The sequence below is a fragment of the Rhododendron vialii genome, chromosome 12a (assembly GCF_030253575.1).
Source record: "Rhododendron vialii isolate Sample 1 chromosome 12a, ASM3025357v1".
Classification (NCBI taxonomy): Eukaryota; Viridiplantae; Streptophyta; class Magnoliopsida; order Ericales; family Ericaceae; genus Rhododendron; species Rhododendron vialii.
Genome location: NC_080568.1, coordinates 31,121,795 through 31,242,602, shown reverse-complemented (window position 1 = coordinate 31,242,602; position 120,808 = coordinate 31,121,795). Strand labels below are relative to the sequence as shown.

General features: G+C 38.5%; 14 protein-coding genes and 1 long non-coding RNA gene across 18 annotated transcripts; 10 read left to right on the top strand and 5 right to left on the bottom strand.

The window, feature by feature from the left end:
- Positions 1–4,945: 4,945 nt before the first annotated feature.
- On the top strand, positions 4,946–9,957 carry LOC131312038 (protein FRIGIDA-like). Its single transcript, XM_058339739.1, has 4 exons — positions 4,946–5,396; positions 6,185–6,784; positions 8,687–8,862; positions 8,953–9,957. The coding sequence occupies exons 1-4, from the start codon at positions 5,027–5,029 to the stop codon at positions 9,718–9,720; spliced, it is 1,914 nt and encodes a 637-aa protein (XP_058195722.1). The 5' UTR covers positions 4,946–5,026; the 3' UTR covers positions 9,721–9,957.
- A 1,480-nt stretch (positions 9,958–11,437) lies between these two features.
- Positions 11,438–15,105, top strand: LOC131312037 (U2 small nuclear ribonucleoprotein A'). Of its 2 annotated transcripts, XM_058339738.1 has the most exons (8): positions 11,438–11,683; positions 12,767–12,807; positions 12,921–13,050; positions 13,136–13,341; positions 13,602–13,775; positions 14,055–14,105; positions 14,266–14,448; positions 14,844–15,105. In XM_058339738.1, the coding sequence occupies exons 1-8, from the start codon at positions 11,602–11,604 to the stop codon at positions 14,847–14,849; spliced, it is 873 nt and encodes a 290-aa protein (XP_058195721.1). In that variant the 5' UTR covers positions 11,438–11,601; the 3' UTR covers positions 14,850–15,105. The 2 variants fall into 2 exon arrangements, with proteins under 2 accessions (XP_058195721.1, XP_058195720.1); XM_058339737.1 differs by having other exon boundaries at positions 11,522–11,683; positions 14,266–15,105.
- A 541-nt stretch (positions 15,106–15,646) lies between these two features.
- Positions 15,647–22,949, bottom strand: LOC131312036 (chaperone protein ClpD, chloroplastic-like). The gene is made up of 12 exons (XM_058339736.1): positions 21,708–22,949; positions 20,217–20,377; positions 19,870–20,099; positions 19,623–19,731; positions 19,421–19,545; positions 19,191–19,292; positions 18,813–19,094; positions 18,355–18,446; positions 17,943–18,237; positions 17,210–17,443; positions 16,773–17,012; positions 15,647–16,147 (listed from the first exon to the last, which is right to left on the bottom strand). Exons 1-12 carry the CDS (start codon positions 22,370–22,372, stop codon positions 15,842–15,844), a joined length of 2,841 nt encoding a protein of 946 aa, XP_058195719.1. The 5' UTR covers positions 22,373–22,949; the 3' UTR covers positions 15,647–15,841.
- A 2,332-nt stretch (positions 22,950–25,281) lies between these two features.
- Positions 25,282–28,773, bottom strand: LOC131312035 (inositol polyphosphate multikinase beta-like). Its single transcript, XM_058339735.1, has 2 exons — positions 28,114–28,773; positions 25,282–26,461 (listed from the first exon to the last, which is right to left on the bottom strand). The coding sequence occupies exon 2, from the start codon at positions 26,435–26,437 to the stop codon at positions 25,520–25,522; it is 918 nt and encodes a 305-aa protein (XP_058195718.1). The 5' UTR covers positions 26,438–26,461; positions 28,114–28,773; the 3' UTR covers positions 25,282–25,519.
- A 1,932-nt stretch (positions 28,774–30,705) lies between these two features.
- LOC131312034 (ribonuclease TUDOR 1-like) lies at positions 30,706–40,027 on the top strand. The gene is made up of 17 exons (XM_058339734.1): positions 30,706–30,833; positions 32,793–32,959; positions 33,055–33,129; positions 33,226–33,336; positions 33,432–33,551; positions 34,455–34,661; positions 34,752–34,949; positions 35,028–35,135; positions 35,433–35,603; positions 35,702–35,899; positions 36,232–36,597; positions 36,684–36,911; positions 36,993–37,181; positions 37,300–37,377; positions 37,464–37,658; positions 38,471–38,842; positions 39,605–40,027. Exons 2-17 carry the CDS (start codon positions 32,810–32,812, stop codon positions 39,794–39,796), a joined length of 2,958 nt encoding a protein of 985 aa, XP_058195717.1. The 5' UTR covers positions 30,706–30,833; positions 32,793–32,809; the 3' UTR covers positions 39,797–40,027.
- A 1,867-nt stretch (positions 40,028–41,894) lies between these two features.
- LOC131312024 (calnexin homolog) lies at positions 41,895–46,502 on the top strand. Its single transcript, XM_058339724.1, has 6 exons — positions 41,895–42,166; positions 42,789–42,858; positions 44,295–45,424; positions 45,730–45,801; positions 45,885–45,998; positions 46,086–46,502. The coding sequence occupies exons 1-6, from the start codon at positions 42,071–42,073 to the stop codon at positions 46,212–46,214; spliced, it is 1,611 nt and encodes a 536-aa protein (XP_058195707.1). The 5' UTR covers positions 41,895–42,070; the 3' UTR covers positions 46,215–46,502.
- A 592-nt stretch (positions 46,503–47,094) lies between these two features.
- LOC131312031 (uncharacterized) lies at positions 47,095–48,585 on the bottom strand. The gene is made up of 4 exons (XM_058339731.1): positions 48,419–48,585; positions 48,124–48,254; positions 47,734–48,024; positions 47,095–47,236 (listed from the first exon to the last, which is right to left on the bottom strand). Exons 1-4 carry the CDS (start codon positions 48,434–48,436, stop codon positions 47,182–47,184), a joined length of 495 nt encoding a protein of 164 aa, XP_058195714.1. The 5' UTR covers positions 48,437–48,585; the 3' UTR covers positions 47,095–47,181.
- Positions 48,586–50,140: 1,555 nt separating this feature from the next.
- Positions 50,141–120,300, bottom strand: LOC131312026 (probable beta-1,4-xylosyltransferase IRX10L). 3 transcript variants are annotated; one of them, XR_009195687.1, is made up of 5 exons: positions 119,697–120,229; positions 115,838–116,226; positions 115,067–115,308; positions 114,080–114,687; positions 50,141–50,151 (listed from the first exon to the last, which is right to left on the bottom strand). XR_009195687.1 is itself a non-coding variant. In XM_058339727.1 (5 exons), exons 2-5 carry the CDS (start codon positions 119,800–119,802, stop codon positions 114,174–114,176), a joined length of 1,251 nt encoding a protein of 416 aa, XP_058195710.1. In that variant the 5' UTR covers positions 119,803–119,834; positions 119,944–120,229; the 3' UTR covers positions 114,038–114,173. The 3 variants fall into 3 exon arrangements, 2 of the variants coding, with proteins under 2 accessions (XP_058195710.1, XP_058195709.1); XM_058339727.1 differs by lacking the exon at positions 50,141–50,151 and having other exon boundaries at positions 114,038–114,687; positions 119,697–119,834; positions 119,944–120,229; XM_058339726.1 differs by lacking the exon at positions 50,141–50,151 and having other exon boundaries at positions 114,038–114,687; positions 119,697–120,300.
- LOC131312025 (sucrose nonfermenting 4-like protein) lies at positions 64,156–76,300 on the top strand. Its single transcript, XM_058339725.1, has 13 exons — positions 64,156–64,705; positions 64,811–64,898; positions 67,095–67,271; positions 67,423–67,557; positions 67,673–67,732; positions 69,294–69,383; positions 69,675–69,812; positions 70,337–70,466; positions 70,560–70,727; positions 71,880–71,943; positions 72,049–72,118; positions 72,991–73,081; positions 73,294–76,300. The coding sequence occupies exons 1-13, from the start codon at positions 64,638–64,640 to the stop codon at positions 73,389–73,391; spliced, it is 1,377 nt and encodes a 458-aa protein (XP_058195708.1). The 5' UTR covers positions 64,156–64,637; the 3' UTR covers positions 73,392–76,300.
- On the top strand, positions 78,012–81,703 carry LOC131312027 (uncharacterized). Its single transcript, XM_058339728.1, has 4 exons — positions 78,012–78,316; positions 80,251–80,509; positions 80,731–80,925; positions 81,012–81,703. The coding sequence occupies exons 1-4, from the start codon at positions 78,075–78,077 to the stop codon at positions 81,405–81,407; spliced, it is 1,092 nt and encodes a 363-aa protein (XP_058195711.1). The 5' UTR covers positions 78,012–78,074; the 3' UTR covers positions 81,408–81,703.
- On the top strand, positions 82,493–83,309 carry LOC131312033 (uncharacterized). The gene is made up of 2 exons (XR_009195688.1): positions 82,493–82,799; positions 82,886–83,309. It is a non-coding gene; the product is annotated as an uncharacterized LOC131312033 (long non-coding RNA).
- LOC131309673 (ATP synthase subunit alpha, mitochondrial-like) lies at positions 83,883–84,788 on the bottom strand. Its single transcript, XM_058336276.1, has 3 exons — positions 84,544–84,788; positions 84,388–84,485; positions 83,883–84,109 (listed from the first exon to the last, which is right to left on the bottom strand). The coding sequence occupies exons 1-3, from the start codon at positions 84,786–84,788 to the stop codon at positions 83,883–83,885; spliced, it is 570 nt and encodes a 189-aa protein (XP_058192259.1).
- On the top strand, positions 100,141–104,647 carry LOC131312032 (succinate dehydrogenase assembly factor 2, mitochondrial-like). The gene is made up of 5 exons (XM_058339732.1): positions 100,141–100,236; positions 100,464–100,564; positions 100,667–100,793; positions 104,044–104,112; positions 104,208–104,647. Exons 1-5 carry the CDS (start codon positions 100,156–100,158, stop codon positions 104,352–104,354), a joined length of 525 nt encoding a protein of 174 aa, XP_058195715.1. The 5' UTR covers positions 100,141–100,155; the 3' UTR covers positions 104,355–104,647.
- Positions 105,054–106,805, top strand: LOC131312030 (uncharacterized protein At4g14100-like). The gene is made up of 2 exons (XM_058339730.1): positions 105,054–105,667; positions 106,512–106,805. The coding sequence occupies exons 1-2, from the start codon at positions 105,196–105,198 to the stop codon at positions 106,700–106,702; spliced, it is 663 nt and encodes a 220-aa protein (XP_058195713.1). The 5' UTR covers positions 105,054–105,195; the 3' UTR covers positions 106,703–106,805.
- On the top strand, positions 108,206–113,612 carry LOC131312028 (chromophore lyase CRL, chloroplastic-like). The gene is made up of 9 exons (XM_058339729.1): positions 108,206–108,674; positions 109,542–109,591; positions 110,477–110,537; positions 110,643–110,678; positions 110,880–110,930; positions 111,563–111,655; positions 112,696–112,800; positions 112,910–113,002; positions 113,321–113,612. The coding sequence occupies exons 1-9, from the start codon at positions 108,507–108,509 to the stop codon at positions 113,462–113,464; spliced, it is 801 nt and encodes a 266-aa protein (XP_058195712.1). The 5' UTR covers positions 108,206–108,506; the 3' UTR covers positions 113,465–113,612.
- Positions 120,301–120,808: the final 508 nt, after the last annotated feature.

Genomic DNA, 120,808 nt, shown 5'->3' with positions numbered 1-120,808 from the left:
AGATTGTTTCAATTGACATGTATTTTTTAGCACGAATCTAAAATGACGCTAAACTCAAAATGACACGACCCGAACACCCCTAGGTCACAATGTCCATGCCATGGGCATGCGTAGGGGTGTAAACGAGCCGAGCCGAACCGAGTTTCGGCGAGCTCGAGCTTGGCCCGTTTACTAAATGAGCTAAAAACTCGAGCTTGGCTCGTTCCTTGACGAGCCGAGCTTAGTCATTTACTAAACGAGCCTTTTTAATTGAGCCAAGCCTCCCTTAATGAGCCGAGCTTTTATCGAACGAGTCGAAAACTCAAGCTCGGCTTGTTAACTAAATGAGCCGAGCCTTGACGAGCCAAACCGACCCGAACTCGCGAGCTGCTCGATTCGTTTACGGCCCTAGGCATGTGGACGAATGAAAACTCACAGCTACATGTTGGCCTATAATGAAAGTGAAAGTAGCCCACTAATTAATGGCACCAAACCTTCCCCCAAATGGGCCTTACCGGTCTCTTGAAAATGGGCCTGACCAGTCGGCCCAGCTCTAAAACCCTCACGGAAGGCCCATATTTTACGAGTAAAATTACGAAGCGGTGGGAGGGGAGAGAGGAAGAGGAGAGAGAGAGAGAGAGAGAGAATGTCGAAGTCCTGCAAGGGCCTAGCACAAGAACTGGTCAAGTGCCTCAGCGAATCAGACTGTGTTAAGGTACTCCCTCTCAATCCATACTTACGTATACTTAATCCCTCAGTTGCGTCATATATAGTATTTCACATAGTTGGGATCAAATATTTTTCCGTTTGATAAGCTGTTGCATTTCATACTCTGATTCTGTTGCAGGATATTTTTTTTTGTGATTTGATTCAGAGATGGCATAAAAACACTCAGTTGTGGTTCATTATTCAACTTATAGCACAGGACTGCATTGAAAATCTTCAAGTTTTGATTAAATTTTGTTACTCCTAGACTAAATCATGGCATTGCTATCCTATGCTGTCAGAAGCACCATAAAATTGCACAGAATTTTACAAACCCAGAAGACAAAATTGAGTATTTTCCAGGTTAAACGAGCTGAGACAACTAATGGGCTGTTTTTAGCTAGCAGCAAGGCTCGCAACTAGTTTATTGGGCTTGGATTTAGGGCAGCTGCAATTCTTTCAGCTTGTTTTGAAAACGTAACGAGTTTTCAAACTATGTTCGGACTATGGTTGCTTAGTAGTCCAGGTGACCTCAAACGAGTTTTGATCAAGCTCGTCGCTATAAAGGCTCATCATTAGCCCAGCTCAAATAGCTTGGTCTTTTTGTCGACATAAGCATATTGATTTAAGTGTATTGGTTTTAAGTGTCAGGTTCAAGCCTCGTTTGTTTATGGAACAAGTCAGTCTCAAACTACCTTTTTGAGTCAAGTTCATTTAATGGCTCCGTTTTTTGCGGCTCCATAGGAAGTATAGTAGCTGTTGATTTTGAATCAAGTCAAGGCACAATGAGAACTTGGGCTGGCTTCAGTTGGGATTCTATCTTTTGGATTTGTTTGAAGTCTCACAGTTTATGGATACGGACGTATCTAGGCATGCATATCTTTATTTATATGCCTTCAGTCCTCTTGACATTTTATCACTTTGGTTGTTTTTTGTCTAGGTTGAGAAGAGACCATACAGAGAATGTGCCAAGGAGAAGAGCCCATGCATCTCAAGTGAATGTGTGGGACTGCGGGAAACATATTTCAATTGCAAGAGAGGCCAGGCATGTTTTTCCCTCTTACTTTATCTCAGAGTCCACTTCTTTAATAGTGTTTCTGTAGGTTCAGTTCAAAAATTCAACTCATGGCATGTCATAAACCTTGAAAAATATATTATAATTGCTGACAATGAGAAAAGTGTTCAACTCTAATTTATTTTTAAGCTTCACGTCATGAATGTATGTATGTCTGAGAGACTGTTTTTTGGGCAGCTATATAAGCATGATTTGGTATCTGCATTGCGAGTCATTAGATGAAGCTTAAGTACATATACTCATTAATTATGTGGAACTTAAAGCTTGGGCTGGTGGGCCTATGTTCATGTGTTCTCATGAATGAAGACTGTTGGATCGCTATTATGCAATACTATTTTTGCTTTGTTTTTGCGGGTAAAACTGCCATGGTCTGGCACGTATTGGTCTTAAGTTGACAGATTTAGAATGAGGCCAAGTAAAGGTAGGTTTGTTGGAGAATGAAGACACAAGGTAGACACCATAGAGTTTGGGTATAGACAAAACTATTTGGCTGATGCTCCTGTATTTCATGTCTTACTTTGTGTCATATGATGTTTGATTTCGGCCCTTGTTTCACATGCTTTGTCATAAAAAAGCAGCAAAAATATGTTTGACATCGTATTAGAACATTCATATTCACCTGTATTTGCTCGACTCTGACCCTGTTCTCGCAAGTTATAGCAAGTACACATTAAATTTGGACTTGTAATTCCTTAGATATAGTTCTCTTGTTGTGGAATCTCATGGGTCCACACTGTTGTAGCATAATCCAATCTCTCCTCGAGCTAGCCGTGGATGTAGCCTAGGTGTATGCCGGTTCACCTGGCATTGTTCTTGTGTGTGTGTCCAAATTATAACTCATGCAAGTTATCAAGATGTTATTGTCTGATAGTAGTGGATGATCCGATGATCGACTCATATATACTTCTTGCGATGCCTGTTTTCGAACCCCCTTTCATATTACATATGAATATTAGCCCAAGTGGGGTGTATGCCTGAATACTGCTAGTTGTTTTAAACTGCTTTTTTGATATCCCCTACATTGTAATGAATGCTTTGGAGCTTCTGATCAGTAACAAGAGATAAGGGGAACAGTTTTCATGACAGGATTCAGAAAGGAGATGTCCCACTCTCAAGTAATTTTTCAATCCATACATCCATGGGGTCTATGTGAAAATAGAAGATTAACCCCATTAAAACATCGAGGAACCAGCGGAATGTTGGGAAGAGTCATAGATGTGGCTTTGTAATATCCTTAGCCCTTTCTGCCGAGAACATCAAGGGGAAAATGGAAGTCCGGCACATTAGTCTCGTTTTGGGTGGTATTGGTTTCACCTTCTAGCAGTTCTTCTCTTTTCTCCCATTAACGGATTTTGACAGCGCATTATAAGAAAATGTTACCTAAAATCATTCATGCCAATTTATGTGACTGAACAAGTGAACGTCGAGTGGACATTTCAAGGTGTTTTAGTATTTTAACCGTGTCAGTTACCTCTATCTGTTATGATTATTTGACACCATGTGTTTTGATAAAACGGTCATATCTGCTGAAGTGAAGAAAACCTATTCTTGCCACGGGTTTCAGGTGCCCCTCCATTTTCTTGCAGTATTTTCCACTGGCGACAACTGACAAATGGTCAGGTTAAGCACTGTAACATGGGAACAGTGAAATCCTTGCAGCTTGCAGTTGAAGTGCTGGTCTAAGTTATATGTCTTCACCCTGTATGCACTTTTGTGAATAACCTAGTGCTTTTTGTTCGATCATTGAGGTGCTCTCAGAAGTTGGAACACTCGACTTACCATATGTTTGGAACATAGTATAGTTGCTCATTCTACAACTATTATTGGGGTTACTTGTTACATTATACAAAGGTGCAAGACTAAATTTGTGTCATAATAAAGTAGCTTTAGACAAGCATGAAAACCGAGAGTGAAAATCTAGTACATTACGAATAGACCAATAGAGTCGGATGACATTATTTAATTGCACCTGTGCGGAAAAAGAAAACCCAGAATCTGGTTTTACATATGGCATGAAACTTGATGGAATAATGTTTATGGGATCTAGTTGAATACAGATATAATGTTAGATGGCTTGAAGTAGAAATTAAAAGTTTTGAAACCCATATGGATCTATGATTGTTCAAATAGGATATGAAGTAATTACCAGATGAGATTGACTCACCCATCTTCTACCTTCTTCTACTTATTTTTTTACGTTTTCAGGTTGACATGAGGGCACGAATTCACGGAAATAAGGGCTACTAGCTGGTGGGGATTGGAAAAACGAGAATCATGTGAAGCAAAATGAACCAAACTTGATGTTCCTGTGATGCCTTGCACCAAGGAAGCAGATGCACGGCCCCGTTGAGGGCTGTTTCCTTCACCTTGACCCCAACTGATAATTCTTGACCATCTTACTGACCAATCTCTTATTGTAGCGAGTAGACTGATGCTCTCTTATTGTAGCAAGTAGACTGATGCTCTAAAAGTTTTTGGATAAATGTTACTACATTCTAAATTTCTTTCGTCTTGTTATACGAATTCCGTGTAATAGAGTGAGGAATGACCACACATTCCAGTCACATTTGTAATAGTCGGATTCTGTGATCTTTAATAAAGCCTTGGAGCAAAATTATGGTTTTCTTTCTTATCTTGTACATTGTTTTTGTGCCTAGTCTATTGTTGAGCTTAGTTCTGTATACTTTGAGGAGTCGAATACTTCCACGTTCCACTCTTAATTCACACTGGTCCTCTTTACGCACAAAATGGTGAAGGGAAAAAAATAAAAATCAAATCGTCTCAAAACCCTTGGCGCAGTTCTCAGTAAATTTTCTCTCTCTATCTCTTAATTCATTATTCTTAAAAAAAAATAAAACCCTCGAAACTCAAACCGAATAGGACATGGCTTGTTCTCTCTCTCTCAAATCAAAGAGCTTGTTTGGATGGGGGCTAGTGAAGGGGTACTAGTAATACCCCTTCTACGACCGTGGACCCCTGGTTAAGCCATGATTTGGGAACATATTTTGCCGGGTATTAATTAAGCCTCGCAATCTCTTATAGGGAAGTTCTGGGTGTTATTATATAATATCCCTTTCTTCTTCATTTCAATTACAAAATAATTTTATTTCCCATTTTATCATCATTTCTTATATAATATTCCGTACTATCTTATTTTTTTCGTAACTAATTACCCTGATTCTTATCCCGCATCCGACCGCCTAAAGGGGACTCGACTATTCAGGTAACCCCTTCTCCTTCCGCTTCGAAATCACGATCAAACTCCACATGGCAACCCCGTCCCCTCCTCCACCCGTCAAGCCCGACCTCCGCCCCGCCCCGCCCCCTCCTCAACCGTCGCAACCATCTCCCACCGTCGAACAAGAACACCAACACCACCTCCCAATCGCGCCCAATCTACCAACCCAAACCCCATCACAACCACAACAGCAACAACAACAAAAGCTGCCCGATTTCATCAATTACATCGCCGACCTCCGGAACCTCTCCCCCGCCCTCTCCGCCTTCCACCGCCGCTACGACGAGCTACACGAGCACCTCGACTTCATCAGAACCTCCATCGACTCCCAATTGCTCCAACTCCTCGATACAGAGGTCCTTCCAAATGTTGAAATCCTTCCTCCTGCAGACCAATCAGGTACATCCAATGTCCAAACTTTTTTCCTTGATAGCTTAGGTGTCCGGCCAGCTTGCGCGCACGGCGCACCTCAACTAATCCGGAGACCAATCCACAACCCAATACGGGGGTCTCAGTTAAAGCTCGGTATAGACTATATCACCAAGAGGATTTTGAACCCGAGAAACTAGGAGGGATTAAACTCTAAGTCCCAATCCCCTATCCCGTTAGGGTAAATCCCATATCCAAACTATGAAAGTCCTGATAGAGAAAGTCTACAACACAACAATATGCACAACATCTTGCACAACATGCCTTCGTGGCAGTGTCGTCTCATGGATTGCTAGTTTTCAATTATCTATGAGACGACACTGCCACGTAGGCATGTTGTGCATGTTTTTGTGTTCCAAAAACCCAACATAGGCATGTTTTGGGATTTGTTGTGTTCCTAGAACAGGGTAACAACCACAATCATAATCAGTCGTCTCAATTAGACTTCCTCTGGCTTAAATTGGGGTAGTTTTTTAGCTAGACTTTTTTTTAAGTTGTTATCTTAATCCTTCCTAGATTCGGGTCAATTTTTTTTATTAATGTCCGTCTCGACAAATGGAATTTAAAAACGTATTATATGAACATTTTCAACTTATGTCTATATTTTTGTTCTTTTCTGATTGTTCTCATCAAGGCGAACGATGAATTTCAAAAATATTGACAAAGGTCTGGATAAAAAGTCACTAAATGTTACTTTTAGTGGAATATCTTCAAGAAAAATTAATTTATGGTGAACTCACTCTCAGTACTTTTTACAGTACTTGCTCCAATTGTTGAAGAATTAGGTAAATCTGAAGAACAACAATCGCAAGATGATGTTACCCCCGAGTCATCTCAATCGGAGATCGAAACAATCTGCAAGACCATGTGTTTTCGTAGCCTCCGGAAGTATATAATATCGAATCTTTCGAATTTGGCCAAACTTCGCGAAGAAGTGCCTTTGGCATTGAAGCTTGCTTCGAACCCAGCGAAGCTCGTGTTGGATTGTTTCGGGCGTTTTTTCCTTCAGGGAATCAAAGCCTATTATAAGGACTCACCTATGATTCCGTCTAGAAAAGCGTCGGTTTTGGTTTTGGAATATTTTCTGCTAATGGGATTTGATAGTGGGGAGATCGAGGATGCAGTTAAACAAGAGGCGGAGTCGTCCGCAGTGGACTGGAAGAAGCGGCTTATGACTGAAGGTGGTTTGGTTAAGGCTTGTGAGACTGATGCTCGTGGATTGTTGCTTTTGATTGGTTGTTTTGGGATACCTAAAGTGTTCAAGTATGAAGATATTTGGGATTTGATTCGGGCTGGGAATGTGATAGAGATATCTGATGTCCTCCGGAGGTCAAATGTCCTTCTCACAAAAATTCCAGGTACTTGCATTGTATGCATTGTAGTATGTCACAGCAGCATATACAAATTCCAACCCGTCTACCCCATTCTCCCTTTGGGAGATTCACTCAAAAGTACTATTTTGTTTCTTGTTCATAGAGTTAGATTGGGAAATCACGCTAACTTCAATCCCGATTCTTCATATTTCAATATAACTTCCCTCCAAAAGTTTTACATTATCTTCCCAATGGAACTAATTTGTAGAAATTGCATCTTTAGTGTTAAAATTATACTTTTACTGTTTTACGTGTGTTATGAAAATCTAACAAAAAGTGAATATGATGTTTCTTGTATTATAATATGTCAAAAGATAAAAGGGATGAAATGGTAGTTTTGTAGAACAACAGAGAAGGGTCTCCAAATAAGGAGAATGAAAATTGAGTCCACATTTTGGATACCATTCCAATGAATTAGGGTTGAAGGCCATTGGTTCTCCAAAACAGAGTTTTGGAGATGGGTTGGAGGTGCTCTATGATCATATGGTTATCTACGACGTGGGTTGTTGAGCTCTTATGTTGTTATTATGTGGTTTGAAACATTTGTGTTTAAGCTTACTGAAGTATCCCTGGTTTAGATTATGGTTATTATACGTTAAATAGACTTTAATAGGAACAGTAAATGTAATTTAATGACAGAAAATCACTACGAGAAAGTTAATGATCTCACAATGGCTTGAAATTTGAAGAAATATGAAAGAAGCATTCTTTCACCAACAGTGCATTTGCTTAATTGGCCAGATTAGACATGAGAATAATTCCAGCATTTGAGTGGAACACTTTCATCTATGTTGGATAACCACTTCGGCATGTCCACTATTTGAATGCAACTGTTAAAACATCCAAAACCAATTGGCAATGAGGGGAGAGGCCACTCAGGCTCATATACTAGTTTTCGAGGGGATAATTAACAAATGTGGGACAAATTCCAACAGCAACAATGAACAGAGGGATTACATATCCATTGTTAATTTTTTTGAAAGTCGTCAATTGAAACGTCACATCTGCATGTAAGTTTTCCATGTTGCTACAACCTAGGTTTCTGAACTCAAACATTATCATAATGTGGTTTTGGAGATTTGTGTTTAAGCTGCAACAATGGAGTTATTCAGATTTAGGTGGTTGTTAAGCACAAACAGACATAGTAGGAACCGTAAGTGTCAGATATTGAGACTATAGAAAGAGTGGTAAGACCTCTTGCCATGGATAAATTGTGATTTTTGATTTTGTGTATTTATGATGCTTTTTGTAATTAATTAAGAAAAAGGAGAAGAATTAAAAGTTGGAATCGTTTGTTAAATTTTCTTGTATCGTGAATATATGTACTTAGCTATGGACTTGACAAACTAATTACTATGTGACGGCTCAATTTTGGTTGACATGATGACCAGTGACCCATGACCTGGTCCCTTTCCTGGTTTGCTTTGCAGACCTGTTTGAAAACATTTTGGTGGGACATGTAGTAAATTTTTTTGGAAAGGCATCAAACTATGTACAAAAGAAAGCAAGGAACAAAAAGGTCATATCTGACTACACCAAAAAGAGACCAACCAATAAAAGGACATATACACCACTCTAAACGCCAAACGCCAAAAATATGTAGCATGTCAACGAATTGAAAGTATTGGGTTGCACTCCCTCGGCACCCAACTAAACTAGAAAATGGATTTTATACTCAATAAAGAATGGATATGAAATGACATTAGTACAATGAAATGATGAATATCACGTAATAATCATAGCATTAGGAAGATAACATCCGAATTCAAGTTGGTTGTATGCTTTATTGGGTGTCATCAATATGCCTCTTGTTTGTTTTATATTGTTATACATAGACACTTGATATGATTGGATGCTTGTAGTCAGCCTTATATATCTCTGTTACAGATATAATTGAGTGGATGGTGAAGAATAAAATGGAAGTAGAAGCTGTTGATGTTATGTATACTTTTGGGATGGAGAGCAGGTTCCTTCCTGTGAAAATTCTGAAATCTTTCTTACTTGAGGGTAAACAAACTTGGAAGAAAACAAAACAAGCGTCAGAGGGTTCAGTATCGATTGTGGTATGCTTTAGTTTGCATTTCTCTGTAATGATTTCCTTCCAATTTTAGTTTTCTAAATCCACAATTCATAATATGCTACACAATATGCAGAACAACGGAAATAAAAGGCAGCTGGCTGATATGAAACTTGTACTCAAGTGTTTGAAAGATCACAAGATGGATCCGTCAAAGGTTCTCAACGGATGGCACCTCGAAGAAAAGATATCTAAACTCGAGAAAAAAATATCCGAACTGGATAAGAAAATCAAAGAGCAGGTTAAATCAAAGAGAAAAGAAGCAGATGAAGCAGGGCCCTCACATAAGGCAAAAAGCCAAGACCTAAAACGAGCACGAGTAGCCGATAGCAGGCCACATGTGGATTATATTGAAAGGAACTTGTTGGATGGCGGTATTCCTCAGTTCAGTAATACTTATTCCGCTTACTCATCTTTAGCGGGACCCAAGGCCGGAATAAGGGTCGCTGAAGTTCTGACGCCGGGATCTTATGCCACAGCGTTTCATGGTGGCATTCCAGTTGATAGGGTGGGGCAAATCAGTAATTATAGCAGTGTTCAGCCTTACGGGTGGCGTGGGGAAGCGTCCTTAAATGAAAGGTTAGTTAGTCGTAGCTATGTGGAGCCCTCGGCCCATGGTGCCAATGGGTTGTATGGGGCGGCAGCAACGGTGGCGGAGAGCTATGCGGGGTTGTCAAATCCCTCGTCTATTGGTGCTTCTTATCGGACCTCAACATCGGATCTTTACCAGTTCGCCGATACAATTGTGGACAGAGAAACATATGGTGGTTCTCGAACAGGTGCTAGTGCTACCATCCCCCCTCTTCCTATTGCCTCTGCTCATCATCCGACTTACTATTACTGAGTGAATTTCATGATCCTTGTTTTTGGCAGTTTCAATGTTTGTGTATTAGGATATTCTCTAGTCTCTACCAGCTCGTGGCTGATGGGAATTTTTTTTCCGCTCGGCACAATGGCTGACGGGAATTGAGTCAAACATTGTGGAGAAAATGGAATTTTAGCCTTTTCGACTTGTAGACTTGATCTGTTTTAGACTTGCTGCTGAACAACACTTGATCTAGATTTTGTCTTTGCTTTGCAATGACCTTTTTCTTCTCCTCATTGATCTAAGAAAATAGTGTCCCCCTCCGCATGGGGAATGCAGATTCCAATGTGAATCGGAAAGTCTGTGTTGGCCCAAGTGCATCGGATGTTTCTGGGCATATCTATGTCCGGCTATTTGCAGATAAGTTTGTTTACATAGCATTGCCCTGTGTGTACAATGTGTGGCCTTTCGCCCTTTCCAATTGAACATGTTCTCTCCTATCAAGCTAGGGAACCCTTGCAACTGTGCATGGAGTAAGAGCAGTCATGCCTTGCTAAGTCAGAATATGGGCCTGTTGCGCCGCATTACGAGTCAGCTTTCTTATCTCGAGAATTTCTTAGAGCAAGTTTAAATGATGAACAACTCCCGAAAGATTTGTTGATAAGTTCAAGTACAAGATAGGCCGAGATAAAATGAAAAGGACACGGATCAAGCAAGAGTTGTTCTGTTTTCAGAGGTAGCCAACTCTTCTTGAGGAATACATAGGGCTAAGAACTATGTTCGCATGGCAAAGGTCAACTGGCTGAGTTCCAACATGGAAGAGGTTCTGCAGCAAAAAATTTGTTTGAGAAGCGACTTTCAGATCTCTTTCTTATTTGCTTAATAATGACATTGACGCAGTCTCATCAGAATATAAATGAGCAGGATTGGGCATGTTTGAAAGCCATATAAACAGCTAATCTAAGAGATACAAGAGCTTCTCCAATGGGGATGGAAAATGACCATGGATGAATAATCATTAGCATCAAAAAGTTGTTAAAAATTAGTTGGTTGTAAAATATGACTCACTCATCTCCAATGGTGAGTTCTAAAATAGAACCAAAGAGTTTTAAATATTAACTAACTTTCCCCCCACCTTATTTCCTCTTAATTCAACTACTATTTCTGTTAAAAAATAATTGTCGTGTCCCCCAAACAAGGACTTTAAAAGAATTTTTTTAAAAATTATCTTTTATTTTTGATTTTTTTTTAATGATCTCACCATCCTCCGGCAAGATTGAACGCTGCAAGTCCGGGACCTACTTTACAGATATCCGATAAGTTTCAAGCTTTCCAGCCATTTTTCGGCAACTATTAGGTAACTCCGACGAACTTTCTGGTAGATAGTAGTTGAATTTGAGTGAGGTGACAATGATAGCTATAGTCATTTGGGGATGGAAATATACAACCCCTTTTCCATCTTTGCTATTTTTTCATCCCCATTGGAGCATTTATGCTTTTGGAGATAAAAAATGACTATCCATTCCACCATTGGACTTGCTCTAAGAGCTTTGTCCAATAGAGATGTATGTAGGGTTGGGAATGGAAAATGGTAGTACAATATCATATCCATCCTCATTGACCCACTGAAGTTAAGAAAAAAAAAAAAACAAATAAAACACCTCATTAGTGTATCGAATTTAGACAATATCATATCGGTATATACCAGACGGTACAATACGAGATTCATAACTTTGGAACTAAAATACAAATGGGGGGCAAACATGTAATAACAGCGGAACCCAGTTTTAGGGTGTGCACTTGAGATTAAAAAAATAGAGTAGTAGATACCCGCTATATCTATCAAAACCCGCAATTGGGGTTTTTCCGCCTTCCAAAACACACACAGAGACAGTAGTGAAGCGAACAAGAAGAAAGAGAATGGTGAGATTAACGGCGGACTTGATTTGGAAAAGCCCTCACTTCTTCAACGCCATCAAAGAACGCGAACTTGATCTCCGAGGTAACCCCACCCCGCTCTCTCTCTCTCTCTCTCTCTCTCTCTCTCTACCTATACGTACAGAAGATTGTATACATTCGATGCAGCTGTATATGGCTGTATGCTTGATGTGCTTCGTTTTGAAACCCTAGTTTAGTTTTGTTGACTCTGTTCTCTTATTATGAAGCACGTACAGGACAAATCTAGGGTTTTGTCGACTGCACCTGTTCTATTTCACTGCGCGCGCGCGCGTGTGGATCTCCAAGTTCGATTAGCGAGAAAGTAATGGGAAGAGTAAAAAAAAATGATTTTAATTTCTAGTTTATCCCTGTTTCCCAGCAACTTACTCCCGGAAAGTTATTGAATTTTCTTCAAATCATACTTAAGCTTCTTTTTTTTTTTTACACTCCGTCCCAAATTGCCCGCCCCTTGCGAAAAGTCATGCAATTTTCGGTTCGAAAAATAAAGTATTTTCAAGCATCATTTTTCAAGTTTATTTCATGAACTCTTTAATGTGGTGCGAAGAATTTTAAAAAATGATAGCGCAAAAGTATTTTATTTTTTGATCTCTAAATTGCAAATCTTTTTGTGGTGGTCCAACAATTTGGGACAGAGGGAGTGTACAACATAGGAGGTGTCCCGACTCCGAAACGGACGAGACTAATCCACTTATGGCCGGCTGCAAAATATGTAAGGTTAACTCAGCCAAATAAGTATATTTCTGTACGGACTTTCATGGCATCCAAATTTATCACATGAATAGGTACTTATGATATGAACTCGAAGCTATCCGTGTTTCCCAACAACTTGCTCCAAGAAAGTTAGTGTTTATAATATGTAAGGTCAATTCAGGCATTTCTTTTGGGAGCCAAACTTTATAACGGGAAATTATTGAAACTCTCCTGCAAGCGTTTCATCCTATTCAAATATATGCACGGGAAAAAAATTATTTTCTTTTTTCTGTCTTTCACTCCACTTTGTACCATTTGCACTTTCCTTGATCACACAGGTTCTAATAGTACTTTTCCCTTTTTTATGTGCAGTATGAATTATTTTATTTAAATGTTTTTTATTTTCTCTCTCTCTGTGTGTATTTTCTTGCTCTAGGGAATAAGATTCCTGTCATTGAAAACTTGGGTGCGACCGAGGTGAGTTTAGCTTCTTGACGCTCAAAAATTAACTAGAAGTAGATCGTTTCTTAGAACTTGTTTTGCTTTCAAATTGATATGTTCTTAATGGACACTGTACTTTTCATATACAGGATCAATTTGACACCATTGATCTGTCTGACAATGAGATAGTTAAGCTTGAAAACTTTCCATATCTTACTCGTCTGGGTACTCTGATAGTTAACAACAATAGAATTACTCGTATCAATCCGAACATTGGAGGTCAGGCCGCTGATTTTTACTTGAATGTTTTCTGTTGTTTTTTTGATGGGTTTAGCTTGACAGGTTTTGTTTTGTGAATTGGCAGAGTTTTTACCGAAATTGCATACCTTGGTTCTTACCAACAATCGACTAACTAACTTGGTTGAGATTGATCCACTTGCATCTCTTACAAAGCTGCAGTACCTTAGCCTTCTTGATAATAATATTACAAAGAGGCCGAATTACCGCTTATATGTAATCCACAAACTCAAATCGCTGCGCTTGCTGGACTTCAAGAAAGTAAAACAAAAGGTCAGTTGTTGTTAGCTTACTTCTTAATTTTATGGCTAGTTTTAACTTATCAAAAAATTTGATGGCTAGTTTTCAGATCCTTCTGTCTTTCAACTTCATAGATTCCTATTGTTAAATTTTGTAATTGGGAAAATTTAATCATTTTGTCATTCAATGGTAGTTTCAAATTCCTTCCCCTACATCTTTGTATTGTCAGTGTTGCTAGTTGGTTTGCTCGCTAGGTATTTCTGTCTAGTAATGAATGGTTTTTGTTCAAGTAGGAGCGAATTGAGGCACAAAGGCTATTTTCATCACAAGAAGCTGAGGAACAAGCTAAAAAGGAATCTGCAAAGATAGTTATTCCTGTTGAAGTTGCTAGTACCCCAGAGGTATCAAGGGAAGAACAAACACCTAAAACAGTTGCTCCCACACCAGAGCAAATTATAGCTATCAAGGTATTGTTCTCATCATTTTCTCTCCATATTCGAAGTGGTGCAGAATCATAAACTGGAAGGACATTGTTCATTAGGATTAGATTGGTGGAAGATATTCATTTGAGTTTTTTTTGTCCTATCTACTATACAACTTGGCCTGACTTTGCTCATACTTAGAGTTGGTTCTGGAACCACGAGATGTTTGATTATGATCCTGTCATTTTAACATGGAGCTTCATTTCTAACTCCAGCATCAGTTTGGCACTGGTTTAATTTATATGTTTAACAATGTCAATGCAGGCTGCTATTGTCAACTCCCAGACACTTGAAGAGGTAGCAAGGCTTGAGAAGGTGATCTCTAATTGCCAAATGATTTCTATTTGTTAATTGCTCTCTCCGAGCTCATTGGTGGCTTTTGAAAAGTTTATTGATTTGGTAGCTAATGTTTGACTTTTTCAAAGCTTTGTTGGCATTCTAATGTCCTGATGTTGATTTAAATTGTGATGAGCAGGCATTACAGTCGGGCCAGCTTCCTGCAGATCTCATAATTGGTGATACTGATGCCATGACTACCAATGAAACAGCCAAAGAGGATAAAATGGTCACTGATGGTGAAAATGAATCTAGTGATGATTCAAGTGATTCTGAGCCTGAAGAGAAAAACAATGAGGCTGCTGACATGGAACAGGAACAGGTATTAATAATATTTACAAGATATATCTATCTTCCCAATTATGTTTTGTTGGTGTCTGGTATTAGTATTGTAGACAGAATAGGAAGCTCTATACTGAATTGATTCATTTAGATAATTACGTTTAGTGAAGTATTTGGTTGGGCCTAGTGAAGAATTACGTCTGTTCATGTAATTAGGATGGTCAAAAAGATTTCTAAACTGCTAGCAAAAGTTAAGTTGGGGTCCTGCTATTTTGCCCTACGGAAATGTTGAATGCAGCCTCACGTTGGGTTTTAACTCGATTTTGGTCATTGCCACCTTATGTGATTTATGGGTAGGAGTGTCAGTAGTGTTACTGTTCTTGAAAATATATTCTTATTTGCCATTAATAATAACATTCCCCTCCCAACTTTCAGGAATAGATGGATGCTTTATATTCCTCAGCAACTTCTTTGCTGTTGCTGTAGCAGAAGGCGGTACTGATGGGTGCCGGTGGATTACTTTTCTTGTACTGTTCCAATGAGCTTAGAGATACTCTTTTTCTCAATTGTATTTGATTAGGCATTTTATGTATCAAAACCATCGTGGCTGCTGTACGAGTACAATCTCAATGTTTGTCATACTTAAACAAATGGAGGGGATAGGGAGTTTGAATTTATTCACCGACTATTCCATTCATAGTAAACTACAATATGGAATTGTGCTGCGGAAGGAGGTGAAGTGGGTTTAAATTTTTTGGTGATTTCAAGATTCTTTTGGGATCAGCTTCGGTCCATGTATGTTTCAGGGTACTGTCTAGTTGTGACTCTCACCTTTTGAGTTATCCATGAGGAATCTCATCATTGGTTGTCGTCTATGAATCTCTTTGCCCCAAAATTTTGGATTCAGAAATTTGCAATACCCAAGAAAGTGATTTGCCACATCATAATTCTAGAAGGTAATGTGTGGAAGGTTAAACCATGTCGAGGGTTTCTCAATTCACGAAGACGGCGATGGGTTGATTTGCTGGTTGTATGAGCAGGCTAGTTACAGCAAACTGGTTGTGATTCACAAGTTTCCATCAATGGATTTTGCGTGAAAGAACCACACCAAACCATCCCTAACTAAATTGTTTCCTCTTTTATGTTTTAGCAAAGGAGAAACAAGACGAGACCCATGAGACTTTCTTAGCAATATAAAATGCTCAATTGCAACAAGAACAGAAATTATGCCACCAGCGTAAAGTAACTTACATTCTGATTTACCGGACCAAAATGGTCATCAATGATCCAAAGAAAGAATTACAGCTCTTGTTCTCTATACAGGAGTGAGTTAAGTGCGAATGCTATACAGGGCAAAATTTATTGGATGCACAGGATTAAATACAACTGAAGGTCAGAAGGTATCTGACAATTCAATGGTCATCGTAAGAAGCCTACAAGAAGGTATCCGACAATTCAATATTCTGACTTGATTGATTGTGGACAACTGGTTTTCCCGAATCATCCAAATCAATGATGGCAGTGTTACCAGCCTTGAGAAGGCCAGAATGAAATGCGTCACTCAAAGGATCTTCAACCAAGCGGGTAACTGCTCTCCTAAGAGGCCGGGCACCATAACTACGGTCATAACCTTGCTTGCATATGAAGTCCATTACTGCTTCAGACACCTCCAGGCCAATTCCCAAAGATACAAGCCTTCCCCTCACCTCGAGCAGCATCATATTTAATATTTCGAGCATCTGAAATGACAGCAAAAGCACAAACCAAGTAGCTATTTCAGAACGCCATATTAGCAAGGAATTGTAAAATAGTCTCGATTCAAGTCAAAGAAATTCCCACAATGATACTAAGGCCCCATTCAGTTGTTGGGAAAGCATAGAAAAGTAAGGGAACTTTTCTAACATTTTGTCACGTGTTCTACCAGAAAACTTGCGGGAACCATGCCTTACCTTCCCATTAGGATTAGTTAATCCTACAACATTTGCCCTCAAAAAATGCAAGATTTTGCAGGAAACTTGAGTTGTAACTACTACCCTAAACGATTAACTGCTGGATATTATCAATTGAACATAAAGTGGAATATATTTCCGTCTCCTCCACTTCATTTAGCTTTTTTCGGGAACAATTTTCCTGCACTGAAATCTTAACAACTAAACGGAGCTAAGTGACCCAAATTCATACAGAAAACTCGAGTTCAAGCGTTCACTAATAGCTTGTATCTTTCCCAGCATTATAAGATTCCCGGTGGGGATAAAATAAATTACTGTAAAATTTGATACGAGACTTAGCGAGCTAGGTTAAAGACTTCAAATTAGCAACAAGAAAAGGACTGGAACTGACAAAACAATCATTAAGAACACAAACCTGAGCTTTCTCTAAGGCATGGAATACAACTACTTCATCAATCCTGTTCAGCAACTCTGGTCGGAAGTACCCCTTAAGTTCTTCCATTACCAGTGATTTCAATCCAGCATTCGAAGTAGACTCGCCGCCATCATCTCCAACAGAGAAACCGATGCGCTTGCGTCTGCCCTTTGCAATCGCAGTGGAGCCCACATTCGAAGTCATCACGATCAATGCATTCTTAAATGATACTCTTCGACCCTGGCAAACAATCTCATATAATCAGGGCTTTCAATCATGATCAACTATCCAGTCAAAAAAAAACAGAAAGTACGCATAGAACTCGGTTATTGAACAGACGTTAAGTAGAAAAGTTTTATTTTTCTTTCTGATGTAAGACCTGGTGTATACATTTCAACTTTTTCCAGCGAATATGCACAAATGTAATGAGGGCAAACCTGAGAATCTGTCAGGTGGCCATCTTCAAGTATTTGGAGAAGAATATTGAATATATTTGGATGGGCTTTTTCTATTTCATCAAGCAGTAACACTGTGAAAGGTCGTTTTCTGATAGCTTCTGTAAGAGTTCCTCCTTCTCCATAGCCTTCATAACCAGGTGGTGAGCCTATCAACTTGCTAACGCTATGCCGCTCCATATACTCACTCATGTCCAATCTTAGCATGGCAGCCTCCTGTTGCAGAATCATAAAAACAGAACAATAAGATATTATACACAAATTAATGTGTATTCAGACGTTTGCACGACTAAAAACTTAATCTATTGAAGTTTGACTTTGAGGGCTTGTCCTTTTATCTACTGAAAATTTGTACTTTTATCTAATATTCCTTTGCAGGTTCATTAAACTCAATCCGCTCTCTCATCCAGTTTGAAACTTGTTCGGTTAGAAATTGCTGATCTGCTCCCCTACTGTGGTTACTGGTTTCCTTTGAATAAGCAATTAAGCAACTGGGATGTACTCAAAACCTTCTTATTTTCTTATTGCTTATTTTTAAAGCAAATAAGAAGGTAACCAAATGAGCCCTTAGCAAGTTCTGTTGATTCTTCAACCAAAAAAAGGACAGAACTTAATGGGAAAGGAGCGAATTGATGGTTCATTTTTCAATATCCAATAATGCTAGAAATTTTGACGCTAAACTTATTTGGTATATCACATAGGTGTGAAGTCTTACTGAACCAAAGTAGCAAGCTGCCAAAGCTTTTGTCAATTCGGTTTTGCCAACCCCAGTAGGGCCACAGAACAGCATTGTCGCAATTGGCCTCTTAGGGTCCTTGAGGCCAACCCTGGATCTCCTAACAGCTCGACAGATTGCAGAAACTGCTTCATCTTGGCCAACAACCCGTTTCTTAAGCAGCTCATCAAGACCCACCAGAAGCATTCTTTCATCGGCTGTAAGCTTCTGAACTGGAATACCCGACCAAAGTGCAGCAACCACTGCTATTTCATCAGGTCCAATAACCATAGGTCTGAAAAGTCAACAAAAGGAAAAATTCACTTCAAAGTCAACACTAGACAACTAAAGGCAACATGTCTATCCTTCAATCAAAAAATTCACAATTCAAAGGGCTGTTAGGCAAGCTTACTTATCATTGTTAGGTAAACATTTATCTGAAAGTTTGCGATCATCTTCAATGCTAGAAGCACCATCATCTTCATTCAGTATACTGGCAAGGGCCTGCTCACATGAAAGTATGGAGTAGTCGCTACTAGAAAATCTAAAAATAGGAGATGCGCGTACTCCCTCCGTCCCATATAGTTTGTCCTCTAATCCATTCTAGAATGTCCCAAAATGTATGTAAACTATGAAAAGTCACGCATTAAGTTTGTAAGTTTCCAAAACCATCCTTATTATAAGTAGTTGTAAAATAATACTAGTATGAAAGAGGAAAACTAAGGTTTGATGCTGGAAATATTGCCTTAAAATTCAAATCTGAGGCATTAATTCCATGTCCCCCTGAAAAAATCAGGAGACCCAAAAGGAACCAGCAATATAGGATGGAGAGGGTAATAAAATCTGGTAATGTAGAAGCAATGTCACTACCGCTTCATGCATGGCCTGAACAGTTCTGATCTCTTGCCAGTAATCGTCCGGTGACTTTGAAAGTATACAAGTTTGTTGTTCCTTTCTCCTCTTAGAGGATTCCATACGAGATTTACTCCCAGCCTCATCAATGAGATCAATAGCCTTGTCAGGAAGATGCCGATCAGGAATATACCTTGCCGAAAGGTGAACAGCAGCATTCAAAGCCTCCAATGTATATTTACATTTGTGGTGGGCCTCATATTTTTCACGCAAACCCAACAGTATCCTAACTGCATCGTCCTACCAATTTTTACAAAGGCACAATCTTATGATTGGTAACATTCTAACATTACACAGCTTACATGGATTTTGAGAAGAACATGTTAAGTTCACTACCTGACTTGGTTCATTAATCATCACAGGCTGGAATCTTCGAGCTAATGCTTTATCCTTATCAAAATACATCCTGTATTCATCTGTAGTTGTTGACGCAATACACTGCAAAAAGTGGAACGTAGGTCATTTTTAGCACTGGACAACCAACAATGCACATGAGAAAACTTGGGTATATACCGTATTCCTAAAATGAAAAATCATTTATCGTCATTTGTGTGAGTAACCATCACCTGTAATTCACCCCTCCCAAGAGACGGCTTCAGTAGATTTGCGATGTCAAGCCCCTTGTTTCCTCGTCCAACAGTGCCCGAACCAATAAGTGTGTGGACTTCATCAATAAAAAGAATGACATTGCCTGCAGTCCCATAAGATCTTGTTAAACATAGACTCAACTTTTCTTATCCTCAATATAACCCCAAAAGATGGGTTCACCTGACTTCTTTACGTCCTTAATTAACTTAGTAACACGCGCTTCTAGCTCTCCCCTCTCCTTTGCGCCTGCGATCAATAGACCAATATCTAAGGACATGATGCGCTTTGTCTGTTCATAAAACAACAGAGCGGATCAAAAGGTTATTTAGAATGGCCTTGACATAAGAACCAAATGCAACTGAATGAGCCAAAGAAGTTGTATAACCTAAACTAACGCCAATCATTTAGTGAGGAGCAGTAAACCCACCAACAGGAAAACCGGAATATTTCTCTGCGCAATATTAATTGCCAGGCCTTCAGCAATAGCTGTTTTCCCAACTCCTGCTTCCCCAAGAAGAATAGGGTTATTTTTTGTCCGTCGGCAAAGAATCTGAATGATTCTCTGAACTTCAGTGTCTCGGCCAATAATTGGATCAATGAGTCCATCAACAGCACGAGCAGTAAGATCCACGCAGAATCGAGCCAAAGCACTTTTATCTGAGACAAATAAAAATCTAGTAAGCATTTCTCCTCCATTATTCTACTTGAAAAAAAAAAAATTTGTTGGGTAGGGGTGAAAGACAGAGAGATGCAAACATTATTTGAACCTTTTACCTTTTGGCTTCCCACGGAATCTAACAATAGTGTCTTTTAAGGTGTTTAATTTTTCTCGTGCCCCTTTTGGTGCAGCAGGTGATTCTCTACCATCTTTGGCCAGCTCTCCTTGAAGTCTCGTGACTGCCACAGCTGCCAACTGATTCATATTTGCCCCTAATCTGAAACCATATTAGCCTAGACCCTTAAAATTATAGCAAATTAATATCACCGTGTCATTGCTTCAAGTCTCCAGATCATTGATGATAGTATATTATAAAACATAAAGGTTAAGATACTAAGCATCTAGGGTGTACATATTTGTTCTGGTACACAAACAATCACAATCAATAGGGAAAGAAAAGGGAACGTAAATAAGTCACAAAGAACCCACATCAGTGATGTAAGCATTCTGCACTGACCGTGAAGTTCTGCTTCATATACTGTATTTTTTATGTAACAGCCATCAAATATCTATCATTCAAGTGTTTGGTGTACTCTTCATGTCATCTTTCACAATAATTTTCGGATTAACGGATTACTTCTTTGCTGTCAAAACAAATCAACCTTTCTCCAAAAGTAGGATAATTACAATTTACAAGTCTCATTGCATACATTCTCGAATGTCATGAGCTAAGAGTATCGAGCACTGCATATATTAATAAAAGGAAAGTAAAGCCTATTCCCCAGTGCTAGTTCTGCCAAAGGGAGGGTACTGCAAGGGTATACTTCATGCGGACCTAAATTTTATCATGTTTTGGGAAAAACAAATTAAAAATATATATACATTGGCGAGTAAAACTCTGGTCCACTTATTCTAAGCTAGCTTCAGTTACTACACGTGAATGAAAATCACATATCACCTTGGAGAGTATATTAATTATTAGGCATTAGCTATCCAACTCTAGTCTATTTGTCTATCTTAATTCTCATGTCTTGTGGGTAACAGGGCAAAACTCCTCATTGTTCTGCCTTGAAAAACAAGCAACCTTCATCGTTGATCTTCTGTGAAAGGAAAACAACCTCACATGGTCACAAATCTACGTGCAAAGCATTGTTTACTGACCATTAATGCTATCAAAATTGTGTGAAACCATTTGCAATATTTTAGCTGCCCAATCTAGTTGACCAAACCAGTGAATGTGAACAAATGATATTCTGGCTATGTACTAGTTGATTAATCAGTTGATACATTAGTAAAACCATATGCTTATTCCCAAAAGACAGGTTTTTGCAACAATCCAAGCTTCGAATAATTACATTAATCCTTAGATAGTCAAGGCCTGGACTTTTGGTTTGTTCCCTTGTAGGTATCATATTCGAAACTGGGCCATCCATATGGAGCTTTTCCCCCTGGCTTTAATTGGGCCCGCTAGTGAATGGTGGAATTGATATGATTAGTTGAGGTGCGCTTAAGCTGACAAACCCATTCAATTATATATGTGTGTGTGCGCGCACAAATTAAGATACAATGTTAATTTGTAATCGGATAAGCAGTGCAACATGTACTACCTCCTGAGAACACGACCAGCACTGCCGTCGTCAACCGTGAACAAGCCAACAGAAATATGCTCGGGCGCAATGAAATTATACCCCATAGTCCTGGAATACTCCACCGCGGCCTCAAAAACCCGCTTCGTGCTAATCGAAAATGGCAAATCAGACGCTTTCTTCGAATCCCCCGAACCCTGATGATCGCTATCACCATCATCACTCTGCTCCTCAACCTTCCAAATACTCCGAACCGCCTCTCGAGCAATCTCGATGTCAATGCCGGAATCCAGGAACCCGTCGGGATCACCACCGCTTTCGGCAATCAGACCCAGCAACAAGTGCTGCGGGAACACCATGCCTTTACCTAGGGCCATGGCTTCCCTCTGAGAGAACACGACGGACTTGATAGCCCTCTCCGTGAATTTCTCGAAGGCGGCCGTGATGGGTAGAGGAGATCGTTTTCTACGGGATTGTAAAGAAGGAAACGGCGACGTTGAGATTCTGAAGAAGGCACTAGAAGTGTAAGGTTTTGAGCTGGAGAGGTTATGGCTAGGGTTTGGGAAAGTGAGGGATTTGTGGCGGCAGTCGATGGCGGGGGCGAATTGGGCGGAGAGACGGGTGTGACGGGGGAGTGAGAGAGAGTGAACGAAGAGGGGTGAGGAAGACGACGTTGAAGCTTCCATTGGAGGATGGTCAAGTCTCTCCTCTCTGGATGTGTCGACAAATTGAGATATTTTATGTGTCTGTACGTATCTATATCTATCTTTGTATATATTGGTGAAAGGAGGAATTAAAAAGCTTAGAAGATGGAGAGAGAGAGAGAGAGAGAGAGAGAGAGAGAGAGAGAGAAGGAAGGAATTGGAGGAGAAAGAAGACTGCACGTCAAAGCTAGGAAAGTACTATAAGTGTTTTTTTTCTTCTGGGTCTGATTACAAAAGGGAATTGTTTTTTATGGGAATTTGGGTGAACTCTTTCTGTGGTTTCCTCTCTCTCTTTCTCCGGAAGGGAGTGTAGAAGAGAGAGAGAGAGAGAGAGAGAGAGAGAGGGGATACGCCTACGCCCTACGGAAAGGATGGATTTGGCTTGGGGGAGTGGGTTACCCAGTACCAGTCGTCAATTGACTCTTTCCTGGTTTTGGATTGTAAAAAGGGACGATCGGATCGGATGGGATCGCAATAGAGGACACTTTCCAATGCTGGCCTTTTCAGGAGGCGGATAAACGAATCAGCTCAACGCATCTCCACAATGCTCAAAATCCCATTATCGATAGGGAGATTTTGTACTTTCAATCGGTGAATCTTGGAGATATCTATTGTACAGTAATTTTTAGATATTTGGTATCCGTTTTAGAGATCAAATTTTTAAGGGTGTCGCTATTCGCAGTTCTTTATTTTCTCCTGTAGCCTACTACATTTCGGTAAATGGTTGTTGAAAATCATAAATAACATTTCGGTAAATTGCTGTTAAAAACAAGATTATATTTCGGTAACTACATGTTGAAAATATGTTCAACTTTCGGTAAACAACTGCCGAACATTCATTTTCGGTAAACATCTGTTGAAAAAAATATTATATTTCAGTAATTGGATGCTGAAAATATATCTCAATTTCGGTAACTAACTGTCGAGTATAATTGAAAATTTTTAACGGGCTATGGGAGTAAATAGAGGGCTGCGAATAGCAGCGCCCATTTTTAAAAGGAGTTGATTTTCACAAAAAAAAAATTATATTCATATTCGTATTCCTTTTTTTTTTAACCAAAAAAAAAAACATACACTTTCAATACTGAAAAAAAAATAAAATACTGTGAATATAAAAAAAAAAGTGTGAAAATCAATTTCCTTTTTAAAAAGAAGAAGGATGAGTTCCTCTCCAAGATTTCTCATAAAGTGTGGAAAAATTGGAAAAATATTTCCCATAAATATGGAGATTTTGAGCATGGTTGATCTCCACCCCTTGCCGGCCTGCCCTTTCCTTCACTTGAGGTCAAAATTTAAGTTCAAAATAACCAATTTCACCCCTCAAATTTATGTAGGTTTACTTAAAATATTTACTCAAATCAAGGAAAAACTCAAATTCTTAATTAAATTCTAGAAGGTTATTTTGTGTCTCGCGAATTTAAATATATTATATTAATGAAAATTTTGATATGTCCATCAGAGTACCTTTTTCTTTTGTGGCGAAAGTATCGTTGGTGAGATTTGAACCCCAATAGAATGTATGTAGACTGAAGAGTACATGATGTCTACAACTGGGCTATTACTCCGCTTGCACATGTCTATCAGAATACTTCATACGAACCAAATTTTTATTCAATTTTGAGTAGAACTACAAGTAAAGCCAGAGATGCTCTTACTAGAGTTTGTGTTCACTTACTAAAAACTTGTTCAATATTAATTTATTATTTAGCCAAATATAGTTGCATTGTTGTGAGGCTTGTTAAACTTGCAAACAAAATTCAAACAAGAGATATTCCTCAGCTCGTTCAGTATATGATTTATAAAAAAAAAAATCCAGCTGCTCAAAATTCTAATGTTTGACTAGATTAAAACCCGTTCGAGATTGACTCGTATCGTAAGCAAACTAAGCTTGAAAAGATTTTTAAAATCCGTTAAAATTTTCAACCAAGCTAAAACAACCAACTGCTCATCTCGCTTTTGCTCTTTCTCTAAAAGATCAACTGATGTCAAGCCATCACGAATTTTCAAAATGGAAATCCCAAATTATACATTATTCTAAATGAGTGTTGCGAAAATAAAAAAACTCATGATGCCACCCGGTATCTGCTTTCATTATTTCCAAAGTCAAAACATCCTTTATTGGCCAGGAATTTTTCCAGTCTTTGAGAAATTCACATCCCTTTTATTCCAATGCCCTTTCAGTAGCACAATACCATCACAATCTTTATTTAAATATATACAAATCACAAGGCGCGGTTATGCGGCTGCAAATGCACGGGAACAAATGATGAGGATCTCTTAAGATACAGGAACAGAGAGCACGGTCATGCGATTGCAAATGCAGCGGAACAAGGGATTGGAGAAGCTCAGTTGCATTTTGCAATAAACGAGAGCTTCACACATTTATAGGGGGGAAACATATCCTACAAGTTTCAGAGTTAAGTCGCTTAATTCGCGTACGCATGCACGAGCGCGAGCATGAAAGCGCCTTTAAAACACATCTCAAACTACTGGAATCCGCAAGAGCGAGGATTCAGAGGCGAGTGCGGTGCGAGCCGCGGGGATTGGAAGAGGGAGACAAGACATTTTGAATGATTATGTGACTAAGTTTAAGAGTACAACCCCAAGAACCAAACATCATTATCAAAGTACAAAACAAAGAATAATCCAAGAGGGAAAAAGAAAGAAAGAAAGAATGGGATCAAATGCAACTTCATCATCGAACGGGTTCCATTTCATCCGATGTCATACGGGAATGGAACATTAGCTTTAGTATGGGTTCAATCATGTTCGGCATGGATAATGTTTTCGACGAGCTCTAAAAGGGCCAAACATGACCCTTGAGTAACTAGAGAGGATCCTGTTTCCTAGTATAAAGGAAAGTTCACTATTTCCTAAAATGCAGCTGCATCTTGTACAGAAATGCCCATAAATAAAAAAACATAATAGCATACAGAGTTATTTAGCACATCAATTGGACCCTAGAACATGTAAAGGACTGTTATTTAGCACATCATAATACTCTTTTTCAAGGAACTAAAATACATTACAATGATTTTATTCATCTCTCAACCTTAAAGAGTAGCCGGTAAAATAAGTATACTCTTAAAGAAGTAAGGTTAGAAAGGCTAACCAAATCCTGCTCATTGTTTACCCATCAGCACCGTTACCAGAAGAAAATGGATTATTTTCGGAATCCTGGATACGGACTTCGGTTTGGCATTTATCTGGAGTGGTAAGAATTTCTGAGATGAACTTTATCAAAGAACAAAGCCCACCTAAAAAGTTATGATCAATAACTCCTTTACCTTCAACAACATGTGCAAAATCAATCAACTTGACTTCAGCACCAGAACTACTACCATCCAAGGCCAACTCCTTTTCATATATCAAAAGGACTGAGCAAGAATAGAAGTGGAAAATAGTTTGATCCTCAAACCATGCTTTCAGGTCCAGCAGTTGTGCCAAAATCCCATTGGAACCGCCATAAACAACCGACGCAAAAGCACAATCTGGGTCCAAATCAAAATCTCCAGATGCATTAGAAGAAACAAACTTCCTTAGAACTAGCCTCACATCATCCGCAGAAAAGCCATGGACAAACTTTTTGTGAGGTTTCCAGAATCCTGACTCTCTGCTGCCATACATTTGGAACCCGGTTATCAGGAAACCCAATGAGACACTTGTTGTTTCCCTATCTCTCTCGAAGCATTTTGCAATGTAGTCCTCGGATGCTTGTGCGGGCCAAGTTCTGGCGCCAATCTTAATGTCCATGATTGACGGATTGAGGCGACCCGAGACAAGGTCTTGCAAAACAAGGTGAGGAAGCAAGCCAGACCCATCTGATGCTTCTAGAAGCTGGGTCCCATGGAAGACGGGGAAGAACCTGCAAATATGGCCTGGAATCCTTGTATTGGAAGATAACGACGAGTAGAAGGCTCCTTCGTTGGTCCCACGTTCATCACTCTGGAGAGGCTTGTAGAATCGCCCTAAACCGTCTACCAGTGGGCCAAGCTTTCCATCTCCGGCTTGATGGCCAGCAACTTGATTATCTGGGATCTTAAGCATGACAAGAAACTAAAAAGAACCCAACTGCAAACATGAAAAATCCATATTTGTTATCTTTTGTAAAACAAGGTTGACGAATTCCAAAACGGAAACAGTTAAAACTGGCTTGAAAAGATTAAACAAACACCACAATTGTATTATTTTGAATTTGATCAATATCATCATCCACGACGAAAATAGGCCCACCGTAAAGGGTTAGTCAAACCGTTTGGGTTCCTCACCAGAGTCTCACCTAGACAACCCAGGTTGCATTATGGCTCAAGTTCTCAACTAGATGAAACAAAACAGTGGATATGAAATAACCAGATAGTTTGCTACACTGCCTGGCAAAGTCTAAGAAACTTCTGATTCCTTCTCTTCAAGGTAAAACAATGTCCACATCATCCACCCCGCCCATCTCCTGGGGGAAGAAGACGAATGCAAAGGAAAGATAAAGCATATCAAAGAATCAGATTGTTGTATGTTAATCCTAGAAAAACAACGGAGGTAATATTAAAGAGCTAGTTCAACATTTAAGCGTTTGGTCATAGCATACTAGATTCTTTCAAATTACAAAAAATTCGTAGGCCCTTGATGTTTTGTATTAGTTCTTCATGCAAGAACTCCAACCTAATTCTTAGACGATACACAAAAGCTCTTGTTCCCTGAGCTACGCAAACCTCATCTGGAAAAATTGGCACATTAAACTACGATTGCCCATGAGAAATGCTACATTAGTGTCATTCAGATTTTAACCTAATGTTACATGGAATTCCTAATACTTGTTGCAAGACAAGTCCCACTAAAATATATAGCAACACTCTTTTCGGGCCAATTTTATTTCTTTTCCTTCTGTAATTCTCAGTTTCATTCCCAGCCCTCATCTAGAGATTTCAAGTATTGACGAAAACCAACGAGAAAAAACCAAAGAATTCAAGAAAGGGAAGAATTAAAACCAAAAAGAAAAAAGTTACATTAGTAAAACAATCACAAGGAAGAAGAAGAATAGCAAATATGCACCAAACTTCAAACAAAACTAAGATAAACTCTCACCAAAATAAAATGAAATTGAGCTCTCTAATTCAAGTCCCTCTCTCAAAGGTTTCAAATAATACAACCAAAACATATGCAAAATCAGAAGCCCCATACATTCTTTTAGTTTTTTTTCTTTTAAAAACCTCACTATTACAGATACACATATACATATCTCGTATTGGAATTCATCAAACAACATGAGTTAACAAAGAAATAATCAAACGACCGCGTGTTTGCGAGAAATTTTTTTTTGTTGTTGTAGATTTTGAGGTTCTAGCTTTTCAAAATCAGTTTGGAGCGTTGGCGAAATTTTTTAGATAACAGATTATCAGATTCTACATATTCTTAAAAACTAAAAAAAGTAATGAAATCCTCAAAATCCCAAAGCTGGGTTCGGGATAACTTTTGGAATTCTGCAACACAAATTCTCAAAAAACAGAATGAAATTCTCGTAATCTCACAGCTGCAATAAACAGGTTTTCAATTTTCTACTAAAATCCGAATTTAAAATCTCGCAATATGCTAATTGTCAATCAAACCCAGAAAATTACAATTTTTGGGAAAGAAGCATGGGTAACAAATTGGGGATAAAATCCGCATAACAGTGATGGACCTATCATGTATGGGCATCAACCCTGAATTGTAAGTTGGTTTTTGATTACCTGTTAAAGGCGTAGATCGGAGGAGGATCCCTTGCGTAAACACCGATTGACTCGCAGAGAACTGAGGTTGTGCAACTTTGCGTGCTTCTCCCTGTGATGACCTGATCCATTTATCTGGAGGAAGTAGCGCTTTTTACAGGAGAAGATATTTAAGCGAATCTTATCTTCGTAGGATCTGATTCAAAAAATCTAGGACTGATCGTGTTGTTTTTTTTACTAATTATATTATATTACAAACGGACTAAAACAGTGTAAAGTTCAAAAAATACAAATTGAGATGAGTAATTCCCTTCGCAAGTTTTGTTTTGAGAAAGTTTCTACTAACGGCCTTTCATTTTCCTCCATAAAATAGAGAAACTTTGGAGACCCGTTTGCTTGCGTCGTGAAATTATGTTCCCAAATCGAAATCAAAAGGCGCAAAAGAGAAGATACTCATCGAACAATTTTATGCTCATTATTCCTTTATCGAAATTCAGGACATCAGTAATCAGTATCAATAATGCATAAAAATGGACGTGCTCGTACCCACTAACTAGAATCCAAGTCTTTAGTCGGCACAACCCGTACTACTATTATTTACAAAAATCTTTGCACATCTTTTACATTTTGATTGTTCTTTTGCTGCTTACATGTTCAGACGAGTTTTGAGGAAGAAGAGGCATGCAGCCATGGGTTTCGGATAATCTTTATGCAGTACTGAGACACAAATGCACTATGGGGTTCTAATACGTCTTGGTAGAGTTTTTCAATTATATTCAATATATTATTCTCACAATTCTACGCTTAACTGTATCTGAATTTTAATTTCACAATGTTAAACATGTTTCGCAATACGTCTTGGTTCCAACATGTTTCAAATTCAAATATAACGAAAATGAAAAATAATTTTTCAAATTTTTTTGCACCGTTTAAAAGATCTGAGATCTATCAACAAGATCCATATTGATAAGAAAATTATTTGCATAAACACATAATTTTTTATCTTAAAATTTACCTTCTTTTTTAAAAAGATACTTTTTGAAAAAGTGGAATGACCTCTATCTGTTTGTATTAAAATCAAGAATCTGTAGTAAAATCTGAAACTAACGGCCAGTTCCGAAATAAGTACTTATTTTTAATAAGAACCCATGTTTCATTAATTTTTTTTACCTCTTATTTCTACCTTCAAAGATACTATATGCCATTTTATGATTGTTTATATCTTTAAATTTATAATGAATTTCATAATTTTGTGGACCTTGTATAATAGAATAGAACTAATCTAGATATTTCAAACGAGTTCCGTATTGCATAATTTTTGAGATTCATATTGAAAAGATTTAAGCAATAAAAAACAGAAATGACAATGCCCAAACTATTTTTGTTGATGTCAAAACTCTAGTGTACAAATGACTTGTACCATGTAAATATTTATTTTTCAAGAACCCTCATAAGAACAAGATTTCTTATTTCTCATTCCAAAGTTGCAAAGAAATTCAGCGGTAATTTTTTTAAGAAGCACAAGACTTGAAATCTAAAATTTGTATCCACCGTTATTGCAAACACAAGCTATGACTCAGGTGCGAAGGAGAAGAAAGTATAGCCTTGAAATCATTGTGACATCTTTCAAAAAAAAAAATCATTGTGACAAGGAGTAATTTATTTACGAACTGGAGCCTGGAGAAGTTGAAGTTCGCTGACAGCCCGATGACATAACATGGTGCTGACATGGCAAATTGGGAAGAGGTAATTGGCTGCTGAGCCAACTAAACCGCGACCTTTTCGTCACATAAGGGGCAAATTTGTCGGTCTTTATCAGTCCAAAGGAAAGTAAATCTTTCAATGAATATGATATGACACTTTCACGGTATTTTGAGTAATTTTCCGCAAAAGGAAGGGTATCATCTTTCTCGCCTTTGATATGCTAGGCATGATTTGGTTTAATACTAGTACTAATTAAAGTCGGTTAATTTTTTTATTTTTAATTAAAAAAATTTAGTTTCGTGTCCATTTTTCCGATCAGTGATTCGTCCCGACAAGAAAAATTTAAAATATAAAAAATTATTAACCAATTATTATTTTTTGAATAAAAGGAAAAAAATATTTGTGGATTATTTTGCGTCATTTTTTTTGAAAACTTTTTATCATAATTTTTTACTCTTCAGATTTATCTCATTGAGATAAACTAATAACCTGTAAAAAAAATTTACGTAAACTTAACAAATGCAATTTTTTTGAAAAAACACAAAACATAATCGCGCTGAATTATTAAACTAGGGAAAATGCATTATGTGACTCATCTTGACCACCTCATATTACACATTGCCTAGAACGAGAATTCAAAACTGATGTAACTGATGTATGTCCAGAATTTAAAATTAAATTATTCTCACAAGCTTTAATACTTAATACTAATGAATGAATTCTTTTTATTTATGAAAACCAATATTTTTAAGTACTTTTTTTTATTATTTGGAAACGGAGGGATTTACTATATATATAGCTCGTGTGAGTATTTCGAGTTTCACCGCTCTCGCCGTCCGAGTCCTTCTCGGACAAGAACTCCTCGGTACTCATCCTCTCTCTCTCTCTCTCTCTCTCTCTCTACATACCAATTTTTGTACTCCATTGGCATTGTACTTGTGCTACAGCTTGTATAATTCCACACTATTCCTGATCGATCGGTTTGATTTTCTCCTCTTTCCTCAGCAAGTTTCTTCGTTTCTGCGCGTATCAACCAGGTATCGCTCTACTATCTCACTTTATTATTCCTGTACATTCATGCTATATATATCTATATAGCTACACACACACATTCACGAATCACGTTACTCACGTATATACATGTACGCGAATATGTGCGTTTGCATGTGTTCTGTGTGTATGACTATCAACTGAGTTTAGGTCTCAGATCCTCAGATTTCTGCGTTAGGCCGAAATTTTCGTGATTTCGAAGCTTCTACTATTGTTTAACAGATTGCATGCAAAACTGTGTACTTGTTTGTGGTGTACGTAGAGATTGTTGGGAGATTTATATATTGACGGTATGACTCAAGGAGGATTCTTTCTACTGCTTACTGTGTGCAAGTGTTTCTTTCCTGTTATTGGTATGCCTGTTTGGTGATATGGCGGTTTTGAGGATATGCAGTCGGTGCTTGATAGTTGATACTAATATAGTCCATTACCAAAAGACAAAAGACATGCAATTTTTTGTTTAGAAATAATAATAATACTTTAAAAAATTTATCGACACCAACTGAAAGAACTAATTGAGATATTTAATTTGGTGGTCATGAAATTTAAAAGTTTTGCATGGAGTTACTTTCACCTTTTTAGGTTCTCCGCCCAAAATTCTCTCAAAATTTTTTGACTGTTGTCATATCCGTGTTTTTTTTGTCTTTAGTGATTTTTTTAATCAAATTGTTTGCTTGTTTTTTATTTTTCGGATGTATATAGTGTAATTCAAAAAGTAAAAAATTTTGTTGAAAGTTTTAGAAAATTGACTAAAGACAAAAAAGTACGCATACCTATAAAAAAAAATATCTGAAAACTTACTCCCTTAGAGTCCCTCCATTCTTATTTGATCTGTTAGTTCTGCTTCAGAAATCCAACTTTTTAAGAGGTTTCGTAATTATGGGGGAACAAAGTTTTAACTTCCTATTTTGCCCCTCAGTTTTTGAAATAATTTTTGTTGGAGTTTAAATTGTTTGGGGCTGTTTACCAAAAAAAAAACCACAAAAAAACACAATTTCTGAGATATTTAATTAGTAAAATGTTCACCTTGGCTCCCAATTGCAGGTACTGGTGGCGGGTTTTCCAAAATCTGATAAAAAGAATTCAAATTCCACGCCAATACAAAAGTTGTCAAGGAATATTAAATTGAATTTGAAGGAGGGCAAAAAGGGAAAGTTGGTTCTTTTTTTATGTTGAGATTTACAAAGTGGACATACAATTTAGAACATCCAAAAAAGGAAAGTTGGACCATCAAATAGGAATGGATTACTTAAAATATGTTTGAACTGTTGTATCTCACTTTTTGTTTGTCTTGTTGTACAAATCTGGGGGTCGTTCGTGCGCTTTTCCACCCTAAAAGATCTGTACATTTAATGAAGCTGTGCAATTTTCATTTGGAGTCTTGGACTGAGTGCTGAATTTGCGTCTTTCTCTTTTTCCAATGGCGCGTTCTAGCCGTTGTAGTGTCCTAATTCTATTTGTGCAACGGTGCAAAGATGAATGGTTTTGTATGCCTTGTTCGTTGAATGGTTTCCGGTTGAGTACAATGTAAAGAAGAGTCAGGGAAAACGTATGTTCTTTATATTGAATAGTTGAGGTCCACAACTTGTGGATTAAATCCAATGATTCTCTTGAGATGTACACTTATCATGAATGTGGCTAAGGAGTTTTGCTGAGGAGTAGAACAAACAATGCGCCAAATAAAAGCATAATAAGACTCCAACACCGGTGATGGAAGAAGTTGACTAAGTAGGGATATTACGTTGTGCATAGTTCGCATGAAGTGGCCTATGATAGACAAATTGAACAAAAGTGGCCTATGATGTTGATTGCATGGGCTTGTAATGAAGGTTTTTTCCCCTTAATATGAGAGAAAAAGATAATAGTATGCATTCAGAATTCAAAAGCACATAGTAAATCTTGATACGTGTCACGGATGATCTTGATGTTGGTTGTTCTTTGTGCAGATATTTAGCTTTTCAGCATGGCCTCAACTCCAGTAGCCACTGGATGGTTGAGAGGAAGAGTGAAAGCTGTTCCTTCCGGGGATAGTTTGTTGATAATGGGGAGCAGCAAGGCAGAAATTCCCCCTGAGAAGACAATCTCTTTGTCCTCCCTTTCTGCTCCAAGATTGGTTAGTTTATTTAACCTTCATTGTATTTTTGCATGTATATTGCATGCTCACCTTACTCGTTTCCTTTGTCTTCCTCCCCTAATTTACATTTCTAGGCCCGTAGAGGCAGTATTGATCCGCCATTTGCATGGGAAAGCAGAGAGTATTTAAGGAAGCTTTGTATAGGAAAGGTGATCATTTTAAGCCATAGCTACGATTACAATCACTTTGTATTCTCGTTAATCATCTGGGAATTTTAAATCTTATCAAGCTGCTCTTCTTAATAGGATGTTACTTTCAGAGTGGATTATACTGGGAAAACAGGGCGTGAATTTGGTTCTGTTTTCCTTGGCGATAAGAATGTCTCATCGATGGTTGTTTCTAAAGGCTGGGCAGAGGTTATCTCACCTTATCTTTGGTGCAAACAGCGTTTCTTTTCAATAATGAATTTGGTGGCCTATTTTTGTGCATTAGCTGGATCTGGTGGATGCAGGTTTGGGAGCCGCGTCAACAGAAGCCGGGTCAACAGAAAGGAGATGCCAGTCCTTTCTTAGAAGAACTGTTACGTCTTGAAGTGCAAGCTAAGCGTCAAGGGCTAGGACGTTGGAGCATGGTCAGTCCGAATCCTTTTCTGCTGTTTTCTGCCAATCCCCAATATTGTTTGCCTACTTTTTGTTCAACAGGAGGAGGTTTTGTCCAAGTTCTCTTGTACCTTTTTCCGGATTTTTTCTTGTTGGTAATTGACAAATTTTGTGGAACAATGTAAGGTGGTAAGGTAATGGCGCCAGTTAGTCTTGTGCATTAGAAATGCAACAGTAACTGCGTAGGACACTGTATTGAAGGAATCTGTCGTGGAGAATGTTAAAATTGCCTTCTTCTTTGCTGGCCTTTAAACAATTATTCAAGAAGTGGGGTTGTATGCTTGGTGCTTCTCTCTTCCACTGCCTGTTATCCAAATATTTAAGTCTGTGAAACAATTGCTTGAGTAATTGGAATTGGAATCAGGAGACTAAGAACTGGAAGTTGTTTTTGAGAGAAACGGCACCACGTATGCCAAAACCCTGGAGTTAACTCGTTCTCCTAAGACATTTCATTTGTGCTTTATAACTGGCTAATTCATCTATGTCGGGATGGGGCTGGGTTGCTGTTACTGTCTCTATATGTCTCTTATGATCCATCTAATCACTGGCTAGGTCTCGAATGAAGATAGTGTTCATGACTGATGGAGTTTTGGTTTTAGAATATTATTTGGCAAACAAGGAAGTTGACTAGTGCAAATGATAACTTCATTGGTTGAAAGTAAATACCTATATAGTCATTGACATTAAAGTCTTGAACCTTACATGATTATAGCTGTGAATGAATAATTATGTTTCTTCAAACTTAATTTTGAGTGACTTGACTTCTCATGTTATGCAAACCTATGCCCTGATGAATATATCTATGGGGGTATTATAACTGCCATGAGTTAAAGAATAATGTGGTAATGCCTTCTGTATTTTACCTGCTCTTGCAGACAGCAGGTGCTTCCGAATCATCTGTTAGGAACTTACCTCCCTCCGCCATCAGTTATTCTAATAGCTTTGATGCAAGGGGTCTTGTTGAATCAAACAAGGGTAGACCCATGGAAGCTATTGTGGAGCAGGTTCGCGATGGAAGCACTGTTCGTGTTTATTTGCTTCCAGAATTTCAGTTTGTCCAAGTGCTTGTCGCTGGAATTCATGTACAATCCAAAGCTATATCTCTATTGCCTTTTGGAAATGTTTATAAGCTCCGCTTTCATGTGTTGTTACTCTTATTTTATTGAAACCAGGCACCATCAATGGGAAGAAGGGCTGCAACTGCAATTACCACTGATGTACCAAATGGTGGAGCTTCTGCTGAGCCTCATGCCCCCTTAACATCAGCACAGAGACTTGCAGTTTCATCAGCATCTTCTACCGAAGTTCCCCCAGATCCATTTGGAAGAGAAGCCAAGCATTTTACTGAGATTCGTGTGTTGAATAGAGATGTGAGTGAATATTCACTAACTGCCCTCTTGGGCATTGCATGATCTTTAGATGATCTGAAGTTAAGTTTTTCCTGACAGGTCCGCATTGTACTGGAAGATGTTGACAAATTCAACAATTTGGTTGGTTCGGTATACTATCCAGATGGTGAATCCGCAAAAGACCTAGCACTGGAGCTCATTGAAAATGTAGGTCATAATTTTTGTGTTGATGTTACGTTGAATATATCACACATCAGAAGCATACGCTTTATTTTTCATGCTCTAACTATCTTGATCTAGATAGTGATCTCTTATTTGTTTCTGTGCTACACTCTTGCTATGTTTGTTGGCCTGTTGAATAACTCATTCCACACTCCTTTTCCTGCTATGTAAATGTGTGCCAATCACATACTCAGTAATGTTTAGCTAAATTTCCATGTTCAAATCCCCAGTAGAGTTTCCTTAATTAAAGTTCCTTTCTGCTTTTTCTGCTTTTTGCTGTAGGGTTTAGCTAAATATGTGGAGTGGAGCGCAAGATTGATGGAGGATGATGCTAGGCGGCATCTTAAGTCTGCAGAACTTCAAGCAAAGAAGACCCGGTTGAGGTTGTGGACAAACTATGTTCCTCCTGCTACAAATTCCAAGGCAATTCATGACCAGAATTTCACTGGAAAGGTTGGTTGCTTGTTCTGGTGATTTGTGTGTATGAAATTGTATCGTCATATTTCAGGAAATTCTCTGTATTCAGCTGTTGCTTAATTGGCTTTCTCCAGGTCGTTGAAGTCGTAAGTGGGGATTACATCATTGTAGCTGATGATTCCCTCCCCTATGGCAGTCCATTAGCAGAGCGACGTGTCTATCTCTCAAGTATCAGGCGTCCCAAAATGGAAAACCCTCGAAGAGATGAACAATCTGATCCCTATGCCCGTGAAGCAAAAGAACACCTTCGAACGCGTCTCATTGGCCGTCAGGTAGGGACTCCTTTTCACTTGCATCTTTCCTGTCAATGAGTATTTGGAGAGTCATTTTTCATAACAGAGACTCTCTAAGATTTCTAGTTTAGCCTTTTTACCTTTGGGTTTCGATCATTACTTACAACGTCGTATATATCATTATATGATCATTTGTACTTTTCGTTGTATTTCAATAAATACATACATCTAACACATAGAAAAGTTAACGAACTGAATTATGAAGGGAAGTGGCTAAATTAAGAAGGGAAAGTGACTTTTAAAAACACAAAGATGGAGATGTGTGGTTTTAGGATTTGTCGTGGACGTTAATTTGGTTTTATACTTTTCAGGTGAATGTTTCGATGGAATATTCCAGGAAGGTCAGCATGGCAGATGGACCCACCGCTCCCTCTGGTTCCACAAATTCAAGGGTGATGGATTTCGGATCAGTCTTCCTGGTTTCTCCAGTTAAGGTTGAAGGTGACAATGCCTCTGTACCTTCTCCACCTACTGCAGGCAGCCAGCAGGCGGGAGTGAATGTGGCTGAGCTGATGGTTGCTCATGGCTACGGCACAGTAATTAGGCACAGAGATTTCGAGGAAAGATCAAATTATTACGATGCCCTTCTCTCTGCTGAATCTCGAGCCATTGCAGGGAGGAAAGGGATCCATTCTTCCAAGGATTCTGCATCAATGCACATAGCAGACCTCACTATGGTCAGAAGCTAACTACATATTTTATATTTGTTGCTATAATGTCCAGTTCATAAAGGTAACTTACTGTATCGAAAATATGCCTTTAGGCTTCAGTCAAGAAAGCGAAAGATTACTTACCACACCTGAAAAGTAAAAGGATACCCGCCATCGTGGAATATGTTCTCAGTGGTCATAGGTTTAAAATTTTCATTCCCAAGGAGACGTGCAGCATTGCTTTCTCTCTCTCCGGTGTCAGGTGCCCTGGGCGTTATGAGCCTTTTTCCAACGAAGCAATTGCACTTATGAGACGAAAGATATTGCAGAGGGATGTCGAGGTATTTCTGTTTCTCTTTGAAGTTTCAACCCTGCACCTGATTAATTGGTTTCCTTATCTGATGGGATTCTTTTGTGCTCAGATTGAAGTGGAAACTGTTGATAGGACTGGGACTTTCTTGGGTTCTTTGTGGGAGTCAAAGACTAATATGTCAGTGACACTTCTGGAATCTGGCCTTGCAAAGCTTCAAACTTCCTTTGGCACTGATAGGATTCGAGATGCTCACCTTCTTCTACAGGCTGAGAAATCTGCTAAGAGGCAGAAATTAAAAGTAAGCAGCAAAGTATTTGATATGAATTTAATGATTTTTTTTACCGATTAGTAAGAATAGTTCATGTTACAACTGTTCAGTGGTTTATTAATGATTGCTTCTGAATACCAATTGGCAGATATGGGAGAACTTTGTTGAGGGAGAGGAAGTTTCCAATGGTTCTACTGCTGAAAGGAAACAAAAAGAAGATCTGAAGGTGCTTAAAATATATTTTTCGTTTTAGAATTCCCTATTTTGCAGTAAGTTATGTGCCAAGATAATCTCAAGGCTTACTATGTTCAGGTCACGGTTACCGAAGTCTTGGGTGGTGGCAAATTTTATGTCCAGTTAGTTGGAGACCAGAAAGTAGCCTCTATTCAGCAGCATTTAGGTTCTCTCAGCCTTCAAGAAGCTCCTCTTATTGGTGCCTTTAATCCTAAGAAAGGTGACATTGTCCTTGCTCAGTTTAGTGAAGATAATTCATGGAATCGGGCAATGGTAAGGGTGAAACCTGATTCTATTCACTTCACCTTTGGATGCGGTTTTTACTGTAACTCACATACTACATTTTCTTTTCACTTAATGCACCAGTTTTGCTTCTATAATATGATTTCGTAATTCTCTTTTACAAATCTCTAGTATCCTCTGAAAACCCTAAGTTGCTGATGCCTCAAATATCATGCATCACCCCAATTGCACCTCACCTGCCTTCTTCAGGGCCTCATCCCTGTACTGAAATCAGAAGGTGTCCACTTTTACTGGGTTGCTATGGTGACTGTGTCATGATATATATGAATGGTGAAATATGTGTATGGTAGCTGTTTTAGAAGCTTTTCGGAAAATGATGGAAACCCAACGTGTCATGTTATACAGTTATGGGCTGTGATCTGATTAACATGTTCTTGATATAAAACAATGTATGTATTGATTGATAATCATGGTAATCCTACGTGTCATGTTATACAGTTATAGGCTGTGATCCGATTAACACATTCTGAATATAAAACAACGTATGAATAATTTGATGAAGGGCATCATGAATACATAAAGAGGAGGTCAATTAGAGAATCAACTTTGTGAAGATAGATGGAACTTTTTTAGCCAAACAACACTTTTGTCTGAACTGAACTTTCAGTGTAAGCTGTAGCTAGATAGTGATTTTGCAATTCATAAACCAAGAATTGTCATTTTTTCTCATTCTGCTCTTTCTCCAATCTCCATTATACTGAACAGTTACTATCATCTTAGTTTGCATTGAAACATACTAGTTTTGTGTTGTACCTTGATTCACTCTCATTGAATGTGTGAAGATTGTAAATGCACCACGAGGAGCTGTTGAATCGCCAAAGGATGAGTTTGAAGTGTTCTACATTGATTATGGGAACCAAGAGGTCGTTCCTTACAGTGGTCTGCGACCAGTTGATCCTTCAGTTTCCGCTGCCCCTGGCCTGGCTCAGTTATGCACCCTTTCATACCTTAAGGTTCCAAGCTTGGAGGAGGACTATGGGCAAGAAGCAGCTATGTGCCTGAGTTCGCACACACTAACTCATCAGTTCAGGGCCATAATTGACGACAAAGATACTTCTGGATGGAAAGTGAAAGGACAAGGAACTGGGACCGTATTTGTGGTCACTTTGGTTGATGAAACAACTGGTTCTAGTATAAATGCCGCCATGCTGAAGGTTCGAACTATAGCCCTTGCTTATTTTGAAGTGAAGCATCTGTGTTTGGTTGTGTTTGTGTGAGCCACTAACGTTTCATCTAAGTTTTATTAATTGATGACTCTCTGTAGAAGTCTGAAGTAGTCTGCAAAAATTTTGCATTCATGAACAGTTTTTCGGACATTATGCTGTCTGCCTCGATCTCTGACTACTGTTCAGAATGCACTTCACCTCCTCTCCTGTATACTCTAAATTACTTTCTTTTGACTTTTTCTGCTTCTATTGGCCCGGTCTCCTGAATATAACTTGCTTGACGGAGGAAACTCAAATGTTTCCATTGTTGCTACGTTTCCAGCCGTTTGACAGTGACAATCCCAATCGGATTCCTCCTTAATTGTGAATAGACCCTTGTAGCTTGTTCAGCCCCTAGTTGCAATATCAGTTGATGAAGTGAGTATCTTCAAACGTACCTGTAGCCATATTTGACCTACCCAATCAAATTTTCCGACTCTTTTCCATTGAATATCCTTAACTTTTCTGCATACACAAGTTGATTACCCTCGTTTATTACCTGTTGAAACAGGAATCTCCAAGATTTCTATAGTTGGTCCTATTGACTCTATTTGTTTAGAAAATAGAGTTTGGGTTAGCTCTGTGAACTCTACAAACCGTGTGTTTACAACTTGCTATCACTCTAGTTGGGTTGAGTCGTTTATAAATGAGTTCCCTGAATGTGTTTTTTCCAGTTTGAAGTTGTCTGACCATGACTTGTGAATTATGCAGGACGGGCTTGCTAGGCTGGAGAAAAGGAGAAAGTGGGAGTCCAGGGAAAGACGAGCAGCTATGGACGAGTTGGAAAAATTCCAGGCGGAAGCACAACTTGAGAGGCTAGCAATTTGGGAATACGGAGACATCCAGTCGGATGACGAGTACTCAGCTCCACCCATTAGGAAAGTGGCTGGCGGGAAGCGATAAAACTGATACTGAAGCGAACTCAGCTAAGTTAGCCCCGGGAGAGTTTTAACGTTCAGGCCAGATATATATAAGCTGCTATCTGTAGATTCACAATGACAAAATGTTGCAGCGCTAATTCACGCTTTTGTGACATTAGTTTCGTTTAATTGAGAAATTTTGCGCATTAAGGCAACAATTTTGAAATTTATTTATACAACTCTCACAAGGCAAACTCCAGCAAGCCTGTCAAGTCTCCTCTCCTCTCGGGGACGGTTTCGATTTTTATCTTCCAGTTTAGCAAAAGCTATTAAGTTTTGTTTCTTTTTCTTTTTGTGGTTCATTTAGTCAAGGTTTATGTTGGATTGCTGCATGACATGTTCTTTGCATTGAATTCTGAGTGTGCCTGTAGGAGGAAACATCACCTAGGGTTGTAGTGCACCCCAATAAGGACTAACTCAAGTTTATCATCAAAATCGGAATCCTTCATTCTCTAGAATTCATTGTGTGAATTTTTCACGGAAAACATCAAGTTGATTGGTATCGGGAGAAACAAGATCGGATACCATTGTTTTTACAAAAAAATGAAAATGGATGGCCAGTACGTTTCTGAAAATGATCATCTTTTGATTAAATGAAAGTGTGTCGCTTACTAGCAAGATACAATGGTGATTCATTGTTTGCATGAAATGAAGCTGGAATGGATATACCTGGCATAGAGTTCAAAGACTATTGTTACGGCCGCGTTGCAATATCTTTGGCCAATATCTTGAAAATTGCTGAAAATTACAGGAGGATAACTCGAACTGATATAAAACACGAAAGTTACGAAAGTGGCACGCTGTGTTCAGGAGGGTAGTTGTCTATATGTAGAATCAGTCGGGGACCTGAATGGCAGTGGTTGACTCAGTTGTTCGAACCAGTATGATTTTCCGTTCTTGAACGTACCATAAGAAAGGACATTATTAAATACTCCAGATACCGAAAATTATTCTTTTTTTTTTGGTCAAGCGGAAAATCATACATTAACTTAGACAATCAAAGTTAACAAGCCAAATAAACGGCATTCATAAAGTAAACTAGATCCTAAGATAACCAACACCCATAGTATCGACCAGGGCGAATTCCCTAGCTGCAAAAGGAATGGAGCTAGATACTACTAAATTTTGATTCTGCTGCGATCCAAATCAGACAGTTGGCAGTTTGGTTGGCTTGACGATACCGAAAATTATTCAACATGCAGGGAGGAGCATAAGATTAAAAAACAAACATAATTAGAGCACTCCGGGCAGAGATTAACTTGTTTATGTTTGCACCCCTCCATGTTTAGGCCCCATCGACGGTTTGTTAGAAAAAACAGAATTAAGTTTTGGTTTATAAAATCGACAGCCTGGATTCAATGATCCTGGTTGTCGATTTTATAAATCAAAATTTAGTTTTTGATATATCTATCGAAGTTGGGTCAAGCTGATTGCTTGCATTTATACACTGCTTTGCAAGCGTTACAAAATGAACAATTCATATTATTGCGATAAACTATCGATCGAGCCCACATACAAAGGGGTACAAACCCCACGTTTGCACCTCCCCCGTAAACAAGTTAATCTAAGTTAATCTCCTCTGGGCAAGAGTGATGCAAAGAGGAATTGAGTGATCAATGGTGTGTGCAATACCGTGTTGCGGATATTCGAGCCGTCAGATCGTGCATTTGACGGCTCGAATCTCATCTCGACAATGAATGGTTCTCGATCGTTGATTGCTGAAATAAGATTTAAGTCATTGGCTGCACAATCCGACGACTCAGAGGTACGCAGCATACACATGCACAGCACTAACCCAAAGAGTGGGGCAAGACCGAAGACCGGGTCAATCTCCTATCCAGTCAAAAGTTCATCAGGAAACCCGGATCGATCTAGTCTAAAACAACGATGAATCGCAACCGTCCGTACTCAACAATTATTCCGCTGCAAGCCACCATCTGGAAGTTATTTACAACCCTGACGTGGCAAACACCCATTGCTCCATACTCGTGGCAAGCCATCCCATTGGTCGTAACACCTCGACACCACTGTTCCCAACCTCCAACAACAAATAAGTAGTGGTAATAAAATAAAATTCCAAAACTCTAGTCCACTACTACTAGTAGCCCCCTTTCTCTCTCATCTCTGCTCTTACGGTCTTACCTCAGATCAGATCAAATTTTAGGGCTAAACCATTCAAATTGGTTTGGATCTGAGATTTCCTCACCTTTCAATTAGGGCTAGCTGAATTCAGATTCTCTGAATTTAGAGCGTGTAAATGGAAGAAGGTAAACGGAGGATTTTTCTGCAATTTGGATTTCTGCTCTTGATCGGTTGCTTTGCTTCCCAGCTCCTCCTAGCTTCTTCTGATCCGGTTAGAAAATCTTTGAGATTCCTTCACGTACTTCGGTTTGTGTACTTATATGTATTTTGATTTTCCCAGTTTTTTCCACACCAAATTAAAGATCTCGATTAGTTTTTTAATTTGGTGCAAAGAAATTCAAAAAATTATGAACAGAAGTTTATTTTTATTCAATAGTTTATTTTTATTTTTATTCTGCTTACTTGTGTATGTATATACATGTATCAACATATGAACGTGGAGCATGAATGTGAGCTGCGTGTGTATGTATAGATCTCGTTTTTCTGTCCGTAAAAAGAGTAATGCACTTCTATCAAAAAAGTTAAGCTTTTTTCTGATGAACAAAAATGTTTTGTGATTCAAGAGAAATTCAAACGTGTTTTTGATAGATTGAAATAAACTATCATATTGAGTGACTATCGGCAAGAAGTTTGAATTTTTCTCAATAAAAATGCGTTATTTCTGTGTTTTGCGGACCGGACATTCTTTTAGAGGCGGAGCGTATTATATGTATATATGTGTATATGTATGTATATACTTATGTAGCGACGCATGAATGAGAGCTGCAGATGCATGTATCGATCTGGTGTGCTGAAAATTGTTGTGTTTGTTTGTTTGTTTGTTGTTGTTGTAGATCTTTTACGAGTCGTTCGATGAATCCTTTGAGGGGAGTTGGATCGTGTCCGAGAAAGAGGATTACAAAGGTACTTCCTAACAAGGACCCTCTTCTTCTCTTGAATTTTTCGCTCTACTTGTTTGGCAATTCTACGAGCTTTGTTTGCTTATTACTAGACTTTAACGTAGCTTAAATTGGCTTACTGTAGTGTCACTTGAACTCATTTTCACATGATTGAGGTTAATTTCTAATTCTATGTGCCACTGGATTCGCAATGGATCAAATCCATCCAAGTAAGCCGAGGTATAATATGGTGATAAAATCCGGTGGCATGTAGATTTTTTCTATTATGTTTCTGTTGAATTTGAAGCATGTTTGGTTCCGTTAACCATTTTTGGGTTAATTTGGCTCTGAGATGTGAGTTCATAGGCAGTCTGAAGGGTGATTGGCTTAGTTGTCTGTCTCTTTCCAGTCACTTTTCTTTCCGTGGGAGGGAGTAAACATATGTTACGAAATGCTCATGGGAAATGGTGTTTAAGCTTCCAGCTTGGATTTGATGGTGTGGTTTGGGTGGAAAATAATAATTAATCTACGATACAAATGTAGCCAGAATCTGGACACAGTATCCTATAGCGCTGTGCTTAGTCCTTAACTCGTGATGGTATGCTTCGACGAATTTACTTAGTAGTCTTCGTTCTAAGATTCTAGGTGGATATTGGATGTTGGAAACAAAGATGTTATTACTTTACCAAAGATGTGAAGGATCAAATTCTAGTAATGGAGATCTAATTATCCAATTTGAACGCTAGTTTTTTGTTTTTGCCTATTTCTTCTTGTTTGTACTTCTTCCTCTCTTTTTTTCCGTTCTTTAGATCAAATTCTAGTAACGGAGATCTAATTATCCAATTTGAACACTTGTTTTTTTTTTTTTTTTTGCCTATTTCTTCTTGTTCATGCTTTTTGGTTGAACTAGTTTTTTTTTTACTTTCTTTTTTTTCCAAAGGGATTTTGGTTAGTAGGTGGAATTCCAATTGGTAGTGAGCTGATTGTGTGTGTTTGGAACAATTTGCATCATGTGCATTTACAGTTATGGGCTCTTGTCTCTCATTTTGCTTCACTTTACAAGACGAATGGTTCATAGCCGCATCACTATGATACTGCTGCCCTACACAGAGTCAATCCCAGTGACCCAACCTGTCTTAATTTGTTCATACTGATATGTTAATCGCCTAAACCACTTTGCACAGAATGGTAGCCTGTTTTCAAATACTTGGATGGCTCCTGTATCTCTCTTTTATGTGGATGGCCTCCTGTATCTCTCCTGTATGGAATTCACTTTTCGTAATATCTTTTGGATCCCCTTGATCATCTTGTCTATAACCATTCTTGAACCTCCAACTTCTTCCATTACCTTTGTTTTAATGAGTTATCTTTCTCTAAGGATCTGCGCCTGAATTGATTTGACATTTCAACCATATAAGTGGTTACAGAGTTTCTCATTAACATTGTGTTATCTGCTCCTAGGTGTATGGAAACATGCCAAGAGTGAGGGACACGATGACCATGGGCTTCTCGTGAGCGAGAAGGTCAGGAAGTATGCTATTGTGAAAGAGCTAGATGAGCCTGTGAAGCTCAAGGATGGAACTATTGTCCTTCAGTTTGAAACTCGCTTCCAGAATGGGCTTGAGTGTGGTGGTGCATATTTGAAATATCTTCGTCCTCAGGATGCTGGATGGACTGCTAAGGGGTTTGACAATGAGTCCCCCTACTCTATCATGTTTGGACCTGATAAATGTGGGGCTACAAACAAGGTCCACTTTATTCTAAAGCATAAGAACCCCAAGACTGGAGAATACGTTGAACACCACCTCAAGTACACACCCTCTGTACCATCCGACAAGCTGACCCACGTTTATACTGCCATTCTGGAACCTAACAGTGATATACGGATCCTTATTGACGGTGAAGAGAAAAAGAAGGGTAATTTCCTCTCTAGTGAGGATTTTGCGCCAGCACTTATTCCTGCTAAAACCATTCCTGACCCAGATGATAAGAAGCCTGAGGATTGGGATGAGAGGGCCAATATTCCGGACCCAGATGCAGTAAAACCAGAAGACTGGGATGAGGATGCACCAATGGAAATTGAAGACGAGGAAGCGGAAAAACCAGAAGGGTGGTTAGATGACGAGCCAGAAGAGATTGATGATCCTGAGGCAACAAAGCCAGAAGATTGGGATGACGAGGAAGATGGTGAATGGGAGGCTCCAAAGATTGACAACCCTAATTGTGAGACGGCTCCTGGTTGTGGTGAGTGGAAGAGGCCAACAAAGGCGAACCCAGCTTACAAGGGAAAATGGCATGCCCCACTTATCGACAACCCTAATTACAAGGGTATCTGGAAGCCGCAGGAGATTCCAAACCCTAGCTACTTCGAACTTGAGAGGCCTGATTTTGAGCCCATTGCTGCAATTGGCATAGAGATTTGGACAATGCAAGATGGTGTCTTGTTTGACAACATTTTAATTGCTAGCGATGAAAAGGTGGCAGAATCGTACAGGGAGAAAGCTTGGAAACCTAAGTTCGAAGTGGAGAAGGAGAATGAAAAGGCCGAGGAAGCAGCTGCTGCATCTTCAGACGGTCTCAAAGGCTTCCAGGTAGTTGGCCTTGCTTATGTTTCTGGTTCATTTTACAATTTTCTAATCAGAACCCTCAAAGGGAGAACACAGTGGAATCAACAATGAAGGGGAGATCAGTCTAATATTCCGGTTCTCTTTGACCAGAAGCCGCACACACACACGGAGAGATCAATCCTTATAGCAGAGAGAAGGATTGTTGATTTCATGATAGTTCGAAAGAGCCAAGTTATTGTTCTTTGCTATGACAGAATGTTCGATGTAAGGGTTGTTGATTTCACGATAGGTAATACCGTGAGCTAAGTATTTGTGTTTTGCTATTGCAGAAGGCGGTGTTCGATGTACTCTACCAGATTGCGGACATCTCTTTCTTGAGTGAGCACAAGTCTAAAATCCTGGTAAGGCATCATCATACTTGGGATTTCCACTCTTTAATGATGTTTTGTGCTTTTTTGTGAATTTAGTAACTTTCGTTTTGCAGGAACTCATTGAGCAAGCCGAGAAACATGCAAACCTGACCATTGGTGTCATCATCTCCATCATAGTGGTTATTTTCACTCTTCTATTCAAGATCCTTTTCGGCGGGAAGAAACCTGTGAGTTCCTATGCCTTTCTTAACTTGCTGATCTTCCCTATTCTTGTATTGAAGAGTTCTTAAAATGTGGTTGCTTGATATTGCCAGGCAAAAGTGAGTTCAGAAACATCCAACGCAGAAGAAGCTGAGACTTCAAACAAAGAGAAGGAAGAGGAGATTGAGAAGGAAGATACAGCTGCTGCTCCTCGTCGGAGGACTACCAGGCGTGATACCTAGAGAGAGAGAGAGAGAGAGAGAGAGAGAGAGAGAGAGAGAGAGGTGATAGTGGTGACTTGTTAGCATTGCTTATCGTAGGTTTCGAGCTAGATGCTGAATTTTTTACCGAATTTCCATAAATTTTTCAGGTTTGCTTCTTTAAAACAGTTTATGTATGAGAATGTAAATGAGACGATCTGAATTTGGTCGGACATTGCTTTTCCTGCTCCAAATGAAAGATGGATCCAGGAATTGAAGATTTTTGAAGTTTATCCACGATGGATATGGCAGTTGGAAAGTTGAAACAAACGTGTTCCGTGGTTTGAATTTTATCCTTGATGAGAATCTAAGTTGCGGCTACAGGTTTTCATATTATTTGTGCTTGGTAAACGACACATCGTTTTGATGTTTGAGTATCAACAGATACAGTCTTCCTCCTCTATTCATAGTTTGGTGTTGGTATAGAGATCGCACGCATAGCGGAAACTTACGCATCTACTCGTCCTGAACAAAGATGAGTTCTTATTCAGGAGTTCTTGTTCAGTGTTCCAGGAATGTTCAAGACGAGTTCTTATTCAGGAGTTCTTGTTCAGTGTTCCAGGAATAATGACCCTCCGTCTCGCACAACAACGATGATTTCCTCCGGGAAATTTTACAGTGAAACAAATCATTCATCTCATGTTCATCGTTCGGGTGGATCTATATCTATATCCTCGAGACACATGTTTTCCTCCAGGGAGTGGACAACCCAGCCAAACCACGCAAATTTGTATCTAAATTGTGCGTGTGATCCCCGATCCCCAACCGTTATTAAGTTGGTGGCTGGGTTGTTCACAATTTTTGAGTGGTTGATTAACCCACAGTTGGAAGTAAGAACCGCGCCATCAACACAGAGCTACAAACTTAACACAAAATTTATTCCATTATTTACACTCAAAAAAGTTACAGCAAATCAATAATTACATTTTCGTGGGAAGTGTCGATTGAATCACTCTGTCTTCGGATCCACACCAACATCTTTCAGCGTCTCCGCTTTCGGTGGCCTGCATTGCCCAGAACATACAATTCTCTTCATAAATCGCAAAAACGTAAACATCGTTCGACAAAAGATAGAATGAGGATCTCAACAAAGAGAACACTTAAGCTCCGGTCCCGCTAACTAAAGTATTAAATGTGATATATGGTGGGACAATGATTGTGTTTCGTAAAGCGAAAAAATATACTTCATCCGTCCCAAATTGTTTGTCCAGTCCGTAAAACGATAACTTAAAAATAATGCAATTTTTTAAAGAAAAAATTCAAACATTTTTCACAAATTAATAGAAGTCATTGATATCTAGTAAGTTGTTAAAAAACTTTTGAATTTTTCTTATAAAAATCGTATTATTTTTAAGACTCCGTTTTACGAACCGGATAAACGTCTTGGGACGGAGGGAGTAATTACTTACAAAATAACCTTAGCGGGCCTTAGATCACAAAGCATGAATATATTCATGTATGTTTTGTATGGTGGGAAAGGTTATATGTATAGAAGCCATACTTGACGAGAATTTCGCAGTTGACATGAGTGGGGACGATGGGATCATCCTTCTCCTGGATGTGGGCCAATTTCCTGAACCACGATTTTTTGATGAACTTGTCCCCCTCCTCCACCGTCAGCTCCGGCACCACCACCTCCGGGATCGTCTCCCGCAGCGACTTTCTGACGCGCACATTGGGGGCGCGCGACAGCTGGTGCATCGCCGTGTACATCCCCAACGTCGCCGACAGTCCGATCAGTCCCAGCGCGACGTACACCGGCACGAAATCTCCCTTCAACGGCGGCGGCGCCCTGCGCGAGCCATCGAATTTAAGCAGGCGGAATTCGCAGTAGAAAGATCTCACTTCCATTTGTTGATCATAGATTACATCATCAAACGTAAGTACTTACCCTGGTTTAGTGTCTTTTCCATGGCCCAAATCGAGAGGCAGGGCAAAGGCCTTCATTTTGGGCGTGGTTGAAGTGGCAAAAGTGGGGCTTTTCCCAGCTCCTAGCCGACTGAGCATCGATTTCCAGTAAGTCTGTAATTTTTGTGGGCAATGATAACCAGTACTTAGAAATAGTGGAACTTTTCCAGATGAAATGATAACTTCACACATATATACAGGAATACATGAGAGAGAGAGAGAGAGAGAGAATTAATGATACTATGATAGAGAGAGTGATAAAAATGAGCAGTACTTACTGGAGTCCTGAAAGCCATGATGAGTGTGAAACAGAAGGGAGATGGAATTTGACAGCAATATATGAGAACAGAGTAAAGATTGATGAGTGAGATTCCAAGCTTGTTATGGCTGTTGCTTTTTTGATTCCAAGTATTCAGCTTAAATATTTATGCAGAGAGAGAGAGAGAGTAGGGAAGATGGTTCGGGAGACACCTAGCACACAGACATGCAAAGTAGAGGACACTTGTCATGAAGGTAATGAGTAACGAGAACACCATTGTTGTGTGGAAGTCTCTTGAACCAACATGTCATTCTTCCTTTCCCCCAGAGAGTAAGCATTTTATTTTATTTACCATCGGCTATTCGAGCCAGCTTATACGTACGTTGATTAATTTTGGGATTCTAAAACTAACGATAGGAAAAAAATCCGGTGATTCCAAGGCTTTGACGTTAATGTGGTTCGAACTTGCGATCTCTTTAAAAACAAATCCTTTAGCTGCTTTCTCATAGCTATTAGGCGAATGGGTACCCTTGTCTAAACATCTGTTCAAATTTTTACTCTGCCAAAGTTTTACTGTAAAATGTACTTTATGTGTTTCAAATGTGTTGCCAACATGACCAAGTAGAAAAACATAGTAAAAACATTAACACGTAGACGCATGCTCAGAGAATGCGTTCCAAGTTCTTGTCAGACACAATTACACAAATACGTGAGGTTGGTAGCCGTGTCATGCTTCGCAGTTGGGGAGTTCCCGCTTGAGCGTCATCCCTCCAGGTCCAAATACTAGAATATAAGAAACGGGTCGGACGGGTTATTCTGGCCCAAGCCTGTATGTATACATCAAAAAGCCCTAAATTATATAATGTAGGCTAGCCCTATAGCCCGATCAATTTTTATGGCTGGGCTTAACGGCCCATCAGAGATATCCTCCACTGACTGCTTCCCTGAGCAGGTGAAATGTTTACTTTTACGGTTACCAAAGGGGTGCAAATAAGCTGATCTTCGTTGTGTTCGAGCTTTAAACAAGCCGAACCCTAACGAGTTGAGTCTGACTAATTTACTTAATAAGCCTCTTTAAACTAGCTGAATTTTAGCGAGCCAAGCCGAACTTTTGAGTGTCGAGCTCGGCTCATTTAGTAAATGAACCTAAAACTCGAGCTCTTTAGTGAAATTGTAACTTTCTCATGAAACTTGTTATCTACAAATGAAATTTCAAATTTATCCTTTCTTTTCAACTACTTGCTATTGAGGAAGTTGTTATATTTCAATTATGTAAGGTTAATTTAGAAAAATGCAATATTTTCCTGCAAGTTTCATTGTAACCAAACTCTATAATGGAAGATATTTAGAATTTTCCTTCAAAAGTTTCATTGTAACCAAACACATCCAATAAAATAACTTTTTTTTCTTTCATTTTACTTTATATCATTTTCATTTTCCAGTATCTTTTTGTTCCTAATCAAACATAGTCTTAGAGAAAAAACCCCATGACAACATAATGATGGTATCTTCTTAGAGTATCTCGAACCCACACTATTTATTCTTTTGTTTTCTATACCTCTACTTTGGAGGAAATTCTTACTTCGATCCACCCTCTAGTTTAGAGGATCAAGATTGGTACCGCAAACATAGAGTATGAGCGAAGAAAAGATAGAGGATCCTCTAAATCCACATTTTTGAATATAAAAAAGCGAGTAAGTATAAAATCTAAAAAAAAACTAGATCATCATTGGAAAAAAAGTGAAAGAACAACTGAAATAGATATTTAAATATAGAGATAGAGATTGTGGTTGAAAATTGTATTATGAATAATAAAATCCTCTTAACATGCTTTTTGATTATAAAACACTTAATTTGATTCTCTAAAATAGGGTTCCAGAAGGCATTGACTTTGAGTTGGAAATGCTCTTACAAACACAAAATCTCCAAGATAGACTGACTATTAACGATTGGTGGAGTGGAGTAGTTTCAAAAATCATTACCCAGTCACCAACGAGCAATTATTCAGTAACCAAACCACAAGCTGAATCACTCCCCTTCTATCGGACTCAGGTCCAGTCGGTCATGTATCCCTCCCATCCAGTCCTGTCTGGTTTGGTTTTTTTTTATCCATTCCGGCCTTACAACAATGATCGAGGGATGATGCTATGGCGTCCCCGGTCATTTTGAAAACACCGTAATTTTTGGCATAATCGACTATTACAAGCATAACCAAAACTAGTGACATGTATAACCAAAGCCTTATAAAGACATAACCCCTAATATACCCAAAATATTTGGGGATTTTGAAGTTATATCTTTGTAAGGTTTTGGTTATGCTTGTAATGGTCGGTTATGTCAAAAATTATGATGTCCCCAAACGGCGGGTAAACACCGTAACATTTTTCCATGATGGAGACCCTTCATTTTGTATGGAGATATAAAATAAAGGGGAATGACTTCGGTGTTCCTGGTCATTTTAGGAACACCGTAACTTTTGGCATAACAAAATGTCCCCAGTCATTTTGGGGATACCGTAATTTTTGGCATAACTTCACCATTATGAGCATAACTAAAACTCATTACAAACATAACAGAACCCAAATAAGGCATAACCAAGGAATATCCAAAAAACCAATTAAAGCATAACAAAATCCAACCAAGACATAACAAACAAGTTATGCCTTGCTATGGTTCTGTTATGCTCATAATGATTTTGGTTCTGCTCATAATGAGTTTTGGTTATACTCATAATAGTTTTGTTATACCAAAAGTTATGGTGTCCCCAAAATGACCGGGGACACCAAAGTCATTATCTGAACAGTAAATTTCTCTGAATATACTTTTCAGGAGATGATGTTATGGTGTCCCCGGTCATTTTGGGGACACCGTAAATTTTGGCATAACTTCACTATTATGAGCATAAGTAAAACCACTACAAGCATAACAAAACCCTATCAAGACATAACCAAAGAATATCCAAAAAATCAACCAAGGCATAACTTATGCCTTGTTATGATTTTGTTACACTTGTAATGGATTTTGGTTATACTCATAATGGTTTTATTATGCCAAAAGTTACAGTGTCCCCAAAATGACCGGAGACACCAAAATCATTCCCTACTTTTTAGTTATAAAACACCTAACTTCATTTATCTTGAATGAGATTTGAGAGGGGATTGACTATTGAGTTGGAGATGCTCTTAAAAACACAAAAATCTCACTATTACCTACTGGTGGGAGGAGTTGGAAAATGATTATCCAATTACTAAGGATGATGTTATGGTGTTTTCGGTCATTTTGGGGACACCGTAATTTTTGGCATAACTTTACCATTAGAAGCATAACTAAAAGGAGGAACAGGGTATACCGTATGTCTAAATTATGACAATTTGTGATTTTCATTATGCCGATTTTTGATTTTTTAATGCATATTTATGATTCTAGTTACGACTTGTACATTAAAATTTACCTGTTGAATAGGTCATTAGCAGGTTACCCATAATTAAAAAATATTGTTATTATGTAACCATAATTATTCTTACCGAAATCCATAATACTTGTACCCTAACCAAATATATGCGTATAATATAAAAAATTAAATAATATTATTCACAAATGTTATAACAACACCATAAATTGACATGATCTTACCACAATGAATTGTACCAAAATTTTTTTGACTCGTATAATATTTAGTAACAAAATCAAAATATGTCGTACCAAAATCAACAATTATTATACTTAAGCCAAAAATATTTGTAAAATGCTACAAATTTTATAAAATAACCACAATTATTATGATAACATCTAAAATTGTCATTTTTTTAACACAAGCTGTCGTATAAAAAGAAAACATATTTAAATACAACAAATTATATAACAAACCATAATTATTATGACAATACCATAAATTGATATTTTCTTACCACAATGTGTCGCACCAAAGGAAATTAATTAAAATATTCTGTAATAACACATGTTTAAAATACCACAAATTCAGTAATATAACCAAATTTGTTATAACAACACCATAAATTGACGTTTTCATACCCATAACGTGTCGTATAAAAAAATTTAATTAGAATGTTCAATTAACGATAGTTATAATCAACAAAATATCATATCACAAATTCAGTAATATAACCAAAGTTGTTATGACAACACCATAAATTGGTACTTTCATACTCACAACGTGTCGTATAAAAAAAATGCAATTGAAATACTCAGTTAACGATAGTTATTATTAGCAAAATACCATACCGCAAATTCAATAATGTTACCCAAATTATGCAACCTAGAGGGGGGGTGAATAGGATTGCTAGTAATAATTACCAATAAAAATTTATCTCTAACAATATATGCAAACAATAAGTATGCAATCAAAATAGAGAGATAGAGAGATAGAACCCGTTTATAGTGGTTCGGTCCGGATTTGTCCACGGTCCGGCCCTACTCCACTTCTCCTCAAGCAATTACTTGAAGGTTAGACTAATCTTTAAAAGATTACAACTTGTAAGTCTTGCGGGTGCTTACAAGAACCGAATGCCTCTAGCTTTCCCGAGGAGCTAGCACAACCGCAAGAATTTTCTCCGAAAACTTCTCAAAAACAATAACACCCAAATTCCAACCCGAATTTGGTCTTCTAAGCTTTCAAGTGTTTGACTCAAACACTCACTTAGGAAATACAAGTATGTGAAGAAGGTATGAAAATTATCGCTCACGACTTGTACAAATTTTCTCTCAAGAATAATATGAAAGTGGAAGAACAATGAGAATTTTTGGCTTTGATCTTTTGAGAATTTGCTCTTGCAATAATATGGAATGTTGTAGCTTGTGTATGTTCTCATTAATGAGTTCTTGATGCCTTATATAGCCATCCATATGCTTCCTAGCCGTTGGAAACTAGCCGTTGGAACTAGCCGTTGGAAACTAGCCGTTTGAAACTAGCCGTTGGAAACTAGCCGTTTGATAGAGTGGTCATCCGGTTGTCACAGCTTTCTGTTCAGACAGCCGGCTTGTCAGCCGGTTCGTCAACCTGTGGCTCACAATTTCATCTAAATAAACCGTTAAAGCATGTATTGAGCTCAATAAAGTCTTTGTAAATATAAATCATGAATCCAAGAGACTTTATGCTATATTTCAAGGTCACGAAAATATTTAATTCGGGAATCGACTTTTCGATAATTTTGTATTTGCCGAATAAAAATATCATTGAATTAATCATCAAAATAATTAATAGAGATGCATATAAATTTTCACAAATTATAATGCATACATTTTTCAACAATCTCCCCCTTTTTGATGATGACACAAAATGATAGTTTTTATTCAAGTAGGAGTTATGCCAATCTCCCCCTTAATACATGCACCAAAGCAGTTATCTATGATCAACGAGTAATAGCAATAATCATCAGATCATAGCAAGCAATTTTTTAAATTTGCCCAAAATGGCAAGATAGATCAATTAAAACTTGGCTTTTTCTCCCCCTGTGACATCATAAAAAAAAACTAAAAAGAGAAAAACAATAGGGCCATGGTTCCAGCACCATGCCGCTCTTGCCCTGTAGCACTCTATCTTCGTTCATTGAGAGCTTGGCGTCCTTGATTTTCGTATTCTCGAATAATGGCTGCTACAACGGCAGCTATAATGCCAATCCAATACCACAGAGTATCCACATTTACATTCCATCCGAACCATGGTGGTATTCTCATGGTAAGTAACGCACACAGCAGAATGAAGATAAAGAGTTGCATCCAAATGGTTTGGATAAACAACCTGAACTCTGCTCGTTCGGCATCTCTTTCGTAAAACTCAAACGGTAACCCTTGCGGTATGTTTGCCATTGCTTGATGAGAGATTTAGGCCGAGAGAGAAGGAAAGATAGATAGATGAAGAGATAGAGAGAGTGTTGTTGAATTTATAGAGTATGAGAGAAGTGTTTGAGGATAAGGGATAGAGATGCGGCGCCGAATAGAGATAGGATAGGGGCGGTGCCGAATAGAGATAGGATAGGGGTGGCGCCGAATAGAGATAGGATAGGGGTGGCGCCGAAAAGAACAAGAATAGGGGAAGAAAATTGTGTTCGGGTGTTTATTGTTGTGTCCCCTTAATACATGCTCCCCCTAAAAGAGAGCTTTTTAAAGAATGCGAGGGGTATTACCGAGAATGATTATCCCTGCAAGCTTAGAGACAAGAAATTCATATCGGCGAAGTATATAAGAGACAATTTAAGCACTAAGCCATGAAGTTCATACAAACTAAGTGTAACAAACTTAATAAATCAGAGTTAGCAACGCAAAAGCTTGAATAAGTCTCAACCTCACGGTTGTCCGGTTGGACATCCGCTTGGACATCCGACTGACAAATGCAGGTTAAGTCCAGAAATCGTTTAAGAGGAGTAACATTAAAGACCATAAAACTGATTTTCTTCATACCAAACACAGGAAAATGAAACATATGATAAAATGTTTGGAGGGTGATTTCTTTATCAAGATCATTTGTACTCTCCATCAAGTATGATATTTACGAATTCAATCAACTCAACATTGAATCCAAAAAAAAACTTTTGACATCAAGAACACAACTTTTTCATAAATGATTAGACATGCCGAGTTCTCGTCGAATGAAACAAAATTGTTCTTCACCAAGGGGTTTTGTGAAAATGTCCGCCAATTGCTTGTCGGTACTAATAAAGTTAAGTTCAATATCCCCTTTTTGAACATGATCTCTTATAAAATGATGTCTAATCTCAATATGTTTTGTTCGAGAATGTTGAATTGGATTCTTGGTTAAGCTAATTGCACTAGTATTATCACATTTAATAGGAATATTATCATATTGCAAATTGAAATCCTCCATTTGTTGTTTGATCCACAATATTTGGGCACAACAACTTCCGGCCGCTACATATTCCGCCTCGGCGGTAGATAGAGCTACGGAATTTTGTTTCTTGCTATGCCAAGACACTAGAGAGTGCCCTAGAAATTGGCAAGTCCCACTTGTACTTTTACGATCAACTTTGAAACCTCCAAAATCCGCATCCGAATAACCAATTAAATCAAATGCAACTCCACGTGGATAAAACAATCCTAAGTCATGAGAACCGCCAACATATTTAAAGATACGTTTAATAGCTTTTAAATGCGATTCTTTAGGACATGATTGAAATCTATCACACATGCAAACACTAAACATTATATCCGGTCTACTTGCAGTGAGATAAAGTAATGAGCCGATCATACCTCGATACATCTTTTCATTGACGGCCTTACCATTCTCATCTTTGTCTAGCTTAGTTGATGTGCTCATTGGTGTGCTCGTTGGCTTTGATCCTTCCATGCCAAACTTCTTAATAAGTTCTTTCGCATACTTGGCTTGGTTGATTAGGATCCCCTCATTAGTTTGCTTGATTTGAAGTCCGAGGAAGAAGTTAAGCTCCCCCATCATACTCATTTCAAATTCACCTTGCATACACTTAGCAAACTCTTTGCACATATTATCATTAGTGGCACCAAAGACAATATCATCAACATATATTTGAATAATGAGCATATCTTTACCTTTGGCTTTAATGAAAAGAGTAGTATCAATTTTTCCACGAGTAAAGCCATTGTCAAGCAAGAATGAACTAAGTCTATCATACCATGCACGTGGTGCTTGCTTCAAACCATATAAAGCTTTTGAGAGTTTAAAAACATGATCGGGGTATACATGATCTTCAAAGCCGGGAGGTTGTTTGACATAAACTTCTTCATTTATGAACCCATTCAAAAATGCATTTTTCACATCCATTTGATAAAGCTTGAAATTTTTGAAAGATGCAAAGGCAAGTAATATGCGAATAGCCTCTAATCTAGCTACCGGTGCAAAAGTTTCTTCAAAATCAATACCTTCTTCTTGATTATAACCTTGAGCAACAAGTCTAGCTTTATTCCTAACAATATTTTCGGATTCATCTAGCTTGTTACGAAAAACCCATTTAGTACCTATAATAGTGTGATCAAGAGACTTAGGTACTAATGCCCAAACTTTATTCCTTTCAAATTGATTTAACTCATCTTGCATGGCCAAAATCCAATTTTCATCATCTTGAGCTTCCGGAAAGTTTTTAGGCTCAATTTGAGAAACAAAAGCTTGATTTTCACAAAAATTTCTATGAGACGAGCGAGTGGTTACCCCTTTCGAAACTTCTCCAAGAATCAAGTCATTTGGATGGTTTTGCACGAATCTCCAATCCTTGGAAAGATCTTGGTTGTCTCCCATGGCATCTTGAGGTTGATTAATAACTTCATCTTCTTTGATTTGAGAGCTTTCTACTTGAGTATCACCATCAACTTTTTCTTGAATTGTCAAGTCATGAATCTTATGTGTAATCTCTAAGTCATCATTATCAACAACATCCTTAGTAGCACAAGGATTAGATTCATCAAAGGAAACGTGAATAGATTCTTCAACAAGATTAGTGCGCTTATTATAAATTCTATATGCTTTGCTAGTAAGAGAGTAACCAATAAAGATGCCTTCATCCGATTTTGAATCAAATTTACCCAAGTTATCTTTTCCATTGTTTAATACATAACATTTACAACCGAAGGCATGAAAGTAATTAATGTTGGGTATTCTACCATTCCAAAGCTCATAAGGAGTTTTCTTGAGGATAGGCCTAATTAAAACTCGATTCAAAATATAGCATGAGGTATTAACGGCTTCCGCCCAAAAATATTTTGGCAAAGAGTTTTCACAAAGCATAGTGCGGGCCATTTCTTCCAGAGTACGATTTTTTCTCTCTACTACTCCATTTTGTTGAGGAGTACGAGGTACGGAAAAGTTATGACCAATACCATGTTCATCACAAAACTTTTCATATAAAGAATTGTCAAGTTCTTTTCCATGATCCGTACGAATGTTAGAAATAACAAAGCCTTTTTCATTTTGAACTTTTCTACAAAGTTTAGTGAAATTAGGATAAGCCTCATTCTTATGAGCTAGGAACATCACCCATGTATATCTAGAGAAATCATCAACAACAACAAGACAATAATAGTTTCCACAAAGACTTGGAGAGCGAGTTGGTCCAAACAAATCCATATGAAGTAATTGCAAAGGTCTAGTAGTTGAAACAACATTTTTGGACTTAAAAGAAACCTTGGTTTGTTTTCCTTGTTGGCAAGGACCACAAAGTCTATCTTTTTCAAATTTGATTTTAGGAAGACCTTTTACCAAATTTTTTCTAGAGAGTTTTGAAATAGCATCCATACTTGCATGTCCTAGGCGCCTATGCCAAAGCCAACTATTTTCACTCAAAGCGGAAAAACATTTTATATCACAATTACTTAAATCATTGAGATTAAAAACATATACATTTTCAAATCTTTGTCCAACGAAGAGTGTCTTGTTGCTTTTGTCATTTTCAATGATACATTTGGATTTTTCAAAGATAACACGATTTCCTCTATCACATAATTGACTTATGCTAAGAAGATTGTGTTTTAAACCATTAACAAGTAAAACATCTTCAATAATAGGAGAATTACCTATATTGCCGATTCCTATGATTTTACCTTTGTTGTTGTCTCCAAATGTGACATGTCCACCATCTTTAGACGAAAGAGAATTGAAAGCCCTATTGTCACCGGTCATGTGTCTTGAACATCCACTATCAAGGTACCAACTTCCTTCCTTGAGAGAACTTTTGAAGCATACCTACAATAGCACATCAATTCTTGACTTTTGGTACCCAAATCATCTTGGGTCCTTGAAGGTTAGCATTGATACGGTTCTTAGGAACCCAAACCTTTTTTGCATTAGAAGATGAGTATCCTTTCATAGGACATGTAGGAGAAATATGACCAATTTTACCACAATAATGACATGTCAATTTAGAATGGCTAGAAGGAGGAACATCTTTTTCAAAAAGATTTTTGTGTTGAGTGGGATTATAACCAATTCCGGCCTTGTGAAAAGAAACCATTTGTTTTCCAAGAAGAATGTCTAAACTTTCTTTTCCATTAGTGAGTTTTGAAAGAGAATTAGTTAAATCATCAATTTGTTTTTCTAAAGATTCGTTTTTGGAAGTATCCTTCAAATACTCTTTTTCTTTTTCCAAAGAGGTTCTTAAACTTTCATTTTCTTCCTCCAAAATATCTTTCTCTTCAATTAAATCATCTATTTCTAGTGAAAGATCTTTAGCAACCTTTTTAAGAAATTTGTTTTTGGAAACAACCTTTTCAAATTCTACTTTCAACTCTTTATAGGCAATAAATAATTCATCAAAGGAATAGGATGAGTCGAGATCTACCTCGTTTTCTTCGATGGCCATGAAACACAAGTTAGCGACCTCTTGTTGCTCATCGTCCTCATCGGAGCTACTATCGTCACTATTGTCCCATGCGGCCATCATAGCTCTTTTTTTGTCCTTCTTTGAATATTTTTTTGCATATGGACATTCACTTTTGATGTGGCCGGGCTTCTTGCACTCGTAGCAAATGATTGGATCCTTTTTACTATTTTCTTCTTTGCCTCCATCTTTTCTTGAAAATCCTCTGCCTTTGTGAGATGCTCTATTTTTGAGGAGTTTCTTGAACGTTTTTGTGATGAGCGCCATTTCATCATCCTCACTTTCGTTGCTTGAATCCTCCTTGCTTTTTGATTTGCTTGTTGTACTTTTGAAGATAAGATCCTTAACTTTCTTCTCTTTTTCACCCTTGAGGTTGTGATGCATTTCCTCCGTCATGAGAGATCCCATGAGCTTGTCCATCGTGTATGTTGAGAAATCTTTGGATTGTAAGATGATGGAGGTGGTAGTGTCCCAATTGGTTGGCATGGAACGGAGCACCTTCCTTGTCATTTCGGATTGACTGTAAATCTTTCCAAGAGCTTTTAAACCGTTAGTAATACTAGCAAATCTAGCAAACATTTGAGATATAGATTCATCCGGTTTCATTTTGAAGAGCTCATAGCTATGCACAAGAATATCAATTTTGGACTCCTTAACTTGACTATCTCCTTCATGTGACATTTCTAACTTATCCCATATTTCTTTAGCCGATTCACATGCGGAAACACAATCATATTCATTGGGAGTAATAGCACAAAAAAGAAGGTTCATAGCTCTATAGTTCTTTTCTATTGAAGCCTTTTCCAAATGACTCCACTCATAATCTGGTTTAGGCATAGTCTCTTCTCCAACTTTCTTAGTAGGAATAATGGGACCATTTTTGATAATTTTCCATAGATCATAATCCGTGGATTGAATAAAGATCATCATTCTATTTTTCCAATGAGAGTAATTTTCTCCGGTGAACAAGGGAGGTCTATTGGACGATTGACCTTCGATACAAGAAACATTACTAGTGGTTGCCATGGATCTTAACTCTTAGATGGTTAAATCTACAAACAAGAGCCGAGGCTCTGATACCAATTGTTACCCAAATTATGCAACCTAGAGGGGGGGTGAATAGGATTGCTAGTAATAATTACCAATAAAAATTTATCTCTAACAATATATGCAAACAATAAGTATGCAATCAAAATAGAGAGATAGAGAGATAGAACCCGTTTATAGTGGTTCGGTCCGGATTTGTCCACGGTCCGGCCCTACTCCACTTCTCCTCAAGCAATTACTTGAAGGTTAGACTAATCTTTAAAAGATTACAACTTGTAAGTCTTGCGGGTGCTTACAAGAACCGAATGCCTCTAGCTTTCCCGAGGAGCTAGCACAACCGCAAGAATTTTCTCCGAAAACTTCTCAAAAACAATAACACCCAAATTCCAACCCGAATTTGGTCTTCTAAGCTTTCAAGTGTTTGACTCAAACACTCACTTAGGAAATACAAGTATGTGAAGAAGGTATGAAAATTATCGCTCACGACTTGTACAAATTTTCTCTCAAGAATAATATGAAAGTGGAAGAACAATGAGAATTTTTGGCTTTGATCTTTTGAGAATTTGCTCTTGCAATAATATGGAATGTTGTAGCTTGTGTATGTTCTCATTAATGAGTTCTTGATGCCTTATATAGCCATCCATATGCTTCCTAGCCGTTGGAAACTAGCCGTTGGAAACTAGCCGTTTGATAGAGTGGTCATCCGGGTGGTCGTCCGGTTGTCACAGCTTTCTGTTCAGACAGCCGGCTTGTCAGCCGGTTCGTCAACCTGTGGCTCACAATTTCATCTAAATAAACCGTTAAAGCATGTATTGAGCTCAATAAAGTCTTTGTAAATATAAATCATGAATCCAAGAGACTTTATGCTATATTTCAAGGTCACGAAAATATTTAATTCGGGAATCGACTTTTCGATAATTTCGTATTTGCCGAATAAAAATATCATTGAATTAATCATCAAAATAATTAATAGAGATGCATATAAATTTTCACAAATTATAATGCATACATTTTTCAACAAATAATACAACCAAATTTGTTATGACAACACCATAAATTAACGTTTTGATACCCACAACATGTCGTATAAAAAAATTCAATCAGAATGTTCAATTAACGATAATTATAATCAACAAAATATCATACCACAAATTCAGTAATATAACCAAATTTGTTATGACAACACCATAAATTGGCGTTTTCATACCCACAACGTGTCGTATAAAAAAATTCAATCGGAATGTTCAGTAAACGATAGTTATAATTGGCAAAATACAATACCACTAATTATTTTCAATTCCCGCCACATTATTTTTTAAAATTTCCACCATATTATTTTAATTTTCGATTCCCTCCATGCTATTTTTTCAAATTCTTATTTGTCCCTACACAATACCTCTATAATTTAAACTAAAAATGAAGTTCTCGCACAAAATTTTCATCCAAAAAATTCACCAAAAAGTAAATATTATACCCAAATTTTTGAATACAACTATAATTTCCTCTCAAACTATTGTCTAAATCAAATTTTTTCTCTACAAAATTTAATTCAAAAAATCAAAATTCCTTCATGAAAAAATGAGAGGTCACTAAAAAAATAATATCATACTATCTCAAATGTATACACTTTCGACGCTAAAATGGAATACAAAAAAATAAGTGTGAATATCAAAAAATAGAGTGTAAAAATTACTCCCCTTTTTGTAATTGGTGAAATTAATTATATTAATACCCAATCTTATTAATATTCAAGGCGGTGCACTTAACATTTGGCACTATATATTTGACACATGGATCGGTGTCAAACCTTCACCCTATGCATACCAATCAAAATTTAATGGTGGTCCTTGAAACTAGGTCGTGAAAGTAAAATCTAAATAATTTTGTAAATTTACTGTCATTGTACTTTCTTTCAAAAAAAATTATTATAGTCGACATATTGATTTACACCAATGACATAGGCTATAATATGATCTACAAGTGTAGGCCCAGCACTAGGACGGAGGCATTTGAGATCTCTGTCTTCTCAAATTTTTAGTCTGAAAATAAAGCCCCTACATACAAGAAAATATTATATAATTAATAGCCTTTAGAATTACAAATTCTCAATTGTATACCATAGTGATAAAAGTGTTGAAATTTGGACATTTAAAGATCTGGGGTTCATGTCTTACACTCTTCGTTCCTATTTTTTTTAAAAAGAATGTTGTTATTTTTTAAGATAAATTACATAGTTAATCCTTAAAGTTTCATATTTCAACAAATCTCGTCGTTCAATTTCAATACAACATTAAAATATAATAATGCACCATCTGAGCCCCACATAAGGTGTTTTTTTTTTTTAATCAAAATCGTCTATCTTTTACATAATATTAATTAGGTCATTCGTATCAAGAATGAAGTTGATGGCTTATAGCTAGACACTTAATTGGATGGAAAATATCATTCTATTATTCAATTTGCGTGCCGATGATGGAGCTTTCTAAACCTGATTGAGATAAAAATTTACGTAGGTGACTTAATCATCAAACATAAAAAATTCAACGGATTTGATCGTCATTATTATGTCACAGTCGCATGGCTACATTACATTCAACTACAACAAAGGACTAGGTTTCATACCAAATACTATAAATTGACTGTATAGTCTAAATGTCGTTAGTGAATGTATTTTTAAAATGATCGATCAGGACTGTTAGGATGTTAAGTTATACAATATTTAATTTGTGATATTTTAGACATGTATGTTGCTTAGGTATAATAATTATTGATTGTGCTACGATATATTTTGGTCTTGTATTTAGTATCTTTTGATCGATTTCTTTTGGTATGACACATTGTGGTAAGAAAATGTCAATTTTTTGTGTTGTCATAACAATTGTGGTTATGTTATATAATTTGTAGTATTTTACACATGAGGTAGAGGGAGAGAAAGTTAAGGAGGAGAGAACAACCTGTTACTTGCTGAGCCCTTTTTTTATTTGATAAATTGATTTAATAAATAGGTGGTCCGGATTATTTACTTTGAAATCCAAGGGTTTAAAATCATGATGCGTACGGTACACCCTCTAATAAGGTGTGTGTGCTTATAATGGTTTTGGTTATATTCATAATAGATTTTGGTTATGCTCATAGTGGTTTTGTTTTGTCAAAAGTTACGGTGTCCCCAAAATGACCGGGGACACCGAAGTCATTCCTAATTACTAATTAACGGGCAACTTTTTTTTAACCAAACCACAAGCTCCTTAGCCTCTCTCTGGCCTAGGTCCAGTCCAGTGTGCCTCCCATCTAATCTCGTCTAGTTTTGCTTTCTTTTGATTCATTCCGGGCTTAAAATAATGATCAGAACTCTTTCATTTTGTTGAGCTCATTAAATTGTTTAGGACTTAGAAAAACCAGATGCAGTTGATACCAATCCATGGCTTCTCAAACACACATTTATCAGAAATGCTACACACACATACAATCTGTGCACAGATTGTGCACAGATTTTGTTGTGGGGCCCACCAAGGGTCCCACACAAATCATCCAAGCCGTTCATTAAATGTAAAATATTTTTTCAAGGGTTCCCATAAAAAATAATCTCAATCCAATACCTATAGATGCTCGATCCAATCGTATAACTTTTCATTATCCGAAAATCTGAATGAAAAGTTAGATGGTTGGATGAAGCACCTATAGGTATTGGATTGAGCTTATTTTTTACGGGGACCCTTGAAAAAATATTTTACATTTAATGAACGGCTCGGATGATTTGTGTGGGACCCGTGGTGGGCCTCACAACGAAATCTGTGCACAATCTGTGCACAAAAATCTGTACGGGTAGCAGGACTCCACATTTATCTCGAAAGAAATGTTTTATGCACATTGAAACGAACCCATTTTTGTTGTGAAATAAATGTGTTCTGATAATTTCTAATTTTTTTTGGGTACATGATTTTCCTCTTTAGTTACTGAAATTAAACAAGTTTTACAAAATAAACGGTTTCGATTATTATTGTTAGCATTATATGAGCCCACAAAAAACAAAATTGGACGGGACTCGATGGAGAGACACTAGACTGGACCTAGGTCCCCCCCGAATTGGGAGATGTTGCCAAATGGTGTTCATCTCGGGAATCGACAATTTAAATCTTGTTCGATTAATGGACGGTTCAGATTTATATGCGCTCAAATTTCAATTCCAACCATCTGTCCAAAATGAACGACTGGATACCGCTCGACACACTGCTGGCGGGGCTGCTTGTCAGCATCCTGGGTCTGGTCCCCCCCTCTTTCTCTCTCCGCTTTGGACTGACAGCTCTCAGCCAATAGTAGCACAACTCGATCCCGCACACATGCGATTGATTTCCCAATCCCATATGGTCAAAACTTCCTTATTGCACTACTTGTAATTGTACTACAATGAAAACGAACCAAAAACAGAATCCCTCTCTCTCTCTAAACTCTCTCTCTCTCTCTCTCTCTCTCTCTCCGGGCATATATTTGTGCACACTTGCCATTCCTACAAGTGACTTTTTTTTTATCTAAGTATTTCCTTCCTCTCTCTCTCGTCCTCCGCGGGTAATAAAATTCTATCCCTTCCCCCCTGCTTCGGAGATTTCGAGGGCCGAATCTCGTCCCAAGATATTTCTCCTCCAGTGAATCCGTCTACATATGCATATACACGTATACAGCCGGCTGATTTGTGGAGAAATTTTTATTCTTTTCGGCACACAGCTTTTCGCTTTTGGCCTTTCCCCCCATTCCTTCAACCCCATTGGGTAGCCATACGACACCCACGAAGAAAAATATATGTATATGCGTATATATGTGTGTGTGTGTAAATCAGTTTGGATTGGGTAATTTGGGGAGCGATTTAGCAGTAATTTCATGGTTTTCACAGAGATTACTTGGCCCCATGGGGGCCGTAAGGTCTTCCTTTCTTTCTCCTTCAGCGGGTATGTTCCTCTCTCTCTCTCTCTCTCTCTCTCTACATTTGTTTATGTGTGTGTTTGGAGGTGTATGGATGTACAGATGAGCAAGGGTTTTGGTTATTTTGATAGGTGGACTGAGCTAATACCAATGACTATGACGGAGGGTTCTTGTTTGGTTTTTCGAGCAATTTGCGATCTTCCTTTGGGTCGTCACCAGGTAATTTCAGTGTGGAATAATCAAAACCACTTTTTTGTTGCTTCGATTTTAGTTTTACTTTGTTTATGGCACCTTGATTTGAGAGTTAAATTCCTTAATATCGTGAAAATTTAGATTTTTTTTTCACGTTCTTTTCGGATTCCACTCAACTAAAGTTCCAATTTTTTGGCCGGACTATGGAAACTTCATCGATAGATGGCCACATAATCGAGGACGGGTGTGTGATTTTAAGTTTTTAACCGTGGCTAGGCGCATGTGACTGGCAATATATAGGTATACTTATAGTTAGCAACCAAGGTTGGGAGCGCAAAACTATTAAGCAATTTGAAACATTTTGATCTAATTCTTTTGCAACAGAGTCTTGAGGAACTTGGGGTGCGAGATTGCCCCTGCCCGCTTTTAATTACCTAAGAGGGTAGGAGAAAACCATGTAGCACGCCCTTCCTAAATGGGACTATGATTTGCTAACCGGTGGGCATGCCCCTTGTAAATATGACTTTATATCTTTCTTTCTTTCAAGCTTACTTAGCTGCCCCGACCCCAAAGAAAAAAGAAAGTGGGCCCACCCCATTGCATTGTCTCTGAACACGGCTGAATTTGATAGGCTTGGGTTGCAAACTGAACGTCATGATGTCTTGAACAACTGCTTTACTGACGCTTGGGGCGTCAGATTCCAGAACAATAGGGTTATATTGGAAAGTCCAGGTCCCAAGCGAACTTGACAGCCTCTCTAGTAGCTTAAAAGTCACTTAGCGTCGGTGAACTCTGTGGTTATCTGTATTCTGTGAATTCTTGCTACAAAAACTGTGCTCAATGACTCTTGAATCACTAGTTCCAAACGATCATTCCAGTTTCCTTGGTCATAAGCTCCACCGAAATTGACCTTAACTCTCCGAGTAGGTGAAGGTTTCCAATCATGCAACATTGTGGCTTGAGCCTGCTGCCATGGAGTGTTATCAATCGTTATTATTCTGTGCATCAAGAAGATAACCAGCTTCTATACACGGCCTTTTGCATAGCGATACGAGGCTCTTATCTGAAGTTCTGAAAACACGCTATATTGTTTCATTATTTGTCATAAGCTAATTAGTTCTAGGGGTCATGGGTTAGTGGGGACTCGATTGGAACTTACACGTCTTTATAAACCATGTTGGTAAAATTGAAAAAGCAAGGTGAATATTGTGAAGTGACTTGTAAGCCTGATGAGGAGTGAGGACTTACCCCCTCAAAGTGGGTCGTCGGGTCTTAAACCTTATTTTGTCCTTTCCTCTGCTTTTACTTATGTTTTACAAAAAGGACTAATTAATGGTCTTAGCCCAGAATAATGACTGCTCGGGGTTTTGAATTTAAGTGTTAAAAATTCTTTATATTTGCCTCTTGTATTTGGGCCCCAGTCTTTTTTTATTAAAAAGAAGGATAGTTATGTAACTTAGCTTCGAACTGGGGGTCATAATGAATGGAGGACATAGTTCAGGCGTGCTGTCCAGTAGTATATACTTTGTATTACTAATAGTCTGGGCACTGCAATGCAGATTCATAAACAAGAAATAGGAAGTGACAAATATCAGACCAAACAAAAAGGTTAGTGAACTTTGACTAGAAGAGTGAATCTTTTCTCCATTGAGAGTCTTGGAAACCCATGACTTTAGTTTTTCCATTATTAGTTAATTACTGACTCATTTTGAGTGTTTCATTTGTTGCACACTTGTTAGATTACCCCATAATAGGCAGAGGATATAGAACATTTACTTTCTTAGGAGAATATAATTCATTTTTGACATTTGATTGATTGTCATTTTAGATGAAGGAAAGGAGAGACCAATTCATGTAGAGTCCACTAGAAGTTCTCTACTGTGCTGTTTCATACATGTTGCTTCATATTCACAATAAGTAAGTTACATCTGAGACTCCCCATTCCCTATGGAGATTTATATTATCGCCACTATAGGAGAAGATGCAAATCAGTATTGTACTCTGTTCCACATCTTTTTCATCCTATCACTAGGCAAAGCCGCAAAGTCATCGGAATCTGCTTTGTTTTCTTTGACTACGTTTGTTTTTCCTTGTATTGCTCTTATGATTTAGTAATTTTATTTTAAGTATTTTGTTTTGTTGGCCTGTAATCTGTATATAGGAGTTCTTACGAGTATAGTATATTTCTCTGTGACATAACGTGTCTATGAATATTTGATGCAGTACAAATTCTTGGTAGATGATGCATGGCGATACAACGATCAACAACCTTTTGCTCAGGATGATTATGGAAGCATTAATAATTACATTCTAGTGGAAGAACGGCAGCTCTTCTCATCAAGCTTACACACTCCAGCATTTACACGAAGCATGGACATAGATAGGAATCCGCAGGATGAGGTCAGAATCAAAACTCATTCTCTCTCTCTCTCTCTCTCTCTCTTCCCCCCCCCCCCCCCCCCCCCCCCCCCCCCCTAATTACTATTGCCTCTTGTCAGTTCGACACAAAGCATTTGAATTGCTTTACTGTCTGTTTTGTCATATCAATCAGGCATCATCATCTGGTGGTGGACATCTTGATCGAGTGTTGCAATTGTTAGATAATGACGTAGACATCTCTCGTCATCGTCTATGCATGCATTTGGCAAGTCACAAAATAGATGAGTTGATTCCCAACTCAGGCAAGGTTCGACTGCCTTCGTCCTTTTTTGATTCCTGTTTTTGATAGGTGTTTTCGTCTTTTGTAATCCATACGTTAGTGTTTCTGATTTTAGGTTTGCTGGGGTGGATGTTTTATGCAGGTGTTCTTATTGGACGCTGAGATGGCTGTGAAAGAGGCATTCCATGTTATGCACGAACAGGTACGACTTGTGAAGAATCTCTCTTTTGATTGACTTGTAGAATCAGAAACAAAAGTCATCTGTTTTGGTAACGAATTAGGACCAAACATGTAAGATAGATTTCCTGCGGATTTTATCTTTCTACCTTGCTTCTGATCATGGAAGTAATGTAATTGCACAACATTTACAGCTTTACACCCGGCCGGAGTGGCCTCGAATAAAAACTGACGTAACTCTAAAATTAGTGAATTGAAGCTTCCAGTGATTTGGGGCACTACCACCAGAAACCTTGTAGGTTATTTTCATTCTCTTCAAAATGGGAAACTCAACGATACTTCCCTTGAGTTGAACGGAATTAAAAAAATGGTAGTTCAGCCCTTAGTAGCAGGATCCTTCTAAAATGGGTTCGCTTCCAAGACGGGAGCTCGAATCGGTGCTCCTAAGATGGAGCTTGACAGGAGCTCGCTCCCCTCAAGATAGGAGCTCGCTCCCAACTAAGATGGGAGCTTATTGGAAGGTTAAGGCAACTATTCTCATACTCTTAAGGGAGTTATGTCATTGTGGAAATAAAAATATGAAAATCTTATCACTCAATAAGTTTTGCAAATTTAAAATATCTAACTTCCTACGAGTACCCTTTAAGATCGTGAAAATTCTCATGAGTAATCACTTTTCCTTCAATGGTTAAGTATTTAAAGATACTTTATATACGTATTTATATGAAATCTATATACACTCCCTAGGCTCTCCCAACCTTAGGAGCTTCTAGGTGCCTCCCTCCCCCGCACCCTCTCCCGCTCTTGCCCCAGCTCCCACTTCGTGCTACTAAGGTTCAGCCTCTTCGTTTTACCATGTAGGCCCTGATAAGAATTTTGTCAAGCTTAGTATTATGGGTGTTTGCAGATCTTTAGTTTGCCAATTTTTATGGATCCTGATGCATAAATGGAAAATTTGGTATAATGATTGAGGAACGGGGTATCCTGATATCCTATAAAGGTGCCAACAACTGTTAATGTAACTTTGTGCATGAGATTATTTACAGTTGCAGAATGCTATTGCAAATCTCCGCAATTGTAATCTGTGAGTTGATTATAGTCTCATAAAGGTGTATTGCTAGAGTCTAAATTAAAGGTAATTAAGAGTTCAACATGCATTAATACCATCATATAAGCTAAACAACTGTAAGTAAGTTGATGAGACTCTGGATTGCATAATATTAACATGTTGTCAGGACAATCATTAATGTAGTAGGTTTAGCTTAGGCTTTTCTTTTTCCTTTTCTCTGATGAGATGAGAGTTTCTTGGACTTTGTTCCAGTCTCCCTGTCTCACCTTTACTAGGTAATTATCGGGCCTGAGACCTGAGACCTCAAGTGGGAGTCTTGGAATCGAATTAACCATTGGTCCACCCTCTGGGTTTGAACCCGAGACCTCTTGAATAGTGATGTCAGGTCTTCGACACTTGGATAAGCTTGTTACATAGGTTCCTTTTCTCCCTCAATGAAATGTTTAACATGTTGGCCTTTGCATCATTGCCTTGATTTTTCCTGGACGTTAACCTTGTCGATCATATTTTTACTCAGGGACTTGCAGTTGTGCCAATTTGGGATAGCAATCGCCGACAAATTTCGGCAATGATGACGGTTTCAGACTTCATTTTGATATTAATGGAGGTATTAACACACATTTTATCTGCTAGCCGTAGTTAGGTATTTATTCCCACGTGTGAGTTTTATGGCAGCTTTTTATAATGTACGTAGTAATTGATTCCATAGGTTCCCACCTTCCTTGACGTGGTATGCATTTGGTTTGCTGTTCAATGTTATTGGAAAATTGAGTTCTACAGCGACTCAGATTGCTAGCCTATTTTGGCAATATGAATTGATGATTGTGTTGTTGTTGGCTTCCCTTGAGATATTCTTTATGTTGACAGCAGGTTTATATTCTCTTGTTACTTTCTGCAGCTTCATCGAAATTATGCGATGCTGACTGATGAACAGCTAGAAGTGCATACTATTTCTGCCTGGAAAGAAGGAAAACGCCAACCAAATGGAGAAGCAGTTGGGGCTGCACAGCTGATGTTCGGAAGGCCTTTAATACGAGTAAGTGCTCTTCCCACCTAGAACATTTAGGAGCGCAGAATTAGAACAAGGAAGTTGGGTTCGCGTTGAATATAGATATATATCTGCAGTGTCATTTAAAAGGATATATATCTGCAGTTTCATTTAAAAGGATAACCTCCTTTTCTATCAAATTACATGTAGAAGGGCAAATAATAGTGCAAATGATAACGCTAAACAAGTATTCGAGACCTGAACATCAATGACAATTTTAATGGTCCCCAAACTTTTTAAAGTTGCATTCCGAGCTCCTAATGTGTCCCCAGCGTGTTGGCTCAAGAACTATGAATAACGTCAGGCACATATTTGGGCATGTTCGTGTCGCTCTCCGACATGCGTCTGATACAGATACGTGGGGCCGACAGATGCGTCTCTGCTTCTTAGCAGAATATGGTTTTTTGCTTTTTCCAGTGATGGGATTTAAGGTTATCTTATCTTATGCTAGGCTGCTAGCACTTTATAAAGTTTGTCATCCTAATTCTTTCTCCATTTATGGCTACCCTCAGGCTGGTCCTGATGAGTCTCTAAGAGATGTGGCTATGAAGATTCTGGATTATAAGATATCAACTATTCCAATTATCGAGGAATCTTACCCACTGTTGTTACATGTAGCGTGCCTCGGTGGAATACTAAAATGTGGGTGGTTTTATTGAAGTTATTTAAATCTTAAAATATTGTCTGTGTTTTCACTAGGTAATCGTTTTTCTCTCTTTTCCTCGTAAAACTTAGATATGTGCAGGCACTTCAAAAACAATCTTGATTCTCTACCTCTTCTACAACACCCGGTTGGTAGCCTCTCTTTAGGTACATGGACAAGTGGAGTTGGAGGAGCACGTCATCTTTTTGCATTACGTCCCAATGATACTCTTGGTTCTGCTCTTAACTTATTGCTACGAGGTGCACACCTTCTTTCTACTATTTCATTGTACATGTTCTCTTTCTTATGTGAACCTGCATTTGTACTTCTTATAAAAGATAAAACAAAAAACCTGCACTTGCACAAATAGCACCACCAACAATTCTCTCTCTCTCTCAATGTCATTTATGCTTAACTAGTTTTCTTTGTTTAAGAAAAAGCTTCTTTTTCCCTCCTATAATTTCATGAGCTTACATTTACTATCTATTTGGCGATTTTTTGTATGCATCGGCAACTTTCAATGACTCTTAACTTCTAATTTTGGAGAGCTAAAATGCTGTTAGTTTTTTTTTAATATAGTAGCATGTCTTTAGGGATTATGTAATCAGTAAAAGGCTACATTATGAGGTTATTTGGAATTACATCTTAGAACAGGTCCCACTTTGGAAGCTGAAGAGGGTTGCATATTATCTTTTCATTTCTTTTTTAGGATCATTTGGCAGCTAGTGAGCGACAAATAGTCACATTGTCCTTCTTTAAGTGGGGTTCAAATCTCTATGATTTTCGTTGAAGTGACAATGTTTGCATGCACTTATGATTTTTCTCTTTCCAACATGTCAGAACTTGCTAGAGTTTAAGTTTCACAGGGTGTTTCCTTTGTTAAATCTAACCTAGCAAGTTTAGTAATCTTGGGATCTACTTTCCACCAATAGGAGAAGTGTTAATTGTTCAAGTACCCTGAGCGGTTGTAGCCTAGCATGAGCTTGAAAAGGTGGAACGTTACAGTACAATTGATTTTGGATATTTGAGATCACATGTCACTCAACTTTATGTGCCATGAAATTATATAGGCTGCAAAAGGTTCCTTTTTGAGTCTTCGCCTCATTACTTTATGCTGTGCCATGGTTTAAAAAACATCACCATCGTCATTCTTCATTTTAACCGATGTAAGGCTCTACCATCTTTTGTTAAATGATTATGTATACAAACTCTGTGTCTGGTTGGTTTGTAAAAGCCTTACGGTTAGAAGTATTTTCCTTTTCTCGTTTCACTCCCAAAGTATGTAATTATGTATCTCAATTTCAGTGAATTGTGTTGAACGTGCATCTTTTTTTGGTTTTTTGATGAGTAACCATGCAGGTCCATCTACAGGCATATTATCTATTTGCACTCATCCCTTTTCTTTTTCCCAGAAAATATAAGTTCAATACCTATTGTTGATGGTGATGGTTCCCTCATAAACATATATTCCAGGAGGTAATTGACATGGATTTTGGCAGTCACAGAAATTTCAAGTTAGTCTTTACAGATTCAGTTTTGTACTGTTCTAAAATTGGTTTCAACTTGATTTTGTGGATTTAGTGATATCACCTCTTTGGCAAAAGATGATGCCTACACTCGTATCCGGCTTGATCAGCCAGTAATTTCCCAAGTAAGTCATATTGATGCTCTTCTTGCTACATCTATGATATCTCTTGGTAAAATTTGGTTTGTTAATGTACTTCGTGGGTTTCTCCACCTTGTTCGATCATATCAACAGATTCAGGGATGAGTACTATCCGGCTGCATAATATAACTCCTACATCGCACATATTTTCAGAAAGTTCAGAAGTTCAATTTTATTGTTATGGCTGGAATTAAGGTTATGTGATCCCAGTTTTAGCAGTTTACTTGGGATGGCAGTCTATTCTGTGTGGCTATGTGCTGTGTGCCTGTGCCATACACATACACTGACTTCTTTAGCGTGTAATTTTATGTTTACTAGCATTGCATGCAGTTGGTGATGCCTAGGACATATTAAGGATGACAAGTTTCCTTCCAAACACCTTACATGACGTTCTGTAATAGAAACATATATCTGGCACAAAAAGTCGCATATATGATGGAGAATCCAGGGATTTTCACACTTTCTTGTTATTCAGTTTAAATGAAAGTAACACCATGGTGTTTTGGTTGCTTCGTGGGATGCATGTTAATTATTTGTTCTATTCTTGTTCACTGCAAATGAAATTCTGTGACTTCAAGACACAGAACACCTTCAAATATGATCCTGGTGTATGTAAATTTACTTTCCTCATCTGGAAGGGATTTTGATTTTTCAGAAGTCAAAATAAATTACATTGGTGGATTGTGACTGTATTTTATGATTCTAAATTTGGTTTGAAACCACATCTTTGGCGAGTAGTGTGTTTTTTCACCATTAGTCATTCAACAACACGTACCCTGCTACATCTGGTCGGGGCAGTTGCCAATTAGAATAGTTTCTACCAAATTTTCTAAGGACTTGTCTTAAATCTTAATCAGGTGCTGGAACTGGCTGATGGTTCTAATAGGTATCACACATGTACGCGTTCTGATCCCTTGTACGTGGTTATGGAGCGCCTTTCAGATCCAGGTTCCTCTTTCATTTGAATATAATTTGGATATCTATGTGCAACAAAAATTGGACAGAGTTTCAAAGCTGATACTTTGAAAAATGCTACTGTCATGTTCCATCATTTGAAATAGGCTTTATGTGTGGAATTCAGTCTGTCAATCGCTTAAATTTTTTATTCTATATATATTATTAAGAAGTTTGGAATTGATACATTCATGGTTTTGTTTCAGTGGTACGGCGCCTTATTGTTATTGATGCTGGCAATCAGCGTGTTGAAGGCATAATCACATTAAGCGATGTATTTAGATTTATATTGAACCCAATTTAATTTGTAAATTCCTCCTCTGTCATTCATAATCATAGATCTATATTCCGAGTCAATAACTTTTTTCTCCCATATTACTTTGGTTTTTTTTTGAACGGTGTTTTCTCCCATATTACTAATCTTTTTGTCTGTAGTTTTCCACGGTTTACTTCTTTTGATTGTTTGAAGTTGGAACGAAGGTTTGACATTAAAATGTTCAGAATTGATTACAGTTAGAGAGTTAAGAAATTACTCCATAATAATCTGGTTGTGCATATTAAAATGTTCAGAATTGGTTACAGTTAGAGAGTTAAGAAATTACTCCATAATAATCTGGTTGTGCATATTGAACGCGGACATTTAGCATTTTAGCTGATCCAGTTACATGTGATTGAACTTTCTTCTTCTCCTCCTTCACATCCCTGTGAGACTTTTGTTTTGACATCTACTTGCAGCTTACCCTTTGTTCTGATAATTCAGTACATATAGAACATTTGCTCCCCTCCAAACTTGATATTAATGATTCACTCTCTCTGTCCTAACATCCTGGATGCTATACCCGAACCAGTTGATACCTTTTTTCTCATTCTCCAGCTTATCTATAACTATAGTCCTGTCATTATGGACCTACCTCGGATAAACTTCCAGGGCTGCTAGTGGGGGGTCCACCAAGGGTGGTGGCCTGCTTGCGGTGGCAGCTTATTCCCACCGAGTTTGGCGATCAAGTGGCTCTTATAGATGGACAATACACTGATGTATTCCTTTGCAACAGGCTTCTGCCCTCTATGATCCTGATGGAGTTTGGTAGGGTCCTCCTTTCAGGTCCCCTTCCATAGGGCTTCTTATAGCCACGTCCAAGGAGGACTGTTGGGACTGGTCGCCCCATCGTATCTTTTTTATTGAAATAAAAACCAGCATGAACTATGCGAAATAAGATTTTGGATGAACCAGCTAACAGTAGACATAGGAACCACAAACATGTCTATCGGCCTCACGTATCTTTACTTCGGACACAGACATGACGTGTTACTCTTCAGACACATGTCGAACACTCTTAAATATGTGTGTCCAGTTTTTCATTAGACTCCATTTTATTTTACTCCAATATATTCTGGATACTTTGGACACGTAGGGGAAACTGTTGGGATACACTACATAAGAAGGTTAAAACAGAATAACTAAAACTTGGCTGAGAGTCAATTTTCATGCATGTTAGGTCCATGAATACTTGTTATGTGACCGCTGATTTGTGTCTTCATAGTAGTAGTTCAAGTTGAGATTTTTAATTTAATCTGACAGTAGTATTTCTTACTCTGTTATGTATTCACAAGATACATCTAGAAAATAAATAGGTCGCGTGCCGCCAACGTGTGTTTATTCTAATATGTTTGAAGAAATAACGTGTTTGCATAGCCGTGTCTGTGTCCTGCATCTGTGCTTCTTACCCCCGACTTAAAACCTTGAAGGCTTGAACCTAACTTTACATGTCATTGTTTGAGTCTTATCCATAGTCGATTTCTATGACTGTTTTGGCTCTAGTGATTGTGGAGCCAAGTTTCCACATTTAGCTACTTTGGATGTGTCCCACTAATTTGATTAGTGCCCTTTGGACACATATTAATATTCTCAAAGAACAATTTAGGTACGCATAGGGTAACAAGTGGATGGTCCAAAGTGATTGCACTCCATCTGAAAGTGGAAATATGCATCATATACTCCTTTAGACTCGCACCTATTTTCTTTCTAAAACTGCTTTAATAAACGCTTCTTCCAATTTGCTTTGCTTTTGTAACTTTGTTACTCTCTTTTGACAAGTCATACTCCACTTAGCAACCAACTTTTCCCTACCCTTCTTGCCTTGGTCAATCTTTGATCCATTCCTTTTAGCTATTCTCCACATGGAAGGACTTGCCTCTTACCATCTGTCAGGGTGTACTGCTCTCAGCATCACATAGCCATCTGCGGGAGATCCACTGTAATTAGGCTCAAGCCAAGGTCCCTACCGTGTGCTACGAGCGCTAAATACTATGTTTAGCCCCACCAAGCGTCTATAGAGACTTAACCTCAAGCGTTGAACGAGTAACTCTAAGTACTTTATCCATTGAACCAACCGCTTGATGGCCCCTCTCCCTCTCTATTTCCTAGTAGATTAATTTAATCGGTGTAAACAGAATAGAACTATTCTTCACGAGATAAGTATGACCTAATATGAGAATAATGCGTTTGGGGGACCATTCAAAATGTCATATGCCCTCTGTTGATATACTTTTTCCATTCTTTTTATATTTCAAAACCGCGATATGTGCGTGTATATATAGCGAAGGAGAAGAAAGAAGGCAACAGGGTTATCATTCCTGAGGCCCTCTTGCTCCTGAGATGTGGAGGAAGAAGGAAAAGAAGATGAACATGAGGAAGAAAGTGATCACTCATTCATCTGTTGTTGCATATTATACCTTCTCCCACATGTGATCACATCACAGAGGGGAGCAGAAAAACAAAAGGCAAGTCATACAGGCAAAGGGAAGGCAATGCCTTTCTTCCAGTTTTAACCCAGTTTAGTTACTGTTTTCAGAATCAGTTTCAGTTTCGCAGAATGCTCTTTTCAGTGAAAACTATTGTTTTCACATCTTAGTTCTTTTTTGTATCTGTGAATGAGTTTCAACTATTTGGAAAAAAATATAAAAAATGTTGTGATTGTGCTGACATATATAGGTATGTTTCCAAAAGAATTATTCGAAAAAATAAGTTCCGAAAACTGTCGACCCGACAAGTATTTGGGAAGCATTCTGCAAAAAACTGATTCTGAAAATAGCAACTGGATGAGGTGTTTTTCATTTTCCTTTCTAGTCTTGGACTGTGTTTGTTCAGTTCATTGTGTTGTTGTGTGACTTGTGTCTGTAATATTGGGATCAAATAAAGACAGAGATTGCACATCTTCTTGTTCATGACAAATGACAGTCTGTGGTACCATTCGCAGACTTTTTTTTTTCCTTTTTTCTTCTTCTTTTGGCTCCTCTGGTATGTTTCCAACTAATCGAGATCGAAAAACCGTGTTTGACTGTTCACAGAACCGCGTGATCTCAGCCGTTCGTTTCGGCTTTGGACGGTCCGGATTTAAATGAAACTTTTCTAGGAAGAGTTTAAATCTTCCCATTTGGACCGTCCAAAACAGTCTTGAATGGTTGCGATTCATCTCCGTAAACAATTATTGGCTGAATCTTCCGTTGAAAAGATTTTCTCTTATGTAAATTGTGGTAAAGTGAAATCCAGTCAAGTATGCGTTTATTTTTGAATTCCTAACACATCAATAAGTCCGTGGTTGGATCTTGAATTTGTGACGAGGAAAAGAAAATCTAAGAGCTTCCCCCCCCCGAAGTTCATTTATGAATCATTAAATTGTCTCAAAAACTTTAAGTTGCTATGAAATAGGCCTCACTACTTGCACCTCTCCGGCTCTCCCTAACACACAATCCTATTTCCTCCGCGAATATTCTAGCATCCAGTGAAGAAAAACCAAGTGCGAAGGAAGGAGAATAGTATGCTAGACAATGAACCGATGCAAATAGAAAGACTCAAACCCATCAAGTTTTCTGAACTCAATATCAAAATCTCGACGTTAATTATCGAATCTCATTTTGAACTATTCTTATTAAAGTATCAAACACATTCAACTCAAAAAATTCGCTCTCCAAAAGGGTTCTCAATACCGGTGAAGAGAGAGTGACGGACCACACACGTTAAATAAGCACGTAAATTTTTCAATAAAATTTAACGTCTCTTAAATTTGAAGTTAAAGTTGAAAATGACGCGTGATCAACCTCATCTGGATTTAACCAAACAGAAATCCTATTGGTACCGACGGTACCCATAGGGAAAATGCACCGACGGCCACCGGACGGCCGTCTCCGGTCACCGGACGGCCGATCCGAGCCGTCCAAAAATTTTAAAAAATAAAACCGAGTGGCCTTACGCGAGAATCAATGGCATCCGAGGTGTGTAGGGTACTTGATCCGAGTACCCCTTTTTCGTGTATATACACGTATATACAAATATACACGAAAAATGGGTGCTCGGATCAAGTACCCTACACACCTCGGATGCCATTGATTCTCGCGTAAGGCCACTCGGTTTTATTTTTTAAAATTTTTGGACGGCTCGGATCGGCCGTCCGGTGACCGGAGACGGCCGTCCGGTGGCCGTCGGTGCATTTTCCCTATGGGTACCGTCGGTACCCATAGCAGTACTCTTAACCAAATGGGTCTAGTTCAGTTGGTTAGGACAGTTGCATCTGATTAAAAGGTCAGGGGTTCAAATCTTCCCACCTGCGTGTTGGACTCGAACTCAGACCTCTCCCTTTCTTTCTTTGTTTCTTACCTTAATTAGCTGATTTCTCTGTATTAGTTGAGTTGTATGACCTCTTCTATCGATCGACAAAGGAAAAAAAAAGAAAAACTCATCCAGATTTTAGCAAAATAAAAAATAAAACACTGCGTCGTCGTTTTATCTCGTTAGTTGGTTCCAAAAATAGCGCGGGAGGAGCGGGATTCAGTTATTACCGTTTACTCTCTCTCTCTATCTCTCTCTCTCTCTCTCTCTCTCTCTCTCTCTCTCTCTCTCTCTCTCTCTCTCTCTCCTCCTCCTCCTCCTCCTCCTCCTCCTCTCAAATCAAAGGGAAGCAAAAGCCCAAATCTTATACTAAAACCAAAAATGGAGAAAAACGAGAGTGCAAATGAGCACCTGGAAATGGAACCGAAGAGAGAGAAAGAGAGAGATCACAACGATGAAGGTTCGGATAGCGAGGAAGATAGAGAAGAAGAGATCAGGGACAGGGAGTGTCATGAGAGAGAAAAGAAGATGTCGGACAAGAAACAGAGAGCCAAGGAGAGGAGAGAGAAAAGGCGCCAAGAGATCTCTCTCCTCCGCACCATTCCTTATTCCGATCACCAGCGGTATCAATTGACTTTTTTCCCTTTCTTTTTTTCTCTTTCGTATCCATTGTGAGATTTCCTGGCTTTTTTCCTATATGTTTTTGTACTTTTCTGATACCCCTTGTCAATGTATTCGGGTGGAATACTGGAATTGAATTTCCGATGAGATTGTATATTCCTCATCATCTCACGTCCCTCTCAATCGGGAGCTCGAAGTAAGATTCAAAATACGGAGAAGGTACATGTTACATAGGAGAATGGACGCGGAACAACTTATCTTCACTATTTAGTATCGTCAAACAAACGGTCGCTACATACTCAAAATCCCAATTCGTTATTCTTAATATCTTATGAAGTTGTGACAAGATCTAGAATTGAAAATTTTCCTTGTTGATTTGGACAAGTACTTCATTTTCGGCTGAGAATATACTAGATCTTTGTCAAATTTGATAAATTTATGCTATTGTGAAATCCAAGTGCTTGAGGCGTCAGGCTGTACTTGCACCTGTCTCCTCTTCGAGATCGATAAGGGAGATAAGGAAACCCTCGGTGATATCGTCTAGAGTATGGTTCAGCATAACAATCGCGTGTATGCGATGACAATGTGTCCACTATGAATTCAGCCCAGATAAAGCGCATTCCAGTTAGGCCGTGTTTGTATATCACGTGGGATTGTATATCCCACATTTTGTGGGATAGCGTATCCAACAGATATTTCATTGAACCAGTAACCTCATAAGCTCCAATTAAACGTGAGATATGTGGTTCGTTGAATGCGATACTTTAGTCCAGACAAACAAATGGGCTCTTAACATAGTGGCATAGTGCATTTGGTAGGGAATTGGAGCCAAAATCCTACACAGTACACACCCTTTTACCACCTGAGTGGCTAAGTCCTATTCTGATTACATAAAGCTCTCATTAGAATATAGATTCAATGCTTCAGGTTTCTGGAGGGACACGTGATGCTGTGCAGCCTAAATATAATGCATTGCTCACATCATTAAGGCTTAGTATAGGGTTCGAAACTTTTCTGCAGGCAATTTACTGTCTAAGAACCTTTTCTGACCATAAGCTTCATTCACCACCACTCTACTTCTTGAGTATCCCTTGACTCCCATCTGTTTAGGTGTGGCATATGCGTGCACACACAGTTCAGTCCACTTTCTTCCCACATTATTACTTGTCGAATGATTTTCCATCGACTTACATACAGGATCTATATATGCATGCACAGATGTGTGCATTTGGTAGGGAAATGGAGCCGAAAACCTACACAGTACACATCCCTTTACCAACACAGGGGCTCAATCATATTCTGGCTACATAATAAGCTCTACTAGAATACAAATTTCTGATCTAAGGTTTCTGGAGGGACATGTGATGCTGTTTTCAATTATTTATGGCTCAAGCAATAAGTCAGAATAACCGTATGACATCATGCATCATGCATGCTGACAGCAGTAGGGCTTATTGCGGGATGGAAAATTCTGAAGGCGACTTACTGTCTAATAACCTTTCCTCATGACTTTGAGCGTCATTCGTCACCATTCTACGCTTTTAGTATCCTATTTGTCTAGATGCGGCATACGTGTAGACACTCATTTCAGTCCACTTGGTTCTCACATCACCACTTCTGGAATGATTTTCGATCAACTTACATGTAGGATCTGCATTTTTGAATTCCATTGTAATTGAAGCATGCCAATTAGCTTTGGATTGGAATAGACTTTCTTTCCTTGCGATTGAAATTACTGAACTTTATATTGACTCTATTCGTGGCAAAACGTCTCTCCCTTCATATGATACATTATACAGAAAGGTATCGTTCTTTTTTCTATTCATATGCTTGTGCATCAGATTCCTAGAGATGCTGCTTCTTTAATTTGCTCTTGTTCTTTTTGTTTTGTCAATTCTTTTCCCTATTGAATATATGATACTTCTGGAGTTTCTAGGTGGTGGTCTGCAGATACTATTGCTGTGGTGACAGGAGCAAATAGAGGGATTGGATTTGAGATTGTACACCAACTTGCGTTGCATGGCGTGACAGTCATTCTGACATCAAGAGATGCGGCTGTTGGCGAAGAAGCTGCAAAGGTCTTACAAGAAGGAGGTTTGAATGTGTTTTTCCATCAGTTGGATATCGTGGACCCTTTGTCAATCAAAGCATTTTCCGAGTGGCTGCAACAAAACTATGGTGGCCTCGATATTCTGGTAAAATGTCGATTCCTGTTTGATAGGTTCAAAGTTGACAGGTTATACGAAGACATTTCACCGTCCATATGCTTAGGCTTTGTAAGAATAAGATAGTGTGGATAACGATGTAAAGCTTATTTATACCCTCTTGCTGGCCATTAGGCTTCTGCGGGTTTTTTTTTTTCCTTTCATTGATCTTAACCCAAATAAGATAATATTCAGCCTATGAACTTGTACAGGTAAACAACGCAGGTGTCAACTTCAACTACGGATCAGTCAACCGTCTGGAGTTTTCTGAACAGGTTATTGTCACAAATTATTTTGGCACCAAAAATATCATCAAAGCAATGATCCCATTGATGAGGCCATCTGCTTCAGGTGCTCGTATCGTTAATGTTAGCTCACGGTTAGGAAGACTTAATGGCAGGCGAAATGTAAGTGGTTTCTTTGATTTTTCCTTTCCTTTCCTCACTGCCCTGGGGCATCACACCAACATTATCAAATTTCTTGGCTATGACAGAGAATTGGAGATCTATCCTTGAGACACCAACTCGAAGACGTGGACTCGCTATCAGAGGAACTGATCGATAAAACTGTGACTACATTCTTAGACCAAGTGAAAGATGGCAGTTGGACATCCGGCGGGTGGCCTCAAACATATACCGACTACTCAATGTCAAAACTCGCAGTTAATACTTACACAAGACTAATGGCAAAGGTGCTTTCGGAGAGGCCAGAAGGCCAGAAGATATACATCAATTGCTACTGCCCAGGTTGGGTGAAGACTGCCATGACCGGTTGGTCGGGCCATACTTCGCCGGAGGAAGGAGCGGACACAGGCGTTTGGCTTGCCCTACTTCCAGACCAGGTAGTGACAGGGAAGTTTTTCTCCGAGAGACGGGAGGTGAGTTTTTAGACAAGTTTAGGATTCTGGATTTTGTTGTGTAAAAGGCGGTAACATTACCAAATAGCCTATTTCATTTCCACCCACTGGGCACTCGAATGGTGTTTGAAAACCATGTTACTTGGAACGAGGAACGGGAGCAGGAACGTGGTACATCACATGTTTGCGGCACAGTTTGGGTAAGGCTTATATAGATTACAAAATTATAATGTACGCTTTCGAGCAATAAAGATTGAATCAATCAATATAATATTGTTTCGTGTTATTCATGTGGAAAACTTTATGTACGTCAGGAATGCTTCAAAAAGACGAGATAATCTTGATACGTGCTTTGTATTTTTGAACAAACTACACAGTTTTTAATCAGCCAGTTAAAACCTTCTTAAATGACATGGCACTATAACAGCTTGTGGTATAAAACCTTCTGAAATAACAATCGGGCTTACAGCTAATCAATATAGGGCAATAACACTTCCAAATTCAAATATACTGGAAACTCATCCAATTGACACTCAGAGATATTCCACAGAGGTACATCTAAAGAAAGGGATAATGACACTTCCTCCGACCAATTTGATTTGCTTGTAAACATGAAATGATGAAATCAAAAGCATAATTTGAATGAGGATACAGTGAAATAAAATTTGGTCAAAAACTTGAGCTTTTGCATGCCTGAAAAATATGAGGTTATAATTAGTTTGCAAAGGATTGACGCCCATTTTTTTTTTTTTTGATTGACGCCCATTTGTGAATAAAGATTTAGCAAAATACAGTATGTATGTGTATATACATACATTTCGGGGGGGGGGATGCAGACGACGATTGGTGTTCGGTTGGCACTCATCAGGTTCTGGACTCGTTGCTTTCTTCTGTACTTCTGGGTAAATATTGTCATTGCTCAGAGTTTCTTGCTACCTCGGCTACTTCTTCATCCTCTTGAGGGTGGAGTATTATGTGGGGTAAGAGGTTGCTTCAAAAAGGCTTGAAGTGGAGAGTGGGGAATGGAAGACAGGTGAGTGCGTTTCGTGATGTGGTGGTAGAGCCATGGAGCATAGTTTTGTGGATTATGGAGAGCGTATATTTCTTCGAAGTGGAGAACGTATGTTCTTCCAATGTTCTTTCTCCAAAAGATTATGGAGAGCTTCACCTCTGGGCTTTAATTTTGATGCGGGGGATCCGATTCCAGTGGTCGGTGGCTTGCAGGTTGGATTAAGGAAGCGCCGAGCAAAGAAGTAATCTGGAACTCGGTGCTTTTAATGTGGATTATTTGGTGTACGCATAAAGGTGTGCTATTTAGTGGGGACTGCTGTAAAGTAGATGATTCTTTAGCTCGTTTTGCAGTTGCGAAGTTCTCAAGCTCAAGCCGAAGATGTTGAATGTGGACAGGTCAGAGTCTGTTTGCACGTTCGGGGGAGCTGGTACTATGATTGCTTCGTTTTTGAAGTAAACTGTAGAAGAGGAATGGCTGAGTCCTTGTATTTTTGTGACAGATGGGGCATGGAAGTCCGACTTGATGAGTGGTGCTGCTGCTTGAGCAAGAAAGCGAGAAGGGGGAACTAATCTGATGCAACAAGTTGAAGTTATTCGAGCATCTTCAGCGTCTTTGGTGAAAATCACGGCAGGGTTGCAAGTGCTGGAATGGGCCATCAACAATGGGATTGAAGCAGTGAGCATTCACACAGATTGCCTGGTTTTTGTTCAAGGGCCTAATAAAGCTAGTTCTTCTCTTAGACATGCATTTTTTTTTCTTCTGTTATCTATGTTCTTATTTTAATTTTTTAAAAGTTATTAAGGTACCGAGACTGGATGTTAAGCCTGCTCATGATTTGCTAGAGCGGCTTTACTATGCTTGTAATGTTTATTCTAAAGGAATGATCTTGTTCGTGAAAAAAGAAAAAACTCTCATTGCAGTTCTATCTCATCCAATTATTTATTATGGCTAGCCTTTTTTGCGTTTTGGAGTTAAAGATCTTAGCTAACATTTTAACCAATTGAGCAACTAAGATGCTACGCATTCATTACTTCTTGTCTTAGTATCTGACCCAGCTCTTTTCTCTCTTTTTTCACTTTTTAGTGCAGCTGATCTTGAGCTCCAAAATCAAATTACTCTGTATTAGCCACTTCAAAATCAAACAAGTTGGGTCATATCGGCCCCACCCATCTTGTGATTATTTTCGAAAAGGTCGTGACCGCTCTGTCAACATAGCACGCTGAGTTCGTATAACATGGATGGATTTCTAAAGCGAACTTTCCAACCATAACACAAGTATCAATGACCAAATCCATACAGAGAAAAGGCATTGAAGTCCCTAAAAAATCTATCTATACATCAGGAAACAACAAATATCTCGTACTGGTAACGCTAACTCAGTAATTTCTTGAAGCTACAACGTAATCTCAAAAAATTCAAAAATTTCAGAAAACTGGTGAGCTGCTTCTGGAAGCAGCAAATACTTGTTTATCGGTGTTGACTTTGTAAAGCAGTTCTCACTTTCGACTTGATGACCATGATGAATTCCTAATGCTCAAGTAGCTTAGCTGCTGCAACTCTTCTGATGCAGTTCTGCTTGAATTCCCAGGACTGCCGGAAGAATTCCCATTCTCTTTGGCATTTCTCTTCTCTTCTTTGATTTCATCAAGAGTTTTTGGTCTAGAAAACACATTAGACTTCCCCTCAGTAGATCTCTTCTTCCTTGAAACTGGTTTTCCAGAGACTGCAGATGAAAGAAGATCTGTCTAGGCTGCCTTTTTTCCACATATTGCTGTCTGGGACTGTTTGGACCTAACAATTCCCATACTTGCTAAATGATCAACTCTATCAGTGTGCACTTCAGAGTTCAATCTCCCAAACAGTCGCGGATTCCCAAGTTTTCGAGACCTTTCTCGGATTCTTTCAGCCAGAAAAGAAGTATTGTTCCTTTTCAAGAAACGTGTCACTCGTCGACCATCAATAACCCTCGACGTTTCTTAAGATGGTTTCGGAGGTCCCCACCTCTTTGGTCATCAGCTCCCAAATTTGCAGGAAATGATTTCCTCTTCCGCGGGAAAATTGGCTCCAACATTCTCTCCCTTGAGCGCTTGTGAAATTCTCTGATTGAATCATATCTCTCATTGATAAGAAGAATCATATCTGGATGGCTTATAATACAATCGTGCCTCAAGATATGTAGGATCATCCTCGCCTAGAGACCCTCTTCCATCAATAGGTACTCCCAACCCGTCGACCACACGGCCTAGCATAGCCTTTCCCGCGGGAACATCCACAATAGATCCAGTGCGCTTGACAAGATCTCCTTCTTTAATAGCAGTATCACTACCAAAGACAACAATCCCGACATTCTCATTCTCCAGGTTCAAGGCTATTCCTTTCACACCGCTGGCAAATTCCACCATTTCCCCGGCTTGAATCTCGTTCAATCCGTAAACACGTGCAATCCCATCTCCAAGTCTTCATAATCATACCCCGAGAAATAACCATTTAGTCCCCTTCTATCTCCATCAACGGAAAGCAAGTATTCTGGATCCTCTTCATAGCCATAGTTCTGTAATCTATCATCATCCACAAGAACGTCAAAACCGCTAAACCAGGAGACGATTCCAAACAGTCCTCCCTCTCTAAAAAACCATCAACTGCATCCTCTTCCGAGCTCTGATCAGTGCATACAAGAGATCTGCTCCGTACTAAATCTGTACCTAGAAGCAGCATTTCTGACCTAACTACTGGAGCTTCTTCACACTTAAATGCGGACAAAACAAGGGAAGTACTTTGATTCTAGATGTTAGTATGAGCTGATAAGTGGACATATGGTTTTGGCTTAATCTGTAGTTCTGCTGCTCTCATGGAAGCAGCTTCAGATGGATTAGGAAGTATTTCTACCGGTGCAGATCTGGCATCACTTACCGCGGATGTCTTATTTTCCAGGGGAGGTGCACCAGTGACTGCATAAGCTGTCTTTGAGGATTTCCAAGCAGGTGTACCATCTTCTTGTGGTCCATGTACAAAAGGGCATCTGTCACCTTTGTTGCAAAAGCCATCAGAATAAAAAAGCAGGGGTCTTTAACTTGCTCATGGGTGCAGCGGACTGATATAGGGGAGGAGCAGATTCAGAAGACACCTCAGTATGCACATCTAAAGGCTGAATGGGAAAGAAGACAAAAAAGGAGCAAGAATAAGTACAGATGAAGCTCATCGACCATAGATGAGTGACTAGAGACATTAAAATGGTGGACTCGTATATGCTGTTAATGTAAATCACAGAATTCTAGCTATGCTTGATGTTCCCTTGGTGTAACTGTCTCATTACTTCGACAAGTAATTTATGTCTACTGAAGTACAAAACAAATAGTAGATGACAAATAAAACTCCCAAAAACCAAACAATAAGAGAGTAAATAAACGAGAGCGAAAGAAAGAAATGCCATAGTATCATTGCTGATTTTGACACCTGTGTATTCAGTTGACATTTGCTGGATTCGGAATTGACATCCAAGGAGGCTTTTGCGGGCATTTTAAGTGCTCATCAATCAGGAAGGAATGCAGATTTCACCGGAGACCTTCTACGGGTGACTTAGTTTTAGGTGGCTTCTTATCAAACAAGTCTTGATCGGATGGGCACAGTTGGGATTGAAACGAAATTTGAGTTCGAAGGCTCCTTTCAAGGAGGCATTTTCTTGGCGTGAACCACATATTTTTAGGCCATCTTGACAACACGTGTCCTGTTGGAAGGCTTAGTTTACTTTGGTTTGGTTTCATGATGAATTGGTGTTGCCTTTGTGTAAATTGTCTTCTTTTGCATAGCTCACTTTGACAGCAAGTTTGGAATAGGATGTGCTGATATCTGAATCTTTGAAGTAGAGCGGCTGTGGGTTAGGCCAAGTCAATGTGGGAACTTTTTGCATCAAGTATTAAGGGGCTGTCCCAGTGTCCTAACTCCTAAGGTTGGTCTCATTTAAGCCTCAGTGCCTCAGGTCAAGCCTGTTGAGGGAGAGCAATAAGAGATCTTTTGAAGGATCCTATTTCTATCCACTATTTGATAGGGAAACTGATAGTTTAACTGTATTTTACGGCTTTCAGAGAGTTTTCCTTTGTCTTGATACTAGTTTGTAGATAAATGGGGCTCACTCCGGGCTCTGTGTTCTTGGACCCTTTTCCCACTTGGAAGTGGAATAATTCAGTCCTCTGCTCTAACCATCTGAGCTACCTGAACCACTTCTCATAGCCAATTAAAACTCACACACAATGTTGAATGTTGCAAATCAAAGACAAAGAGATGGGACTCATATTTAATCCTGAAGAACAAAAAGAAGATATATACAGAACAAAGCAATCCAAAGGTAATAACATCTTACAGGGTATTGAAAAGCACAAGAAGGATTAGTAATATAGCTCCAAGCCAGCCAGTACCAGCAGTCTCTTGGGTTGAGCCTCGCGATCTGCAAAGGCGAAGATTCACTAAAACATGCAACCCCCTCACCAATATACAAGCTCTTGAATTCACCAAGTGTAGTACACATGCATACTGATTACATAAATAAATTTCACCATACTTATCGCATATGGATACAGACTTGCATTGACCTATGTTATTCTAGTTGAAAACAGCTAGAGTGCATTTTATCGACATATAATTTTCTCAATGGGTAAGAAGTAAGAAATCTTCCGTTTGTGTTCGGCAGACGACACAGCCTCATGGTATATCATTTTTTTTCTTTTTTTTGATCGGCCATGGTATATCATATTATAGTGTTCCAATTAATAGATATACTTATGTGTTATGATAGAAACGCTACAGAAGTAAACTCAAAACAATGTGTCACAAGAAACCTACATCACATAGAGAAACTAAAGAACTAAACTCGAAATCTACTTTTGCAAAACCAGAGAGTTAAAACCATCACAAATGACATGGCACAATAACAGCTTGTGGTGTAAAACCTTTTGAAATCACAATCGAGCTCCATTCAGAGAGAACCGACCACAACCAAAGATTCAGCTGCTAATCATTATAGGGCAATAACACTTCCAAATTCACCTATACGGAAACTTATCCAAACACTCAAGATATTCCATAGAGGTACATCTCTAATGAAAGGAAAAATGATACTCCCCATCCCATTTTATTTGCTTGTTATGTAAAGCTACGTCATTTTGACCTAAAAACTAAGGTGCTTCCGATTTGTTGAATGTTCAAGCATAACAATGCAAAAATATGCGAAAAAATTATTTCCGGAAGTTATTTATTTTGGGGGTTAAAATGACACGATTTTATGTAGAGAGCAAACAAAACTAGTAGTTTTGGTGATAAAGACAGGCGATGACAACAAGAGCCAAAAAAGAATCCAAGCAACGAGAAAGAAGATCGACCTGAACTAAATTAGGTAACATGACAATTGAGGAAATCGATAGCATAATTTGAATCGTATACCATTTAGATAAATTTGAGCTTTTGCATACCCGAGAATGAGGCCAGAATCAGTTTGCAAAAGATCGACACCTGTTTGCGAACGAAGATTCAGTAAAATACAATATGTATACAGAGAGAGAGAGAGATCTTGGGGGGACCGGAAATGGGGACGACTGGTGTTACTGTGTTCGGGTTAGGTGCAGCGTACTCAAAAGAAACTCGCATATGACAGTTGCGAGCTTTTATAAAAGGCGTCGGCCGGCTTTCATTCAAAGCTCGCATATTGAACACGGGAGGTATCCAAGAAACGACGTCGTCCGTATCATTAATACTTCGCATCTTGAATCTGAGAAGTCTTTTAAAACGTGAATTTGTCGAATTGTAAGCTCATTCCAGTTTATCTCTGTAATCAAAACCATTCATGTTGCAGTGCTTGTCAAGAAGATAAATCTCAATAAAGATTATTTGAGTCAAACAGTCATTGATAGATAATCGAAGGCGATGAGCGTGAATTTCTTTTTGCGAAAATAGATATGACCACACAGTAACAAACCCATTTTGATGGAAATAGAGAGAAAATTCAGAAGAAAACGACGTCGCCCGTGTTTATAGGAACTGCAAAGCGAATTCGTTTAATTGTGAGAGCATTGCGGTTTGTTTCTATGATCGAATCTGTTTATTTTGTAGAGCTTGTCGAGAAGATAATTTTCTTCAAAGATCATATTAATCTCATTCTGATTAATTCATAATCGGAGATGATTTGAGTGAAATTATTTTTATGAAAATAGATTTGGTCACGCTGTATCAAACTCTTTTTATCAAATATTTACTCGTAATTTCACTCCGACGAATGGACATCGTCGACGGGGAGAGAGAGAGAGAGAGAGAGAGAGAGAGAGGTTGTTCAGCAGAAAGGAGCTTATGGTTTGTCACTCCAATGACTCCATTGAAGCGGGTAACCAGTAAGGTAGTTTCGATTTTGTATAGCTTTCATTGTTCTTGGCAATAATATCGCACATGGAAACAACAAACACAAAACGGAACTGCTGATGATCAAGTGAGATTTCATGGTCGAAACAATTGTGTTTATATGAGAGATTTCATGGTCTCTTGAATTTTACCTTAATCTGTTGATGATCTTTTTACACCTATTAATTAATCTGCGACAACAAGAAATTTCTTGCTCCATTTCATGTTCTCATTGAGGCAAATTGTCAACTACTTTATGTGTATTACTGTATGAGCTCTTGCTCGTATATGCGTTTATCTTGTGAATGTGATTACAGGCAATAGAAGCAAAAGATGCATGGTAAAGATGATATAGACCGGGAAGGTGGCTGACTTTCATTGCATTGCTAGAGTACTGTAATACATTGTCTTTAATATGGGTCCTTGATTCATAATGTCAACAACCGGGACAACGCGTTTAACTTTTCAAAATTTGAATTTTTTGTGAGTCCGATATTAGGTTGCTTGACGATCTTTGGAGTTTGTCTTGTGGCGAATCCTGGCATTTACTTGGGGTCCAATTTGGATCTCGCTAGAAGCAAGGGGAGTTTATTTCTTCACGTGTCTTGGATCGAGTTCAATCCAGGTTGAGTAACTGGAAGGCACCCCTTTTATCCTTTGCTTTCTTGCTTGATCGTGTTTAAACATGTGCTATTGAAATTCCAAGCTATCTACTCTGTGTTTCTGAGGCAGGGGCTGTAACTTGTATGATGGCATTTTGGTTGTGTCAGTTGGGGTTCTTAGTATCATTCTCTTTTGAAGCCGTATTCTGAAGATGAAATCAATGATGTGCAGGTTAAATCATTTCTAAGCAATATCTCTGTTCCAGATTTCTCCTAGTAAGCTTCTTTTATTCTCAGTCTTCCATCTTTTATTCTCAGTCTTCCATTATGCTCAGTTGCTGGTGGTGATTTGCTTGATCAAGTTATTTTAGGCCCATCTTCTGTTATCTCAAGTGGTAGAATGGGGAGATTTCTTCTTTGATACCACTTTTGACTGGCCTGTATTCAGTTCGTGCTCTATTGGGGGAAGATCAAGTCCTTGCAAGCTACTACGTTCAAATCATTGGAAGTGAAACCCAACTGTTGCTGCTGCTCAAAATCCACTAGCTGATGACGTTCCAATTCCATCTGCTGCTACTGCAATTTCTATGATAAATCCTCGTTCCAAATGCTGCTGCTGCTGCTCCAAGTAAATTTGCCGTTCCATTTCCATGAGCTGTCGGTGTGTCAATTCCCAGCAATTTCTATGAGGAATCCTAGTTCCAGTTGCTGATGTTGCTGCTGCTTCAAGTAAATTTGATGTTGGTGTGTCAATTCATAGTGCTGCTACTTTTGATGATGTTGGTGCTCTCAAAGACATCAATTGGTTTTGGCTTCTTGTTTTGTTCTTTGTATTAATGGTTCCATGTTTCAGATGACATTTTGAACATTTTTCTTTGGTTTTGGTTGTAGTTGATCTCCTATCAACTCACTTCCTTTTTTGTAATCAACAATGCTACAACCACACACACACATCCACAAAGGGGGTGGGCCCCACACACTTGATGTGTGCCGTGTGTGTGGGCCCCACTCTCTTTGTGAGTGTGTGTAAGTGTTTGTGTGTGGTTGTAAAATTATTATTTTGTAATTCCTATCTCTACTTTGGGGCTCAATTTTACCGCCCACTTGCGAAGAGTCCAACCAAATGTCTCTCAAGGTATTAAAAAAAAAAAAAAAAGCGTAAATAATGACATAGCCATTGAGCTATATTTTCATATCGCCGATTACTTTGACAGAGATGACTCTTTGTGTACCTGGTCTGCGACAGATTTGTTTTGTTTTGCATTGTTGTGTGTTATAATTTCCTTGTTGTCAATAACTTTCGTGCCACTTTCTCTAAAAAAAGACTTAAAAGAAAAGGGGTATCCCAAGGACAAGATACATGTAAATTCCTGTCACATTTATAACAATTAGTACTTTGGCTTAAACCTTCAAAGTATCCTGGAAGAGAAAAAGGAATGAAATAATTTGGTACAGATGTTGGTCCAGCCCTCTTTTCTAAGCAAAAAGCCTGAAATGACAAGGATAAAAATACCAATCAACATTGCTTTTTAATAGTAATGAATTAGTTGGTCTTTTTCATATGAATCTGCTTTGGTCAAATCTTGATTTTGGAGGGAACGTGTTCGATAATTCGCCTCAGCTCTAGAGAAAACCACGTCAATTTTAAACTCGATGACTAGAGCCAGTAGTATTTCAAAAAGGCTAATCATCTGAAGGAACACAGCAAAGGAGGGTTTAAGGGACACCACCAATGAAGGAGTAAAGGAAAAAAGAGGCATTCATAGACTTGGAGAAGGTTAACAGGACCAGAAGAAACGGGAACAGAGGAAATAAAAGACACAGAAGAATACTAGAGATCACCAAGGAAGAAAATGTGGACCCTTGGGCTTGGAGGACATCAACGATTGATTCGGTGAAATGTGCATGTGGTGCTCGCAACCAGTTAGGCGACAAGCCTTATCCCTCACCCAACACATAAAAATGGTGGGTTGTATCGGCCCCACCCATCTTGCGATTAATATCCTAACTGGTTGTGACCGCTGTGTCAGCATAGCATGCTTAGTTCACTTCGTGTAACATGCATGGATATGTAAAGCAAATTTTCCAACCATAGCACAAGTATCAATGACTAAATGCATACAGCAAGATTGTCTCAAGAACATGATCACAACAGAGAAAATGCATTGAAGTCCCTAACGAATCAGCTATACATCAGGAAACAACAATTAACAAATATCTCGAGCTAGTGGAAGGCTAACTCATTAGTAATTTCTTGAAGCTCCAATGAAGTCTCAAAAAATTCAGAAAACTGGTGAGCTTCTTCTGCAAGCAGTAAATACTTGTTTTTCGGCGTTAACTTTGTAAGGCTATTCTCACTTTTGACTTGATGACCATGATTCGGCTTGGATTCCTAATGCTCAAGTAGCTTAATTAGCTGCTGCAATTACTCGCATCAATTTCAGAGCCCAGCTTCTTTCTTTCCTTGAGGATTTCACTCAGGGGTTTAGGACCCTGAAACTCTTCTGATGTCGTTTGGCTTTTCTCTTCCCTTCTCTGATTTCATCAAGAGTTTCCGGCCCAGAAAACACATTACACTTCTCCGTGGTAGATCTCTTCTTCCTTGGAAACTAGTTTCCCAGAGACTTCAGATGAAAAAAACTGATCTGTCTAGGCTGCCTTTTTTCCACATATTGCTGTCTGGTCCAGTTTGGACGTAACAAATTCCCATACTTGCTAAATTATCCAACTCTGTCACTATGCACTTCAGAGTTCAATCTCCCAAACAGCCACAGATTCCCTAGTTTTCGAGGCCTTTGTTGGATTCTGTCAGCCAGAAAATAAGTATTGTTCCTTTTCGAGAAGCGTGTCACTCGTGATGGTTTCTTAAGATGGTTTCGGAGATCCCCACCTCTTTGTCATCAGCTCCCAAATTCGCAGGAAATGATTTCCTCTTCCGCGGAAAAATTGGCTCCAAGCCTCCAGCATTCTCTCCCTTGAGCGCCCATGAAATTCTCTGATGGAATCAAATCTCTCCCTATGATCAAATTGATCAAAGAATCATCTCTCTTGCTCATAATACAATCATGCCTCAGGCAGCAACTCACGAAGAATTGCTCCTGGCTGCAAAGTTTTGCTCCTGGCTATGAAGAATTACTCTTGGCCGCAAAGAATTGCTCCTAGCCGCAAAGTTTTGCTCTTGGCTGTCAAGAATTACTCCTAGCCACGAAGAATTGCTCCTGGCCGCGAAGAATTGCTCTGGGCCGCAAAGAATTAAGAAATATACTTTAGCAACATTCCTCTGCTGCAATAGACCTTTACATCACCAAATCAACACAATCAGTAACATTTCTCAGCACAAGAGCAACAGCCATCCATACCAGTAACAGAACCATAGCAGTGTCTAATAGCATGATTATCTTCACTCATCAATAGCAGCAACCAGACAATCTACAATGGCATTAAAATGCCCACTCATTCACACCTGGAAAAAAAACACTTACAGCCTTCCCACACTCAAACCCCTTACCATAGTCTGCCCTACACCTTCCATTCTGGCAAACACCCTGCCCCACAAATCCCATAGACAAACACCAGCAAAAGGATTTGCTCCTTTCTCGCTCACCCCCACAGTCAACTCACCAGCACCCGTCGCACAAAGCTCACTACCCTTCATAAGACTTTCGCCCTCATACACAATCCCACCCACCCACATCGCCCCCTCAACCCACAAACAAAACTCACTCACCAGGAAGATGGCATACAACCCTCACTCACTCCTTTATTGTCACACACCGAAACACTTTACCCTGCACTAGTGCACCCCAACCCACACATACACCCCTCACCCAACCACACACACATAAACAACTGCATTACCCAAGACTTGAAGTAGATCCCAACTTAAGTTGCATCATATCTACTTGCCCATACCCCCACCCGTAGCTGTTTTACCCAAGACTTGAATTTGATGCAACTAAAGTTGCAGCATATCCACTTCCTTCTCCAACCTCCGAATATTCCTTAAGTAGAGTCCATGATAGCTTCGAACCTTATCGTAGGAAGGAAATGGCATTGATGATGGATGGACATCTGTGAGCTACAGAAGGAATTACTATTAAAACAGCATTGTTCTTCATTTGAAGTGCACTAGAGTGCACATTCTAATTGACGTGCTCATCACAATTGAGCTTTGGGATGAGATATTAGCACTTTTCCCGTATATAAAGTTACCAAGATTATCACTTATTTAACTTAAGAATACAAATAGATATGTATGACATGATTGCTTGAAAAAGTTTAGAAAACTTGATGGCTAACATTTTTGAACGAATGAGACAGTTTTTAACCATGTTAGATTTTTTGGAGAGTTCCAACCTAAAACCAATTTGCAATAGATGGAGTAATCTCTAAAATATATTAACCAAGCTTGGGTGGCTTAAATAAGCGATGTTGGACAAATCTAACACTCCCCCTCATGTGCAGCCTAGATACATGTGGAGGTACGAATTAAGGAAACCAAGAGATTTTGACTCGGGCGACCTCTCACACGTGCAGCCTGGATGCACGTGGAGGTATGAATTGATGAGATGAGGCGATTGACTCGGGCGACGGAGACTTGACCACACGAGGTGAGGCCACCCAAGACCTAGCTCTGATACCATGTTAGATTTATTGGAGGGTTCCAACCTAAAACCAATTGGCAATAGGTGGAGTAACCTCCAGAATATATTAACCAAGCTTGGGTGGCATAAATCAGCGATGTGGGATAAATCTAACAAACTAGACAGTCAAAATCTTCTTACAATCGAGCTCTGTTCTGAGAGAACCGACCACAGCCAAAAATCTAGCAACTAATCAATATAGGTACATCTAAAGAAACAAAAAATGATACTCCCCCTCCCATTTTATTTGCTTGTTGTGTCATGTTGACCTTAAAAAAAATGTGCTTTTGATCATGAAGTTTCAAATATTTTTGCAGATGAGTACTAAAAAATTATCTCGGGAAGTAATTTATTTTTTAGGTAAAAATGACACATGTAAAGTGCAAACAAAACTATGGAGTTGCCAAAAAAGAATCCAAGCAACCAAAAAGAAGATCGACCTGAACTAAATTAGGTAACGTGACAATGAGGAAATCGATAGCATAATTTGAATCATGGGTAGTCCTATGGTACACACCCCTTATTAAGGGGTGTACCGTACGCATCATGATTTTAAACCCTTGGATTTCAAAGTAAATAATCCGGACCACCCATTTATTAAACCAATTAATAAAATAAAAAAATGGCTTAGCAGGTAACAGGTTGTTCTCTCTTCATTGACTTTCTCTCCCTCTCCCTCATGTGTAAAATACTACAAATTATATAACATAACCACAATTGTTATGATAACACAAAAAATTGACACTTTCTTACCACAATGTGTCGTACCAAAAGAAATCGATCAAAAAATACTAGATACAAGACCAAAATATATCGTTGCACAATCAATAATTATTATACCCAAACAAAATACATGTCTAAAATATCACAAATTAAATATTGTATAACTTAACATCCTAACAGTCCTGATCGATCATTTTAAAAATACACTCACTAACGACATTTAGATTGTACAGTCAATTTATATTTGGTATGAAACCTAGTCCTCTATTGTAGTTGAATGTAATGTAGTTATGCGACTGTGACACAATAATGAAGATCAAATCCGTTGAATTTTTTATGTTTGTTGATTAAGTCACCTACGTAATTTTTTTGTCTCAATCAAGTTTAGGAAACTCCATCATCGGCACGCAAATTGAATAATAGAATGATATTTTCCATCCAATTAAGTGTCTAGCTATAAGCCCTCAACTTCATTCTTGATACGAATGACCTAATTAATATTATGTAAAAGATAGACGATTTTGATAAAATAAAATAAAAAATAAAATAAACACCTTACGTGGGGCTCGGATGGTGCATTATTATATTTTAATGTTGTATTGAAATTGAACGATGAGATTTGTTGAATTATGAAACTTCAAGGACTAACTATGTGATTTATTCTAAAAAATAATAACATTCTTTTAAAAAAAAAATAGGAACGAAGGGTTTAAGACTTGAACCCCAGATCTTTTAGATAAATGTCAAACTCCAACACCTTATCACTATGGTACACAATTGAGAATTTGTAATTCTAAAGGCTATTGATTATATAATATTTTCTTGTATGTAAGGGCGTTATTTTCAGGCTAAAAATTTGAGAAGACAGAGGCCTCAAATGCCTCCGTCCTAGTGATGGGCCTGCACTTGTAGATCATATTATAGCTATGTCATTGGTGTAAATCAAAATGTCGATTATAATAATTTTTTTTGAAAGAAAATACAATGACAATAAATTTACAAAATTATTTAGATTTTATTTCCACGGCCTAGTTCCAAGGACCACTATTAAATTTGGATTGGTACGCATGGGGTGAAGGTTTGACACCGATCCATGTGTTAAATATATAGTGCCAATTGTTAAGTGCACCGCCCTAAATATTGACAAGATTGGGTATTAATATAATTAATTTCACCAATTACAAAAAGGAGAGTAATTTTCACACTCTATTTTTTGATATTCACACTTATTTTTTTGTACTCCATTTTAGTGTTGAAAGTGTATGCATTTGAGACAGTTGGATAATTATTTTTTCGTGACCTCTCATTTTTCCACAAAGGAATTTTGATTTTTTGAATTAAATTTTGTAGAAAAAGAATTTGATTTAGACTAATATTTTGAGAGGAATTTATGATTTTTTTTATACGATACGTTGTGGGTATGAAAACACCAATTTATGGTGTTGTCATAACAAATTTGGTTATATTATTGAATTTGCGGTATGATATTTTGCTAATAATAACTATCGTTAACTGAGCATTTCAATTGAATTTTTTTATACGATATGTTGTGGGTATGAAAACGTTAATTTATGGTGTTGTTATAAAAAATTTGGTTATATTACTGAATGTGAGGTATGATATTTTGTTGATTATAACTACCGTTAATTGAACATTCTGATTGAATTTTTTTATACGACACGTTGTGGATATGAAAACGTCAATTTATGATGTTGTCATAACAAATTTGGTTATATTACTAAATTTGTGGTATTTTAGACATGTGTTATTACGGAATATTTTAATTAATTTCCTTTGGTACGACACATTGTGGTAAGAAAACGTCAATTTATGGTATTGTCATAACAATTATGGTTTGTTATAAAATTTGTGGTATTTAAATATGTTTTCTTTTGATATGACACGTTGTGTTAAGAAAATGACAATTTTAGGTGTTGTCATAATAATTGTGGTTATTTTCTAAAATTTGTGGCATTTTACACATATTTTTGGCTTGGGTATAACAATTGTTGATTCTGGTACGACATATTTTGATTTTGTTACAGAGTATCATACGAGTCAAAAAAATTTGGTACGATTCATTGTGGTAAGATAATGCCAATTTATGGTGTTGTTATAACATTTGTGGTAACATTATTTAATTTTTGATATTGTACGCATATATTTGGTTAGGGTACAAGTATTATGGATTTCAGTACGAATAATTATGGTTACATAATAACAATATTTTTTAATTATGGGTAACCTGCTAATGACCTGGTCAACAGGTAAATTTTAATGTACAAGTCATAACTAGAATCATAAATATGCATTAGAAAACCAAAAATTGCCATAATGAAAATCACAAATTGTTATAATTTAGACATACGGTATACCCTGTGTACCATAGCTTCCTCCTTGAATCATATACAATTTAGATAAGACTTGAGCTTTTGCATACCTGAAAATGTGAGGCAGAATCAGTTTGCAGAGAGTCGACTCCCGTTTGTGAACGAAGATTCAGCGAAATACAATATGGAGAGAGAGAGAGAGAGAGAGAGAGAGAGATCTTGGGGGAAACCGGAAATGGGGACAACGACTGTACGGGTAATGGCACTCGTTAGAAACTCGCTTATGACAGTCGCGAGCTTTGTTAGTAGGGCATCGGCCGGCTTCCATTTTAAGCTCGCATATTTAACATGGGAGGTATCCAAGAAACGACGGCGCCCGTAGTCATTCATACTTCGCATCTTCAACCTAAGAAGTCCTTTAAACGTGAATTTGCCGAATTGTAAGCTCGTTTCGGTTTACCTCTTTAATCAAAACCGTTCATGTTGCTGTGCTTGTCAAGAAGACAAATCCGAATAAAGATTATTTGAATCTAACACTCATGGATATATAATCGGAAACGATCAGTATGAATTTGTTTTTGCAAAAATAGATAGGACCGAGTTATTTGCAATCACAAATTTTCTAAATGCATATTTTAAAATTAATTACTTTCGAACAAAAATGTCCTTAAAAAAAAAGTGAATAAAAATACCCTTAAAATTACTACGTACAACTACATCTATACCACCACCAGCCAACCCATCTTCCTCTCTCCCTCCCACCGGTTCCACCATAGTCACCCATCTTCCTCCCTCCCATGTTTCCACCATAGCCACCAAAACCCACCTATGCCACACCACCAAACCCCAAACGAAGATCTGAAAAATTGCCGCCGCCAACCTGTGCAAACTGTGCAAAGTAAAATTTTCTCCATCAATTGCTATCGGCGCATCAATTGCTATCGGCGCATTTACGAATCAAATGTTCACAATATTCAACCCCCGATGACGACAATGACAATGACAAACCATAAGGCTACAACGACTATGAGTTTCCTTTGTAAAAATAGTTCATCGCACATTACCAAAAAGAATGATGTCAATCGCGCATTCAAGAAACGCGTTTTGCGGAGCAGGAAGCATTCAAGAAATGCATGAAATGCGTTTTTTTAATTAAAAAAAAAAAACATGACACGTTATAAAAGTTTCAGGTTTTAAAACTCAAAATTTTCATATATTTTCGGATTTTAAAGTATGATTTTATTTCCGAAACCATTCAGATATCAAAACCCAAATATGTCTAAGATTTTCAGGTATTAGAATCCGAACTTTTTTAAAATTTTCGAAAATGTGTATCCGAACATGTCGTATATATTTTTTTAAGGAGGTGGTGTTGGTGATGGTAGGACGCAACTCGTGGTAGTAGTGGTGCGGCAATTATGGAGGTGGTGGTGGTGACATGGTGTGGCGTTGTTGGGTGTGGTGGTGATGGGCCGTTGGTGGTGTAGTTGTATGGGTATTGTGTGGTGGTGGCGGTGGAGAAAAGAGAACGGTGAGACAAAGAAGGGGATGGGGAAGAGATGGCTTGTAGGAAGGGAATGGTATTTTATGGATATTTGTTAGGTTTTATTTAAAAAATCAGAAATCCTATTGGTACCGACGGGTACCATAGGGAAAATGTACCGACGGCCGCCGGACGGCCGTCTCCGGCCACCGGACGGCCGATCCGAGCCGTCCAAAAATTTTAAAAAATAAAATCGAGTGGGCCTACGCGAGAATCAATGGCATCCGAGGTGTGTAGGGTACTTGATCCGAGCACCCATTTTTCGTGTATATTTGTATATACGTGTATATACACGAAAAAGGGGTGCTCGGATCAAGTACTCTACACATCTCGGATGCCATTGATTCCCGCGTAGGCCCACTCGGTTTTATTTTTTAAAATTTTTGGACGGCTCGGATCGGCCGTCCGGTGGCCGGAGACGGCCGTCCGGTGGCCGTCGGTACATTTTCCCTATGGTACCGTCGGTACCAATAGCACTACTCTTAAAAAATTATTATAAGATTTGTGGATTAGGTTTAAAATAGGCTAAGTATAGAAAATTTATGATTGCAAATAGTTCACCCCATTTTTTTTTCTTTTTCTGAAAATAAACTTGGAACAACACTGTATCAAAACCATTTAACTAGAAACGGCGTCACTTGTTCAAACCTCGCATGTTGAACCTCCGCGGTGCTTCGAAACAAGGAACTACAATCCGAATTCATCAAGTTGTGATCTCATTCCGATTTCTGTATGATCGAAAGGGTTCATGTGGTAGATCTTGTAAACAAGATAAACCATGTTGAAGATCATATTAATCGAACACTTATAGATACATAATCGTAGATGATTTTTATGAAATTGTGTCCACAAAAATAGATATGGCCACACTTTATCAAACCCCTTTTATTAGAGAAAATGAATTCGCACGACAGACGTGACCTTTTGTGAAAACGGCGTCGGCCGGAGACTTCTTCAAAGATACCATCTTCAACACAGGATGTTTCACCTAAACGACGTCGCCCGTACTCCTGCAGACTTCGCCACTTGAATCTGAGAAGTCATTTGAAAAGGAGAATTTGTCAAATTGTGAGCTTTTTCTGGTTTATTTCTACGATCTAAATCGTTCGTGTTTCAGATATTTTTAGGATCATTAACCATGTTAACGATTGTATGAATCGACTTCGAATTAACCTATAATCGGAGCCAATAAAAGTGAATTTGTTTTCCAGAAAATAAACTTGGCAACACTGTATGAAAACCATTTCATCCAAAACGGTGTCGCTTGTATAAGCTTAGCATGTTGAAGGAACTAGAACGCGAATTCATCAAATTGTGATCTCATTTCGATTTTTCTATATGATCTAAAGGGTTCATGTTGCAGATCTTGTCAACAAGATAAACCATGTTGAAGATCATAATAATCGAATACTTGTAGGTACATAATCGGAGATAATTTTTGTAAAATTGTTTGTATGAAAATAGATTTGGGTGCACTGTATCAAACCCCTTTTATATCAAAGAATAAATTCAGCAGAAATGGACCTTCAAGCATCGGTTCATCGACAATGGCGAATTTCAGAAGGGCTCTGTTCAGCTTCCATCGATTCCTCAATTCCACATCTACACCCGCTCGGATCACCCCTATCATCTCTCCGATCCCTTCCGAATCTCTACTCTGGCACATTCCACCTCTCTCTCTCTCTCTCTCTCTCTCTCTCTCTCTCTCTCTCTCTCTCTCTCTATATATATATATATATATATATATGTATATGTATATGTATATACATTTATATGTAGTTTATGTGTGTGTGTGTGTGTGGATATGTTTGTGTATGCATAGCTATTCATCGTTTCCGTTTGCATTTCGTATTGGATCAGGCCTTGCGTTGGTCCATTTTCGCGTTTTTGTTCTTCTAATCAGTCGCTGGATATTGATCTCTCCAACGAAGAAAACAAAAGGCGGTTATTTAACAGGTTAGTGTTAACAAAATAGAATCATAAATCACCCCCAAATTTTTTTTTTGAATTTTGGGCCTGAATTTATGAATTTGAAGTATTCGGCTGATGGTGGTGTAGGCTGTTATATAGAAGCAAGCAAAGAGGGTTTCTTGAGCTGGACTTGGTTTTGGGGAAATGGGTTGAGGAGCATATCCACTCTTTGGATGAAAATGGAATTAAGTCCCTTGTTAGTGTACTTGACCAGGTAATTCTGTTCTTTTGTATGCTTTGGCTTCGCTTTTTGATTATTTGTCTCTCTAGCCCATGCCCCATACACGATGGCACAAGCAGGATTTATACTCAATGGGGCTCGAACTACATCTACATGTTAAAAGGCCAATTTGGTCGCTATTAGTACCGTGCTAGTTAAATTTATCATCTTCTGTTTTTGTTTTTGTCATTTTGTTTTTTTGTGTTTTTTTGGAAATTGCAGTTCTCTATTAAAAATCATGACTTTCTTTCTAGATTTGGTTACCGGAGTTTTTGCATTTGTGTTTGTGTGGCTTGATATCAAATTTTCATACATAGGTTGTTTTTTTATTAAGTTGTATGGTTATATCAAAAGCATTTTTGCACTTGCACGGTTTGCTACTGTGGTGGTACTTGTAATTTGTAACCTCAACTCTTTGCATGGGATCTTGTTAATCACAGTTCTCAATCTAAATTTTCAACGCATTTGATGTTTATATTCTGCCAACAATTTATTAGAGTCAATTTTTGCTACATTTTGATGCTCGGATGCATCCCTTGAGACAAGCATGTGTTTTTTTTGTTGGTAATTAACCATTTTATTAGAAACCGGGAGGAAAGATCCTCAAGAGGTACAAAGAATCAAAGGCATGAGCCTATACAAGGATATACCACAACTGAAAACTAGAGCCTATACAAAAGAAAACAACTAGAGAGAAATGTGTCAATTCTGACTGAGCTGGGAGGATAAAGCTGTAGACTTCACATTCCTGCTTTGGGAAGCTTTCAACCTGACATCGAATCTGACTTGTCCTTTAACAGCTGAAGGAGGCTTTTGAATGCCTCAAAAAATTCGATGATTCCTCTCTTGCCATACAATAATAAACTGCAGCAGCAAAAGCAAGTCTCCTTAGAAGATTAGGAAAACCCTTCCCTTTGAGATTAGAACAGAACCAGGCAATCTTTTGAGACCAAAGGGCAGGACCGAGGGGGATGTGGCAGAGATCAGCAATGGCAGACCACACTTGACTGGAGAAGGGACAGTCAAAGAGAATGTGATTCAGAGTCTCAGAGAGCTGATGACATAGAGAACAAGTAGAACTACCAATAACTCCCCAACTGTGGAGCTTATCTTTGGTTCGTAAGCTCTGTCTAACAGCCATCCATAGTATGAGGCCTTGGAATATTTTTTGAGAACCAAACTTACAACCTTGTGCGAGGGTGGACTTATAGGATGGTGAATCCTAAAGGCATTCCAAGCATTGAGAGGCCTAATACTTGGATGAAGGTGAACCATCCCAAATGATAGAGTCAGGAACATTGGGATGAGGCATAAAATCAGGACAAGGAAGAGAGAGAGAAGGCAAAGTCCAGATATCATTATATATCATGCAAGAAACTTTAGCTGCCATAGTAATACCAGAATCCAACTGAAAGTGATGGCCATAGTAATCAAGAAGAGGCCCAGCAGGGTGCCAATTATCATGCCAACAATAAATAGAAGATCCATCACCAATGATGTATCTGATAAAGGGTCTCACTTTAGGTCTGAGCTGAAGTAACTTTCTCCATGTCCATGAGCAAGAAGAGGGAATGGTCATTGACCAAAGGCATTGATTCTACAGATAACTCCATTTGACCTATAAGGAATTCTGATGAGAGCAGATGGCCCATAGATGTTTAGCCATTGCAGCGTAATTCCAATTCCTAATCCTCCTAATACCAAGACCTCCCTTATTTTTAGGACAACAAAGAGCTCCCAAGCAACCTTATGGGAGTGATTATACTTGGTAGATCCTTACCAAAGGAAGTTCCTCAAAAAGGAGCTCAATATGCTTCCCAGCCTTGGGTAGAATGAAATGCATAGACCAAAAAACTTGCAAACTGAAAAGGACAAAGGTAATAAGCTGAAGCCTCCCAGCAAAAGACAGAGTTCTACTGGCCCAATGATCAATCTTAGCAGAAATCTTATTAATAAGAGGAGCACAATCAGATGCAGAGAGTTTGGTAGAGAGAAGAGGGACCCCAAGGTACCTCACAGGAAGAGAACCAAGCTGAAAACCCATAAGGTTACAAAGTCCGAGCTTTTCATGTTCTGAAACACCAGCAATATAAGGCATTTATCATATTGAGTCAGCTATGTGAGAGTTTGGTAGAGAGAAGAGGGACCCCAAGGTACCTCACAGGAAGAGAACCAAGCTGAAAACCCATAAGGTTACAAAGTCCGAGCTTTTCATGTTCTGAAACACCAGCAATAAAAGGCATTTATCATATTGAGTCAGCTATGTGAGCTGTTATGATCTCTTCAAAAAAAAAAAAAAGCTATGTGAGCTGCCAATATTGAGGATTATCCCATCAAGGCCAAGGCTGCAAAAGCTTGTAGAAGACTTCAATTTTTCCGTGGATTGAGCCGGGGGGGGGGGGGGGGGGGTTTGTAGGTCCATGCTGTCAATGAATGGAACCCGATAAATTTATTATACATGGGTATTTGTGAGCTCTTTATCAGTCTTTTGTGACCTTGGTACTCAATTTTGGACGAAGTATGGTGTTTTCAGCTATACTTTAGTGCAAACTGACGCTCTTTGTAATTCCTATTACCTGTGACTACTTGTTTTTCATATGTTTTCCCAGCAAGCAGCTTCCAATGTTTCTCGGTCAAATACTTTCACCTAGCTGAAATTTCAAAGAGTGCGCTGTAGCCTATCTTCCCCCTAAATAATTATCTCCCTTTATCCTGTGCTTTCTCAGTTCTCTGGAGAAGAAAATTTTCGCTGTACAGTCTCATACTATTTTTATCCCTCCTTTCTCACATCCTCTATCAGGTGTATAGTGGGTATTACTTCAGGGCAGGTATAACTTTTTGCTCTCTGTACCCTATAGAACCACATAGAAACAGAAATATTCCTAGTCTATTTTACTTGAAGCACTGAAGAAAACCTAACTAAACGATGAACTAATTAAAAGAACGACTTCAATACAAAGTTTATAGATGTACTCATGTAAGCCTTCTACTTTTATGGAACGTTTGTCAGAGTTTAGACTTTGTTTGGATGACAAGAATTGAGAGGTGGAAGGGAAGTCAAATTTTAGGTCTCCTTCGTTCCATTATTTGGGTGCATCGAAGACCTAGAATGTCATTCTAGGTTCATCTTCTATGTCAATCTTTTCAAGCTAATGATGCCATTCATTTTGGTAGGGTTTGGGTTGACTTGCCTTTACTTGGCTCATTGGCTGACTATGTTAACCCTTTTCATATTTATCTGCAGGAAAACCCGGATTTGTGGAAGTGGCTTTCTGACCAGGAGAAACCGCCTGAGGCAATGAACATCAATCCTGTAAGAATCCCCCTTTGTCTCTTTGGTTTCTTCTTGGTTGTCTTTTGTCCATCCTTCTGTATTTTGAGTTCCATATGATCTATGCCTGAAACTAGGTTTTTTGTGCTGTACGTGAAAAAGTTGTGAACAACCTTAACAATTACGCGGCTCCGGAGACACGGGCAACACCTGAACAACAATGGGTGAGAGGATGGGATGATTTCAAGAAAGGACAAGATGGCCCTGTATCTGGGAATCAGTAGCTTGCCGTCCCTCAAAACTATTTTGTATAGTGGTTTGTTTTCTTTTGCAGCTAATAATGAATGTTGTTACTTGTGATGGATATAGTACCTTATTTAGGATTGGTGATCCTAATGTAATAAAAAACTGGCCAAGGTGAAAGCCAAGAGAAGTGAGAAGCAAGAACCTTGTTCCCACTTCCAGGCCTGTGCGCTGTTCTTAACAATTCCCATAGAGAGTTTTCCTTCTTGATGTAGTTGTGCTTCAGATGCTTGATCATAGCAGTGAAAAATCTGATTCCATGTTTTCGTTTCAATGTGGAATTATCTCTTTTTGCATATTATTGATGATGGGTTTTTCCATTTTCATCGCATTTCTAGTTTCTGCCTCTCCAAGGTTCTGCGATTATAGATAACTTTGCATTTTTATTCATACTTGCCTCTCCAAGGTTCTCTGAATCTTATACTGCTACTGATGGTCGATTTCTGTGTCATCCATTTCCGAATTGACGCGGCAACTGATGGTCGATTTCATTTCTGGAAATTATTTATTTATTTGGTTTTTGGGGAGGGATAGCTCGGTGGTGATAGGAATTTCTGTATTCTCTCCCTGGTGGGTTGAAGTGAGAATTTTTAAGTGCTGGAGACGAAATTGTAATTTAGAGGGAAATATCCGAGAGCATTTTATTCCAGCAGGGAGGATAAAATCCCAACTCCTAAAAGTTCTCCAACCGCAACCACAAGTCCACAACTCTCTCTCTCTCTCTCTCTCTCTCTCTCTCTCCTTCCTTTTGTCCAGTGATCCTTCACTGCTGAAGTACTCCGTAGTAATTGACTACCAACAAAAGGAACTACTCCATTATCCATGGCCTCCACAACCCATACCATCTCATTCTCTCTCCTCACCCTCCTCCTCCTCATATCCTCTCTCTCCTCCCCTTCAACCGCCACAAACCCAATTCCATCCCCATGGCCTTCCCAATTCCACTCAGTCCTATTCATGAACAGCAGCGGAACCCTTCAGAAGACGGACTTATGGTACGACTGGCCCAATGGCCGAAACTTCAACATAATCCAGACCCAACTGGGGACACTCACCTACGATCTCGAGTGGAACAACGGCACGTCGTATATATACACGTTGGACTCGGACCAGAAATGCAGGGTCTTGCATTTCGAGGTGGGGATCCTCAGACCCGATTGGCTTGACGGGGCGAATTACCTTGGACAGAAGTATATGGATGGGTTCCTTTGTAATGTGTGGGAGAAGGTGGATTTTATTTGGTATTATGAGGATGTGGAGACTAAAAGGCCTGTTTTTTGGGAATTCTATACAGGTTCGAAGAGTTGAATTTCCATCTATGTTTTGTTTTGTTTGTGAAATTGGGTGAAGGGTTACTCCCTTTTTTCTGCCTATCTTGACACTGAAATTCGTCTGCAGCATTTCCCTATTCTCATTTTTCTTAAAATCATTTTCCTATCTAGCGGGTTGCTCTATTTGACAGTGAAACTTTGGGGAATTATTCTATCTACCTTGCGATTTGGTTTCTGAACGAAAAAGTTATGGGAACCGACCCAATAGACACCGACCGTGTTCACAAACGGCACGCGAGACCCACTCGGGGTCCCGCATTTTTCGAGTGGCCTTGCGTGCAACTCCGGGTCCCGCGTGCCGTCTGTGCATGGTCAGTGCACATTAGGTCGGTTCACATAGAAGGTTCGTTTCTGAAATTGGGTGATGGGTTGCTCTGTTTTTGCTCTCTTGTGACAGTGAGAGTGGTCTGCCAAATTAACCAACTCTCATTTTTCCCTAGAAATTATCTTCCTAAATAGCTTATATTTAGATTTTTTTGAACTCCGGGCCCGCTCACTCTCATTCCAACTAAGCTTTGAACCAGCCCACATCCAATAGCAGGGCCCAATTAAAGACCGGGGCAGATCCCGTCTAAACCGGCCTCTAAAATATTGATAACACATAGGAGGATTTGAACCTTAAAACTAGGAGAGAGCAAACTCTTAAATTGCATGTCTTGAGCACCACGCCAATCCCACGGGGTTTATGTTTGGGTGATAGGTTGAACTGGTTTCGCCTTTTCGAACTGAAACTGTCTGGAAAACTTCCACTGCTAATGCCCAACCATCTTGTTTACTCTCTCTCTCTCTGGGTTTTCTCTTTTGCAGGATTTAGTGGGCATGTGATGACATTTGAGGTGGGAAAAGTGCTCGAGGATGCAAAGTGGCAAGCGCCTCTGTACTGTTTCCAGGAGGCTCAAGAGGAAAAGAGCTCCCTCGTTGAATCTTCCATGGCTGCTGGTCTTGGTCCTTTTGGAGGCTTCGTGAGAGAGCCTATCACCACTAAAATTCAGCTCTGATTGTAACTAGCCACTCATCTTGTTTTAGCAGTTCTAGGCTTTTCCATCTGGAAGTTGTGGGTTCTGTTTGGATCCTTTGCTTAATAAACTTGAGTTTAGAGCATCTGATTCTCTTGCTTGAATATAGGTTCCACAAATTATTCTCCTCCAAGAAAAATCACCATGGTGGAGTAAATATTGAATACGACGGTGATACACTGTTTCGATAACTGATAAAAAGGACCAACGACGATGAAGAGGAGAAGGACAAGGAGTAGGAGCTTGCTTTAATTAAAGTAGGGGCGGTGAAATAGAAGATCTAGGTGACCAAATTTTTCTCTTGAAAAGAAAATCTCTCTTTCTTCTTCATTCTCAACAGGAATGCATCAAGATAACTGCCGTTCCAATAGATTGGCATGTTATGAACTCAGAATTAATCACTAGGTGATGGTAGAGAGTCAAGGAGAAGGAAGCCGTGATTCAAAAACTTGCAAGTTATTCCTAGTTGAATGCGTAGTTAAGTTTATATATAAATAAAAGTTCAATTTTTAGAGTTATTCACGTGCCCACGCAAGTTGGCCTGGACGCTCAAGTATGAAAAAATAAGAATTATACTAGGCAATAGAGATGTCATACAGGGCACTGCAGTGCTCACAATATGGTCAAGGCATCTCCAAGGTCAAATCCCCCTGTGGAGTCCCAATGACATTTAGCGCGAATCAGATCCAAAATCCTGACTTTAAAAATCCTGGCAAATTCAACGTAAATTTGGCACTTTCAAGATGCCATCAATTTTGGTGTGTGATGCGAAAACTTCTTTTGATCAACTCAGTTAGTCATGATTTTTGCCGTCTTGCATCTCACTAGGAGATTAATAGTTCGAGTCTTTTCACCTGCGTATATGCGTTCTTCTGTTAGAATTATTTCTCTCCCAAATGGGGGCTTGTAGTTGGGTTGTGTTTATAGCGGTTGAATTGTTAGGTTTAGTTATTTCGTAGACTCCGACACAAAAAATGTAGTGTCTCTTGGTCTGTACTCTGTAATTTATACGTAATCTAATAATCTCTCTTATCGATTGAAAAAAAAATGACTTATGTGGGTTATTTTGATAACCCAGGTGTCCAATTAATTTACGTGTAACTCGATTAATTCTGCGGAACCAATTTCTCATCCATCAGCAATGGCCTAATAATTAAAGCCGAAACAAATAGCACCATGAGGTTCATATAAATATTTTTGTTTACGTCATATATAATATATATGAAGTACAAAGTATAAATTCAATAAGTTCGAAACACTACATCAATTATGAAAGCCCAACAACACAACCAACCAACCAATATAAGAGAGTACATTATATAGGGTAGAAATAAAAAAAAAGAAATAAAAGAGAGTACATTATATAGGGTAGAAATAAAAAAAAAGAAATAAAAAGTCCAAAAAAAAAAGAAAGAACAGCAGGTGAAGATTTGAAATTTTGACTTTCTAACAAGATTGAAGAGCGCGATCGATCCAAGCCGTTGGAGTCGTGACGGGTGACCAAATTTTACATGAAAGTTGGGAGATATCAGCCGCCAATCCTTACAAATAACACTATAGGATTCGTGGTGTGTACGCAGCGTCTGCTGTATGAACCCTCGGAGATAATTTCCCCTGGTAGTAATTTCGTTGGACTAGTGGTTCAAGAATTCCCCAATCATCTCAGCGAAAATCCCTCAACTTTTCCAATTCTCAGCTGTTCGAACTTCAATTGAGTAATTGACTGAAGAAGATGGGTTCTGGGAAGAGACAAAGGTGGTAGTAACGGTACTAGTAGCTTTAGGGTATGGGCACTGACTCGGACTCGGACTCGAACGGGTGGAGCCGAGCTCGGGGACTGGTATTGAAGACGCTGGTTTTGATCGGAGGGGCCGTGTTGCTCAAGCGCCTCACCAAGTCCACCACTCGCTGGGACCATACTCGTATTGTAGCTCAATCCCTCAGCGGCGTCAAGGTACCCCACCCCCTCTTTCTATACCAAGATATGACTATATCTGTATCTGCTAATTTGTATTCTTGCTGAGCATCTCCAGCCCTTGCTCAAATTGAGTAAAAGCTGCTGCTGCTTTTTTTATGAGATAACCAGATGCCCAGCCAGCTTGCGCGCACCTAGATAATTCCGGGGCCCTGGGTTAACGCTGGGTAAACCTCTAGTGGCCTCAAGGTTTCGAATGTTTGGCCTCCGTGAGAATGGAACATGAAGCAATTATTGATTTCTCATAAGCACTTGGCCGATCTTTTGGTTTGAAGTACTCCAATGCAGTGGCGGACCCAGAAACTTTCATTAGTGGGCACACAAATTAGTGAACTTAAGAATTAGATCTAACAGATATCCATATGAAAGGGAACGTAGAGTAATTTTAGTGAAAACTATCACATGTTTATCAGGTATAATTGAAATGTCTAAGAATATAATAGTAGTTCCGCAAAAATTGAGTGGGGACCTGTGCCCCCATGGGACCCCACATAGGTCCGCCCCTGATCCAATGGGTAAACCCAAATCTAGGCACAAATTTGAGCAAAAGCTTCAAATTAAGGCATAATTGTAAATTTAAGAGGGAGAAAAATAGCCTTGCAAAATTTGAGTAAGAACTCAAGTGTCCCTTGATTTGAGTAAAACTCAATTTGGTTTTGGTTTGAGTCAAGGAGTGGAGTAGGGTTTTTACTTTTTAGGGTTCTTACTCAAATGTTGAGTTAGAGTGCAAAAAAAGGGAAAGGGCTAGAGATGGTCGGTATTTTTGTGTGTGCACTTTTGGTTGTCTGTTATTCATTTATGTTACTGTGGTGATACTGATTTCGAATATATTGGCTTGACTGGTAGTGCTCTAAGGAGCAAGCATCTAGAGACCCCGATAACCACTTCAATTTCAGGTACTTTTTCGAATCCTACCAATTTGAATTAGTTACTAAATACCACTTGAATGATCCATCTATATATGTATATCTAGTAATTGGTTGTATGCTTTTATATGTGCATACACGCCCACATATATGCATGTATTGGAGACTGTACCCGTGTTTGTGTGTGTATGAATGCGGGTCAACTTGGTATGAAATGCAGTTTTGTTATTTCTAAGCTATGTTACTTGCACTCTTATATGAAGTACTCAGTGTAGGACACTCAATACTTGGGCAATGGTATGAAATATGATGTTTTTAGTTGCACATTCACCGGTGAATCTTGTTTAATGGTTGAGTTTACTTCCTAATTACGCAGGTAACTGTCATATTATGCATGAAAGGATATATGGCACCTTTAATCAGGATTTACTTTAGAAGATGGTAGAAAAGTATTTGCAGAAATGAGTGTCTTGTTGTGGTTCAGTGTCCTTGACGTGAGAATTAGACAAGTCTAACAGTTAAGACACATCCCGCTACCCTGTACCTGTACTCAAGTCCGTGTAGTGTACTTCCTAAGTGACCTTAAGTCAGTTTTTATTGCGTTACACGGGTACAACTCTGAACTTATTTCCTTTCTGTTGACCATTGTTGTTAACTCTTTTAAGTCCATGATGGCTTTTCTTGGAGCCATTTTATAGATCTCGGCTTCAGCTTGTTGATCGGTGATTTGGAGAAACATAGTTTCTGTTTGTTTCATGATGCCTCTAAGTGCCTAAAAACTTTCACCTTTGCACTTCATGGCTTGAAATTTGCCAAGTGTTGCATTGTTGCATTTTCAAGAAGAAATTATGACATAACTATGTTCTGGAATAAATTTATGAAGAGTTACCTGCTATTTTTCTGCCATTTTTTTAGATGGCTTGCATGCCCAGCTGCAGATATGGTGGATGGTTCAAAGGTTCTATATTTTGAGCAAGTTAGTATATATACCTTCATACGGAATTTTTCTCTCCTTTCTTTTGATTGGCAATCGTGAAATATTTCTGGTTCATTAAGCATACCCTTTGTCGGGACTTGACAGGCCTTTTGGAGGACTCCTCATAAACCTTTTCGTCAGGTATACCACTAAACTGAATCACTTGTTTAAATACCTGCACGCTTCAGTCTGGTTATCTACGATTCTACATAGACTACATGTGTTTGTTGTTTTTCATTTTTGCTTAAGTGATCACTTGGATATTAAGCCATTGGAATTTTTATCTTTTCTAGGAGGCTTTACTTTTATCCCTAATGATTTCTAACAGCTCTCTTGTTGCAGAGATTTTTTATGGTGAAGCCGTGTGCCAAGGAGATGAAATGTGATGTTGAGGTGGGGCTTCAAGTTTGTTTCATTGTTCTGGGTTTGTACTGTGTTTCCGGTTGCTCTTACTATTACGATTTTCTACTGCTACTACTTTCCTCTGTCATGACTCGTGATGTTGTGCCATGCAAATTTGATATCAGTTTTAGCAGAGGGATGAGGAGATATGGTTTTCAAGTTTCATGTTGTTTAATTTTTCTCTTCCACATCAATATGTCGTAATCATCACTCCATCTTCTTCACATTGGATTAGTTGGATGTAAAACTGTTGCTTGCTTTGTATAATATCTGTCACATAGGATATTGATTGGGTCTGATAGTTCTCAATAATATGGCAGTAATTTTTCTGTAATCTGTTCTTGTTTGGACCATCATTTTATACTAGCCATCTAAGCCTAGACTAGCTGTCGCTTGGATTTAATCCCTTGACTATAATAGTTGAGTTCTAATCATGTCCTTGTCCTGTTGTCCATAAATTATGTTCTATTGACATGAAATTTATCAGGATTCTGAAACCTATGTGCTCTAGATGGTAGAGTTGGTAATTTTCTTCCTAAATCACCTACGCACTCCATGTACTGTTTGTGCCTTTGTGGAGACGAATAACATAGTATAATTTCTCACTTTTACTCGATCGGCAGGTAAGTACGTACGCCATACGAGATGCGGAAGAGTACAAGAACTTTTGTGATCGCTCAAAGGACCAACGACCACCGCCGGAGGAAGTTATTGGGGTAAGTTTTCCAATGCAATAAAGCCGAAATCTTAGTTTTCGAATGCATGTGCTGGGATCTTCCGACTTCATTATGCTGTCTCGTGGTGATATTAGCTTGTGATGAGTAGGAATATTTGATTTGCAGTTTCGCATATCATTGTTCAGATTCTAAAGGTGAAAATTCGCACCATTTTCTAAGGAAATTAACTTGAAGGACGTCATTGGTATTATGGTAATAGTTTACAGATGTGCGGTTCATGTATCATAGCTCCAATATATCCAAGCATGTACTACTAAAGCTATGCTTGTAGTTTTTGTTTGAGCTCCTGTCTCGGCCCTGGTGCCAAATGTTTTAGTTTCAATTTTTGCAAAATATGGTTCTCAAAAGGAAAAGGGTCTTTCTAGTTTCTCATTAAAAAAAAATTCAAAGACAAGGACATCAATAGTAACTGGAGACAGATGGGTTTCCATGATATATTGCTGTAAGATATCTTACGTATGTGACTCAATCAAAGCAGATATTCATTTGAGCTCACGCTCCGTTATAATAACGAAAAACTCTCCTGCATCTCCCTGCCAGCATCCATTTATTTTGCATCTCTCCTTCGCGTACCTACTCCATAGTCCTAAACCTTCTATTTCTTCTTTTTCTTCTTCTCCTTCTCACTTTAGCGGACAAATGTAGCGAGATACACAAGTAGGTATCCCGGAAAGAGTGCATAACTTTACAACACATATATAGGTTAGGATTGCAAAGGGAGTTCAAAACAATACTAGATCCAAGTTAAGCTCACAAAAGTTGGCGTGCTCTGTCTTAGCAAGTATCATGTTTTACCATGGAACATACACACACACGGGTGGAGGATCAGACTACAAAGTTTAAAACTAGCAATAAGCATGGATTAGTGTCGATGAATCTTGGTCCTATGCTTATAATTCCACTCAGTATTTTTGCTGAACTTGGAAGCTAAAATTATCTAACTTTAAATCTTTATCAAACTCAATGCTTTCGATACTATCTTTGCCATAACTTCATATTGTTGTCTGTTTGATGTGTAGGATATTGCAGAACATTTGACAACAGTACATCTTAATCGCTGTGAACGTGGAAAGTCCTGCTTATATGAAGGTTCAACTCCACCAGATGGATTTCCAAATTCCTGGGTATTGGCCTGTTCATACTTTTTCCTTTGTGCTGCCTTTTCTTTTTCTTTCAGCGCATTTGTTTTCTTCATTTAAGCTTAATGTGCTTCCATTTTCCCTTGTATTTCAGAATGGTGCAACACACTGCACCTCAGAACTTTCAGTTATGAAGAATAATGAGATACATTCATGGGATAAGGGTTATGATGATGATGGAAACCAAGTTAGTTTTAATGGCTCTGTATTTCACTGCGGTACCTATAAGAATACTCCCTCCATCCCATAATTCTACTCCATTTTGAAAGTTGTGTCATTTCAAAAACACACTTATGTGCACAATTTCTCAATTTTTTTATTGCACCAATTTGAAGAACTAATATAAATCTTTAAATTGGTAAAAAAGTCGAAAAAAAATAATTCACTGAAGTACTTAATATTTTTTAGTCCAAATTATGACACAACTTTCGTAATAGACTAAAATTATGGGCCTGTGGAGTGATTCAAAATCTCTGATAACAGTTAATTTTGTTTTGTATTATAGGTTTGGGGAGTGAAAGGAGGTCCATATGAATTCAAACCCGCACCTGCCTCAAGTTTTGTTGACATGTTTTCTCCTTTGACTATTCCTCCACTGTCCATGGAGATGGAGAAAAGAATAGAGGGTTCATTTGTTCTCCAAGAATGATACTAACATTCTTAATATTTTCATCATATGTAAATCGATCTCCATTTTGAATGTACAAAGCGTTTCTCGATCAGTTATGTAATCAGTTTTCATGAATGTTGCGAACGACATGTTACAAAAAGGTTATATAGGGTTCTATTTCCGCTTAGGTACTAAATGAGTTAATTACATAATAGGTACAATCGCAAGAAATTGATCCAGATGTTGATGACTGTATTTCACGAATTCTTACGCAAGCTGTCTTGTATCTGAGGTATAAGAAGGAAAACTACCCGGAAACCTGCGATGTTCATTTATAAGCCAAGCAGCTTGTGATTAAAGAGAGTCTCATATCTGGTGATTGGTTAAAGAAGTTTTACGACCTGGACTAAATACCCTTCAGATTTTCACAAAACACAGAGAGTGGAATGTTAGCATTTGTCAACTTCTCCGACCTGCTCAGGAGTTCTTTTGTTCAAGTCGTAAGCCATCTCACGACAAAGTTGGAAATGCAAACGATAGCGTTGTGAAGAGTAATTCTTCTTGGATCACTGGCAGTCAACTATCAGCTCAAATCCTAATACCAATAATCCCTTTTGAGAAAATCATCATCTGAAAGAACAACTTATCCGATACAAAATCCAATACATTTTTTCAGTTGGTAAATTTTTTACAAACAATAATGAAGGCAAGACTAAGAACAACTCATCAATTTCAAACCTACAACCCCCTACCAAGGTTTCAGGTCAGCCACAGGGCCTGCGGTCCAGTTCAAGACCTTCTCGCCCGCCTTCAAGTAAACGCTCTTGTCATGTGGCAATTTACGAGCGAGTCCATTCAAAATTTGGTGGAAAGCATCCCCAGATTGAGCCGGTTGTGGGAACAACATTGCCTGTTTCATTGAAGGGTTGGCAAGCAATCTTTGCTTCCTTAATATTACCTCAGGTGGAATAGAAGTGAGAATAGTGTCTAAATTCGGAACATCTTTCTCATCCACAAACACCCCTATATCTTCCCATGGGATTGCATCGGCAAAAGGGAGAACAATGTCGTCCGCGATGATGACAGGGATACACCCGAATATTACTGCTTCGACAAGCCTTGGACTCCATGGCGCCCACCCAAGCGGGCACAGGCAGAAAATTGCTCGTTGCATGTCCTCGTAGTATGTTGTGGGGTGCTCTGTGGAGATGTCAAAAAGAGGATTGTCTTTGAAGTTCTCCCACACTGCCGCTCGCGCACCTCTGCCAAATCGGAAAACATACCAAAATAAGGGAATCTATAGGTTTATCCATAGAGGAACACAAAGGTTGTGTTTGGATCATGGTTTGTGGAGAGCTTGTAGAAGGGGAAAGAGGATATGGAAAAGAGAAGAAGGTATATTTTTTAGGGTTCAGTAATGACTTTGATTCTCTTAGGCTGTATTTTGATCTGAAACATAGGCAAGGAAATAGAGAAGCTGAAGGATCTAATAGCTCACAATGGTTGGATCCTTCAACTTTTCAATTTACTTTAACAAAAAATTGGTCCAAACACAGCCTTTGTAAATTTCTTCACAAATCCAAGATCCAAACAGAACCTAAACAAACTTTGGAAATTAAATCTTCTAGTCAAGGGATATACCTTGCATAATAACCACCTTCTGGGTCATTCCCTACATCATAGAACAAGCCTCGGAAATACACAAAAATGGAGCGAGGAATATGCGGGGGGATCAAATGGGCTTCCATTTTCTGAGGAGGAGCATACGGGGGAATTGTGATTGAGCCGTCTTTTAAGCAAACATGATTCTTTTGACCAAAAGTTTGAACCAAGGTAGCGCGCTGGAGCAATGTAAGTATTCTTCTTTCAATAGCTTTTTCTTCCTGTAATAGCACAAATGAAAGTGAGCAGCCAGATAAGAGATCAACTTGGGAAGAAAAATTGCCAGGTAAACTGTAAAATGTGACACTTCAGAAATGGTACAGACTTAGATCAGGACACCTAAAAGATTGAAACTAAAGAGCAGATGTAAAAATTTTGACATGCATCCAAGCAATAGATCCAAGGTTCCTAAGTCCGTTCTTACAAAAGTGGGAGCCTGATCTTTCTGTTTTGAATGGGAACTTTCCCTGCCTAATGGGTAACCTTTTGATACCAATGAGCAATCGTTTTTCATCATATACCAAGGTGATTGGATTTGCACTATCGGAAACAATTATTCGAATGCAAAGAGGAATCTTACGCTCCCAAAAGTCGGGACAACTAATGGCGAAGAAATTAGAGAAAAAGCTTCTTACTAAGTAGTGAATCACGCCCCAAAATCATTTGAAAACAGATCAAACAATCCATCAAGGTTCCTTCCTCGTAGAGAAATAATGACAGAAGAAATTAGAGAGAAAAAAAGCTTCTTACAAGGTAGTGAAAGCATGCCCCAAAATCATGTGGCACTATGAAAAAGTGATCAGCCCCTTCTGTCCTATTCCAATAAGGCCAGTTAGAAGAAATAAGCTGTATTGCACTCCTCATCATTCGTGGTGATTTGAAGGGTAAAGGGAGGCCATTTGGTGTGAGATCGCAAGTGCTGTACACAGGGGTATAGAACCAGTCAGCTTCTGCCGGATTGAGGGTTCGTACAGGGCTAGATAAAAGGAACCGATGCATGAAGATCTCGGCGGCGAACATGTGGGTGAGGCATCTGGGATCCTTCTGAAGAATCTTCTTGTTGTATTTGCTTGGAAGCTCGTAAACAAAAACTTTTAGCCTTCCCACTGGATCATCTTCCAAGACATCTCCGGCACTACCTAAATTGTCCAAACTCAAGCTTAAGCAAAGACAACATAACTTAAAAATCAGGGAGCAGCATCATGGGCAACGTCTAAAGGTTGATTGATTTCAAATTACAACCAATAAATGCGCACAGAGAAGATAAAACTTGCTAAAGCACGCGAAATTCCTTCACATGTTTTTCTAAATTTTCTTGAAATAAACATTTTGAATGACAGACACATTATTACAATATGGTACTCCTTAAACGGTTATGAGCACATTTTTCTGAAAGAACATTAAACCTCCCCTCCCCTTAACATGGTCTAGCAAATCAACAAAAAAGTAGGTGTGGATAATATCGGGAAACATAATTGTCAACAAAAAAATATAAGAGAAGTTTTTCATCATTCCTCTGATTATTTGTAACAAAATTTTATCTTGTGAAATTTTGATCACAAATCCAAAAGGGATTTGGGTTTGGCTTCTACTAGTTCTGTTGGTCTGTTTTTCAAACAGACTGAGTTAAGTCCAAGTTCTCTCAGGGCTCTTGCCTGCACTTCCGACTAACATCCCGGGAAAAAAAACGGGGGAAAGGAATGATCCTTACACATGACACTCAAAGCTTTATCATAACTTTTCAACTGCAGTAATAATGTGGATGAGCCTGATTTGCACTTTGACAAGGTCAGGAACAAAGCTGAAGCTAGAAACTTGCACAACATGAAAACCGTGTCTAATGTGTTTTGTCAAGAGTTAGAGTTTTCCTTAATCCACACTCGACACCCTTGGTTTGAGATAAGTTAGATGCTAAACCAACTGAATCCAAATGACATTGCCGTATATCTAGCATTGTCTTCTCCACTTTCAATACCTTCATAGCTCCTAGAATACTTCTTCTTTCTCTCTCTTTCTTGTTTTTAATTACGAGTTTAATAGAGACTGAACCAATAGTTTCAAGTATACGGCTTTGCCTATGAGCAACTCGACGTTGAAGATCATCAGTCATGACGCAACTACAAGCAAACCTTAAATGAAGGATAAGATGTAACTTGTAAGGTGTTGAAGACACTCCCAATCATTCAGTTCTAATCTGATCTCCTGAACTAAAGTGGACATCATCCCACTGACTAACGATTGCCTGCTAGATTATTGGTCAGTTCCAATAAACAACTGAAATGTTCTTTAAACATCAATATCTCACACTCTCTCTTGCTCTTACTCACGAAATGATTAACTACATGAAGCCAGTAATAATTGGTTCGGTAAACAATATCATGTACCAAAATCAACCAATTTCCCTTTTCACTCTCGGCTTTGGATCCTTTGGCCTGTTGTTGTGTAATCACTTTAAATTACCCTTGGGTCGTAATGAATACAATCGCCCAATACCATCACGTCCAGTAAGTTTTCATCGCACAACTCCCAATTCCCTAAACACTAGCAACAATGAAGATGCTATTCCCTAGAGTTGGGTCCCAGACTGGGTAAAAACGTAAGTTGAAGAAGTTTTACCCTGTTTGGCAGCCGGACCACCTAACAGATGCCCATCACATAACCTAACGGTCTTTATCATCAAGTATTGATCATGGAACCCCATATTCATGATGCCAAGGCTTAACGAAAATCAGTATTCCACCTTGTCGATTATGTTACTAATCAATCGGGACAGTTAACCAAGCGGTTGTGCAGTTGCATTTAGTGCAGTGGGTCGTGAGTTCAATTCCTACAAAGAACAAGTTGAAATACAATCTACATATGTTCTAACTTCCACCATGATGTAGGATTTAGGCCTTCACCAGATGTAGTACTCCAAACCCTTAGTAATGAATATGTATCAGAAAAAGAAACACAAATAAATAAGTTAATCGAAGTGTGAATTTAGCCTAGATATGTTCTAAACTCTAATGCAATCTATTATTGAGAAGCTAAGGGCTAAGTATAAAACCATGACAAATCCAACCCCAACCAAGCAAAATCTCGGACATGTCTGCATGTAACACTACTGAAGTAATTGTGTATTTAGACGGACTGAAATGTGTTCCACTATGCACTAGATACAAGATAGAATGTTGATGCCGAATTAGATATGGGATTGGATGACAAATTCCCTGAGTGCATTTATGTCATAAGTTTGATTGGCCAAATTAAGACATGGGATTGAATTTACAAATTCCGTGAGCGCATTTAGGTAATTTGAATGTAACAGTTGGTGGAGGCTGGAGGAATATTACATATAGTCATATACATTGGCAGATAAATCCTACTAAACATAGGTATGAATGTAAGAAAAACTGCATAAACTGAATAAACTGCCCATATCAAACTGAACAGGTGGTTTTGGCTGGGTTTTTTTTTACCTTGAACCGGTCTGGTCGGTTCTTGAAATGGAAATAAATTCAGTTCTCCATTTGGGAGCAGTTAGAAAACCGAACCAACAGGTTAGCAAGTTACGCTCCAAGTTTCCTAGTCTAACATAACGCTACCAAGCTTAGTTATGAAAACACTCTTTAAGCCTAATTGTTATTTTGGGTTTTTTCCTATGGTTATTTGCTCAAATAATAAAACTGTAAGAACATGTTGCATTTGGTTAAATACTTAAATTAGGCGCAATTTCAGTTTATCCAGCAATTTAATTGGCCCAAGTCGAAAACTAAAAAACCGATTAAATTGCACCAAGCCGAACCGGTTGACGCACAATGAGTTCGTGCGGCTTAGTGACAATGGCATTCTGTTTTGCAATAAAAAACTGACCAAGCCGAGCCATTTACATCCCTAAACATGGGATGCAACGCTACCTTAGAAACGTGGTATTGCTAACCCCTCACTATTAGTCCGATAACATTAATAGTCATATCGTCTTACTCGTCCAACAGCATTATATATCCAATCACTATTTGCCTCACTCCAATCACACACGAGCTAAGAGAAATGGGATTGGCCCATTTTGCTTAAATGATTGGAATAAAAAAAGGAAAAAAGAACGGCATATCAATTTTACAATTTACATCTCAGTTCATACCCAAAAAATTCCTAAAGAAACCACAATAAAAGCAGCCCTTCTCTTAATTCGCGGGCATTGTCCAAATCCATTTACTTTCCTTTTTCATTTTTTCAAAAATTATTTTGGGCCCTCAAGGTTGCCAAAATCAATAACCCAAGGTAAGGAAACAATCTAAATCTCCGATCACTCATATTAACATCAAAATGGAAGTTTGTAACTTCATATTTCCCTTGTCATAAATTAATTTGGGTCCTCAATTAAGGTGCCCAAATCAATAACCCCACCAAGAAAGGAAAGAAATCTAAATCCTAGATCACCCCATAAGAATGTCAAACGAAAGTCAAAGGTAGTTAATCCTAGTGAAATCAAAACAATATCAACCCAAGAAAAAACTTTTAGCACCAAAAAAAAAAAAAAAACCCAAGTAAGAAACAACAAAGAAGACAATAAATCCATAAATATAAATCAAATCCATATTTCCAAAAGATTATCAAAAATTCAAACCTGAAATTCGCTCAGTTGGTTGACCCCTGCCTCTTTCGACAGCCCCAATCCTTAGCACAAGACCAAAACAGACAAGCCCAAGAAAAGCCCACCTCCAATCCTTCATCACTGTTCCCTCTCTATCCTGATTTTACAAATCTTGAATTTCAAGAAAAAAGTATTAACACAAAGGAAACCCAAGCGAAAACCCAGAAAGGGTGTTGCAAAATAGTAAGCCCCTAAGAAAAAGAGAAGAAAGGACTCTTACTTAATTAGAGAGAGGTTAGAAGTCAGTAGTAGATGAAAGGGTACTAGTTGTTGAATGAGTTTTCTTAAAAAAGCAGAGAAATTTGGTGGGCTTTCAGGTGGAAGAGAAAAAGACAGCTTTTAAGAGATAGAAATAGACAGCTCAGAGAGAGAAGGCCAAGGTTTGAAAGAGAAATGGGTTTGTGAAATTGCTTGAAGAAACAGGGAAGAAGGAGGAGGAATGGGTTCGGTCAAGCCTTCAACTTCCAAATATGGTATTTGGATTCAATCATGTACCAATAGAATAAAGAGACTTATGAACTTTTTTTTCTTGTAGATTACTGTTTCCATTTCTTTTCTTTTATTATGTCTGGTTATTTCACCAAACATCCTGTAAAACCATTGGAGTAGTATATACAGGTTTATGTGTAAATTACTACTGTAGTTGACTTCTAGTATGTTTTGGTTGATACTAATTTGTAAACTCTAGTGGGAAATTTGGGAATTTAATTGATGTAGTTGTGGAGTGATGAATTAAATACTAGAAGTTAAAGTTATGCTAAATAAATGTTAAAAAAGTTTTTTCTACGTGTCCCGTTCCACTAAATTCTTATTTTTTAAGTTCTCATTTTTCGTTTTATAAGACGGACAATTCTCTCACAATACATCATGTTTAATTCAAAAAATAAGTACTTATTTTTCTTAACGAAACGGGATGAAAATCAAGTTCTAAATATTTAGGATCTGGCAGAAGAAGCACCTCCAGCCTAACTTCTCCAAGATTAGATCCTGGGCCCAAAATAGCTACAAAATCTAGTGTCTTAAATCGTTTTAAAAATTTCTCAGCAAACATTCAAAAAAATTTAGTGTTTGAAAAAGTCATATTC

What these genes read in the sequence shown, in the direction of transcription:
- LOC131312032 (XM_058339732.1), top strand. Translation starts at nt 100,156, where the DNA reads ATGGCGAATTTCAGAAGGGCTCTGTTCAGCTTCCATCGATTCCTCAAT. An exon ending in TTGTTAGTGTACTTGACCAG is followed by an intron (nt 100,794 to 104,043) that starts GTAATTCTGTTC and finishes ATTTATCTGCAG; the next exon opens with GAAAACCCGGATTTGTGGAA. An exon ending in AGGCAATGAACATCAATCCT is followed by an intron (nt 104,113 to 104,207) that starts GTAAGAATCCCC and finishes GCCTGAAACTAG; the next exon opens with GTTTTTTGTGCTGTACGTGA.
- LOC131312028 (XM_058339729.1), top strand. Translation starts at nt 108,507, where the DNA reads ATGGGCACTGACTCGGACTCGGACTCGAACGGGTGGAGCCGAGCTCGG. An exon ending in AGATGAAATGTGATGTTGAG is followed by an intron (nt 110,931 to 111,562) that starts GTGGGGCTTCAA and finishes CTCGATCGGCAG; the next exon opens with GTAAGTACGTACGCCATACG. An exon ending in ATGGATTTCCAAATTCCTGG is followed by an intron (nt 112,801 to 112,909) that starts GTATTGGCCTGT and finishes CTTGTATTTCAG; the next exon opens with AATGGTGCAACACACTGCAC.
- LOC131312037 (XM_058339737.1), top strand. Translation starts at nt 11,602, where the DNA reads ATGGTGAGATTAACGGCGGACTTGATTTGGAAAAGCCCTCACTTCTTC. An exon ending in TATCAATCCGAACATTGGAG is followed by an intron (nt 13,051 to 13,135) that starts GTCAGGCCGCTG and finishes GTGAATTGGCAG; the next exon opens with AGTTTTTACCGAAATTGCAT. An exon ending in AGGTAGCAAGGCTTGAGAAG is followed by an intron (nt 14,106 to 14,265) that starts GTGATCTCTAAT and finishes TGTGATGAGCAG; the next exon opens with GCATTACAGTCGGGCCAGCT.
- LOC131312034 (XM_058339734.1), top strand. Translation starts at nt 32,810, where the DNA reads ATGGCCTCAACTCCAGTAGCCACTGGATGGTTGAGAGGAAGAGTGAAA. An exon ending in TTTCTAAAGGCTGGGCAGAG is followed by an intron (nt 33,337 to 33,431) that starts GTTATCTCACCT and finishes TGGTGGATGCAG; the next exon opens with GTTTGGGAGCCGCGTCAACA. An exon ending in CTAAGAGGCAGAAATTAAAA is followed by an intron (nt 37,182 to 37,299) that starts GTAAGCAGCAAA and finishes ACCAATTGGCAG; the next exon opens with ATATGGGAGAACTTTGTTGA.
- LOC131312035 (XM_058339735.1), bottom strand. Translation starts at nt 26,437, where the DNA reads ATGCTTAAGATCCCAGATAATCAAGTTGCTGGCCATCAAGCCGGAGAT.
- LOC131312025 (XM_058339725.1), top strand. Translation starts at nt 64,638, where the DNA reads ATGGTTTTCACAGAGATTACTTGGCCCCATGGGGGCCGTAAGGTCTTC. An exon ending in TTCCTTTGGGTCGTCACCAG is followed by an intron (nt 64,899 to 67,094) that starts GTAATTTCAGTG and finishes TATTTGATGCAG; the next exon opens with TACAAATTCTTGGTAGATGA. An exon ending in TCTTAACTTATTGCTACGAG is followed by an intron (nt 70,728 to 71,879) that starts GTGCACACCTTC and finishes TCTTTTTCCCAG; the next exon opens with AAAATATAAGTTCAATACCT.
- LOC131312030 (XM_058339730.1), top strand. Translation starts at nt 105,196, where the DNA reads ATGGCCTCCACAACCCATACCATCTCATTCTCTCTCCTCACCCTCCTC. An exon ending in TTTTTGGGAATTCTATACAG is followed by an intron (nt 105,668 to 106,511) that starts GTTCGAAGAGTT and finishes TCTCTTTTGCAG; the next exon opens with GATTTAGTGGGCATGTGATG.
- LOC131312024 (XM_058339724.1), top strand. Translation starts at nt 42,071, where the DNA reads ATGGAAGAAGGTAAACGGAGGATTTTTCTGCAATTTGGATTTCTGCTC. An exon ending in TCCTAGCTTCTTCTGATCCG is followed by an intron (nt 42,167 to 42,788) that starts GTTAGAAAATCT and finishes TTGTTGTTGTAG; the next exon opens with ATCTTTTACGAGTCGTTCGA. An exon ending in AGCACAAGTCTAAAATCCTG is followed by an intron (nt 45,802 to 45,884) that starts GTAAGGCATCAT and finishes TTCGTTTTGCAG; the next exon opens with GAACTCATTGAGCAAGCCGA.
- LOC131312036 (XM_058339736.1), bottom strand. Translation starts at nt 22,372, where the DNA reads ATGGAAGCTTCAACGTCGTCTTCCTCACCCCTCTTCGTTCACTCTCTC. An exon ending in GCTGGTCGTGTTCTCAGGAG is followed by an intron (nt 20,378 to 21,707) that starts GTAGTACATGTT and finishes ATATGGTTTCAG; the next exon opens with ATTAGGGGCAAATATGAATC. An exon ending in ATGCCTTAGAGAAAGCTCAG is followed by an intron (nt 16,148 to 16,772) that starts GTTTGTGTTCTT and finishes CTGTCATTTCAG; the next exon opens with ATGCTCGAAATATTAAATAT.
- LOC131312038 (XM_058339739.1), top strand. Translation starts at nt 5,027, where the DNA reads ATGGCAACCCCGTCCCCTCCTCCACCCGTCAAGCCCGACCTCCGCCCC. An exon ending in CCTTCTCACAAAAATTCCAG is followed by an intron (nt 6,785 to 8,686) that starts GTACTTGCATTG and finishes TCTCTGTTACAG; the next exon opens with ATATAATTGAGTGGATGGTG. An exon ending in AGGGTTCAGTATCGATTGTG is followed by an intron (nt 8,863 to 8,952) that starts GTATGCTTTAGT and finishes CACAATATGCAG; the next exon opens with AACAACGGAAATAAAAGGCA.
- LOC131309673 (XM_058336276.1), bottom strand. Translation starts at nt 84,788, where the DNA reads ATGGTGGAATTTGCCAGCGGTGTGAAAGGAATAGCCTTGAACCTGGAG. An exon ending in ACATATCTTGAGGCACGATT is followed by an intron (nt 84,486 to 84,543) that starts GTATTATAAGCC and finishes TGATTCAATCAG; the next exon opens with AGAATTTCACAAGCGCTCAA. An exon ending in GGGAGCTGATGACCAAAGAG is followed by an intron (nt 84,110 to 84,387) that starts GTGGGGACCTCC and finishes TTTCATCTGCAG; the next exon opens with TCTCTGGAAAACCAGTTTCA.
- LOC131312027 (XM_058339728.1), top strand. Translation starts at nt 78,075, where the DNA reads ATGGAGAAAAACGAGAGTGCAAATGAGCACCTGGAAATGGAACCGAAG. An exon ending in CCTTATTCCGATCACCAGCG is followed by an intron (nt 78,317 to 80,250) that starts GTATCAATTGAC and finishes TGGAGTTTCTAG; the next exon opens with GTGGTGGTCTGCAGATACTA. An exon ending in ATGGTGGCCTCGATATTCTG is followed by an intron (nt 80,510 to 80,730) that starts GTAAAATGTCGA and finishes GAACTTGTACAG; the next exon opens with GTAAACAACGCAGGTGTCAA.
- LOC131312031 (XM_058339731.1), bottom strand. An exon ending in GGAAAAGACACTAAACCAGG is followed by an intron (nt 48,025 to 48,123) that starts GTAAGTACTTAC and finishes TGGCTCGCGCAG; the next exon opens with GGCGCCGCCGCCGTTGAAGG. An exon ending in AACTGCGAAATTCTCGTCAA is followed by an intron (nt 47,237 to 47,733) that starts GTATGGCTTCTA and finishes TGGGCAATGCAG; the next exon opens with GCCACCGAAAGCGGAGACGC.
- LOC131312026 (XM_058339726.1), bottom strand. Translation starts at nt 119,802, where the DNA reads ATGAAGGATTGGAGGTGGGCTTTTCTTGGGCTTGTCTGTTTTGGTCTT. An exon ending in GGGCATGCTTTCACTACCTT is followed by an intron (nt 115,309 to 115,837) that starts GTAAGAAGCTTT and finishes GTGCTATTACAG; the next exon opens with GAAGAAAAAGCTATTGAAAG. An exon ending in GAAGGTGGTTATTATGCAAG is followed by an intron (nt 114,688 to 115,066) that starts GTATATCCCTTG and finishes CCGATTTGGCAG; the next exon opens with AGGTGCGCGAGCGGCAGTGT.